The sequence below is a fragment of the Perna viridis genome, chromosome 7 (genome assembly GCF_037379345.1).
Source record: "Perna viridis isolate PV_CMFRI_1.1 ecotype Kerala chromosome 7, ASM3737934v1, whole genome shotgun sequence".
NCBI lineage: Eukaryota > Metazoa > Mollusca > Bivalvia > Mytilida > Mytilidae > Perna > Perna viridis.
In genome coordinates this window covers 1,271,948-1,416,126 of record NC_142451.1, presented here as the reverse complement: position 1 = coordinate 1,416,126, position 144,179 = coordinate 1,271,948, and the positions used below count along the sequence as shown (strand labels likewise).

At 34.2% G+C, this 144,179-nt stretch overlaps 3 protein-coding genes and 1 long non-coding RNA gene across 10 annotated transcripts in view; 2 read left to right on the top strand and 2 right to left on the bottom strand.

Annotated features, from left to right (window-relative positions):
• LOC148610892 (uncharacterized) overlaps window positions 1-6,254 on the bottom strand; it is a 9,954-nt gene extending 3,700 nt beyond the window's left edge. Inside the window, exons 1-2 of the mRNA XM_088590760.1 lie at window positions 6,156-6,254; window positions 1-5,723 (exon numbers count right to left, since the gene is read on the bottom strand). The exon at window positions 1-5,723 is cut by the window's left edge and continues 3,700 nt beyond it. Of these exons, the coding sequence (XP_088446886.1) occupies window positions 36-458 (423 nt within the window). The 5' untranslated portion in view covers window positions 459-5,723; window positions 6,156-6,254 and the 3' untranslated portion in view covers window positions 1-35. The remainder of the gene's footprint in view (window positions 5,724-6,155) is intronic.
• Window positions 6,255-48,918: 42,664 nt separating this feature from the next.
• LOC148610890 (uncharacterized) lies at window positions 48,919-121,835 on the top strand. 7 transcript variants are annotated; one of them, XM_088590752.1, is made up of 18 exons: window positions 48,919-48,988; window positions 64,511-64,663; window positions 68,072-68,753; window positions 70,441-70,612; window positions 71,190-71,282; window positions 71,916-72,224; window positions 76,112-76,225; window positions 77,175-77,279; window positions 77,667-77,687; window positions 87,100-87,120; window positions 96,931-96,951; window positions 98,680-98,742; window positions 99,933-100,037; window positions 100,572-100,604; window positions 104,558-104,605; window positions 107,897-107,944; window positions 111,363-111,410; window positions 119,786-121,834. In XM_088590752.1, exons 1-18 carry the CDS (start codon window positions 48,975-48,977, stop codon window positions 119,788-119,790), a joined length of 2,055 nt encoding a protein of 684 aa, XP_088446878.1. In that variant the 5' UTR covers window positions 48,919-48,974; the 3' UTR covers window positions 119,791-121,834. The 7 variants fall into 7 exon arrangements, with proteins under 7 accessions (XP_088446878.1, XP_088446882.1, XP_088446880.1 ...); XM_088590753.1 differs by lacking the exon at window positions 48,919-48,988 and adding an exon at window positions 64,138-64,217; XM_088590756.1 differs by lacking the exon at window positions 100,572-100,604 and having other exon boundaries at window positions 99,933-99,992.
• Window positions 71,633-91,162, bottom strand: LOC148610891 (uncharacterized). The gene is made up of 3 exons (XR_015924008.1): window positions 91,109-91,162; window positions 79,107-79,167; window positions 71,633-71,836 (listed from the first exon to the last, which is right to left on the bottom strand). It is a non-coding gene; the product is annotated as an uncharacterized LOC148610891 (long non-coding RNA).
• A 6,428-nt stretch (window positions 121,836-128,263) lies between the features above and the next one.
• LOC148610889 (CLIP-associating protein 2-like) lies at window positions 128,264-142,718 on the top strand. Its single transcript, XM_088590788.1, has 5 exons — window positions 128,264-128,387; window positions 138,409-138,529; window positions 139,931-140,059; window positions 140,484-140,690; window positions 140,958-142,718. The coding sequence occupies exons 2-5, from the start codon at window positions 138,431-138,433 to the stop codon at window positions 141,117-141,119; spliced, it is 597 nt and encodes a 198-aa protein (XP_088446914.1). The 5' UTR covers window positions 128,264-128,387; window positions 138,409-138,430; the 3' UTR covers window positions 141,120-142,718.
• The last annotated feature ends 1,461 nt before the right edge of the window (window positions 142,719-144,179 follow it).

The following is a 144,179-nucleotide window of genomic DNA, read 5'->3' as shown; positions in this document are numbered from 1 at the left end:
GTTCCTTCTATCGTTTCTCCTCTATATCTGAATTATCATTTTCTGGTAGGTCTTCCGGGTAACGTTCTCATGTTTTGATCGGGAGTATCCATGGCTTTCACTCTTTGGTCGACGGGTGGTCTAGGTCTGGGTTGGGGTCGCACATAGGGGTTGGTCAATGCCATTCGTTTCATTGCATCAACTTTGACAGGATGGAAACCAGTAGAGAACCAAGAAATCCTCCTTTTTGTAAGACGGCTTTTTTGTTTCAGAGGGATCGTTTTCTTTGTCAGCAGTCCAAGTCCACTGTTCCTTTTCTTCAGTCTGGCTATTTGTTGAGGTGTTAGCTGGACGTTTCCTCTGAGTATGTTGTCCGCTATTTCACAAAAACACTCTACCAAACTCCTGTCCGCTTTCTGTGTCAATGCCTTTCTGATGCAGGGTTTCGCTTTTCTGTAAATAGGCGATATCTGTCGCATGTTTTCGCAGGCGGGGTGACCATGTTACTCCTTCAGTATCCGGTCGCAGAATGAATTCCGGTCGTGGTAAAGTCGCCTTATATAATAGCGAATACGTCCTGATTCTCAGCCGGGAAAATGTTGCTTCTCAATCTCAATATGTCGGGAGTAGCCTATTTCATGTCGATCAGTAAATATTCGTGTGGTTTGGCAGTGGCATACTTGTACGATTTCATAAAGTAGTTTGCCTTTTTGGGGAACATTTGTTGGGCCATGGTCATGGCCTGTGATACGTCTCTGGGATTTTTATACAGAACCAAGTAATGGGCATTCAGATTGATCAGTTCTGTGATACTTGTGTTTGTTGAACAGATTCTGAACCAGCAACATGACACTTAAAAGAGAAATATCGTCTAGAATAAGTCAGTGTTTCTCTCTGAGATCCAAGGTGTCAAGGTCGGGGACTCCTTGTACAAAGTCGACATCCTCTACGGTTCGATAAATGGTCTGGTACACGTCGTAGCACCACGTTTCGATCCACTCACATTCCCACATTTGCACGACGGTATATCCGAGATTTTCCATATATTCTATTTTTTCTTTTGTTTGGATCTCAAGTCCGTGAACGGTTTACCGTTGACGGGATTTATACCGCCGTGTTTTTGGGTTAAACCACAGTCGTGCCCGTGCCATATACATCCCTGGAATTCATATATTAGATTTTATTCCTTACAATAGCCGTCGACGGGAAGACGATCCATTCCGATTAATTTTTCTGTATCGTTGGCTTGGTGTCGTATTTGATGACCGCTACTTCGTGCTTCCCATTCCAACCAATCGATTGCCATGCGTTTGTATCGCAATGGTGTTTCCAATTTGAAGCCGGTGTCCGCTTTTCGAATACTAATATGTCCGGTCGGAATATCCTGCATAAAGGACCATAAATATAACGCATTTGCATCGTATCCAATGATTTTTTTACAGGGTTTGCCGGGCGTATGGTGGTAACATCTTTCTCGTGGTACCGGTGAAATACTATGTTGGGTCCTCCGACTATATTGTCTTTAAATAAGCGGTACACATCTTTATTATTTTTGGTCGGTCGTGTGAAATAGACCGGCAGGTCTTGAAACATATATTTTAAGATAAGTCCAGGAACGCTGATGCCGTCTTTAAACATATCTAAGTTTCGGTTTTTATAATAACAAAACATCTTGTCGATAGCTTCCAGCATCGGTTCAACGTCTTTATTGTTGTACCAAATTAAAAAATCCTCCATGGTGGTCATATGTTTTTCGGAAATGTTTTCATTTTTCAATGAACTACAAAACGCTTCGTGGTAATTCGATGGCGGCCTCTAGTTTGTCAAGGGAAGTCATCCACTCATACGGAAAGTGTCCCATTTCTTCTTTACATCCGTAAGCTTTTACAAACTGTGCATAACTAAATCCCGGAGCCAAATAATTCATAATGTCTAAAAATTTTAGTTTTTCGGTTTTGACGGCCATAAAGTTATTGTTTCGTTTCACTGCATATTTAACAAGGCTGCGATCCACTAAACACGATAAAAAAATTGACTTTCATGGCATTGATGTCATATCTTCCAGAATTGAATCCAATGACCGGGAGTTCTCTAAATATCGCTCCAACTTCTGGTATAATTTATATAAATAATGTCCTTTCTTTTTCTGTTCCATTTCTTTTCCAGGTCTGTGTTGAAGATCGTTATCTAAGCAGTTATAAATTTCTTGAAAAGCAGTCAAGTATTTTCTTTGTAGGTTGCCATAAGCATCAGAGCTAATATCGTTTAGATATGAAAGGCAGTTCGTAGATATAAACGCCTTTGAAATCACGAGCGGACTGTTCTGTGTGGTCTATATATTGGTAATAATACTGTTTGGCTCTTGTTTCAACGTCTGTAATGACGGCTCCGTGGTGCGCGGCTAAGCAGCGAAAAAAAGCATAAATTGTCACTATATTGTCCACGAGTTCCACATATCATGTTGTTCAAGCCCTGGGTTTTGGCGACGTAGTCCGGTAGAAAGACGGGAGCTCCGATAGGGTGGTTGAAAATCTTATTGATGTAAAATGTTACGTTTGTCAATAAATGAACGACCCATTTGTATTTGGGCGCTGTTTAAGGATTAACGCCAGCAAGTCCTGGCGATATAAATCTTAAATAAAACGTTCTAGATACTCCTCGTTTCTGATGCGAAGCGGGCTTTCTAGGAACCAATGATTATTGAAGCCGGAATGGTAATACCGCCATTCCCCAGTTTCTGCGTTCCTCAAAATAAATCTAAAGGATATATTGGTGGTATATGCCGTCGGTTGTTGTAGAAATATACTTCTGGCCATATCTGGAAGGGTAGCTGTATCGTCAAGGACGTTGTTGTATCGGTCCCGCACGGGGTTCCCGGTACTTTCACCGGTCTTGATAGAGTCCCAGTGCCTGAGATATAGTGTACGGGTCTCTGGGTCTTCTGGTAATATGTCGGGCTGTGTGGCTGTTGCTTCGGGGAAAGAGGAGATGACGGAACGGTTGCTTTGTTGGTGCGACTGTTGAATTTTGACGAGCGGCTGTTTGTTTTTGTGCGACTGCTGGTTTCCGACGGGCGACGAATGGGACTTCTGGATCTGTCTCTAGCAGTTAGTTCTCCCATACGTCGTTCGTGGCTGGCCATATGTTGCTGGCAGTTGTCCTTTCGATTAAAGAGTAATCAAGGGAACCAAGGTTATAGCGGTAATCAAGAGAATGTAATCCAGGGACAAAGACCAGACATGGAAAACAGACATACACAACAAAGAACGTAAAGTAACTAAAATCATACATACAAAGTAAAAAAAGTAAATGAGCAACTCGGACTCCACTAAAAACTGGGAGCATGGACCAGGTGCACCGGTAGGGTAAGCGTCCTCTGCTTTTCTAGAAACACCCGCCGAATTGCTCATAAAAAGTCAAGTCCGTGGTAGACAAACGAGGAAAGGAAAACTATGACCCGTTGAATAAATCAGTTTTCATGGTGCTGATGAATACACCATAACGATCCACGAGTTCATGATGACGACCATAAAACTTCTGTAGTGATGACTTCAATCTTGTAGCAACATAACCCTGTTCCAGAAGCCGATTTGTTAGAGTTCTAGCGCGATACAAAAAGTCTGCGTAGTTTCGGCAAGCTCTGGCATAACGTATGAGTTGTGATATGAACACTCCATACGCAGGAGCCGAAGAGATGTTGCCACAGATGAAATGAAAGTTGACAATTCTGAATGAAAAGTCATCACGTTTGTCGTAAAGTTTGGTCAATAGTTTTCCCTTACCATCGATTTCTAAGTGTAGGTCAAGATATGAGGCTGACTTCACAGTGTCTGTAGTATCTTTTTCTCAAGTTCTTTTGGGTAGATGCGATGTATCAAATCCCCGAAATTAGGATTGTTTAAAGATAACACGTCATCTATATAGCGGAAACTGAGATTGAAGGATCTAGCCAAACAATATTCTTTCTTTCTGATCAGATCAGCTATAAAGTCAGCCTCATAAGAGTGAAGGAATAGGTCAGCTAGTAAAGGAGCACGATTTGTTCCCATTGGAATGCCGACCGTTTGTTGAAAAACACGTCCATCACACTGGACAAATATGTTGTCGATTAAAAATTCCAGCATTTTGTAAACATCTTCCTCTGTATATTTGGAAGATGATTTGGAATTATTTCTTACAAAGTATGAGGACTCTCTACCAAGAACTATATATTTGTATCTAGGTGTACCATCTTTTTAAGAAAAACAACGATGTATAATGTTTTTAAGTCGGGATTTTAACTGAGTATGGGGAATAGAAGTATACAGTATTGAAAAATCATAGGTTGTAATGCTATTATATTCAGATAATGGTCTTGAACTGATTGTCTCCAAAAGATCTTTTGAATTTTTCCAGGATCCACATTGAATTAATACCACTACGGGAGTAACAAGTGTTGTGGTAGGACTGTAGACCCTCTTTGACAGTTGTCAGTATAGAAGTTAAAAGTTTTGAAAGAGGTTTGGTGGTACATTTTGCAGATCCAGCTATGAAACGTTGTTTGTATGGATTCTTGTGAAGTTTAGGAATCCAGTACATAGACGGTAAATCACAATCATCGTCCTTGGTAGAGAGACCAAAAGAGGATAGCACAGATTTATGGTTTTCCACAATCTCTTCTTTGGAAAGAGTGGTAGCAGTATAGGTCTTATCACTGCTATTATTTTCTACGTCTACCTCTGATAATAAACATTGGATATAAAACGTTTTGGGCTTTGTCTGCTGGTACGACAACATATTTGTCATGTATAGTAGACAATGTTTTTGCTACATCGGGGTCTTTGAAAACTGATGTAGCCTTGGCACTCATTGACCTACTTAAAACTTTCATTCGTTTCAAAATTAAAGACCTCACGGCCTTCAACCACTCTGACAGAGAATCAATGTCTTCTTGTTCTCGTTTTATCCATTTTCTTGCATAGTCCTCGACGGCATCCATAAGAACTTTAAAGTTATAATTCCAATTTATGGAGCGTGGTTCATGGTACTTGGGACCTTTAGAAAGGATATTAAGGAGAGATTCGTTTTCGATAATTGTTAAATCTCTCGTAACGACGTGACCAGAAGGACCATATTTGAATGGAGAGGTTTTGCAAGAACAGTCAGATGGTTTAGCCTTGAAGTCCTCAATCTCGAGGTTCTGCAATAGCGTTTTATAATTGAAAATTTTGGATGCGATGGGTGAAGTATAGGAATATGAAATAATTGGTATGGATTTGTCTTTGAAATATGTGGGAATTTTGTTGGTAACGTTTTTGTGATGGAGGATGTTAGCCAAATTAATTGCATCTATACCTTTGTTGAGAAACGTTTTTCTTCACAAACTGGTTTAAAGAGTCTGTGGAAACCAATATCCAAAATGATGGCAACAAGTCTGTATAATGATAAAGTGGGGTCAGAAACAGGAGTGTCAAGACTTGTTTTGTAAAGGGAGTGTAGTAGAGTGAGAGGTATAGAATAAAGAATATAGAATAAGAATATAGAATAAAATAAATAGAATAAAATGTGCCCACAGAGCCGACATTCGAAGAAGGGACGGTCTCCGTGGGTTTCTTGGTGGCGTTTTCTGACGTCCGCCCGGTTGAATTCCTTTCCACACACATTACAGGGTTATGTTTGTTTTCCCCAGTGGACTTTCATGTGTCGGGTCAGACTTCTCTTTTCATCAAAACTATTCCCACAAATCTCACAGACGAAAGCCATATCTGAAAAAAAGAAAATTGGAGTGATCTCCCTTTTTGTTAACAAACACGAGTGTACTTAGCCCGCGTCATCGTCGATCGATAATACTAAATGTAACTGTCTGAGATTTAAATTTAAATAACAACAATAGAAATTTTATAGCAGGTGTCAAATGTATCAATCGATGGATGGTTGAATAGAAAGTGAATTTTAATGAAATGATTATAATGTAAAGTATAATGTAAAGGTCCCGGAATAGTCTGTTAAACAAGTGCTATTAAATCACTTAGCGGGTCTGTAATAAAAAAGAAACAATTATCTACTGAAATTAATAACATATAAATGTTCCTTCTTATTATAAATGGTTTTACGTAATAAACTAGTTTACGACTTCTACAGAATGTTATTCGAAAGGATTTCGACAATTACAGAATAATGAACATATTTAAACTTACCTTTTGTATATATAATTGGTATCTTTTGATGGTCTGAAAAATAAAGTAAGAGAGGCGGAGAAAACCCGATTAATTGGAAAAATGATAAAAGGAGCAGATGTTTTCTCCGTAATGACTCATTAAAAATCAATAGTAAAATTCTGCGTAGAACAAAGACAATTTTGTCAATATGAATAGGGGCTAACGTTCTCTTTTTGCATTTCTGTTTAAAATTGTGACAACAACTCTTGGAATAATTATGATACTCTAGATATCTACAAATGTAGCGATTTTAAAATGACGGAAAACAAATGTTAGGCTTGTGACTCATTCGAAAATCAATAATCGTAAAACAGATGTTAATGAACGTTGTGAAATATTCTTTTGAAAAATAGAGCTTACCTATTTTGGAATAATAATATCCGATTCAACTTTGTAATAGCTGAAAAAAGAAAATGAAGCAGTTAAGACATTTACTTTCTAAAAAATGAACGTGGACAAAAAATGAACAGAGGTTAAAGATTAAAAATCAACCGATTCAATATTATAGATAGGTAAAAAAAATGCAACGATTTTAAAATGACGGAAAACAATCGTTGGGGTTGTGACCCATTCGAAAATCAATAATCGTAAAACAGATGTTTATGAACGTTGTGAAATACTCTTTTGAAAAATAGAGCTTACCTTCTTTGGAATAATACTATCCAATTCAACTTGAAAATGAGGCGGTTTAGAAACTAACTTTCTGATAAATGAACGTTGAAAACATTGGACAGATGTTAACGATTAGAAAAACAACCGATTCAATATTATAGAAAAAATGAAGCGGTTTAGAATGGGAAACAAAATAGAACTTACTTTCTAGAAACATTTGAGCAGACGTTGACGTTTAAAAAACAAAACTTTTTCTATAATTAAGACTTACCTTTGAAAGGTTGGTTCTCCTCTTGAGGTCCGGCGTGTTTATCCTCCCCGCGACCGCAAGCGATTGGATCTCCCACGTTTGAATTTCATTGGTCGCAATTGACACATTTAAATCTATAGGACGATGCTAATGATGCTAATGAAGGAGGGGTTTTATGTAATGAACGATTCGAATCCATAGGACGACGCTAATGAGGAGGCGGGTCCTGTTTAGAACTCGTCCGCGTCGGACTAATACACTATAGCTGGTAAGGGTCAAAATGATCAGGGGTCAGAATGGTCAGTGGTCAGAATGGCCAGAATAATCAGTGGTCATTGTTCAGAACGGTCAGTGGTCACTTCCGATAACATCCAAGGGTCACCTCTGGTCCTTGACCACCGGATGTGACGTCATGCGCATGCGCATTGGGGTGCACCACCTTGCACCACCTGAAAAATGCTAAACGTTTCCCACATCTCTACTACTGAGAACACCTGGTTTTAATCCAATGGTGTTAATCAATTTAAGCGTGGTATTCATGAGTTTTCCAAAAATGACGTTCCATATTATACCTTCTTGTAAAGATCATCTTGCATTCTTGACAGGTCGTGGACATCTTGTAAACGACGACCATCTTCTTCGACAACTGAGAACAAAATGATAACAATTCTGTTTTACTTTTACTTTTAAGACAATTCATTTATCTTGGTATTGTCTTTACCAAAACCTGTAACTTTGGTATGGCAAAACATCATTTGGCCGATAAATCTCTTAGAGCTATGTAGGAACTTTTTAAATTAGGACGACTCTATAAAATTCCAATTAGTATTCAAATTTATTTGATGAAATTTGTAAAACCTATATTACTTTATGGCTGTGAGGTTATTGGATGTGGTAATAATGATGTATTGGAAAGAGTTCACTTGAAGTTCTGTAAAATTCTTTTAAATTTGAAATCTTCCACTCCTAGCTATATGATATACGTTGAGCTGGGTAGATACCCACTAGAAATCGATATAAAGTTAAGGTGCACTGCATTTTGGGGAAGACTTGTATTTGGTAAACAGACAAAAATCTCATGCATATTTTATAAAATATGTAAAAAATTCAAAGAACACAACTTATCCTTATGCTGGGTGTCGTTTATACAGAAAATTTTGAATGACTGCGGCTTTTCATACATATGGAATAACGAAAATTTCGAAAGTGATAACTGGCTTAAAGCTGTTATGAGGCAAAGCCTTATAGACCAATACAATCTTGGCATTCAACTGTGTTTGACTCTCCAAAAGCATTAAATTATATAATCTTTAAGACAAGGTTTGAATTTGAAGAATATTTTAATATTTTACAGAAAATTGACGCAATAAAATTTTGAAGGTTCAAAACTACAAACCATCAATCACCAATAGAAAAAAGCAGATGGCAAAACATAGATAGAGAAAACCGACATCGTCATCTCTGCTCATGTCAAAACTTAGGAGACGAATACCACTATACATTTGAATGTATAAATTTAACGGAAAAACGCAAAATACTTTCACCTAGGTATTATCTGAAAGCTCATAAACCTTTAAGTTTTTTGAACTAATGTCAAGTAAAAACAAAAAGTTATTGAACAATTAATGTAAGTTTATTAAACATATTAACGATACTGTTTGATCACCTGGTTTACTTTTTGTCTGTACCGTCACTTTGTCACAGTTTTGTACATATTGTAAATAGTTGTGTTTTTTCATGAATGTGTAATGTTATGTACTTGTTGATTTTTTCTGTATCAATGTAAATTGGCCAGAATGATATTCCTTCAATACTCTAACCCCCATTTTGTGGCTATTATTGGCTCTTTACTCTCCCCTTTCTTTCTTTTGACCCTTAATATTGACTCTTGACTCTCTGACGACTCTTGACTCTAACGATTCTTTACTCCGGTTCTATACTCCTACCCCGACTCTAACGACTGTTGACTCTTACTCCCGACTTAAACGATTATTGACTCTTACCCTCGACTCTAACGATTCTTGTCTCTACTCTACTGATTCTGATCACCTACAATTTCCCCTTCAATTCTCCTAACCTTAACTATTTCTAACTTTAACTATAAACCTTTAACCTGACATGAGGTTTAAAACTATACTCGGCGTCACATAAATAAGATACTGTTAAAATTTAAATAAAAATATTTTCTACGACTTTATTGACACCTACCGTCGTTTAAATTGTCTTAAATGACTTGCTCATTAGTTTAGCCAAACGGCTCCCTAAACATTGAATCGTTATATTCCGGTGAGATTTTAATTCTCGGTCCCAATATTTACATTGTAAAAAGTCGGCCATGTTTACAGTGATCGGGTTGCTAGATGTTGTTTACGTTTACATGGTTTGTCCAAAAACCGAAGAACCCAGAATGAATTTTGGCATAAGTTCGGATATCTCGGATTTATTTTACGCGAACAACGTACAATACCGAGAAGTTGATCAAGCAGACGATTGTCACCGGAGTTCGACGGGAACTTACGAACTTCGTTTGTAAAAAAATCGTCCCGTAGAAACCAACATGGCGGATATTAGTATGGGATTTTCCCGTAAGGATTTTGTTACGCACGATTTAAGCCAATAAGGAACTCGTTGGTACTAACACGTCATGCATATATGCGAACTATCTTCAGATTAAATAAAAGAGAGACAACTCTAGCGGTAAGTCCAGACGGTTTAAAAAGTAGAGCTTCAATTCGAAAATGTGCTGCATGTGACGTCGAGTATAGATGCTATTTCTTTAACAATAACATTCATAACACAAAGGTCTAACACCAAGCCTTAACCAATAAAAAACCTGCGATAGACACAAGTAACCCTGCGCAATTCTGAAGATTCAACCCTAACTCTATCCTTAACCATTTTCTTTCAACTCATTTTATTCGACCTCAAAGTGTATCTCCTTCTCAAACCCATCTTAATCGATAAACTATTTCTAACATTTATTGGCCATAGCCTAAACGTAACCCTAGACAAATAACATGGCCTGATAGGATAAGTATTATAGTAAGGGTTATAAGTCACTGGTTAGGGTAAGATTTAGTGTAAGATCTCGGGTAAGTTCTTTGTCTTGGATACAGTTAGATCTAGGGTTAGGTCTTCGTCCTGGATACGGTTAGATCTAGGGATAGGTCTTCGTCCTGGATACGGTTAGATCTAGGGTTAGGTCTTCGTCCTGGATACGGTTAGATCTAGGGTTAGGTCTTCGTCTTGGATACGGTTAGATCTAGGGTTAGGTCTTCGCTTGGATACGGTTAGATCTAGGGTTAGGTCTTCGCTTGGATACGGTTAGATCTAGGGTTAGGTCTTCGTCTTGGATACGGTTAGATCTAGGGTTAGGTCTTCGTCTTGGATACGGTTAGATCTAGGGTTAGGTCTTTGTCCTGGATAAGGTTAGATCTAGGGATAGGTCTTCGTCTAGGATACGGTTAGATCTAGGGATAGGTCTTCGTCTTGGATACGGTTAAATCTAGGGATAGGTCTTCGTCTTGGATACGGTTAGATCTAGGGATAGGTCTTCGTCTTGGATACGGTTAGATCTAGGGTTAGGTCTTCGTCTAGGATACGGTTAGATCTAGGGTTAGGTCTTCGTCCTGGATACGGTTAGATCTAGGGTTAGGTCTTTGTCCTGGATAAGGTTAGATCTAGGGATAGGTCTTCGTCTAGGATACGGTTAGATCTAGGGATAGGTCTTCGTCTTGGATACGGTTAAATCAAGGGTTAGGTCTTCGTCTTGGATACGGTTAGATCTAGGGTTAGGTCTTCGTCTTGGATACGGTTAGATCTAGGGTTAGGTCTTCGTCTAGGATACGGTTAGATCTAGGATTAGGTCTTCATCTTGGATACGGTTAGACCTAGGGTTAGGTCTTCGTCTTGGATACGCTTAGATCTAGGGTTAGGACTTCGCTTGGATACGGTTAGATCTAGGGTAAGGTCTTCGTCTTGGATACAGTTAGATCTAGGATTAGGTCTTCGTCTTGGATACGGTTAGATCTAGGGTTAGGTCTTCATCTTGGATACGGTTAGACCTAGGGTTAGGTCTTCGTCTTGGATACGGTTAGATCTAGGGTTAGGTCTTCGTCTTGGATACGGTTAGATCTAGGGTTAGGTCTTCGTCTAGGATACGGTTAGATCTAGGGATAGGTCTTCGTCTAGGATACGGTTAGATCTAGGGTAAGGTCTTCGTCTTGGATACAGTTAGATCTAGGATTAGGTCTTCGTCTTGGATACGGTTAGATCTAGGGTTAGGTCTTCGCTTGGATACGGTTAGATCTAGGGTTAGGTCTTCGTCTTGCATAAGGTTAGATCTAGGGATAGGTCTTCGTCTTGGATACGGTTAGATCTAGGGTTAGGTCCTCGTCTTGGATACGGTTAGATCTAGGATTAGGTCTTCGTCTAGGATATGGTTAGATCTGGGGTTAGGTCTTCGTCTTGGATACGGTTAGATCTAGGGTTAGGTCTTCGTCTTGGATATGGTTAGATCTAGGGTTAGGTCTTCGTCCTGGATACGGTTAGATCTAGAGTTAGGTCTTCGTCCTGGATACGGTTAGATCTAGGGTTAGGTCTTCGTCTTGGATACGGTTAGATCTAGGGTTAGGTCTTCGTCCTGGATACGGTTAGATCTAGGGTTAGGTCTTCGTCTTGGATACGGTTAGATCTAGGGTTAGGTCTTCGTCTTTGATACGGTTAGATCTAGGGTTAGGTCTTCGTCTTGGATACGGTTAGATCTAGGGTTAGGTCTTCGTCTTGGATACGGTTAGATCTAGGGTTAGGTCTTCGTCTAGGATACGGTTAGATCTAGGGTTAGGTCTTCGTCTAGGATACGGTTAGATCTAGGGTTAGGTCTTCGTCCTGGATACGGTTAGATCTAGGGTTAGGTCTTCGTCTTGGATACGGTTAGATCTAGGGAGAGGTCTTCGTCTTGGATACGGTTAGATCTAGGGTTAGGTCTTCGTCTAGGATACGGTTAGATCTGGGGTTAGGTCTTCGTCTTGGATACGGTTAGATCTAGGGTTAGGTCTTCGTCTAGGATACGGTTAGATCTAGGGTTAGGTCTTCGTCCTGGATACGGTTAGATCTAGGGAGAGGTCTTCGTCTTGGATACGGTTAGATCTAGGGTTAGATCTTCGCTTGGATACGGTTAGATCTAGGGTTAGGTCTTCGTCTTGGATACAGTTAGATCTAGGATTAGGTCTTCGTCTTGGATACGGTTAGATCTAGGATTAGGTCTTCATCTTGGATACGGTTAGATCTAGGGTTAGGTCTTCGTCTTGGATACGGTTAGATCTAGGGTTAGGTCTTCGTCTTGGATACGGTTAGATCGAGGGTTAGGTCTTCGTCTTGGATACGGTTAGATCTAGGGTTAGGTCTTCATTTAGGATACGGTTAGATCTAGGGATAGGTCTTCATCTTGGATACGGTTAGATCTAGGGTTAGGTCTTCGTCTTGGATACGGTTAGATCTAGGGATAGGTCTTCGTCTTGGATACGGTTAGATCTAGGGATAGGTCTTCGTCTTGGATACGGTTAGATCTAGGGATAGGTCTTCGTCTTGGATACGGTTAGATCTAGGGATAGGTCTTCGTCTTGGATACGGTCAGATCTAGGGTTAGGTCTTCGTCTAGGATACGGTTAGATCTAGGGATAAGTCTTCGTCTAGGATGCGGTTAGATCTAGGGTTAGGTCTTCGTCTTGGATACGGTTATATCTAGGGTTAGGTCTTCGTCTTGGATACGGTTAGATCTAGGGTTAGGTCTTCGTCTTGGATACGGTTAGATCTAGGGTTAGGTCTTCGTCTAGGATAGGGTTAGATCTGGGGTTAGGTCTTCGTCCTGGATACGGTTAGATCTAGGGTTAGGTCTTCGTCTAGGATACGGTTAGATCTAGGGATAGGTCTTCGTCTAGGATACGGTTAGATCTAGGGTTAGGTCTTCGTCTTGGATACGGTTAGATCTGGGGTTAGGTCTTCGTCTTGGATATGGTAAGATCTAGGATTAGGTCTTCGTCTTGGATACGGTTAGATCTAGGGATAGGTCTTCGTCTAGGATACGGTTAGATCTAGGGGTAGGTCTTCGTCTAGGATACGGTTAGATCTAGGGAGAGGTCTTCGTCTTGGATACGGTTAGATCTAGGGTTAGGTCTTCGCTTGGATACGGTTAGATCTAGGGTTAGGTCTTCGTCTAGGATACAGTTAGATCTAGGATTAGGTCTTCGTCTTGGATACGGTTAGATCTAGGGTTAGGTCGTCGTCTTGGATACGGTTAGATCTAGGGTTAGGTCTTCGCTTGGATACGGTTAGATCTAGGGTTAGGTCTTCGTCTTGGATACGGTTAGATATAGGGTTAGGTCTTCGTCCTGGATACGGTTAGATCTAGGGTTAGGTCTTCGTCTAGGATACGGTTAGATCTAGGGTTAGGTCTTCGTCTAGGATACGGTTAGATCTAGGGTTAGGTCTTCGTCTAGGATACGGTTAGATCTAGGGTTAGGTCTTCGTCTTGGATACGGTTAGATCTAGGGTTAAATCTTCGTCCTGGATACGGTTAGATCTAGGGTTAGGTCTTCGTCTTGGATACGGTTAGATCTAGGGTTAGGTCTTCGTCTTGGATACGGTTAGATCTAGGGTTAGGTCTTCGTCCTGGATACGGTTAGATCTAGGGTTAGATCTTCGTCCTAGATACGGTTAGATCTAGGGTTAGGTCTTCGTCTAGGATACGGTTAGATCTAGGGTTAGGTCTTCGTCTAGGATACGGTTAGATCTAGGGTTAGGTCTTCGTCTTGGATACGGTTAGATCTAGAGTTAGGTCTTCGTCCTGGATACGGTTAGATCTAGGGTTAGGTCTTCGTCCTGGATACGGTTAGATCTAGGGATAGGTCTTCGTCTAGGATACGGTTAGATCTAGGGTTAGGTCTTCGTCTAGGATACGGTTAGATCTAGGGTTAGGTCTTTGTCCTGGATACGGTTAGATCTAGGGTTAGGTCTTTGTCTTGGATACGGTTAGATCTAGGGTTAGGTCTTCGTCTTGGATACGGTAAGATCTAGGGTTAGGTCTTCGTCTTGGATACGGTTAGATCTAGGGATAGGTCTTCGTCCTGGATACGGTTAGATCTAGGGTTAGGTCTTCGTCTAGGATACGGTTAGATCTAGGGTTAGGTCTTCGTCTTGGATACGGTTAGATCTAGGGTTAGATCTTCACTTGATTACATTTAAATCTATAGTTCGGTATAGGGTTATGTCTACGCTTATGATTAAGTGTAGGGTTGGGGCCAGGTCTTAGTATTTGTCTAGGGATAAGGTTATGTCTAGGTTTAGGTCTAGGTTAGGTTTCAGTTAAAGTTAGATCTACACTTAGTTCTATGGCAAGGGTTTAGTTTATGGTAAAGTGTTGGGTTAGGCTTAGGGTTATGTTTAAGGTTCGGGTCAGATGTTGATGTTTGTCCAGGATTATGATTAAGTTCGGGTTAGGGTTAGTGCTAATGGTTAGGGTTGGCTTGGGATTAAGTGTATGGTTAGTTGTTAGAGTCAACCGTTAGTTATAGCCTCAAGTCAATGACAAGGGTTAAGTTTATGTTTAAGTGTTGGGTTAGACTTAGGGCTGTGTTTAAGGTTGGGATCAGATGCTGATGTTTGTCTATGAATAAGGTTAAGTTAGAGTTAGGGTTAGGATTAGGTCTAGAGATAGGACTAGGTTAGGTTTCGGTTATAGTTAGATCTAGAGTTAGGTCTTGTGTCTCGTGTTGGTCTTGATAGTCTAGCTTAAGGCGATGCCTCAGGGCCTATACGACCGCCTCGACAAATATGACAGACCTCAAACCTATAACAGGGCCAATATGAAATAACATATTTATTAACATATAATACAATGCCACTTTTCATTAAAGAAAACCCCGATAGAAGGACATCTGTTGTATATCGTGAAAACATCTATTCAAAGTGCCAATTCAATTTGACATTATTACACAATGACAATGAAATTACAAAAAAATAATTTACAAAAATAATTGAAAAACAATGAACGATAATGAAAAAATAAAAATTAAAAAAAAGCAATATAAACAAAGATAGATAACTCTAGTCATAATACCCTCCCCCTTTTTTTATTCTTACCTGTTTACACCATACTATATAATGACACTAATTAGGACACTTAATGAGGATACCTATGGGGGTCGTTTCCTCCCTCCTAACCTTTAAGGCCCCCTCCCTACATCAAAAGGTCCCCATGTTCCCTTTATTGGTCATGGGCTTCCCATCTGAGTCCACTTCCGATCCACGGCCACCGGGAGTGACGTCATAGGGGTGGGTATTGGGGTGCTCCACTGAAAAATACTAAGGTTAGAACTCCTAGTATACTACTGATAACACACGCCTTTCGACATTCGTATCGATTTGGAAAGGGATGTACAAAAGGAACATGCAATAAAAATTATGAGATAGTTGAATCCAATTCCATTCTGTGGTAAGGAGGAGTAACCTATAACAGATAGGTGCACAATATCCCCATATTCTATTTTGCTATGTGAAACCTCCAAATTGATTCGGCTCAAAATTTAGAATACTAGGAGGTGCACAATGGGAACATGTAATAAAAATTCTGTGAAAGTTTCATTCAATTCCATTCAGTGATGTAGGAGGAGTAACGGATGAGAGATGTGTCCCTCTGTCTAGGAATTAGAGTACTAGACTGACTACCCTCAAGGGAAAGTGTATGCAGATGCAGCTTCACATCTAATACATATTGACTAAGGTGTTTTAAATTTGACTTTGAACTCTAGCGTTATATTATGCTGTGTATTAAAGAAGCCTATAGGGACCTTAAAAATAAAATCATATCGTTTTCTCGATACATACATCGTTATTTCGATATAATTAAATCGGGTCTCGCACGGACGTATGTTAATTATGATGATATGTTTTTTCAACGACCTTGAATACCAAATGCAGACCTCTCACGGTCGATGTTGGTATAACCAACTGGTGTTGGTAGCGGAGCCTAGCCTTCGGTATACCTGATTGAAACACTCGGTCAGAGTATGTCCTACTAGCAGCAGAGCTGCTGTGTCGACGCTCTGGCCTATTCCCAGTCTCCACGTGAGCCCGAGAGCCTTTCCCCACTCTTACTATTTTGGAGTACGTCTAGGTGTTGAGAGTGTATGCTAATTATGATGATGGAATTTTACGGTCTTGACTATCCTTACGGATCTCGCACGACCGCCCCTCTACACAAGATCTCCATCTGATATTGGATACATCTCTAAAATGTAGAATGTATAGATTTGTGGTTTCTAATGTGGAACTTTATTTAAATTTATTTTTAAATTTATGTAGAATTTTATTTACCAAAATGAATTTTTCCTATTGTTTATCGTAAATGTATTACTAAAGTTAGACTATCGTCACATAGTTTGTGTATTGAAACTGGAAGGTACCACGGAATAGAAAGAAATAATAGATATTTGATAGATGTGTGATTTAAATGTAATAGAGAACGAATTTCATTTCATTTTGCAATGTCCACGTTATAAAGAGTTGCGTAGAAAATATATAAAATGGTTTTATTGGTCTAGGCCACCTGCATTCAAACTTGTTCAGTTACTTTTGATCGAGAGCACAAAACATCTTTGTTACTTGGGAAAATATATATATAAGGCATTCCATATTAGAAATACTAGTATATTGTAACTTAATAATTTCAGACGTATCATGATTAATGATTTATATTTCGAATCGTATATTACTGCTGTCTTACTGCGTCATTGTCTGTACTGTTTATACCGATAAACTGTATCAGTTTAAGGTAATAAGGAACGGAATTGATCATAAATCAATTCCATTACAATCCATTGGCTTCTGTTTAACATATTTTGTTGACAACAGCGGCAGTTGGATAATAGTTAGTAATAAGATGTAATCATATATGGATGTCCTTCTTGACTACATAACATGAATTACATTGCAACATATTTTTTTATAAATTTGCACTTAACAGTTCACATGATTTTTTTTCCCCAAACGAAGTTGGTAACATATCGTTTTTGTTAGCTGTCTTTTTTTCCCTTTATATTATTATATAATATAGGGGGAGGACCTTACTGTAATTGTTCTTATCATCATCATTATTTTTCTCCCTTAAATTCTTATAATTGATTAGGCGAAAAAAAGTACGTGATACATTGTTACGGCACTTTAGCATATAGTTCTGAATCACTAGCACTAAACGTTACGAACTTGCGTTGAATTCTTTGAGTTATCTATCCTAACATTGATGTGTCGTTCTGGTATGATTAGGAAAAGTCGTAACAGATAGAGACAATCTGGAAAGTGCATAATGTTTTTTTTGTCATGTCCTAGGACGCTTGCCCTACCGGTGCACCTGGTCCATGCTCCCAGTTTTTAGTGGAGTCCGAGTTGCTCATTTGGTTTTATTACTTTGTATGTATGATTTTAGTTACTTTATGTTCTTTGTTGTGTATGTCTTTTTTCCATGTCTGGCCTTTGTCCCTGGATTACAATATTTTGATTACCGCTATAACCTTGGTTCCCTTGATTACTCTTGTACTTGACCAACAAAAATAACCCGTCTGTCAATGCGGTCGAACAATTCCTTGTATGAGTTATCTAACTTAAACCGAAATCAGGTGCCGTCAGTTTTTTAGTTACCATGCATCCTAGGTGACATATGGTGTTTTCAAAAATGTAACACTTCATGACCTACCTTGACCTTTACCGGTGACCTTGAGCCTTGTAGACCTAACTCCTCGAATACTGTAATAGATAGAAGCAAACATGAAAAGGAAAAAATATCCGTCTTATCAAGATCTACAATCATTTTATAGATTTCAAAACACTACAACTAACTATAAGTGAGTATGCCAACACATTCAAGACAAACGAATAAATGTTCGAATTTGCTCTTCGGGCAATACCAGTCAGCGTCCATACTTGCCCCTCGGGCAGTAAGAGTCTGTGTTCTTTAATAATAGAATTGCAAACCTACTATATTTACCGGTGAACTTGAGCCTTGTAGACCTAACTCCTCGAATACTGTAATAGATAGAAGCAAACATGAAAAGGAAAAATTTCCGTCTTATCAAGATCTACAATCATTTTATAGATTTCAAAACACTACAACTAACTATAAGTGAGTATGCCAACACATTCAAGACAAAACGAATAAATGTTCAAATTTGCTCTTCGGGCAATACCAGTCAGCATTCATACTTGCTCCTCGGGCAGTACGAGTCTGTGTCCATGCTTATCTTTAATAATAGAATTGCAAACCTACTATATTTCATTAAATGTGTAGTAAATGGAACATATTGGATTTGAAAAACGGCTTATTTTGTCGTACGTTGAAAGTGATCGATAAAAAGGCGATCAAATATCAAATTATAGTTCCACTCAAAGAAAGAATGCAAATTCTACAATACTGTCATGATGATAGGTCGTTGGGGCATTTAGGTGTTTGACACACAGTTGAAAAGACCAGGCGAAAATTCTATTGGCCCGGTTTGCAAAACGGTATTAGCCTGTATGTATGATGCATGTCAAAATCTAAAAAGCCCATGCAAAAAAAGTTGCCATCAATGCACATTAATAGATCCTGTGTTACTTTGGAGCGCATTGCTAATGAGTGAACTACTACAATGAGAAAAACAATGCTAGGATTTTATGTGAATTAATATAATAATGATTAACAACATTTAACTTGATCTATTTGTGTCACAAAAGTCAATTTTGTATGCAATTAGTTTACAGAATCCTTTGGATATGCAAATGAATTCAAAATGTGCAGCATCATGTACACGTGTATTGCAAACTAAAAACATTCATTGCAATACAGTGGATAAGATACGAATGTGCATGGTTATAATCAAGCACATAAGTGAAAAAAAAATCGGATATCGTAATCGTATAACCCACTGTGTCACTTAATCTTGAATCTAAAGATAGATCATTTGAGCATTTGTATTTTACAAAAGGGAATGAAAGTTAGCCACGTACTATGTCCGTTTTTCATCTCGCCTAACCTGTTCCACTTGTAATATCGTATTGGTGTTTTATGGCATGGGAACTAAACGCATTGTTTTGGCTATCAAATCTAATCTATAACTCAAGATACGTAATACAGACTTAAGACATAAATGCACGAGTAGCATGAAAGACAAACTCTGACCATCTCGCGCACTATTGGCTTATTTTAATACATTACATCTTTTTCTTGTTTTTTAATTTAAACTTCACTTTAGCAAAATAATTAATTTTACTGTCAATGTCAATAGAAAGATATTCATCAACCATGAACTGTAAACATATCATTCCAGTTAAAGAAATTTTAATTATCCAAATGAGTCTATAAAATCTATCACTCTTCCCTTTACACACAACAAAACTGTTACTAAACATTTGTTCAAATTCCTGTGCACTGTCTATTAAGCGGATACAAAGTCATTAATCGTCGAAGTTTCTTCTTATCTTTTGGTGGTCGATCACAAACGGAATAGTCGTCGCGATTTTGACTGTTTGTAAATTGTCCGTAATACGGTCTGACATGCGAGACGTTTCTATAGAAAGTTTGACCGTTATCTGACCTCACATGGACACTTGTTCCACTTTGCTTTACAACTTTGTTCACTTTATTTTCAAAGTTTATCTCCACCTCTCTTTGTAAGAATTACATTTTGTCCTTCACGAAATTTCTGGTAGTTCTTTGCTTTTGTCTTATCGGCATAGTGTTTCTCGGCAGCTTTCTTTTTAGCGTCTCGTTCTTTCAGTCTTTTTGGGCACATTGTTCTTGATCACGCAAGGTAATTTGATCTTACAGTTTTGTTAAAAAGTAGAGATGCGATGCGGGAGCATATCCAGTCGTTGCACAGTACAATAATAGGGAGTTGTGCAATTCGTCCTGCCAGTTTTTTCCTTCAGCACATGCAGCGCGTATAGTTTTTTTAATGTTTTATTGAAATTCTCTACAAGACCATTAGCACGTGGCCAATACTGTGTGACACGGGTGTATTCTATACCATTATCATTAAGAAACGCTTTAAATTCGTCCGACATAAATTGACTGCCATTATCAGAAACTGTTTCTGCACATAATCCATGGACTGAGAATATTCGGCGCAATTTTGTAATGATTGTAGCACTCGAAATCGATTTGATAATGTCAACCTCTCGAAATCTGGAATAATAATCGATAACTACTAACAGACATTCGTTGTTTGAATACGGAACACTTAAATCGATAGCTAATTTTTCCCAAGACCGTCAGGTAACTCTGACATTGTAACAGTTGGCGAGGCGGATTTGACACAAACTGACAAGCATGGCAACTTTGAAACATTGATTCTACATCGGAGTCAGTATTTGGCCACCAAACTTTTCACGCAGTAACTGCTTTGTTTTTACTATTCCCTGATACGATTCGTGAGCAAAACGAAGAACGTGTTTTCGCTGATTACTTGGGATCACTACTTTTGCCCCTTTGAGGATTATAGAGTTCTGCACTGTTAGTTCTTTGCAAACAAGATAAAATGGTTTCATCTGTCCTTGTTTAGACCACTTGTTTTTCGCAATACAATTTCGATTTTGATTCATTGTTTTGTCTCGTGCGGATGCATTTTGAATTTCTTTCAAAGTCATCGCTTTCGGACATGCACTAACTGCAATATAATTAATGTAATATTCTGTTTCATTACTATCATCTCCTACACTGCCTTTCATTAACGAACGTGACAATATATCAGCCGCATTTAAATATCCTGGTCGGTATTTCACTTTGAACTTGTGATTTTGTAGGTTTAGAACCCATTTTTGAATGCGTGGCGGCGCTTCAAGTGCTGCGGTAAAAAATCGTTATAAAGGTTTGTGGTCAGTAAATACGGTAAAATCCATTCCATACGAATACACATTGAAACAACGGATTCCCCAGTAAACTCCTAGAGCCTCATGCTCTGTTTGTGAATACCTTCTTTCGACCGGGCTTAATGTTCGACTTGCGTAGGCAACTGGCCTATAGTCACCATTGGTTTGCTTTTGTGTTAAGATCACTTTTATACCAAAAGGAGACGCATCCACGATGAAACTTGTTTCGGCATTTTGGTTGTAGTGTGCCATTACTTCGGCACTTGTGAGTAATTGTTTTAGTGTTTCAAATGTTGTTTGTTGTTTGGCAGTCCAGTGCCATTCAACTTCTTTTCTTGTCAACTTGCAAAGCGGTTCTGCAATTGTTGCGAAATTTGGAATATATTTAGCACAAAAAGTAACTAATCCCAAAAAAGATTTGACACTTGCTGGGCCCCGTGCAGGTCCGGGTGTTAAAAGAATAGGCCTGCAGCGCTAAGCTTGTCGTAAAAGGCGACTAAATAGTGCTCAGAAACCTAGCCGGGGGCTAGGGCGCTCTGCCCACAGAGCAACTGGGATGTGTGCCCTAGGTGGTGGAATGGGGTACCCCTGGCGTGTTACATGCTGGGGTTGTCAGGATACAATACGGAATACCTGACCGCAAACCATAGTGGTGCACCGTGTTGGGAAAGATGCCACGTTCATCGCACGTTAAAGAACCCTACTGTGGTATTCTCCCGGAGTAGGAACCATAAGGCTCCGCCACAGGAGGCTAAATTGCCTGACCCTACCCACCTCTCCCTATTTCTAGTGGCAACCAAAATTTGTCGACCCCATTATCCTTGTGTCACATCCCTTTTTCATTTCATCATCATTTCATGTTCATCGTCTGAATATAGCTGAAATATTGCTGCTCGGACGTTAAACCCCAACAAACAAACAAACAAAGACACTTGCTGGTGTCGTTGGTATCTCGAAATTACGCACTGCTTCGATCGTGTTTGTATCAGGTTGACACCATCTTTTGATAATAAATGTCCCATGAATTTTAATTGTGTTTTGTTGAACTTGGATTTGCCTCGGTTCAAGATTAGATTCTTTTCACGGAGTCGGGTAAGCAAGGCACGAAGTGTTTTATCATGTTCTTCTTTGTTTTGCGCATAGATGATTATATCGTCGGCAATATTTTTACAACCTGCTATGTCTTGTATTGTCTGCCCAATAACACGTTGGTGTAACTCAGGTGCGGAATTAATTCCAAACATTAGTCTCTTGTATCTGTACAGGCCTTTGTGACATACGAATGCGGTGGTATAACGCGACTCTTCTTCTAATTCTGTCTGATGAAAAGATTGGTTTAGATCTAGTCGAGAAAATATCGCAGATCCATTTATTTGTTGCAGAGCATCCTCTATATTTGTAATCGGAAAACGGTCCCTCTTAACAGCTACGTTTGCTTGTCGCATGTCCACGTGTTGTGTTTTAAAAGGTACTAATTAGTACATGTACTAATTATTATTTTTGAAGCTAATTTAATTTGAAGTTAAAATTAGAAATAAAAGTTTATTTTCTGAAATAGATAGAAGCTTTATGAAAAGAGTTAGTATTATATAATATTTTACTTACAATTTTATGTTTTAATACTGGACGGTAATTCTCACTCCCACATGTTCAAAAGCTATTAATGTTATGATTAAAACCTTCGGGTTGGAAATTCAAGTGTATAATCTTATGTTCAAATGTCATCTTGTAATTTAGGATTTTTTTGAGTGTCTGCTGGATACAATAAATAAATATAAAACAATCAAAGAATGCCGCCGGATAAATTTACATGTATTTGCCACATTGCAAATCTTACGTGTCCGTATGAAATGGACATGGGCGGAGTTTCGTAAGTCTCTGGAGGCCAAGGATCAATCACCAAATAAGTCAAGATATTTTTACTTTTTATTAACTTGATCCTTGGAAAATAAAATTGTTACATCCAGAACCTACGTCTATTTTAGATAAGAATATTTTGGTCACTTTTGTATTTCATTTCATTTTTGTTCTTGGTGAAAATAATTAGTTCAATAGTTACAAGTTACTTATTTAACTTTTTATATTAGTTTAATCAATTTAATTCAGTTAAATATTTTACAGTTTATTAATTGATAATATTTCAAATATAGTTATTTGGTTCCGGATGATCTTATTTGACTTATCACCGGTAAGGGAGATAATTATCACTTTTACGTTACAATTATTTCGCTTATAAACTTATGTTTTTGATTTAAGTATTATTTTAGAAAATGACACATACTGTTACTTATCTGAGGTATAGTAATTTGATGACTTGTACGAAAATAGTTAAGTAATAATTTTAAGCGAGTAGCTCTTAACCATGTTTCCCCAAATGAAATGTTCTTGTACAAGTATTGTATTTTGAGAATTGAATTTAGTATACTGATGTTTTGTAATATTTATGAAGTGATTTATGTTTTTAAATATGATGAACTTGATCCTTAGAAAATAAAATTGTTACATCCAGAACTTACGTCTATTTTAGCCTTGATATACTGAATCATACGAAAAACAGAAAAACACCTAAAAGCAACACAATATACGCAGAGACGGACTTCATTGTTTTTCTTAGGCACTACTACCAAGCCTGAAACCCATTGTGTCGGACCACTGACTTTCTCTATTACATTGGAATCCTCCAGTTCTTTTATTTTTATTTCTAATTTTTTTCTCATTTTAAACGGAATTTTTCGTACTGGCTGAGCAACAGGTTTTATTGATTGATTCTGAATCAAATTGTTGGAGCTCATTGTTATATTGACATCATCACGCGTGAGTAATTCAATGGAATGCTAGTAAAATGGAAATTTTCATGAGCAAAGAAAAATTCAAAGGGAAGTAATTATTAATTATCCCAAAGCAAAGGTCTCAATTGTCACTTCCAGGTCAAATGGCACCCCTCTATGTAGTACTCAAACACACTTAACATAACATTATTCATTGTAAATGAATTATCTGAATTTGTATTGAACAAATGTGGTCAAAATAAAACTCAGATTCTAAACTTTAAAATCATACTTTTAAATCACTACATAAGTATGAATATTGTGTACAAGTGTGAGTAATTTGCCTCCGTTGTCTAAGTCGGGACAACAATGTTGGAACAACGAAACTTTACAATATTAGTGTGCAAGATTTAAAGATATTAATGATAAAAAATTCGGTCTTTGTTCTTGCCTTTTTTAAGGCAACTAAAACAGTCAATGTAAATTGATTCAGTACATGAGTACTTTGCCTTTTCCATTTTAATGACAATTGAAAGAATAATCAAGGGAACCAAGGTTATAGCGGTCATCAAAAGAATGTAATCCAGTGACAAAGACTAGACATGGAAAACAGACATACACAACAAAGAACATATAGTAACTAAAATCATACATACAAAGTAACAATGAGCAACTCGGACTCCTCTAAAATCTGGGAGCATGGACCAGGTGCACCGGTAGGGTAAGCGTTCTCTGCTTTTCTAGAAACAACCACCGAGTGCTCATAAAAAGTCAAGTCCGGGGTAGACAAACGAGGAAATTATTAATACATGTTTATTTATCGTGATATTCTCGCTAGACTTATGTTTAACTTTAGGCGATACAAAGGCTTGTTTCGTAGATAAAGATCGTAAATAGTGGTTTTTACTGTTAAAAATCTGGACATCTGCGATTTAGGTGCCTATATATAGGTCTAATGCCACTATAAAATTGTATTGGAAGTATACTTAATAATACAGTATTCAGAAACCAACATTCACGGTTGTATTAACTTTATTTACTTAGTGTCTTATAAGAAGATTTATCGTATCTCTGTTTAAGAGATGTCAAGTCTTACTGCAGCAATTCTATATTCTTGCACCATGGTTCATAGTTACTCATATACGGTACTGGATATTGTTATTGTATTTATTTTAAATGGTGAAGTGTGAGAGTACTAGAAATGCTCAAAATTATTTATAATCTTCTGCAGAATTTTTACTTCACGAATGATTTTCAAAATAAAATATTTAATTTGTTATATGGTGAATACATATTACCATTTTTTTGCAGACATCGACGAACGGAAGGAGAGGGAATACTGTCGGTAGTCCAACAGAAAAAATAAAAATAAAAATATAAACAGAAAAAAAATTCTAACTTAATGATCCTTACCGTCGAAAGCGATAGCCATCAGTATGAAGAGTAAAAATTAACAAGGACATTTAATAAATTTGAAAACTTCATTATTCTTTATTTCCATGATTCATTTTTTCTCGCTAGAGTTACAACGCATTGATCGCTGTTTTAATGATTACGTACGCTATATAAAATTGTCATGCAACTGTATTTGCATTCATCGATTCATTGTATGCTTTGAATAAAGGTAGTAAAGATTTCTAATTAAAAAAAGCTCAGAATTAAAAATTACGCTTACCCAGTAGTTGTAACTCATACTATAAAGACTTAAATGAAAAACTACAACAAAAAAGTGCCTAATAGAGATTCAGAAATGACCATACAAATGAGGTAAAATATCTTATAAAAGTTTGACAAAGAACCATGAAGTGCAAAACTACTGCATATCATTTAAGATCAACAGTAAAGGTCACAAGTCTACACGACGTACGGTTTAAAAGTTTCGTGACCAAACGAATAATTTCATTTTAGGTCGCGAAATCACGTAACCAGGAAAACCTCAAATCTTTTCGAAACCTTGTCAAATAGTACTGCCCCTTGTTTCTGAACAATATGGAGCTTTCGTTTTGTGTGTATCTAAAACGGTTTAAGAATTTTTTACAAAATTGGTTTTTTTTTCGCTACGAGGCAGACAACTTTGGACCGACAAATGATCACGTCTCACAGGGTGAATTCCAAAGTCTTATCTCAGATTGCAACAGATGGTCAAAATCGTGATACAATTTAATGAGAAACGGGGAAATGAGGCGGTAGAAAAACAGAATGATAATGATCAGAAGAAATACAAGAAGGTCTTCCCTTTGAAATGGGAAAGACCTTAATAAAATTTGTCGAAAAGGGCTTATAATGGTTATTCGAATGAAAATATGGTATCCTAGAGTCAATACGACAAAGAAAATGTCGCGAATCGGTGAATTTTCACCGATTTAAAAAAATCGTCAAAATTGCCTGGAAGTATATATTGTGGTATATCATTGGATATTGAACCCTGCTTCTAAATTGATTGCAAGCAGTTGGAATTGTCTTGAACCATATGGGCAAAAATGGCAAAAACATTTCTGGACCCAGTTTTTGACCATTAAAACAAATGACTTTGACCTTGGAATATTTAGGTAGCATTGATGCTCCTGATCAATAATATATAAATAGTTTGTAGGTACTTTTATTTGAAATCAATTAAAAAAAAATTGTAGAGCTCGTTATTCTCAACATTTTTGTCAATTACAGTAGACCTCCATCTGTAACGGTTTGTGACATATTGGGAAAAAACTGCAAAAATCACCTAAAATACCGGTTTTTGGGCTATAACGTCAAAATGCTTCATCAAAACGCTTAGTGTTCTAAATAACAAATAAAGATCTTATTTAGATACACATTTTATGTGTCCATCATTTTCTTTTATCTGTTACCATTTTCAAGTCCACTCCATAATAAAGCCAATGTCAAATTTCAAAGTGACCTTTGACCTTTAAACTTAAATTTGACATTTTAAAAACACAACATATCATCTAAGATCAACAGTGAAGGTTGCAATTCTGTACGACTTACGGTTTTAAAGTTAAGTGATCAACCAAATTGTATGTCGTAAAATCGCGTAATTTTTTTCCGAAACAGTGTCCAATAGTACTGCACTCTGTTTCTAAATTGTATCTAAAACGGTTTAAGAAATTTTCCCAAAATTAGTTTTTCACGGGGCAGATAACTCTGGAAGGACAAATGATCACGTCTCTTAGGGTGAATTCCAACGTCTTATATCAAATTGCAACAGATGGTCAAAATCTTGTCGCGATATGATTTAATGAGAAACGGGGAAATTGGGCGGCAGAAAAAAAAGAATAATAATAATCAGAAGAAATACAATTAAAATGGGAAAGACATTAATAACCAGTATATTATCTTCTGGAACTTCGTACAATATAAAGACATTTTCATAACTGTTCTGTAAAATTGAGCAAGACCATGATTGACCCATTACTATTATAGATACGCATTATTTTGTCAAAGGAAACAGCATTAGGTTTAAATCTTTATTATTATACTTCATGTCAATTTTCTGAATTTTGATTGGTTCAATACGAGGGTAATATTCTGCTCTATCACAGGTCTCAGAGGGTGATAGTTTTTTGTCTATTACCCTCTCGTGCAGATTTAAACTGGTTTCAGTAAATATTAGGTACCAGTAAATGAAATTCAGCTGACGTTACGATGCCAGGTCTACTATGAATCTATTATTGTACTGTCAAATTAAAAAGGGATTGAGGTTGGAACTGGAAAATACGAATATTTATGTCATTGTTGTTATATTTCAATACACTGAACTCTTGATTTTTTTTTTTTTTTTTTTTTTGGGGGGGGGGGGGGGTAGGTTGTTGTTGTTAAACCTGTGTAAAGACATACATTTACAGTCGGATTAAATAATTATGTACGGGAAAACTTGGAAGAAAATATAAAACAATATTAACGAAGAAAAAAAAACCCAAAAGACAAAACATGCAAAACTAATTGTTAGGGTTTAATTTGAAAAAAATGACAAATATGAAACATTCGGTATAATAAAATAAATAACACTTGGCTAAGAGGGTGATAAAGAGTTTGTTTCCCTTAAAAAAACACACTGTCACACTCGGCTACGCCTCGGGGTGACAACGATTTTCTCGGGGTAACAAACTGCTCTTTCACCCTCTTAGCTATGTGTTATTTATGCATTACAAGAGTGAACACAGGCTGGTATTACCCGAGGGGCAAGTATGGACGCAGAGCAAATTTGAACATGCATACGTTTTGTCTTGAATGTGTTTGCATTGGCTAGAAAACTCCATTTATTGACTTCAATAACTGAATTATGCATCCATTAACATATGTTACTAAATATCTATTGATATCAATAAATGGGGAATAAATTCCACAATGGCTTGCAATAACCATAATACAAGTCATATACATATTACAATGCTTCTTTCTTGAAGGTGTACTTGCATGGATGTGTTGAACTTGCTATGTCATGTTAAGGATTGGCCATTTCACTTAATGTAAGTTAGCTTGGTAAAATTTGTTGCTCTAATTCTGGACTCTCAGTTATCTTAGATAAACAGAAACCAACAGTGTGGTATTTGTCAGTTACATGGAATAAGGATATTTCTGTACTGAAATTTTTAAGTCCCACAACTCTGAAAGGAAGCTGCATAGTTGTAGTAGATTACATAAAGTTGAACTTTGATTGCATTTACACAGGATGAGAATTTCACCAGAATCAATGTAGCTCTTTTTGGTCCTCATTTGATTCAAATTAATCTGAACTTTCCTTCGGAGAAAAAGAATTTCACCAGAATCAATGTGGCCCTTTTTGGCCCGCATTTGCTTCAAATCAGTATGAACTTTCCTTTGGATAAAAGCCACATTGTAGTACAATTTCAAAAAGATCAGTTCTGTTTTACTCAAGTTATCATCCAGGCATTAGTAAAATGTTTGTTTCTTACCCCTAGTTCTAATTCAGACCAAGTCACAACCCCCCAAATGGCACCTTGTAGTACAAATTGAAAAAAAGATCAATTAACTTGTATTTGGTAATTACATATAATTTTTCAGAAATCAGGGTAATGCTTATTTCTAGCCCTTTTTGGCCCATCATTTCTTAACCAAATCTTAACCATCAATATTTGTCTAGCCTAAGTGATATAGAAAATTGTAGAGCTATATCCGAGATATACATTTGGTTTTACTTGAGTTCCATGGAATATATTTTAATTATATGAAATGCTTGCTTTTGGCCGCCTAAATTCCCAAAATCAATACCATCCTTCCTTTTGGATTTAAAATTTGATCAACCAACTAATATTTATGATTTCGGGGATTTGATACATCGCATCTACCCAAAAGAACTTGAGATAAAAGATACTACAGACACTGTGAAGTCAGCCTCATATCTTGACCTACACTTAGAAATCGATGGTGAAGGAAAGCTATTGACCAAACTTTACGACAAACGTGATGACTTTTCATTCAGAATTGTCAACTTTCCTTTCATCTGTGGCAACATCCCTTCGGCTCCTGTGTATGGAGTGTTCATATCACAATTTGTACGTTATGCCAGAGCTTGCCGAAACTACGCAGACTTTTTGTATCGCGCTAGAACTCTAACAAATAGGCTTCTGGAACAGGGTTATGTTGCTACAAGATTGAAGTCATCACTACAGAAGTTTTATGGTCGTCATCATGAACTCGTGGATCGTTATGGTGTATCCATCAGCACCATGAAAACTGATTTATTCAACGGGTCATAGTTTTCCTTTCCTCGTTTGTCTACCCCGGACTTGACTTTTTATGAGCAACTCGGCGGGTGTTTCTAGAAAAGCAGAGGACGCTTACCCTACCGGTGCACCTGGTCCATGCTCCCAGTTTTTAGTGGAGTCCGAGTTGCTCATTTACTTTTGTTACTTTTGTATGTATGATTTTAGTTACTTTATGTTCTTTGTTGTGTATGTCTGTTTTCCATGTCTGGTCTTTGTCCCTGGATTACATTCTTTTGATTACCGCTATAACCTTGGTTCCCTTGATTACTCTTTGACACCATTGGGTTGATACCTCTGCTGGTGGATTTTGTCCCCGAGGGTATCATCAACCCAGTAAAACAATTTTTAAAATTAATGGTTTTTACAAGAGGAATGAAAGAAAAACTGTCGCCCAGTATAAAAAGGTCCGAACCTGACAGCGGATCGGACACTCTGTTGTCTTGTAAGTATGTGGTGTCCCCAGATGGGAATCTAAGCACACTCACATCTGGTATGGAAAGTGCCCCGACCAATTCAACTAAAAGTACCCAATCACACGTTCAGTCTGCAGACCATCTATTCCAGTACAAAAATGCTGACTATTTTAAAATTATCAAACCATGTTCCATCACTTTAAACGATATATTTGACTACAACGATGACGAACCACATTGTACCATATCAAAATGTGGTATAAAAATTTGCAAAACATGCAGCATTCTTATAACCGACCCTTACTTCTCCAGTTCCCTTACAAACAAAACCTTCCATACAAGAAGTCACGATGACTTAAGTTGCAAATCAACAAACTTAATATATGGATTAGAATGCAACTTATGTGGTTTAATATATGTCGGAGAAACGCAAGAACGATTAAGTAAAAGAATGTGCGGTCATCGTTCGGGAATTAACACCACCAGATTCCCGACAATTTATAAACACTTTAATCAACAAGATCATTCAATCCTCTCCATGAACGTTCGTATTTTCGAAAAAATTTACCATCCTACGAACAGTCCCGTTCTAAGTAAAAACTATCGTAGGGAGAGAGGAGTACTGGATACGCAGACTAGGTACTGCAATACCTTACGGATGCAATGACAACATCAAAAGTATAGGAAACCTTTCAAGCCAATGTAACAATAGCATAAATATGATAAATTTATTTGACAAAAATCCAAGACGGGAAAGGAGTCATGGCCATCGCCACTATACATCACCTAAGTTACATGATGTCTCTATAGATGGTCTCCTTCCTTTCATACAAAAACCTCTTGGACTTCATCACATTAGAACCAAACTTTATTCTATACCTCTCACTCTACTACACTCCCTTTACAAAACAAGTCTTGACACTCCTGTTTCTGACCCCACATCATCATTATACAGACTTGTTGCCATCATTTTGGATATTGGTTTCCACAGACTCTTTAAACCAGTTTGTGTGAAAAGTCAAGATGAAGAAAAACGATCATTTCTTCCACTACCGTTTGTCAACAAAGGTATAGATGCAATTAATTTGGCTAACATCCTCCATCACAAAAACGTTACCAACAAAATTCCCCCACATTTCAAAGACAAATCCATACCAATTATTTCATATTCCTATACTTCACCCATCGCATCCAAAATTTTCAATTATAAAAGGCTATTGCAGAACCTCGAGATTGAGGACTTCAAGGCTAAACTACCTGACTGTTCTTGCAAAACCTCTCCATTCAAATATGGTCCTTCTGGTCACGTCGTTACGAGAGATTTAACAATTATCGAAAACGAATCTCTCCGTAATATCCTTTCTAAAGGTCCCAAGTACCATGAACCACGCTCCATAAATTGGAATTATAACTTTAAAGTTCTTATGGATGCCGTCGAGGACTATGCAAGAAAATGGATAAAACGAGAACAAGAAGACATTGATTCTCTGTCAGAGTGGTTGAAGGCCGAGAGGTCTTTAATTTTGAAACGAATGAAAGTTTTAAGTAGGTCAATGAGTGCCAAGGCTACATCAGTTTTCAAAGACCCCGATGTAGCAAAAACATTGTCTACTATACATGACAAATATGTTGTCGTACCAGCAGACAAAGCCCAAAACAACATTGTTTTTGTCTGCAAAACGTTTTATATCCAATGTTTATTATCAGAGGTAGACGTAGAAAATAATAGCAGTGATAAGACCTGCTTTCCAAAGAAGAGATTGTGGAAAACCATAAATCTGTGCTATCCTCTTTTGGTCTCTCTACCAAGGACGATGATTGTGATTTACCGTCTATGTACTGGATTCCTAAACTTCACAAGAATCGATACAAACAACGTTTCATAGCTGGATCTGCAAAATGTACCACCAAACCTCTTTCAAAACTTTTAACTTCTATAGTCACAACTGTCAAAGAGGGTCTACAGTCCTACCACAACACTTGTTATTCCCGTAGTGGTATTAATTCATTGTGGATCCTGAAAAATTCAAAAGATTTTTTGGAGACAATCAGTTCAAGACTATTATCTGAATATAATAGCATTAAAACCTATGATTTTTCAACACTGTATACTTCTATTCCCCATACTCAGTTAAAATCCCGACTTAAAAACATTATACATCGTTGTTTCTCCAAAAAAGATGGTACACCTAGATACAAATATATAGTTCTTGGTAGAGATTCCTCATACTTTGTAAGAAATAATTCCAAATCATCTTCCAAATATACAGAGGAAGATGTTTACAAAATGCTGGAATTTTTAATCGACAACATATTTGTCCAGTGTGGTGGACGTGTTTTTAAACAAACGGTCGGCATTCCAATGGGAACAAATTGTGCTCCTTTACTAGCTGACCTATTCCTTCACTCTTATGAGGCTGACTTTATAGCTGATCTGATCAGAAAGAAAGAATATTGTTTGGCTAGATCCTTCAATCTCAGTTTCTGCTATATAGATGACGTGTTATCTTTAAACAATCCCAATTTCGGGGATTTGATACATCGCATCTACCCAAAAGAACTTGAGATAAAAGATACTACAGACACTGTGAAGTCAGCCTCATATCTTGACCTACACTTAGAAATCGATGGTGAAGGAAAGCTATTGACCAAACTTTACGACAAACGTGATGACTTTTCATTCAGAATTGTCAACTTTCCTTTCATCTGTGGCAACATCCCTTCGGCTCCTGTGTATGGAGTGTTCATATCACAACTTGTACGTTATGCCAAAGCTTGCCGAAATTACGCAGACTTTTTATAACGCGCTAGAATATTAACAAATAAACTTCTGGAACAAGGTTATGTTCTTACAAGATTGAAGTCATCACTCAATTACTTTTGCTCATGTACTTTTGTTACTTTTGTATGTATGATTTTAGTTACTTTATGTAATTTGTTGTGTATGTCTGTTTTCCATGTCTGGTCTTTGTCCCTGGATTACATTCTTTTGATTACCGCTATAACCTTGGTTCCCTTGATTACTCTCTATTATATTACATATAATTATCACAGGAAACTAGGTGTCTATGGACATGCTATTGCTTTAGATAGAAAACCTTTTCAGTTGATAATATGATTCCTACGATAGGGAAATATAGATTTGGATATTACAAAAATGTGCAGTGTATTATGATAGGCCTCTGTCAATTAAAAAAAGTAGCCCTGAAACAAATAAACTGATCAGATTTCTAACATTACCAGTTGAGCAATTCAGGCTATTCAGAGTTCCTTTTTTGTAGAAACTCCAAACTCCAAATTAAATAGGAGCATTCCTTTAGTAGTTAGTAAATCATATCAAAATTTCATAAAAATTGGTCAATCATAACTAAAGTCGTTGCACAAAAACCAAGTGTATAAGGACGACGACACGGACGCCGCCGACGATGACGCCGCTGCCAGCACCATATTAGCGATATTCAGAGATATAGGGCGGCTATAGGTCAGTTTAACTGAATAATAATTAATCAAAATGGATTTCTAAGTAAAAAAATAAATTTTATTTCGATACATTTAAGGTTAACCTGAAATGTACTAAATGGTCTTGGCACATTGTTTTTCTGCTGTTTGTTCTCCATTTTATTCTCATGATCGGGAATATCGAAAATAATCCAGGTCCATCATACGCAGAAAATAGAAGCGAAAATCACTTATCAATTTGTAACTTGAATATTCGAAGTTTACGACAGAAACTTGATTTCACGGATAACCTCTTTGATGAATATGATATATTGGTATTGACCGAATCACACTTAGATCACAGTATTTCAAACGATGAAATTTTTCTTGATAACTGTTCAAATAATATAATCCGAAAAGACCGCAATTGTTATGGAGGTGGTCTTTTAATGTACTCCAAAGAAAACTTTGTTATCAAACGAATCCCACAACTTGAAAATAGCATTGATGAAAGTTTGTGGGTAGAAACTCGAGCCAAAGATAAAAAAAAATTATCCTATGCGCTGCATATAAGCCCCCGTCAACTGACTCCGATCTATTATTTACACGATTAAATCATGCAATAGGATTAAGTTACCAATTAAGTAAAAATCTTGTAATTACCTGTGACCTAAATTGCGTCTTCCTAAATCACAATGATAATAAACTAATAGATACAATTAATCTGTTTAATTAAAAAAAATATTATTATAAAGCAAACTAGATACATAGATAGATAGCTTTATTCAGATCAGAACATCATACATACAATTTACAGGACAGCATCCATTCATTAAATACAGTCATACAATATATAGTATACTCTTATGACAATATAGTATTAAAACTTGCCATGAACGCATCTAGGCTAAATGTTAAAATTTAATTGGTAGCCTTAAAAAGTAAAAATTAGGTCGATGTCTAACCTTGGATAGCCCATTAAAGCTTTTCAGCTTATTTCCAATGGGGTCCATTAAATGTACCCAAACTTATTTAGGGCTAAAAATCAAAAAGCAACAAATTGACCGACGCAAGACTTAGGCAGGCTTTATATTTATATATTATGAAATAAAATTACTTTCTAAAATAACCTTCATTTTTTTCAAAAAGAAACTTTTTTTAATTCAGTTTTAAAACTGTTCACATTTTTTGTTCTCTTCAATTCTAAAGGGAGACTATTCCAATCCTTTATAGCATTATAATAAAATGTATTTGAAGAATGGCAATTAACCGATGGAGTAAAAAAAAATTGAATTTACTTGATCTTGTATCATAAGTATGAATATCTGCCATTTTCACAAAATTGCTATTCATGTACCTTGGGCACTTATTATAAAAAATTCTATGTGCATGGTTTAGACACATTTGTTGTACTCTAAGTTCAACATTTAAAAAACCAGTTGTTAACAAAACAGGATAATCAACTCTTTTCCTGTGGTCAAAACCATTAATAAATCGTACAATTTTATTTTGCATAACCTGAAGCTCTCTTTTCAGAGATTTATTTATACCACTATACCATGACGAACATGCATAATCAAAATGACATTCTATAAGGGCCACACTCAAAGTCTTCCTTGCATTTTTAGATAGACATTTGGCATTCCTGTATAGAAATCTCAGTCTAGCATCGGCTTTTTGGATAATATTTTTTACAATAATATTACCAGATAGGAATTGGTCAATATTTACTCCCAAATATTTTACACTTTTTGAGATGTAATAGTATGTTCATTACAAGTAACAATAAACTGTGTGGTTTTTTTTAATTTTCTTTTTGATCCAAAAAGAATACACTCTGTTTTTCCTACGTGTAGTGATAATTTGTTATCTATTAGCCAATTACTACAGGACTAAAGCTCCTTTCCCAGTTTAGTTGAAATAATATCTGGATTTTTATGCGAGTACAATATAGCGCTATCATCTGCATATAATAATAGCTTGCAGTCAGACCCCACACTGGCAGACATGTCATTGACATAGCATAAAAATAGAAGAGGACCTAATATACTTCCCTGCGGGACCCCACAGTTGACTTTACGAAAGTCAGACTGTGTACCATTTGCGCTGATCATCTGCTGTCTATCAGATAGATAAGAATCAAACCAGTTCACAGATGATAAACTAAGACCCATAACTATTACAGAGAATCTTATGGTCAGCTGTGTCGAATGCTTTTTGTAAGTCAAGCATGATCGTGCCAGTGTAGAGTCCGGCCGCAGTCTGCAACCTAATATGATCAAATAAATGAATGAGGCAAGTGTCTGTAGAAAAATTACCTCTAAACCCTGACTGTAATTCATACAATAATTTATTTTTTGTTAAATATGATTCAAACTGACTGTAAACAGCTTTTTCTAAAATTTTTGAAATAACAACCAGTATGCTGTCAGATCTATAAATTCCGACCTCTAGTCTACTATTCTTTTTAAATATAGGGTAAACTCTTGCCTCCTTCATATTTTCAGGTACTATACCACTATTGATGGACAAATTAATTATATATGTAACAGATTTTTTAAGTGCACATGCTCAATCTTTCAGATATTTTGATGGTATTCCATCTAAACCAGTACTCTTACTGATATTTAAACTTTCAAGATGTTTGAGAACAAAATCTTCGGTCACTGGAGCTAATTCAAGCCTTAGTTGTAGAGTAACTGAACGATGTAGCTCTTTGCTTGATCCAATTATTATCAGTGACACTATGTCGTATAGCTATTCTGATGTTTTTGATATTCCACGTCAAATATCACATCACAATGCCTGTATTTCAGTTATAAACTGCCCTGAAAAATCCAACGGCACATACAAGCGAGAAGTCTGGCTCTACGATAAGATAGATAAGGAAAAATTGAAAATAGGCTTGATCAAACTGATTGGCTAAAATTATTTCCCGTATATGAAGATGTGAATGAGATTTGTAAAATATTTACAGTCGAATTTCTTGAGATTGTGTACCGACAAAGCTCATAACGATACGCAAACGTTATAAATCCTGGTTCAACAGTGAAATTAGAAGAGAAATACGGAAACGAGATCGGTATAGAAAATCGGCACTGAAATCGAAATGTGATAGGGACAAACAGCAAAGAAACAAGGTCAATAATATGAAGAAAAGTGCGAAAGAAAAATTTGAAGAAAATTTAGATAACATGATTTTGAAAAATGCAACTTCTCCTAAGACCTTTGCAAAATAATGAAAATGCTGATTAATTCAAATTAGGATATTCCTCCACTTCGAGATACTGTTTTTAATCCAGGAGGTGATGATTATATGTATGATAATATAAGTAGGTGCACTCTTCTTAATCAATATTTTTCATCTATATCAAAGCTTGACGAGGAAGATCCAATTCCTCTAGATTTCGATGAAAAAACTGAAAATTTTATTGAAACCTTACATATAGAAAAAAGTGAAACACGTAATATTATAAAAATATTAATTCCGAATAAAGCATCTGGTCCAGATATTATAAGTCAAAGAATGCTCAAAATATGTCCAGAAAAAATAACAATTCCTCCTCAAATCATATTCAATAAATCTATCCATCAATACATATTTCCATTTGAATGGAAAACCGCCAATGTAATTCCGATATTTCAGAAGGGTGACAATTCATAGCCATCAAATTATCGACCGATATCGCTAATCAGCTGTGTTGCCAAAGTCATGGAAAGGATTATATACAAGCATGTTTACAATCATCTTGTCTCAAACTCTTTGATATATAATTCATCAACTTCTTGAAATGTATAACTGTATATTTGACTCTATGGAAAAGAAAGAAGTTAATTGTTTTGTCTTTTGCGATTTTTCTAAAGCTTTTGATAAAGTTTGGCATAATGGGCTTCTAAAGAAATTACAGGCTTATGGCATAAGAAATAATTTATTTCGTTGGTTTGAGAGTTATCTTGATTCAAGGAAGCAAAGAGTTGTTTTAAATGCGTTTGAGTCGCCTATATGTAGCATATCTGCGGGTGTGCCGCAATGTTCTGTTTTAGGTTCCCTGTTATTGATAATATATATAAATGCCATTTCTGAGATACTAACTTCGTTATGTAGATAATTTGCAGATGACACTTCGTTTAATTATTCTGACCAAAGCCATGAGCATATCAGAACAGTAACTGATCACGATCTCCAGGAGTTGAATGACTGGTCAAAGCAATGGCAAATGTCATTCAATCCAGATAAAACTGAAATTATATTGTTCTCAAATGTAGGAATTCCAGATATAATGTTTACTCTCAACGATGTTCACATTCCCATTACCAACTGCCATAAGAACCTCATAGTAACATTTAGTGACGACGCAAAATGGAACCTGCATATTGAAAATATTGTAACAAATGTAAAGAAGCATCTAAATGTTTTGAGAAAATTGAAATACCAGTTATGTAGAACTAACTTGGAAAAATTATATCTAGTGTATATAAGGCCTTTGTTCGAATATGCTTCTGAAGTCTGGGATAACAGTGGTTCTGGGAACGCCTCTAAACTAGGACAACTCCAGTTGGAAGCAGCAAGAATTGTTAAAGGATTACCAGTATTTACTAAATTAGAACCTTTGTATTCCGAAATTGGATGGGAATCTTTGTCTGATAGACGCATGTATAGAAGGTTACAAATGTTTTTTTTTTTTTTTTTTTTTTTTTTTTTTTTTTTTTTTTTTTATAAAATACAAAATCAAGATACACCTGAATATTTATCTAGACTTACTCTAGCTAAGGTCCGAAGTTTAACCGCTTATCCATTACGTAATGGAGATGACATTATTCTACCTTATTGTCGACTCTCTATTACAAATAATTCTCTCATTCCAGCAACAATTAGGTAATGGAATAGTCTTGATCCAAATATACGAAATTCTAATTCAATTGGTGTTTTCAAACATGCAATAAGAGGTACCGGGTGGTACGACCGTGTAGTGCCAAGACATTACTCTTATGGCCCAAAGAAATTGAATATAATCTTAACTCAACTGAGATGTTCGGCATCATTTCTTAACTTTGACCTGTACAAAGCCAAACTTATTTCGGACCCTGCCTGTAGATGTGGTTCAGGAAATGAAGCTGTAAAACATTTTTTCTTATGTAGAAAATATAATGATTATAGAATAGAATTTTTTGACAATCTGCACTGGCTACCTATTGAGATGACCATAGATATACACATGTTTACCTGTGGTAATTCTGAACTTTCATATGATCAAAATGTAAGACTATTTAAATGGGTATTTGAATATATAAGGAAATCCAAACGGTTTCTCATTGTGTAATCATAAGTCTCAAAAACACACCTTCAACATTTGACCCTTTTGTATATATTTCTCTTATGAATTTACAATAGAAAATGAGTGCACGTTCTTGTACCTTGATTTATGTACTTATATACACTGTATTGTTGAGAGGACATCATAAGTATGAATTTACTTGTGTCCAATCCTTTTTGTTATTTGAAAAATAAAATGTGTTTAAACTAAAACAAAATTAGTGTGTAATTTGCTGAGAACATCTATATGGTCATTGTTTTACATTTTTCCTAATTAAACAGTTCTCTAGAAAAAGAGAATTAAACAGCATAATGGTATAATTTCCCTCTTACAGTCATGTACTCAACAGAAAACAGTTAACTGTAAAAAAAATTACCGCGCCCACAAGTATTAATGTTTTTTTTTATTTTTCCTTTCTATAAAATGGACATAGATAGTGATTCTCTAAGAGAAATAAAGGAAAGAAATTTTATTAAAAAATTCAAGGCGGCATTGAATGGACATTAAAAAATTAATGGCTAATTATAAATCTATATTAAGATTGTCTATTTTTACAATTTATTTTTGTACTTTCGTTTTCTATTTTTAACGCTATTATGTTGTTCTATTATAACGTAACGTTACAAGAAAGTACTGAGTTACTATATGTATTCATTTCCTTGAAGATCTGCGCAAGCAGTGAAAGTACTTGTGAAATATGTGAAATACAAAATGAAATATCTAATCGTGTTGGAATTTTATTCGACAACTATATAAATCTGTATACAGGATTTCTATTATTGAACGATATATTTTACTGTATACACGCCAACATGCCTGGAGGAAAACAGCAAACAACAGAAACATATCAACTTCTACCGGTGATGGTGGAAATATTTGGAAAATTAACACAGCTTCTATCGAAGTTAGATACTGCAACCTATATATTTAGAGATATCGGATAGCATTCGAATGATGGATTGCAACTCGGTAATAATATCATAGAGGAACTTTCAAATTTAACTACCGTCATCAATAAAAATTTGCGGAATACAACCGGCGACACGATACATCAACCTACATGCCCGGCAGAATGGAATGAAGCAAATATAGAAAAAGGAGCTTTCCGCAAGAGAAAACTCATGTGGACGAGATGGCGGAAACTATTAAACGACAGGAAACAAGCCTACTGGAATTCATTCAGAAATGAAAAAATATGTGGAGGCATATTCCCGTTGGATCTCTGCGGAATCACCCATTCTACCGAGGAAATACCTAATAAAGGAAATAATAGCAGAACCCGCCGAAGAAACCAAAATGCGATGGGACCTTGTCATACAGAAATTTCAAACTGACATTGCGATAATTTCAAACAAAAGTGTGCGATATCGAACCAAATATGAACTACTCGATACACAAATTAAAGCTGAAATATCACAAGTCTCTAAAGGAAGCATAGCAGAAAAAATGCTCGAAATATGGACTACAGATATTTTTAAAGAAGAGGCAAAATCTCACGAACTTTGGAAGAAAACGGCATTGTTTTAGAAGAATATGCCAAAAACTACGGAAAGGAAGAAGTGGAAAGGAAGCCAAAACAACGAAAAAGGAATAAGAATGATAATTGAAAAAGTCCTTTCCACCAAACCGCAAAAACCCGTCCGACGGACAAAGCGAAATAACGCGATTAATACAACGGATCGAAGTAAATCCCCGAACAGGAGAAATAACCGAAAACAGAACCCAAGACCACCCAATAGATCACGGTCTAGAAGTCAAAAACGGCTGTACTCGCAGGTGGTAAGGGATGGTAGTGCCACGAAAGGTAATCAACGTCAGGGTAATGGACAAAACAGAAATCGTAAAGGACAAGGTAAGAATGCCTATGACAAGCATCCGAGTAATACTTCATCCCTACGAAATAGAAAATTTCAAAACAAAGGTTTTAAGTCAATCGGAAATAAGAGCGCTAACAAAAATGAAAGGTACATTATTTTTTTAGAGATGGGACCCCAAACTCCAGAACGGGACAAAGAAACAAACGAAACACACCCGAAGGAGATATACACGTAGATCCGAAAATAATTAATATGTCACGGCGTGAAATAGACAGACATAACTTAAATTGTTATTAAAAGGATTTAAATTCACACCAACGCCTACTTCTAACATAGATGAATTGGCAGAGGACATACGAAAATTCTGTAGAAAACTAAGATTAGTGGAATTTTTTGCAGGTAAAGAGGACAACAATGATGAGTCCTTAATAAGAAATAAGTCCAAATTCACTCCGAAACATAATCGAAATAAATGCCTCGAGCAGTATATTGATAACGTTTCGAATTATCCCCTCCAACCCAAAGAATTTACACGGAACAATCTAACGAAAGCTGAGAAACTAGCCTCAAACGATTACAAGAGGACAAAAATATTGTAATTAAGCAGGCCGACAAAGGTGGTGTTATCATAATAATGGATACCAATTATTATCGGCAATTAGCAGAGGAACAGCTAAATGACATATCATTTTAGGTTACAGACCACCAATTCAACCAATGAGCATTTGGAACGTACGCAAAAATAGTCCTACGCAGAAATTATCCCTGTTCCTCATAGTGCTGTGAAAAAAGTTTTCATCTCATTTAAACAATTTAAACAGTTTCTGAAAGGAAAAACATTTCTGTACATTTTATAGGTGCATTTTGCTTCTTGTGATGTGAAGCCTAATCTCCATAATGATTTCTAAATATACCCCTATCTTGTGAAAACACTGGGATTTCCCATGCTATTTATAGACTATTCACTTCCGGTGACCAGTACTGCACTGCAAGTCTGCTAACCCCACATGCCATTCTAAGGATTGTGAGCTGACATATGTAGAATCATGCTGATATATAGTCTTCTGCAGGTTAAAGTTAAGGTAAAGTCCAGAGAAGCCATTGAACATTGTGAAATTAGCATAGAAGCCTATGGGAAGTGGAATTAGTGGTTTCTAGCCTTAAGCTGAGGCCATGGCAAAATGAAAAGTTTCTTGGAATAGCTTTAAACTACTTGAAGATCTTGTAAACTTTGCTATGAGAGGAATATACTACAAAATTCCTTCAAAATATGCATTTTTTAAGTTATAGGTCCAAATTATGGAAAATTGGTCTTTTTGGCTGAATTTTTATGTCCTATCTTGTAAAAAGTGTAGAAAATTTAGTAAAAATATCAAATATTTAACTTTGAGGGCTTTATATACCTAAATATAGTGGTAATCAGCACTTGAAATCAAGTTTTGTGTAAATTTGAGCAAAAATTTGATTAGAAATGAGGAAAAACTCACTTTTATTACTGCGGTTAAGGACATATAAGCATTTCCGTATGGCAACATGGAAAATCCATTTTTGAGTACTTTTTTTGCTTTAGGTGCCCTTTACTTGTCATGTTAATTGTGAAAACACTGTATTTACAAATTTAAAGCCAAAGATATCCCCTTTTGTGAAAATTTAAAGATTTAGGGTTTTTGACATGTGATCAAGAAAAAGGGGGAGGCATGTCAGACATAAATTTTTAAAAATAGACCAATTTTTCAGAAAATGACTACTTTTAAAGGCTATCTCTTTATTAATATTGTTAAAAAACAAGTTGTGATTGATTTTTTTTATTTGAAAAGTCAGAAAAAGTTCTTTGCAAATATTTAATGCATTTAAGTATGGTAGAATACTGTCACTTTTTTTGCTCGCACAACTTGGTTACCCTATATTTAAAAATCAAATATTTAAAAAAGTGCTTGTCACATTTCACTGAAACTTTGCAAATGCATTCAGTATGTGTATAGGAAGATACCTGTATAGTTATTTATTTTTTCTAAGACAGAAAGTGATCTTTAGGTTACAGACCACCAATTCAACCAATGAGCATTTGGAATGTACGCAAAAATAGTCCTACGCAGAAATTACCCCTGTTCCTCATAGTGCTGTGAAAAAAAGTTTTCATCTCATTTAAACAATTTAAACAGTTTCTGAAAGGAAAAACATTTCTGTACATTTTATAGGTGCATTTTGCTTCTTGTGATGTGAAGCCTGATCTCCATAATGATTTCTAAATATACCCCTATCTTGTGAAAACACTGGGATTTCCCATGCTATTTATAGACAATTCACTTCCGGTGACCAGCACTGCACTGCAAGTCTGCTAACCCCACATGCCATTCTGAGGACTGTGAGCTGACATATGTAGAATCATGCTGATATATAGTCTTCTGCAGGTTAAAGTTAAGGTAAAGTCCAGAGAAGCCATTGAATATTGTGAAATTAGCATAGAAGCCTATGGGAAGTGGAATTATGATCTTGGTATTGAAGCTGTAAGATATTGGATCGGGAAACATAGAGAAGCAATGCCGGAAAGGTTCACTGATGATTTTATATAAGAATCTATTCAACTCATACTGGAAAACAATTCATTCTTTTTTGATGGGAAACATTACGTTGAAATAAAAGGAACAACCATGGGCACTAAATTTGCCCCAACATATGCCACCTTAATATTGGGCTATTTGGAGCAGAAACTCTCCAAAAATATTGAAGATAGGTATGGAATTCAATATGCAAAAGAATTGGAAACGATACCTCGACGATTGCTTCATCATTTGGACCCATGGCAATGTATTGTTAGATGACCTAACGTATATGATAAACAATATACATTCATCGATTAAATTTACCAGAGAAGTTTGCAGAACTACCTTTTCTCGATATTATGGTGAAACTCAATGATGGAAAATTGACCACAGATATATTTATAAGAACACTGACACTCACCAGTATTTAAACTTTCAATCATGCCACCCATCACATATAAAGCGTAATATACCGTATTTCTTAGCTCGAAAAATATGCACGGTTATAGACGATAATGATATCCGAGAGGAAAGGTTGAATGAACTCAAACATTTTCTTTTGAAACAGAAATATCCAATTGCGCTTATCGAAAATGGAATAAATCGGGCCAAAGAAATTCCAATACAAACTTTACGCGAAACGAGAGATCACGAATCAAACTCGAGCACAGACATTATTCCTTTCGTGACAAAGCATAATCCTTCAAACCCAAATATATTTAATATTGCCAAAGCAAATCTCCCTATTTTATCGAGAAGTGATAAATTGAAGGATTTAATAACTTCCGCAAACGTCATTCAAAGTAAAGGTCAACTGCAAAGCGTTTATTGACTAAAGCAAGATTTGATCCAAACCGTAGTGAAGAACCCAAACTTTTGTCCCAATGTAACGATAGGCGTGGTACGTGTAAATATATTCATCCCGGTACATATATAACCACAAAAGATGGAACTAAAATTTATACAAATACACACATGAACTGCAAGAGTGCTAATTTAACGTCAACCACCAAATCTAAAGCGTTTATTGACTAAAGCAAGATTTGATCCAAACCGTAGTGAAGAGCCAAAACTTGTGTCCCAATGTAACGATAAGCGTTGTGGTACGTACAAATATATTCATCCCGGTACAGATATAACCACAAAAGATGGAACTAAAATTTATACAAATGCAAACATGAACTGCAAGAGTGCTAATTTAATTTATTGCATTAAATATCCTATGTGCAATGAAATCTAAATAGGCCAGACTGGGAACAGCTTGCGAAGAGGATGACGGTACATCGGCAACAAGTTCGTGAGGAGGCATATAGACAAATCCCGCTCAGCGCCCACATAGATACTTGTGGGCGCGGTAATTTTTAAAAAAAATAGTGTGTAATTTGCTAAGAATTTACATCTATATGGTCATTGTTTTACATTTTTCCTAATTAAACAGTTCTCTAGAAAAAGAGAATTAAACAGCATAATGGTATAATTTCCCTCTTACAGTCATGTATTCAACAGAATACAGTTAACTGTAAAAAAATTACCGCGCCCACAAGTACTAATGTTTTTTTTTATTTTTCCTTTCTATAAAATGAACATAGATAGTGATTCTCTAAGAGAAATAAAGGAAAGAAATTTTATTAAAAAATTCAAGGCGGCATTGAATGGACATTAAAGAATTAATGGCTATTTATAAATCTATATTTAGATTGTCTATTTATACAATTTATTTTCATACTTTCGTTTTCTATTTTTAACGTTCCTATGTTGTTCTATTATAACGTAACGTCACAAGAACGTTACCAAGTTACTATATGTATTCATTCACCTGAAGATCTGCGCAAGCAGTGAAAGTACCAAACTCCAAGGCAGCTCCAGTTCCGTACCGTTGACGTTCCTCCACTAATATTCTGGAATGGCAAAAGTAGTGCAGGCATGGAAGAGACCAATGCTCCGGAGTTTGTGAAAGTACTTGTGAAATATGTGAAATACAAAATGAAATATCTAGTCGTGTTGGAATTTTATTCGACAACTATATAAATCTGTATACATGATTTCTATTATTGAACGATATATATATATATATAATCCAACATAATCGAGCAATCACAATATTTTAGTCACTAGTACTTTCATGCCTTGTGGCAATCTTTAGGTGAACAATATGACTACGTTGTTAACGGTAACGTTTATGTGACGTTATGTCACAACCTGTATTTCTATACTCGGCGTCACATAAATAACATACTGTTAAAATTTGAATAAAAATATTTTCTACGACTTTATTGACACCTACCGACGTTTAAATTGTCTTAAATGACTTGCTCATTCGTTTAGCCAAACGGCTTCTCCCTGAACAAGTCGCTTTTAGCTTAAATCATGCGTAACAAATCCTTACGGGAAAATCCCATACTAATATCCGCCATGTTGGTTTCTACGGGACGATTTGTTTACAAACGAAGTTCGTAAGTTCCCGTCGAACTCCGGTGACAATCGTCTGTTTGATTAACTTCTCGGTATTGTACGTTGTTCGCGTAAAATAAATCCGAGATATCCGAAATAACGCCGAAATGCATTCTGGGTTCTTCGGTTTTTGGACAAACTATTTAAACGTAAACAACATCTCCTAGCAACCCGATCACTGTAAACATGGCCGACTTTTTACAATGTAAATATTGGCACCTAGAATTAAAATCTGACCGGAATTTAACGATTCAATGTTTAGGGAGAAGCCGTTTGGCTAAACGAATGAGCAAGTCATTTAAGACAATTTAAACGACGGTAGGTCTCAATAAAGTCGTAGAAAATATTTTTATTCAAATTTTAACAGTATGTTATTTATGTGACGCCGAGTATAGGGGGTTGATAGAAGTAAACTCTAATCTCTAGGGTTCTATGCTTTATTGCCAATAAATGTTAATGCCCTGTAAAATACAGTTATATTCAATATACAGCACAAGATAAATAATAGCATCTTGCACATAAAGATAACACAAAAATTAACCGTGTGTGTGAATGTATATTTTAGTACATTTACATATCATAGGAAAAATGTAACATTTGAGTAAATTTAATTTACGGCTTCATCAATCTGCTTGTGAAGCATAAACCAACTAGCTAAATATGTAGTTTGACTCCATTTGACTCCATATTCAAATGTAGCAAATTATAAGAAAATGGTAAATTATCTAATCAAACATATTAAAAAGCAAAGCAACAGCATTAGAGTATAAGCGATTTAGTGCATACAATAAGCGTAAAAAACATAGCAAAGCAAATACATAAGCAAAGCAAAAACTCAAGAATACAAAATACTTAGCTTACCTCACATATCGTGCAAGAGGCACATTTGTAAATGGTCACAGGAATAGTAAGTCTCCAGTACTACTGTATTGTACCTGAAGTATCAAAAATCACTTATTGTATTTATAGTTTAAAACAATTACTTTATGACCACAGTGTGTGATCGATTTAAAGACTTACACTTACTTTCGAGCGGTCCACTCATCTTGTTAAATGAATCAATCATTAATCGCTATTATTTAAGCATAGTAAAATATCATTACTGATTTGTGTGTTTAGGTAAATTATTATGAAAGTTACACAATCAATCAATCATTCATACGGGACTTTCATACGAGGTAAAAATGTTAATTTTTAGACCATTAACATGCACAATTAATCTAGGAATGTTAAAGAAACTAACCTTAGTAATAGTTCAATCAAATCAGATGCGTATGTAAGTTGAGTTGATAAGAATATAGGTTGCTAGATTCGGATGAACATAAAAACCAACATGTCCGATCAGATACTTAGATAAGAGTGTTCAAATGAAAAAGGAATTAACCCGCGACAATTACCAACCGATAGATGACGAGAAAAGAAGTGCGTACTCATCAAGCATGAAAAGGAATATAGAAGATTACGACTAGATCGCAATACAATCACCAGTTCCCGAAAGTTCGTCTGTCAATCGGTCCAAGTCAAATAGTAAAACATAATACACATTCATACAAGTCAAATATTTTATTACACAATACATAAAATATTCATATAAAACAATATTGCAGACTATTACAGTTACAATAGTTATATAAAGGGGAATGAATTACTGTCCTTTCAACGATGGTTTAAACTTTTCGATAAGGTCTGAAAAATTCCCAACGATCTTAGACTCCGCGGGACTCGAACTTGTACCGCTGTGACATCTATGGCAACACCGCCTGAACAAAGTCCAGCGCCTTAGACCACTCGGCCAGCTAGGCTATATATAGAGTGGTCTAGGGCGCTGGACTTTGTGCAGGCGGTGTTGCCATAGATGTCACAGCGGTACATGTTCGAGTCCCGCGGAGGGAACGACCAAAATTTGCGTCGCACATTTGACAGTTCTAACATCGTTGGGAATTTTTCAGACCTTTCTACATATAACATATATATATTATATGTAGAAATATAATATATATATATATATATACAACGTCTCAGAATGTGACGACTCTATTCGCTACACTGCTCCATCGGATCAAATTGATACAGGGAAGATATGTAAACGTATAGAAAGGTCTGAAAAATTCCCAACGATGTTAAAGCTGTCAAATTTGCGATGCAAATTTTTGGTCGTTCCCTCTGCGGGACTCGAACTCGTACTGCTGTGACATCTATGGCAACACTGCCTGCACTAAGTCCAGCGCCCTAGACCACTCGACCAGCTAGGCTATATAAAAATATAGCTTTTGCTGACCGGGTCATTCCTCCTTGTAGGATTAATCTAGCACTGTAACTTAGTACACGATGTATGGTAGTACGGGACAGTTCATTTAGATGTTATTATGTAGGATAGAGGATCAAATTAATGATGCATGTCACAACAAATCAATATTATACAACGTCTCAGAATGTGACGACTCTATTCGCTACACTGCTCCATCGGATAATATATATATACATATATACTAGGTCACAGTTTATCATACAGTAAATCTTCAAAATCAATGTCTACTGAATATTCTAACGAAAACATCATCTGACATTACTATGGCTGTAAAACATTTTTTAAAGAACATTGCATTTACAATGTATTTTAACTTACATGTGTATAATTTCATATTAAATGAGCTCAGAAAAGGAGATTAATACAAACCGAGATCAAGTACGTTGGACATTCGATGTTCGATATTCGACATTCAAACTTTTCAATATCAAACTGAATATCAAACGGTAAAATTTTACCGTTTGATATTTGTTTGATATTCATTTCTGGCTACTTTTAAGAATGTGCACTCCTATGATTATCAAATGAATATCAAACGGTTATCTTTTTCTGTTTGATATTCGTTTGATATTCGTTTCCGGTTTATACATTGAATACAGAATGGATTTGAATATCAAAATGAATATCAAACATGATTTTTTTCTGTTCGATATTCGTTTGACATTCGTTTCCGGTTTATATATTGAATATAGAATGCATTTGAATATCAAAATGGATTTTTTTTCTGTTCGATATTCGTTTGACATTCGTTTCCGGGTTACATATTGAATATATAATGGATTTGAATATCAAACTGAATATCAATAAATGAATTATTGATATCAATAAATAATTTATTGATATCAATAAATGGGGAATAAATTCCACAACGGCTTGCCATAGCAACTTGAAAAAATAATCAACAGGTTTGTCAAGTTAAGATTTTGTTCGTGTATATACATGTATTTAAGTGTTTTAATGTTACTAAGTAATATTAGAAAATGAATTTTTAATATTACATAATGAATTTCTAATATTAAAAAATATTTTCTAATATAAAAAAATGAGTCTGTAATTTTAGTGGTTTATATCCAACAAAGACAGTCAAATTATCTGCTAGAAGCGACGATGTTCTAGCTTTATAATGCACGAATGAAGGATGTAACGGATGTACGATAAGTGCTATCTTTTTCAACTTTATTGTTATAGTGTTATTGACTAAAAAGATTTTCTGCAGTTATCTCCCCGATGATTAACCAGGAAGTTTGATATATATTTTGAAATGGAACTGTCAAGGTAAGACCGTTTTCTTCGTTTAATTTAATGGCTTCTTTTATGGAAGGAGTAATTGTTTCTGTGTCTTTTAGACCAGTAACTTCTTTTGAAATTAACGAAATATATATCTTTCAGAAGTTTTACGCCCTGTTGATTGTTAAGGGCTTTCCCTGCATAGGAAAGACCTTATTGTTTTTCTAATGTTTTTAAGGGATTTCCCTACATGGGAAAGACCTTATTGTTTTTCTAATGTTTTTTTTTTATTCTTTCGTCATTTGTAAAATTTTTTGACTTTTGACATGCTCTCCCGTATTCATCTTTCAAGATATCATTACCAAATTTGGACCATCAGTAGAGCTCATTAGGGACTTTTAGAAGATGACCCTGTGAAGAATTCCATTACCCATTGTAGAATCTATCGCCCTTTTATTGGCGTTTTTTTCTTCAACATGATTTTTCAGGATATCATGACCATATTTGGTGATCATGTGGGTGTCATCATGTTCAATTAGGAAATGACCCTGCTAAGGATTTCATTAGGTCTCACTAACCACTTCTAACGTTTCCATTACTTTACATGTTAAAAAAGTAATTTTCAAAGTCTCACTGTGAATTCCCAGGACAAATGACATCTTAAAGCTGCATACCGTTGCGAAGCTTGGAAAATAAGGCTTCCAAAATCATTATGCTAATGGTATGATCATAGTAGAAATTCTTCACAAAATTTACTTGAATAAATAATACTGAAAATCCACATTTTTACCTGTTCTGCTAACTGACAGCATGGAGGCAAATTACTCACACATGTAAACAATATTCATACACTTTTGTAGTTAATTACATATATGATTTTAAAGTACACATTCTCAGCTTTATTTTGACTACTTTTAATCATAATACACACAAATAATGCACTTACAATGTATATGTCTAGGTTCAGTGTGTTTTTGGTACTACATAGGGGGGTGGCCATTTGACCCGGAAGTGGTTAGTGAGACCTTATCATCTTTAAGAGTTATATCCCTTTAAAACAATTTCTTTCAATCCTTCATATCTTGAAAACCATAATAGGTGTAATAAATCTGTTCATAAGCAGACAACCAAATTAATAAACATGAATTTGTATTTTGTTATCAAACCATACGGCAGTTATATCCCTTGAAATATCATACTAAAGTTTTAAAAATTATATTTCGATAACCGCAAGTTGTAGAGACATGGGACCTACATCAATGATCTTTGGTCCATGTGACCTTTCATTTGCATCCAAGGTCAAAGGTCACAGAGTGCTAGTCTAGTTTTTTCCCTTCCAACATTTACTTTGACACGGCCCTGTTTCGTCATTTTTCAAGATATCATAACAAAATTTGGACCATCTATAAACCTCATTTAGGAATTTTACAGAATAACCCAGTGAGGAATTTCATTATCCATTGTAGAAGTTATCTCCCGTTTATTAGCGTCTTATCAACATGGTCAACATGATCTCCCGAACTCATTTTTCAGGATATCATTATCATACTTAATGAACATGTAGGTGTCATCATGTCCTATTTGAAAATGACCCTGCTAAGGATTTCATTATCATCTTTAAGAGTTATGCCCCTTAAAACAATTTCTTTTAAACCCTCATATCTTGAAAACCATAATAAATAGAATCAATCTAAAAACTTTCATGTACAAAAGAAAAAGACCTAATGAATAAACATAAACATGTATTTATTATCAAACTATACAGGAGTTATATCCCTTGAAATATTGTACTGAAGTTTTTAAAATTTATATTTCGAGAACTGGAAGTTGTAGAAACATGGGACCTTTATCAATGATCTTTGGTCCATGTGACTTTTCATTTGCATCCAAGGTCAAAGGTCATAGAGTGCTAGAAAGTCTTCTCACTGCAAACAACAGGCCTTGATATTAAGAAAACGATATGCGATAAGTGCATACATACAGCGTATAAAATGACCCTCTCAATAAGCCCTACATTTGAGACAAAACTTACAACTGTCAGACCTTCTGCTCAAAAGTTATGATAATTTAAATGTTTTGCAGAATCTGGTTTCTGACCTTGACGTAAATGCATGGCCTTGACCTTGTAAGTTTTTCAAGGTCAAGTAATCTTAAGATGTATGGTGGTAGATTCATATCTCTACGACTTCCGGTTCTGGAGTTTGTTATTGCATCATATTTTAATAATCATTGGGCTCAGAACGAGGTCCAGAATTGCCCAAATTGTTTTGTAATTGTGTTGTATATGTTCTGCAAATTATCATACAGTTTTGAGATTTGATATATCTTGTCTAGTTTTGGATCTTTTGAAATTTTAAGTTTCAAGAGCGGGGGTATATATTTTAAAATCCACAACAGACACACAAATGGTCATTCCACAGAATGAGAGATCTGCGTAAGTACAACTGTTTGACACAACACCAAGGACCAATATTAACAAAAACCAACGATACTACAACAACTTAAAATTTTCATATTTATGTTCTCCCTCACTACGTTCATAAATCATTTCCATTTTATAAGGGCAAGTAAAAAAACTAATATAGGAGGAGAGGCACACCAAAGCAGTTCGACAATACAAAGGCACCCTACAATAAACAAAGTTGTACAAAAATAATTCACAAATTTAAACTTTTTGAAATCGATAACCGATTATCTAAACTGTCCTTAATATACCCGTCTTTTGAAAAATCAGACTTCCATCTATCATGAGTTTTTAATAATCTCTGATATTCTATTCTGGGCTGCATGAGTAACACCTCCACTTCGTAAACTATGCAAATCAAATTTTTTAGTGTCAATTCCGATTTTAGACAAAGCATCTAACATAATTTCCCTCGCTCTAGTATAAGATATAGGCTTATTAATTCTACTCAAAACGTACAGGTTTTTTGACTTGAGGAAAGTAATTGGTCTGAAAATAAACGTATCTGAATTCGTTGTAATATTTGCAATTTCCATATATTTCTCGAGCATGTTCACTGGACATAATTTAGTGTTAGTTCTTGCTATTACAACTTTGTTCCCTTGTCTATAAACATCAGTTTTACTACTTTCAATCTGAATTTCAATATGTGAATCAAACATTCGTAAGTTCGAAGCTTTAAGGTTAGAAATTTCGTTGAAACGTAAAAAACCAGCATAACCAATCAACATCAAAGCACAAATTCTCAGGTCAGGAAGTCTTTGTAAATCACCAAAATGATCAACCAGTCTTTGCAAAATGTCGAGTTATAGAATCTTTTTATTACTTGGTCTGCATAAAATACACAAACCTCATTCTAAAACTAACGTCAAAAACGTATCGGCAAAAACAGAATTATATAAATTAAAATTATGTTCCCGTTTGATGGCGTAAAAAGCAGTCTGAAAAACTGAAGCGGATACTTTTTGTAGAATCAAGTACGACAAATACACTGCTATAGTTGTTACGTTCGCTGGTAATGGGCAAAGTTGATGACCTTGACACCAATTCGAAAATTTCTTAAATGCATAATTATAAGATTTAATAGTATTTTTGCTTTTGCTAGACTCTACAATTTCAGGGAGTTTTTCTGCGAGACAAAATAAGTCAGAATTATCAAAGGACTTTAAATCTTTCCAGTGAGAAAATTGTAACTTTTTCTGTAATGAGATTAAAAATAAACAAATTCAAAGATATGTAAAAACGATATTTAACATGGATTTAGAAACGTATACACCAAAAATATATTACATCTAAATGAACTGTCCCGTACTACCATACATCGTGTACTAAGTTACAGCCCTAGATTAATCCTAATCTATATAATGCGATTTCTCAAGAACTCGGAACAATAGAAAAGACTTTATTCTTTAATCCTCTTTACATAAGTTTGACCAAAATGTGATAAACAATTTATAGATGATTTGCCAAAAGCCAAGTTCTTTAGATAATTGAAATAATGACATACTTGTAACAAATTATGTACAAAATAAAGAAATAATTTCTTAAGTAAAACACAGTTAAATTATGAAACAATTTTATCTACAATTTCTTCAAATTGTAGAATCTAAAGATATTAATTTTTTTTTTTTACAAAATAAAGAGAAAACACACTATAATAGTATTTTTATACTGCTTTGTTGGGTAGATAGCAGTAGGGGATGCTCGGTAGAGTCTTTCTACGAATGAGACCACACAACAGAAATGACTCCAACGTCCTTGGTTGTGGGCTGAAATATATTAATATTAGAACTAAAATAAAGTTTTAATAATTTAATTTGTTCCTCGATGCACACATACAGATGATGCGTTATCGAGCGAACATCGTTATTTATACAGGATTAGCAATTAAAATTTATTAACCAATAAAATCAAATCTTTTACAAATTTTGGAAAATGGTCAGTTGTCAATCAAAATCTTGACCAATAATGTAGGACGTTTCATACATGTTTTTTTTTTTTTTTTGTTTGTTTTTGTTTTGGCTTTTTAGGATTAAAATGTCAAACATAAGCAATCAGCTATTTACCCTGAGGTGTATGAAACAATCAACTTAATTACATCATATATCCTGACTTAGATATAACTGCCAATATTTCAAAGGTTTCAGACAAAAGAGTTGATAGGAAAGCTTTTTAAAAATTAATCCTTATTACAAAATTTGCCCAACATAAAGTAAAAGTTTCAATGTAAAGTGCCAAAGGAAAGAATAGATAATTTATTATGTAAACGGACAAATAAAGAAATGTTTCTAAATTATTTGTAGAATTTTATTAATAAAGCTAAATTACGAAATTCAAATTAAATGAAATTTGCGCATTTTATGTATTTTTGTTGAAAAGTATTATTTACAAAAATATACAAAAATCACTCTATGATAGTATGATCAACTGATTGTAAACCAACAGCGATATATACCCGAACCCCATGGTGAACCCCACATTTCTGGACAGACATAGGTCAACAGCTCGGACACACATGAACGGCTATCAAGAAATGATTTAAAAATAACATTTATAAATGTATGTGGACTTAAATCAAAATTATTAAACATTGATTTTTGTGATATGATTAAATTATACGATATCGTATGTATACTAGAATCCAAACTAGACAAATATGATGTTCTTATGGCTCCATATGGTTATGATTATGTTATGAAAAATAGAAAATTGGTAAAAAGAAAGTCTGGGGGTATAGTAATTATTTACAAAAAGTCGTTGTCAGAGTACATTACATTTTTAAAAACAGAATCCGAATTCGTTCAATGGTTTGAGATTTATTCAAAATTTACAAGTCTATCAGAAAAGGTTCTTATGGGTTCGGTTTATATTCCTCCAGAAAACTCAAAATATGCATCTGAAAAAAATGCGTTTGATAAAATCGAATCAGAACTTATATCGTTGTCATCAAAAAACGCAAATTATGTTTCCCTGTTTGGCGACTTTAATGGTCGCACTGGCATTATGCCTGATTATGTCATATCTGATGTTGATTTGCTCGACAATTTAGGTTTTTTGAACGAATTAGATGATGACACACTAAAGAAAATGTACTCCTATCAGGTTTTACTTCATAATAAAATACCGTTGGATAGAAGCTCCCAAGATACAGGTAGAGCCAACAACTATGGTAAAAAAATTATTGACATGTGTAAAAGGTGTTCCCTATATATAGCCAATGGGAGAATTGGATTAGACAAGCTAATTGGAAGAACTACGTGTAAAGATATAAGTTTTATTGACTATTTATTGTTATCCTCTGATTTGTTTAATTATGAAAATACCTTCTCTGTTTTGGAATATGATCCGATGTTCTCTGATGTCCATAACAGAGTTCATTTTTCTTTTCATTTCAACGTGGTGAGCAAATAAATCCAAATAATAATAATAATAACAATAATAATAAGTCTAATGATAAATCCTTTGTAAAATGGAAGTCTCAGTTAATACATCAGTTTCAGCAAGAGATTTCAGCACACCTTAAGGCAATTGACACTAGACTCGATGACCTAATTGTAACAGATAATGTCACGTGTGAACAGGTAAACAATATTACTAATGATCTTCTTTATGCCTTAACAAATACAGCGTCTGAGGTCATGGGTACTTTTAACAAGAGGGAAAGAAAGGGTAAAAATACGGATAGCAAACCGTGGTTCGACTCCGATTGTAAGAAAAAACGCGATACTTTTCATAAATTTAAAAAGGAATATAATTCAAATAGACCAATCGAGAATAAAAACTTACTAAACTGTGCGTCTCGTGAATATAAAAAACAAATGACCTGTCTTATAAAAATCACCAAGAAAAATGTATTCAAGAGTTAGTAAACACTCCAAATCTGACTCGAAGAAATATTGGAACATTTTGAATAGACTCAATAAATTGTCTAAAGACGAGCCCGACATACCTATAGAAACTTTTTATGAATATTTTAAAAATCTTAATGCAGATAATGTAAATGATGAACCTAATAATCATGAGATCGATGATGTTGATCTTCAACTCATTGTCACAAATAACCCTCGTATTGATGACATTATTAATGGGCCAGTAACTGAAGATGAGGTAAAAAGGGTAGTTTCCAAATTAAAAAAATGATAAAGCACCGGGGGTAGATGGTGTTATCAATGAATAGATAAAAAGTATACAACCAGAGTATATACCTTTATTTTGTAAACTCTTTAATGTGGTCTTTGACTCTTCAATTATACCCGAAAACTGGCTAATCGGAATTATAAAACCAATTTATAGAAATAAAGGCGACAAATTCAACCCAGATACTTTTAGAGCAGTCACACTTATAAGTTCCTTAAGTAAATTATTTACTTCAATTTTGAACGATAGACTGAACGATTTCTCGTGCGAATTTGACTTGATCTCTAAAAGTCAGGCGGGATTTAGGAAAGGACATTCAACAACTGATAATATATTCTTGCTTCATTCTATGATATCCTTATATTTGTCCTCTGGGAAAAAATATACAGTACATTTATTGACTTTAGAACGGCGTTCGACACTGTCTGGAGGACAGGACTATGGCAGAAACTCGAGAGTAGTAATATTAAGGGAAAATGTTTCAAAATTATCTACAATATGTATAATAACATAAAATCCTGTGTCCAATATAAAAATGAAAAATCTAATTTTTCCCTTTTTTAGTAGGAGTTCGACATGGTGAAAATTAGTATCCCTTTCTCTTTTCTATATTCCTAAATGATTTAGAAACCTTTTTCAAAGATTTAAATAATGAGCCTCTACAAATGATACTACAAAGAGGCCAAGACATACTACAAACATATCTGGAAATTTTTGTCTTATTATATACAGATGATGCTGTAATCTTGGCAGAATCTAAATAAAATCTTTGAAATATATTGTGAAACGTAGAAACTTTCGGTAAATACTAGTAAAACTAAAGTAATGATATTTTGTAAGAGGAAATCTAAAATAGATTATGTTTTTAAGTTAATGATACTATCCTAGAAATTGTTGATCACTATAACTACCTGGGATTGCTTATAAAATATAATGGTTCTTTTAATGATGCTAAAGATAAACTCACTGAACAAGCACAAAAAGCTGTTTGCCTTATATAAAAAAATAGAAACTTGAATTTACCTATTGATATTCAAATTGAACTTTTTGACAGTCTTGTCGAACCAATTTTATTATATGGATCCGAGATATGGGGTTATGAAAATACTGTTAAGATAGAACGTGTACATATTCAGTTTTGAAAACTCATTTTAGGACTTAGGAAAAGTACGCCTAATTTTATGGTATATGGTGAACTTGGGCGATTTCCGTTAAATTAAGAATGGTTTCTTTTTATAGTAGAATGATGAAAAATGAAAAAAAAAAAAACAAACTGAGTAGCATTATGTTTAAACTGTTGCTAAATTTACATCAAAACGGTACGTGCTATTCGAAATGGATAGCTTACGTAAAATCAATTTTCGACGACTGTGGCCTAAGTTTCGTTTTCATGAATCAGCAGTATATAGATATTTCATTATATAAGCCAATTATTAAACAAACGTTGAGGGATCAATGTATTCAAAAATGGTTTCAAAGTTTAGCGGAATCGTCCAGAGGTTCTTTTTACAGTATATTCAAAACAAATTTCTGCATAGAAAATCATCTACTAAAGCTTTCGGGACAAGCAAAGCATTTAATTACAAAATTCCGATGTTGCAATATCAATATCCCAATAGAAAAAGGAAGATGGCATAATATTCCGAAAGAAGAAAGGATATGTGTGTTATATACTGAAAATACAGTGGGGGATGAATTTCATTATTTATTCTTATGCAAAAATGCTAAAGTTGTTGAATTTAGAAATAAATTTATTCCATCATATTATATAAAAATTCCAACAACTAATAAAGTGAAGTATATTATTAGCTACTGCCATAAACAACTTTTGAGTAACATTGCTGTGTTCATTAAAAACCTCTGCTTGCTCATTTGAAATACACGCTTTTCTCATTTACTGATTTGGTTTCATATATTGATACTTTCTTGTCTTCTCTAGTATCACTCTATTCCAAAAAATTGGTATGTTATCTTTATTTGACCTGTTTTTATTTATTTAATGTATTCATGTATATGTCTGTATGCTTTGTTATCTTATTTCATGTAAATGTTTATGCCTGTCTGTTTTGTCATTTTTGTATCATGTATATATAATGTCCTCATGTAACACATAACATGTGTCTGAGTGTAAATAAAAGAATCAGAATCAGAATCAGATCTTGGAATCCATTCACTTCTAAAGAAATTTTATGATGAATACAAATATTAAAAATATAAATCGCCATGTCTTGCAAATCACCCTTCATGCTGCCAGCTTTAATAATTTTGACTACATTTTGATTGTCTGTATAAATCTTAACTAAACGATTATTCAAACTATGAATTAAAGACAATATTGTAATATGCACCGCTTTTAACTCTCGAAAAGTTGAGCTTTTAGAAGCTTCTTCAGAAGATCACATTTTATGAACTATTTTCCTGGTAGTTTCTACCGTATAACCAGCGCAAGCAAAGCCACTTGCATCTGTATAAATAATTCTTTCTGGCAAACGTATTTTATCAATCATGCACTTTTTGGGCAAAGCCTCACAATTTTCTAACCAGAAATAATGTTTTCTTCCCAGTTATTACTAGATGCGATTATCATCATCATATTTCTGCTCATAATTCTACAAATGTTACCTAAACTAGGCATAAAAGAAATAATTTTGCCTGTGATTTTAGCTAAACGAAGAACCCAGCCGCTTTGAGATCATGCTTTAAAGTAAAAGATAAATTCTCGCATGCCTTTTGATCAGCTTCTATTCCCAAACCATCATCAAGGTAAAGAACAACCCGTAAACCTTGTGAACGCCAATACTTAACCAATGGTCGTAACACCTTAGAAAAAAACATGTGGTGCAATAGAATGGCCAAAGGGCAAGACAGTAAAACAAAAACACCTTATAATGTCTTGAAATTTCCATGAAAATCCGAGAAAAGATTGATAATCCTTATGAATGGTAATGTGATGATATGCACTAGAAATATCGAATTTAATCATCCATCCATCTTCATAAATATAGTGTAATGCTTCAGTTACTCCCTCAAATTTAATTTTTCGCTTATCTAAATACTGATTAACTCATCGTAAATCCAAAATAAGGCGTTCTTTACCTGATTGATTAACTGACACCGATCAAGGATTAACAATAAATGGAATTTCACCTTGACACTCGATTACTGCGCCAACAAAAGATATTTAGAGCGAGTGAATGTTCTGAAATTTAAAGATCTGTTTCAGACAAAAAACAAGCATGAATTACGAAACCTATGTAAATTTGTTAAACTCATAGAAATTGATTTTAAAAATGTTTCTCAAGGTTAGTCCTCTACAATGCCACTATCTGAAATTTGTCAAAATGTGTTAAAATGTTATTTACTTAATCTTTTTTTTCTGTTATCTTATTATAGTTTTCACAATTGTCATGCGCTGAATATTTATGTATTAACTGTATTGTCTTCTCTGTACTGTAATGGTGTTTAGAGAATAAAAGAATCTGAATCTGCCAGTTTTTAAAAGTTTATTGATAGCTTGCTCTACAAATAAAGAGTGTTTATAAGCGGAAGCATTGTTATTCAAATTATCAGGTAAAGGATTTGTAAATAACGGCAAAAAACCACTTGAGATGACGTTTAAAACAAATTGATTAGCTTGTAAAGTATCTTTCCAAAACAAATAATGGTCGTTCAGACTGCCCACATAAAAAGTATTTTTTTAAAGATGAATCAGTATTATTTTCAAACTCATAATATTTTTTATTAAAGTAACTAGGTAAATTATACTTAACTGAATCAGTGCTACTGCTTTCATGCTGGGAACTTTGACGATTTTCTAGGACATTCATAGGCCCAGTGCCCAACTGCGTTGCAATAAAAACATCTGGTGTCTCCTTTCTTGTCTCCGTAATATTGTGACTGTGAGTAGACGTTCTTCTCTGAAGTGGCAGTTGCGCTCCTGTTAGATACTTGTCCTGAGTATGTTGTGCTAGACCTACGAAAAAGATCAGACTGGGAGTGAGAGGGTACTTGATCTTTAGGCGATTCATTGCGGAAATATGGGGCGTTAGCCTGGCGTGCCTGACTTACTGCCTTTTCCTTCCTTTTCATCTTGGCCCTATATTCTGCCTGTTTCAACCGTGTAGCGTCCTCCGAGTTATCAGTAAGAGGATCGTCGACATATTCCTCTACTACATCCCATCCGTATTTGTCAGCAATTCTAATTATCTTATTTCTTTCCTTCAGGGTTTTCTCTGAGTCATGTAAGATATTCGAAGCTGAAGTTATCGAACCGCGCTCGAAAATGGGAGCATGTACCAAATGCACCGGTAGCGGCCATAAACGTCCTCTGCTTTTCTAGAAACACCCGTCAAGTTGCTCATAAAAAGTCAAGTCCGGGTAGATGAAATAGAAAGGAAAAACTATGTGCATCTGTTATACATGTCTGATCTTGGTCCCTGGATTATTTGGTATTTTCTGTTTAGTGTTATGACAATTGATTTTGGTGACTAGTGGTGATTTTCGTTGTCAGAATTTATCAAAAATTGCTTTAAACACTTATTCTTCCCAAATAAAAAATAAACTACATTTCAGGTCAGTCGTTATCATCCACAAACAGATATGACTGTGGACTGTATTTGTGCATGCATATTTTAAAATCACTGAGTGGTTCGGTCATGAAAACAGTTTGATGTAGTTTATAATATTTGACGTAGTTTATAAATAGAATCGGGAATTACATATCAAGTTATGCATATTCATCAATTTCGATGTAGGCGGTCTACATGATCCCTGCTTCCGCTTACAGAATCGGTAATCCCACTGCTAACGATTCGGTAATTAAGATATCATGTTGCATTAGCTGCATTGATTCAGTAAAAAACAAACATAAGTCGCCAGAACCGTATTTTCATACTGTTATTTTATATTTAAGTGTTATTTGGTTGAATACTGCAGTAAAAATGCGATTCAACAAATAAGGGTAACAAAAAAATTACCGTACACTAATCTTATTCATAATCAAGTCAAGTCCAAAATAAATCTGGCAAAATAGATACAACACCACCGGAGCAGCTGGTACTGCAATTGTTCTGACTTGGTACAGGCATTTCAAACGAAATGGTGGTTTAAATCTAGGTTTTACAGCGCGGTAAACCTCCCTCTTCCATTGCAGCGTGAATATATCAATTGTGATAAAACTGCATTTTGCATACTACCCTCATGATCGGTGTATCAGCGGTCACATCAGCACTAAGAACAATTGACAAAAAACATCATTTCAGAAGAAACTGAGTATTTACAAACCAAGGACTGATAACTAAAAAGAATTTGGTAAGAGATATTTTAAGACGCATATCCTCATACCCCTGATTCAGGAGTCTTTTACGCAGATATTAATGGTGTGGAAAGAAATCAGAGTAGTTAATACTTGCTGTAGCGTAGCGAATCAATTGTAAAATGTAAACAGCATATGCAGAAGATGAAGTGATTAGCTGTACAGGTAAGGAAAAGTTATGATATTGAAACTAAAGTCGTCTATTTATCATAAATCTTAGTGCTGAGATGACCACTTTTGTCAAATTCGAGATACAGGTCCAAAAATGATGTAGAACAATCTGTTTCTGAAGTCTCCTTTATCTCGAGCTGTAATGTATATATTGACGGTTACCATTTACCAAAAGAAGTGTTGTTGATGGACAATATATCATCAATATATCTAATGTAAAGTTAAAGGATTAAACATCTTTTAAATTTTTATTCTTTAATAGATTCTAAATAAAATCAGTTTCGTATGGATATAAAAAACAAATCGGTTAGGAGAGGAGCACATTTAGTGCCCATTGAAATGCCAACTTGCTGTTGAAAAATAGCTCATCCAAATGTGACAGATATGTTATCAATATTATCGCAAACCTGCTTTTCTGTGTAACACACTTTGCCCTTCTGCGATGTTTTAGAAAAAATATATGGATTTGTAACCAAGAACTATATAATTTTTTGAAAGAGCAAAAGATTTACGAATAAGTCATTTCAAGTAAAATTTCACTTTGTCATGTGGTAACGTTGTGTAAAGAGCTGAGAAGAAAAAAGTTTGAATAGAACTAATTTTAAAAAAGCTGCGGAAATTTAGGTTTTGAAATCTTCAGAATTTCAAGTATCCACATTCGATTAATGCCACTACGAGAGTAGGTGGTATTGCAACTAGCTTGCTGTCCATCTTTCACTGCAGACAATATCTTTGTAAGATGAATTGACATATCCTTCGTGGATCAAGATGAAGATCCTGCTATTTACCTTTCTGTGTATGGATTCTTGTGAAGTTAGGGAATCCAATACAAGTAAGGTAAGTCCTTACATTTTGTTTCGATGTTGAGAAAAGACATGAAGGACTTTTGGTTGTTTATAATTTCATCGTTATCAAAAGTAGTATGTTTATATGTGGGATGTTACTATCAATGTCCAATTCCTTAATAAGGCAATTGAGGTAATGCGCTTTATAAACAAATACAATACAATAAACACTGTTTTCATTTGGGGGTTGAAACTTTGAATGGCGGTCATATGGGAAATTCTAGAACATGTATTACTTACGCATAATACGTACATATCAACATGTGGGAAAAACAGAAAAACCTATAAAAAATCACAAAATTCGGTCTGAATTTGAGTTTTCCGTCCCCATGGCAACACCATACATGTCGACCCTCTTTTTGCAAATCGAAATATACGACCATACCAGTTTTCAAGTTCCTAGCCGTCAAGTTTTCCGAGATATCACAAGGTCATATATTATGACCATTTGGTGTTTTCATGGAAACTTTGAAAAGAACACAACTTTAGGTGGAGGTCTATCCATAAATAAGTTTCAGTTTATTTCATTAAAGCATCTTCTCAAAACATTATCGTCGAAATCGCTGGACGTAGGAAAAAATAATTATTTACAATCATATATTATAAATAAACAAATTAATCTAGTGAAATGATGTTTTGAAAATAGCAGTTTTATCTGGGCTTGTATTGATTTAAAAAGATATAGATAATATAGATGAATAAATGAATTTTCCACAAATTGACAAGAGGTTTTTTGAAATATATCCAATAAAGTGTTTACAATCGATCAGCGAAATTTTGAAGCGAGATGTCTTTGCTTAATCATCAATTGTAGTATGGAGTTTATTGGAGTTCCAGAAAGTTATTTTTGTCATCCCGGAGTTGAGATAGGGAATACAGATGAGTAATTCCGAAGAGAAACGCATATAATAAATCGCTAAAAATAAAACATTTGCGTGATTTCCCAAAAGCTTTGCATTGTTTTGACAGAAAAGTCCAGGAAAGCTCCGAGAATACGGTCATGCAAACAATGGAGTACCATGGTTAAGGTACCATAAATAACTATCTGTTGTCATGCAGAAATACTAAAATAATATGTGCTTAAGATAAATGGTGTCCAGCAGATATGTGATAAAGTTTTCCATGACACCATCAGCCAAATGGCGCGAACATACATCATTAATTTGATCATCTATCCTACATAATAACACCTAGATGAACTGTCTCGTACTACCATACATCGTGTACTAAGTTACGGCCCTAGATTAATCCTACGAGGGGGAATGACCCGGCCAGCGAAAGCTATATTTTTATATAGCTTAGCTGGTCGAGTGGTCTATGGCGCTGGACTTTGCCATAGATGTCACAGCGGTACGAGTTCGAGTCCCGCTGAGGGAACGACCCAAAGTTTGCATCGCAAATTTGAGATGCAAACTTTGTATATATCGCCCATGGGTTCCCGAAGTCAAAAGCCGTTACCAATTTACTCCTGCAAAAACATACTTTTCCACTTGTTTGGGTCTATGTGAAATTTCCCATTTCCACCATTTACATGAAAATTCCACACGTAGGTGCTGAAGGGATATTGGCACAGATGAAAGGAAAGTTGACAACACGGATCGTCTGAATATAGCTGAAATATTGTTGCTCGGACGTTAAACCCCAACAAACAAACAAACAAACAAGACAACACGGAATGAAAAGTCATCACGTTTTTCGTATAGTTTGGTCAATAGTTTCCCTTTACCATGGATCTCTAAGTGCAGGTCAAGATATGTCTGACTTCACAGTATCCTTTATCTCAAGTTCTTTGGGGGTAGATACGGTGTATCAACTCCCCGAAACAAGGATTGTTTTAACAATAATACATTAGTATATAGTGGAAACTGAGATTAGAGGATCTAGCTAAACGATGTTTTTTTCTTTCGTATCAAATCAGCTGTAAAGTCAGCCTCATAAGAGTGAAGAAATAGGCCAGCAAGTACAGGTGCACAATTCGTTCCCATTTGAATGCCGACCGTTTGTTGAAAAACGCGTCCACAACACTGGACATATATGTTGTTCATAAATAATTCCAGCATTTTGAAAACATCTTCTTCTTCCAAGAACTATATATTTGTATCCAGATGTACCATCTTTTTTGGAGAAACAACGATGTTTAATGTTTTTTTGAGACGGGATTTTAATAGAGTATGGGAAATAGAAGTATTAAGTGTTGAAAAAGCATAAGTTTTAATGCTATTATATTCTGATAATAGTCTTGATTTGAGGGTCTCCAGAAGATCTTTCGAATTTTTCAGGATCTACATTGAATTAATACCACTCGGGAATAACAAGTGTTGTGGTAGACTGGAGAGCCTCTCTGATGTGAGTATAGAATTTAAAAGTTTTGAATGAGGTTTAGTGGTACATTTGGCAGATCCAGCTATATAGCGTTGTTTGTATGTAAAGTGTAGCAAAAAAGCCCATTTTTTTGTGAAAATTTACTTTTGCACATACAATTAGCAGTTTTTTTTTATACAATCACGAGTCATTTGTAGGCGTATTATATCGTTGTCCGTAGATCTATATTTTTGGAAATCAGAAAAAAAACTACACACTTTATTTTTTTTCCAAATTCATACGTAGCTGTTTGCAAAATGTTCCTTTTTTACTTTCAGGGTATTGACGTCTTTTGCACGACCAACAGGATATTCTGTACTTTTAGTTTTAAGTGCCTGTGTGTTACCGGTAGAAGGGATTCCGTATACGCATCTAGCAGGCATATATTCAATATTTGTTGTCTTTTACTACAGTTGGAAAAACGTTCATAGGTATGTTATTTAAAAGGTAAGTACAGGAACATATTAGAATCATCCAGAGGGTAATAATAACATAATTATAAACAAGTTTTTTTCTCAAAACACACATCTCCATGCATAAAATGTTCCTGGGTATTAGCATTTTACAATTACTATCGGTTATAGAGTTTGTTAGTTATCTAAAAAATTCTATATATATATGAAACGAAACCCCTTAATATATGATACTAAAGTCAATTTTGTATGTCTCTTTAGGTACGTTCAATGACTTTTTGTTTGATAGTCGAAAGTGGACATTCTGTAATACTCTTTTTCTCAAATTCTTGGACTATTTCCAATTTTAAGGGTCTTTTTACATGAAATACATGCTTTTCTCCTCATACCATACTTACCACACTACCACACTTACTACACAGCCAAATGTGTATGATAATCATACGGTGCTCGATTCACATGATAATTACATGGTAACCATATGATAATAATATGGAAATTAAGATATGACATTCTCATAGTTTAAGTTTGTGATAATCATATATTTGCGAAAAAATTATGATTTTTTTATGGAAACAAAACCATGTGATTATCATACCACGCTCGTTTCATATGATTAGCATATGTTGCATACCATATGATTCTCCTGTGTGGCACATTTGACTGCGTGGATCCGTTAAAATATAACGGAAATTTAACGTTTACATGTTTGTTGTGAACTTTTTTGTGTTTTAGTTAATTGCTTACTTACCTACTTTTGTGTCTCATTTTTCTTTTGATATGTCTATTTGATTATTTCATTACCAGTCCATGTAAAATTCAGACTTTTATTTCATACAAATAATGATTTTTTGTAGTCTACAAATGCTACATCTTTTATGAAACTTTGTGGGATGTGATATAGATAGATGTAGATGTGCATACTGTCAGGAATTTATTTTGGACAAAAATTGTAGAAATGACGGTTGTTGAATTTACGCGTTTTTCAGCAAAATTCGGTCTCATGCATTGTCCGCAACTCATCCTTAACGACTTGCAGGATGCTAATGAAACTCAATGTTGTGTTAGGTTACCATATTGAGACATGCATATTGCCAGGAATATATATATATTTGAGCAAAAATTGTAGAAAGGACGGCTGTTTGAACTTAGGCATTTTCAGCAAAACTTTGTCTGATCAGTTGTCCGCAACTCCTCCTGAACAACTTGCATGATTGTTATGACACTCAAAAGAGTTTTAGATTAACATATTGGGATGTGCATACTATCAGGAATTTATGTTTGGGCAAACATTGTAGAAATGATGGCCTTCGGACTTTTTTCATATTCTGTCATTGTGTTGTCACCAACAACAAAAAGAGTACTGATTTTGGTTCGGAGTCAGGTGTTTTAGAAATGGCAGCAAAATTGTTTGTCAAAAGTGCTTAGTCTATCCACCATGAACATTGTGTCAAATATGAATCGTGTTTCCACATTGGTCCTCAAATGTACAGGATTCAACAGGCTGTGGGGGTATTAGTCCCGTTTGCGGCGATGTGTTGTTTTTTTTTCCAGATTTTTCTAATACTCACCGGTAGAATCCCTTGTTATATGATTGACTGATTGATTGATTGATTGATTGATTGATTGATTAATTGGTCTTTAACGCCGAAGCAGCAATATTTCAGCCATATCCAGGCGATGAACTTAAAATGGATGATAAAATGAACATGAAATGATTAAATACAATTTTGGATGGGGAACAAGGATAATAGGGTCGACAAATTTTGATTGCCACTGGAAATTGGGAGAGGTGGCAATGGTCGGGCAATTTAGCCTCCTGTGACAGAGCAAAAGTACCTTACTCCTGTCATATACCACAGCAGGGTTCTTTAACGTGCGAGGAACTTGGCATCTTTTCCTACACGGTGCACCACTATGGTTTGCGGTCAGGTTTTCCGTATTATGGCATGACGATTCAACTATCCGGGGCACACAACCCAGTTGCTCTGTGGGCAGGGTTCTGAGTGCGATTGATTCGCCTTCTACGCCAAGCTTGGTGTTGCTGCGGGACTATGATCTACTAAAACTACGAAAACATTTTCTAAAAAAGGAAACAATGAAAAACATAAGTTCGAGACACGGTCTGTGCATATTTTAAAATGAGAATCAAACATTCAACGATTTGAATGAGATTTAACGAGATACATAAAACTACCTCAAAAACATGGCTTAAACGTGAACACGAGAAACAAACTGAACATAAAAGTCACACAAAGAATTAGAGCACACCAAGTGCTCTAAAAAGGATAAGCATACCCGGCTCCGCAGCGGTTACCTTCATGTTGCAATTGAGTGTATCCAGTAATAGTCTAGCATGAATAACGCAGCTCCTCGACACGAGTTACAAATATGTATTGTCAAAACAATTCACACTAAGGCCATATCATTTTATTTTAACAAAGTATCATAATGTATGGACAATTAATAATGCGGAAATGGTGAGAAATAATCTGAAATAGACAAATTGAATTAAAATAATAAAAATTACCGTAAAACTCGGGATGTTACCAACTGTTTATTAAAACCCTTTAATTTGATCTTGAACTGTATATAACATAGCAATAAATCATGCAATAAAAATTAACATCGTGCCAAAATTGACTCGAAGATTTTAAAAGAAATGCAGTGTATCTCTGTATATTTAAAATGCTGAAATTTTAGATCGACAACATATTTGTCCAGTGTGGTGGACGCGTTTTTCAAAAAAATGGTCGGCTTTCCATTGGGAACAAATTGTGCTCCTCTACTTGCTGACCTATTCCTTCACTCTTATAAGGCTGACGTTATAGCCGATCTGATCCAATAGAAGAATCGTTCAGCTAGATCCACCTAATCTCATTTTCCGCTTTGAAGATTACGTATTATCGTTAAACAATCCTAATTTCCGGCAGTTTATACATCGCATCTACCCCCAAAGATAATGGATACTACAGACATTGTGAAGCCAGCCTCATATCTTGACCAAGACTTAAAGATCGTAGAAAAGGAAAACTATTGACCAAACTTTACGACAAAAGCGATGACTTTTCATTCAGAATTGTCAACTTTCCTTTCATCTTTGGTAACATCTCTTCAGAACCTGAGTATGGAGTTTTCATATCACAACAACTCATACGTTATGCCAGAGCTTGTCGTAACTACGCAGACTTTTTGTATCGCGCTAGATTTCTTACAATTAGGCTTCTGGAACAGGGTTATGCTGCTACAAGATTGAAGTCATCACTACAGAAGTTTTAGGGTCGTCATCATTGTAGCAACCAATTTACATTTATAACGTTACAGTATTAATCTAAAGCCAAAATTGATTATTTCTATTCTGAAGTGTGATTTGTTGTAAGTAATAGTAGTTTTTTAGTATTTCTGCTATTTTTCTTTCCCCTTCAGATTAGCGAAACAAAGATGTAGCTCGTTTCAATCTAAATTGTTTCTCCAACTCACAAAATTGTGTATTGATACAACATCGGACGTACTCAGAGAATTGTTCAGAAGCGAAATTTCTACAAAACACAATGGACATTTCGAATATTATCTTGATAGCAAAAAACATGTTTTTTATCACCAGTGGAATACTATTTGTTTCTGCTGTGAATGTCTTCCTACTGGATGTACCTTTAAAAAATCAAAATATGGTGACAAACGACTCTTCGAAATATTTTTTGTCATGAATGGAAAACCAATCAATGGTCACCTGAAGTTAAAGAATAAAAGAATTGAAGAATATTGTTTACATGCATTCAACATTCGACCAGACATATGTTTGGAAAAACTTGACACATCAGCATTAGTTCTACTCCTGAAAGAATCTGGATTTTTAAACCAAAAACAGTTAGAAAGTTTAGAAAAGATATCTTATGCTCGGAACTTCGTTTGTCATGCTGCAAAAACTGATGCACATTCGGAAAAGGAGATAAGCAGTTTATTGGGCGACATAGAACTTGCACTTTTAAATCTTGCCGAGCAGTCTTGTAAGCCATTTCTCAGAGAACAAATAAATCTTATGAAGAAAGTAGACTTTGACAGAGATGACGTTGAAAGGTTGAATAGAAAACTTGACGAAATTCGAAATGTAAGTATTTTTGATGAGCAGTTTCAGGTAATCACGTTTTCACTTTGTATACAGTTTTATACCCTAGCTTTTAAAGTAAAAATGTTATTGCTTACGCTATGGTTTGATATAGATTATATGCACAATTCAAAAATCAAGTTTAATTATTGTAATTGATATCAAAAACTTAAGAGCATGTTCCTCATTTAATTAACGCAGTCTTGAAAGATGACTAAATCATTTAAATGTTTTCTAGGTTTATGTATAATTAGATTTGTATATACTGTAGCATGCCTAAAGTTACAATATTTCTCCCAGTTTTGTTAACGTCATGATAATAAGATTTATATAACTTCATATTATTTCAAACACTTAACGTGATAACAAATCACGTGATATTTCAAATTTGAAATTCGAGTTTTATGAATATCTAAAGTTTTCAGCTTAACTATCATGAACTGTTTGAAATTTAACGCGAAATTTAAGTTCTAAAGGTTTATAATAAAATTCAATCTCTGCCGCCCCCTTTGTTGAAAGAGTAATCAAGGGAAGCAAGGTTATAACGGTAATCAAAAGAATGTAATCCAGGGACAAAGACCAGACATGGAAAACAGACATAAACAACAAAGAACATGATGTAACTAAAATCATACATACAAAGTAACAAAAGTAAATGAGCAACTCGGACTCCACTAAAAACTGGGATCATGGACCAGGTGCACTGGTAGGGTAAGCGTCCTCTGCTTTTCTAGAAACACCCGCCGAGTGCTCATAAAAAGTCAAGTCCGGGGTAGACAAACGAGGAAAGGCAAACCATGACCCGTTGAACAAATCAGTTTTCATGGTGCTGATGGATACATCATAACAATCCACGAGTTCATGATGACGACCATGTAACTTCTGCAGTGATGACTTCAATCTTGTAGCAATATAACCCTGTTCCAGAAGACTATCCGTTAGAGTTCTAGCGCGATACAAAAAGTCTGCTCAGTCTCGGCAAATAATGTTTCAAATTGAAGAAAAAGAAAAAATGTATAAAACTTGGATGTAGGGTCTATTTTTGTGGTTGAAGGTAAGATCTTCAGTCACATTTAGCTGCATCTTACGATACATTTAATAGAAACATTTCTTCTAAACTATACTTCTTTTTTTTTATTCCATGACTGTTAATTTTGTTTGTGAATTTACGTGTGCATTTTGGATTTAAATACACAATTATTTGACTATTCATATTTACAATTTAATATGGAAACTATACCAAAACCCGATGTATTTTTATATGTTAAAAATAGGACAGAGCATTTTTCAAAATGCTTTAGTAAATCTAGAAGTACATCATCAATGCATATACAACGATGAATCTTCAATAGTACGAAGCACACATATACTATTGCAAAAATAAATGCTTTGAGTAAAATACAATTTGTCAATCTCTACATAATGAGACTATACATATGTGCAAAACTATGTATAAAACATATTGAACGAAATGAATAAGGTTACCTACAAATAAGGGTAACAACAAAATTAGAATGACAAACCGTCTTATCCCGTAAGTGCTGTAAAAGTTCATATTTGAAAAAAAAAATGTTATGATTAGCAGGGAAGCCAAAAGACTGAAACCGTAATTTTCTATGTTCCATTCTTACTATAAGCAGTTATTTGTCCATGATTTATTCTGAAAATAATATTGTATTTGATAAAATAGGTTGTCGATAACATAAAAAGCAACAACAATTTAGTAGATTCAAGTAAGATAAAGGATTTGGAAAGGAACTTAACCAGTACATTTGACCGGGGAATGGAAGGGGTTAGAGAAGAAATAAAAATTATTGCAGACAACATCAACGACAGAGAAAACACATTAGCTCTCTATTTTGGTAAGGTATTGGCTTAATTTTTTTGACTATATTTGTCTATGTTAATAGTTTAACTGCGTTTCGTTTTCCTATTTAGTTTCTTAATTGGAAAGTGTTGAATTGTTTTTTAATTTATTTTCAGCAAACTAACATGCGTTTATGATCTTATTAAAACATTTGACAATTATTTTGATTGTGGCAACGTTTGCGGTATAAATGAAATGTTCTGTATCATAACAAGGACAGTATCTTTTGTCTTCTTCCGTTTTATAGAAGACATATTCTCAGCAACTCGGTGTGTTATTTTAGGAAAGAGGATGATATTTATCCCACCAGTGCACGTGGTCTTTTCTGATTTTATTACATCACATTATGATATCAAAAAGGAAGGTTGATTAATAGGACTAATTTTGACAAATAATTCGACATTCAATAATTCAAAAATTCAATGGTGTCCATTAAGTTCAAAGGGAGTGTTGGGAATTTAAAAAAAATGATTTGTCGATCATTATTTTAGGTGGTGTTGCCGGTTCGATTGTAACGACGCTTATCCATACATGTACAGTAATGTTGACAAATGAACACAATATTTTTTAAGGTTCTTTTGAAAAAAGAATTGAAAGTTTAGAAGTAAAAATGGAAACGGTTGCAGCTCATAATACTTCGGACTTATCCTGTGGAGAAAAGCATAGTAAGTCGTATAGTTTAAACCTTGTCTATGTTACTTTTCTAACTCAATTGGTAGTGAGTAAAGCTCTATCTGAATTAATACTTAAAAAGTTAAAAACTTATATTGCAATGTGGACAAGTGGTACTTTTGGAGGCCCCTTAAAGGTACTTGTTTTTGACCTCTTCTTTATATTGTGTCGCTTTGCATATACATTTTGAATTCATTCACACACAAATATACAGATTCATCAAACGGAGTAACTCATCTTTAAATTTCCTTTGACATTTTATGTAAATTGAAAAAAAAACAGGTTCTCATTTAAATAAATACACGGTCGATCTAATTGACCGATACGGAGTATCCATTTTTAATATGAGCAACAACTGCCGTATGATATGGGTATTTTCCTCTTTCAACGAGCACCAGCACGGCAGATGTCTTGCAGAATTCAGCCCTGTTTTACTGTATGTACCATTTTAGTTCTTTACTGTTTACTAATTGCTCTTCGTATGTTTTCTTTTTGGTGTTTTTGGCGTTGTTTTTTTGGTATTGATACTTCTTTTAATGAAAAATAGCTACAAATATAAAAAAAATCATACTACGTGACTTTAATTTTTGGTCATTCATACGCCCTTATTTCATAATTTACTGTAGACGTACCTGGAAGCAAAGTGAAGGCAATTATAAAAATCCCCAGCGGACAAATAGACGAAAGAAAAGTGATAGAAACATTGAATAACTCCATGAAACAGGATGACAAAGGGAACTATGAACTGCTTTTTGTGCGAAAAGAATGTGTAATCGTAGAGATTTCATTGTGCAGAAATGTTTTAAATGATGCCTCATTATTCAGGGAAACCTTTAATTCTCTTTTGGAGCTGATGGTGAAATCATCTGATACAAATGAAAATATTGTCAATCCAATCAGGATGATTGTCTTTTTCAAAGAACCAATCAACAAAGGTAGGTTTCTCTTTCTTGGAATATTCTGCAAATATATAATATATATATATATATATATATATATATATATATATATATATATATATATATATATATATATATACACATGGATATGGATCTCTGTGCAATTATATCTCAGTCAGGTTTTGATTTATTTTGGATATATAAAGGAATCAGGGGTTAAAAGGGTAAAAACAAAAGCTCTGTTGCGGCAATAACTTGAGAGAAAGCGTCGTCGCCGTCGTCCGTCGTCGTTAACATTTTTTCAAAACTCTTCTTTTCTGACATTACTTAACCAACTTTGTATGAATGTTCCTTAGGGTGGGGATTTTTAATCCGTCGAAAAACTTTTTACTTAACATTGAACAAATTCTGACACGAATTAAAGTAATTAGCATGACAAGACCTATTAGTGGTAAAATTTTCGTGTAAATCTGCTTGACAATGTTGGAGTATTTTACCTTTATCTCCCAGACAATAATGTTATGCCACATTCTTACAGGAATAAAGGTGTTCAACATGATGAGGTTTGTCTTCGGTCAATTTTTCGTGTAAATCTTTTTAACCATGTTGGAGTTATTGCCCTTTTAAAAAACTTCATCTTTTTGCTATTTTTAATGTTATTTCTATTAAAAAATCTCCCCAGAAATTAGTGGACAAAATTCAATAAAATTCGATATTATTTTCCTTAGGTATGAGCGTTAGAAATTTTTATCTAAGAAAAACATGGCCACTTTTACAAAAATATAATATTGCTTATGCTATTGAAATTACTTGGTGTCCGTCGTCGTTTACAATTTTTCTATATTCTCCTCCACTGAATCTACTTGACCAATTAGAGCCATCCTTGGTATGAATGTTTTTTTTAGGGTGTTCTGCATAGAACTGATTGCGGGATTTTTTGATCCGTTGAAAAATATGGCCGCCTATACTAAAATAGAACATATGGGTCAGACAGAAGTTTTTTCAAATATATATCCAAAGCCGTTAGAGAAAGCCAAACCGTAACGTTAAGGTAAAAATGTTCAGCATGATGGGATCTATATTTGGTCAAGTGTTCGTGTTAATCTGTTTAACCAGATTAGAATTGTTGCCCTTTTTCGATCTTTTTTCACAACTTTTAATGATATTTCTTTAAAAAATCTTCTCCTCTCACACTACTTGGCCAATAAGAACCAAACTTAGTATGAATGTTCCTTATTGTGTTCTGCATACAACTGATTGCGGGATTTTTTAACATATGGGTCAGACAGAAGTTTTTTAGCATGTATCTCAAAAACTATTAGGTTTAGCCATATTCTGACCTTAGTAAAAGTGTTCAACATGATGAGAACTATCTGTGGTGAAATTTGCATGCAAGTCATTCTAACCATGTCGACATGTTTTTACTATTTTTAATGTTATTACATTAAAATATTTTTTCCCCAAAACTACTTGACAGAATTTAATGAAAATTGATATGATTTTTTCTTGTGTATGAGCGTTGGGAATTTTTATCAAGGAAAAACATGGCCACTCTTACAAAAATAGAATGTTGCTTATCGAGACAGATGAGCGATTCAGGCTCCTTTGAGCCTCTATTTTTTTAATTTTGGCTATTTTATATGATCTCATAAAATTATCAATCATAAAAAGTATCACGCTGTGATCGTCCCTAAGCACTTTCATTCCTTACAGTAACTTGAGTACGGATGTGACAATCTTTATGCAATTATACCACAAAGTGCCATTCGGTAGCAGAAAGAGTGCGATTGATTTTGGAGTAAAGACATAAACCGGTTACGAAAAAAAGGCAAGGAACAAGTATTTTCCTGATATTTAGACAACAGTTGACTTCAATTGTATGGATGTCTTCGTTATTGAAACACAATGTGCCACACCACTTAAAGAAAACTAAGATTTTTGGGATAGTGGCATGAACTGTTTAGGAATGGGGCCAAAAAAGGGCCAAAAACAATGTTTGGACTGTAACTTGATAAAATGGGGCAAGGAAAAAGTATTTTCCTGATGTCAGGAAAATAATTTGAGATTTCCTTAAGGTGCGGAACAATAAAAGGAAGTTAAGGAATTATTTCTGTTTTTTTTACTTGTACTGTTTAGGACTTTGTGGCCAAAAAGGGGCCACATCATTTCCGGTCAAATTCATATTTAATCTCCATAGTAATTCAGAGTTGTTACGATTAGGCTTGAATGGTGTGTCACTACTTGTCGGAATTGAACCATGTGTTCAAATCTGTATGATATAAGGTAAAAGTTCTTGTTTTAAATTGTAGAACACACAAATTGTTCTGTTGTTCATAATCAATATAATTGCATATATTAACATTTAAGCTCACCTTGACGTCTGTCGTCCGTTGTTTTAACATTTTGATCGACTACATGAAAACCCCTAGACCAATTTTAACCAAACTTGGCAATTTAAGCTTCTGATTGGCCACACATGTTGTCCTATATCTTTGCTTTTACTAATCCAGTGGTGACCAAACTTGGCAGAAATGATGAAAGAGACAATTTCAACATGTGACAAAATTTTGGTTGGACTTGATGAAACAAGATAGCCGGCAGTGACCATTTAAGCTTCTTTCTTTTAACAATTTTCAAAGATCAACTTCTCTAAAACCACAGGTTCCAATTTTCCTTAATGACCTCAGTGTCCTCAACAAACGATCCATTATTTGTGTGTTTCAGCAGGTGGCTGTGGCCACTCAAAGTTGCCATTAAAACCCTTTAAGGAAACACATTTTGGCCTTTATCATTGTTTCTACTGAGCAAATTGTGACCAAACTAGGCAGAAATAATTAAAGTGATAACTGTATAATAAAAGTTTGGTTCGACTTGATGAAACAAGAGGTCTATCAGAGGCCATTTAAGCTTCTTTAAACCAATCTTCAAAGATCAAATCATCTGGAACCCCAGGTACCAATGGTTTGACACTTGATAAGGTTAATGACCTCAATGCACTTAACAAATAGTATATTTTGAATATGACTCAATGGGTGGCGGGAATGATTCAAGTATAGAAACGCTCTTAACATTTTGTTTACATGATCAAATGATCTAAAATTCTCCAGGTGAGCGATTCAAGCTCTCTAGAGCCTCTAGCTATATTCAGTATACCTTTCACAGTATGTGCTGTGCATAGTTTTACTACACTGCTATGAATAAAGGTTATGGTTAATTTTGAATGATAAAATAATTTTTCAATCTCTCTTTTTTATATGCCCATCTTTCTAGAAAGGAAATATTATGCAGGGGTCGTCCGTACATCCGTCGTTTACACTTGCTGCCGCCTATTGTCATAAAAATTTAAGTGAATTATTTCTTTCTATTGATGTCGGTTCCCTTTAAATTTCTATAAATTTCTGATTTTTCGAGAACTTTAATCAGGCACAAGTTGGGTAACTTTCTGTTTTTGTACTGTAAATCAAATTCGTTGCAGCAATGTTCATGAAACTCTGACGAATTGTTTCTGCCAATGGCCATGAGATTGATTGTGAATTTATTTCATTTATTTTAAGCTTCGTTTCAATTTTATTTTATCATACATACTTTGCTGAAGCCAAGTTGTAAGGCATATTTACATCACATTTTATGTCACTTTGACTGTCTGTCCATACACTGGTTATGAGTTTTATTGCACGTATTTGTATACTTTCATCGTGATAAATATCTGTTATTCTGTGTCAAACATTTAATCAAGGTAGAGCTGTATCAAGCTTGAATTTTGTGTCCATATTTGCCCTAACTGTTTAGGGTTCAATCTGTACGGGTATATAGCTTTTTCGATGAAGATCAGGAGTTCTGAAACTGCGTATTTTTGTTATTATTTAAATAAAAAGACCATTTATTATTGAAAATAAATTCAATACATTTTTTTCTTTGCGTAGATGAAATTGATATTATTCAAGATTCATTAGTTATCGATAACTTCCAGTCAATGCAATCATACCAGTCTGCCAGTACCGACGAATCTAAGCTGGAGGACGATGAAGTCGATGGAGGTAAATTTGATTTTAGGTTCTGTCTATCTGGTCAATATTTTGGAACATTACCTAAAAATGATCTGTCTGGCTTTTATTTAATAAAAAATGTAAAATAAATCTTCTACGACGTAATGATTATGAATTTGGGGCCAAAAAGGGGCCACATCTTTTCTGGTCAAATTCACATTTAATCTCAATCCTAATTCAAAGTTGTTACAATTAGGCTTGTTTACAAAAAACAAAAAAAAAAAAAAAAAAAACAAGACTGTGCGTAAATTTATCTCTCAGTTTTTGTATAGAAATTTGTGATTTCGTTTACACATTTTTTGTTCTTGAAATGAATTTTTAATTGAACGTCCCTCCCCCCCCCAAGATAGCCTTGCCTTTTGGAAACAAGTCATTATGTGATACATTGTGCAGACTTTTCATGGTTGTGTCTTATATATACTTTGTTATGAAATATTATTTAAATTTGGTCATTTTCCACATACGTATATATTTTCTTAATCATTGATGATTTATTTGTGTGGATACTTTTTTTTAAAACTCCCCATGGAGACATTTAAATAAAGCTCTGTTACAATGGAAAGAGTAATAAAGGGAACAAAGATTCTAGAGGAAATCAATAGAATGTAATCCAGGGACAAAGACCAGACATGGCAAACAGTCACACACAACAAAAAACACAAAATAACCAAAATAACACATACAAAGAAACCAGAGTAAAAGGGTAAGCGTCCTCTTTTTTATAGAAACACCCGTCGAGTTGCTCATAAAAAGTCAAGTCTGGGGTAGACGAAATTGGAAGAAAAAACTAATACACGTTAAACAAATCGGTTCAATTACGTTCCGGTGATTCATATTACCCTCTAAGCAAAAACCACGCACAATGTTTAGCAGCACAATCCTTATGTCTTAAAGTGTTGTGCACGAGAGAATATAAATACCATAATTATTGTCCTGATAGTTTTCAGAGATACGTGTAGATTCAATGATAGCAGCCATTCATTTTCGAGTGTTAGTGTACAAGTAGATTTAATTGGAATGCAGCTAGTACATACAATCACACAAGGTAAGAATAATATTTAAGCACCTTTCCAAGATGTGACCTTTTTAATGATAAACTTACAAAAGTTGCTCTAAAGAGACTGCACACATTTCTTTTATTGTGATGAACAATTTGTCAAACTAGTATTGTTTGAAACAATTATTGCTTGCAAAATCAAACTTACAACAGATTAGTTTTTCATAATGTATTGCACAAATCCTGAAAAAGTAGCATAAAGAAACTGTGTTTGTTCTTTCGTCGAGAACAACTATGAGATTGACTTACAAAAATGATAAAATTAAATTTGATCTCAAAAATTAAATAACAACTTGCTTTATTCTTATGGGTTTCACGTGGAATTTGCTTCTCATATTTCTGAAAATTGTTTACTAAATTTATTATAACTTTCAGAAAACAGACAGTTAAAGTCAGGTATGTTTCTTTTGTAGATTTTAGTTTTTTTGTAGAACTTAAGTTTAAGGTAGATCATACTTAATATTTCTAGTAGATACAATTTCCTAGTTTTTCTCAAAGATGACCTTGAATGAGTAAACTTCAAAATTTTAATGTAAAAAACTCAGGTCACCGAACTTGATTTTGAGATAACTGAGCCTTAAAGAAGGCATTTTTGCACTAAAACTAAACTAAACTAAGGCTCGAAATTTAGACTTTGTTGTTAAATATATAGTATGAGTGAAACTGTATTAATCGTGAAACGGCAGGCCACTGTACGTTCAAGTTTTTCAGCAGAAACAGCCAGTTTTAATACTAGTGTTTAATTGTGTAATGTTTTTTCTCCACAGTGGTCAGATTTTAAAAGGGGGGGGGTTGTTATCGCGCAAAAGTACTTTAACCTCGCCGTATTTTTTGCGCCTGTCTCAAGTCAGGAATTTCTGGCTTTTGTATGTCTTGTTTCGTTTTCTCCTTTAGTTTAGTTTTTATGATACTTGAGTATATACGGGCAACTCCTTCGCTGTAACTGTGTATTATGATGTTTTGGAGCCAGCTACAGCCAGGTGTGAGGGTTTCCTCATGGTTCATTGAAGACCAATGGGTGGCCTTTCATAATTGGTATTTTTGTATTTAATAACCTCTGAGTCGATGCCACTTCTCGTGGACCAAAGGTCGCAGATGGTATTCACCAACCTAGTAGTAAGACTTGTCTGACCATGAATTGTATCAGATTTCATTTATCATATTTATCATAATTTGTAGTATTACAGATTTTAAAAAACCTAACACACCGAGGCTGAATTCCTTGTATTGCACATGGTATGATATCTTAAATACGTCTTGTATACAATTAGTTTTCGGATTGTGATCTTTCTATATACGTTTGATTATAATGCAGCTGATAAGAGGTTACTACACGTGTTCAGCATATCAATATTTATTTTATTTACGATTATTTACGATTGCCTTTTTTTTTTTTTTTATTTCACAATGTAAGCGGTATCTTGTTAATATCCTAATTCCACGGATGAACACGCATTTTAAAATATTTCAACTTAAGACATTTTGCCTCCCGACAGAAAACCAGACGTACAAATAACACAATGTCTAACCCTGGTTTTACGGTTTCAAGGCCGATTTCGCCGGTGTTTGTTAATTTACGGTAATTTCTTGTTGAAAGCAAAGAGTGTACAGAATGTTACAGTCTTTAATTGTAGACGCTTCACATCCGAATGACAATCTATAGGAGAAGCAATAAACCACGCTGATGAAACTAATATAGAAGATAGAATGTTTTGATAGATAAAATGGCCCTTTTAGGGTCATATTATAAAGGATTTAAGGGGGAAAATGGGTCTGAAAATATGGATTGTCTTTAAGCTTAAATAAATTACTTACATATTGTCTGTGTTTTCTTCTTTTTAACTGCAATTTTATAAGTTCTGTGACTGCTTCATTTCTGATAAAAAATTAAAATATGAAGTTGTTGTGAAGTTCTTTTTGACCACAATCACTGGACATATATAACAACAACACACCTCAGTATTCATATTTTAATCTGCTTAATTACAATTCAGATATCTTTATATAGGAACACAGAGCACATGCAAATAAAGAAATTATTACAATTAAATTAACAAAGACCGGAGCTTTAACGGAACCATGTCACAATTAACGGAGAAAATAACGGAGCAAAGTGTCACTTATATAAATTGACGGAGAAATGAATGTCTACAATGAATTGACGGAGGAAAATGTCTTTGTATAAATTAACGGAGTTCAATACAAACAATATAACTCGCTGTAGTTAGCGACACTCCCCAAAGAAAGTTCAATCTTCATAGAAATCCTGATGAAACTCAATATTGGAATACACCTTTTCACCATTTATAGTTGTTACTGTTATTTTGAAGATAAACGCCACGGTCTGTGTTCTCGTTTCTGACTTTGCTATTTCAACGGCACGTTCACCATTCTCCTCTTCATCACTGATTATAATAATGCTGTCGGAATCATCAGTATCATTCACACCAACATTCACATTATCATCATCGGCTTCACATTTGTTGTTGTCATCAACGTGGATGTTATTATCCACACATACATCCATGGATTCATGAGCACAATTTTCATCAATGAAATTATCCACATCAGTTAGATCTCCACTATCACTTATGTCTTCCAATTCTTGCAGTAAAGCATATATAGATTCGTCGTCACTGATATCATAATAATAGTTGTTGTTGGATCTTGGTTTATCTCCTCTCACTGCTTTCAACGCCTTAACCCTAGCTTCACTTTTCACAATTCGATGAACAAGCATTAGATGCCGGTATAGGTAATCTCTCCTTATAAATCTTGTATTACATTCCTGTTCTGTGCAGTTCCAATATTCATAAGAAACACTATGTTTTTCTTTCATATGTCTGATTTTGTTCTATAAATATTTGTAGTCCTTATCACAAAAGTCACACTTAAACATCTTGAAAATTAACATTGCACATTTATACAAAATGCATGCACGAGAACTTCGTGCATGAAAACAGTTTAATTCAATGTTTATAATTGTCTTTTTCCAAGCCAAATCTATCGTAGAACTTCCTAATTTAAACTGACTTGCATTATCACTAATGATCTTCACCGGAGTGCCTGTAGTTTCAATGAACCTTCTAAAAGCGTATAAGAATTCTGCACATGTCATGTCATTCACTACCTCTGAGTGTATTGCACGTGTATCTAAACTGGTGAATAAACATACCCATCTTTTTTTTCTTTTGTCATTGCTATGTTTCACATACAATGGTCCAAGGTAATCTAATCCAGTGTTTGCGAATGGCATGGATCGGGCAACTCTTGCTTTTGGTAATGGCGGCATATCTGGCATCCTGTATGAACCACCTTCACATTTTCGACACACTAAACAACGTCTCAATACTTGTCTGACCGCTGCTCGTCCTTGATGTATCCAGTATTTATGTTTCAATTTACTCAATGTTTGTGATATGCCACTGTGAAACTTCTTTGTGATTTTTTTCAATAAGCAATCTGGTAAAGTCCTCCCCATGGGGAAGAATAACTGGTAATCTTGACGATTCAGTTATATCTGCATGTTCTAATCTTCCTTTACAACACAAAATACCGGTGTCAGATATAAAGAGTCTATGTAAATTATTCCATCTCTTCTGAAGAATGCACTCAAATACTTCCTGGTAATGCTTCCTTTGAATAAATTGAATCCATTTCTTTACAGCCTCTTTGATCTCTTCGTATACTAAGTATTTTCCACTAAATCTTTCTTTAGTCGAGAGATAAACCTTTGCATCTTCGATATCAATTTCAATCCTTGCTGAAATCATTGATTTTTCCTCTGAACACAATACATTTTCCTTTACTTCGTCATCTGGTTCACATTTGCTTGTTTTCTCTTCTGATGAATCTATTGTATTCCATTCACAAGGATTTAGTTTCAGCCATTCTGGACCATGCCACCACAATGTACTTTTCATTATTTTTGAGACAGATATTACTCGTGTCGCTATATCTGCAGGATTCTCACTTGAAGACACATACAGGTAGTCAATGTCTTTGAAACTTCTAAATTTCTTTATTCTATTAGTAAAAAATACATTAAGATCCTTCTTTGTTGTCGATATCCATTGTAGAACACACTGAGAATGGGACCATAATACCAGCTTTTCTATTTGTACATCTAATTCATTCCTTACGAAATTCAAGCACCGAACGCCTTTTGAAACAGCCATCAGTTCAAGTTTTGGTATTGTTAATTCTTTGATGGGTGAAAGCTTGGCCTTTGAGAATATAAGATCACATCTAGAAATATTTCCGCATCTTTGATGAAGATAAATTACAGCGGCATAAGCTTTACAAGATGCATCACAGAAACACAGAAGTCTTTTTTCAGTGTTATTCCTTTCAGAAATCAATCCTATATGTCTAGGTATTTCACACTCAGGTACTTTCTTCAATTTATTCTGAATCTCAGTCCATTTATCATTTTCATCCAGCTCATCATCCCAATTAAGATTTTTCTTCCACAGATTTTGAATGAAAACTTTTGCAGGCAATATCACTGGTACAAAAAAACCAAGTGGGTCGAACAGTTCGGCAACTTCCTTCAACGTTCTGCGTTTTGTGAAATTCTCTGATACGATCCAAAAATTAGGAGGCTTCACTGATACGTTATCACTTCCAACGTTCCAAATATAACCAAGAACCTCTATTTCACTAACATTAGATTTGTCCTCAGGACGCAAACAATCATTTACTGATTTGCTATTTGAGATTCACTCCCTAAGATTCATCGAAGCATCATGAAACATCACTTTTGATTCACTATACAAATTCATCGCTTTAGTAACAGTATTTGTACCAGTAATAAGATTGTCTACATAGATGTTTTTCCGTATAAGTTCCGCAAAAGGACTATTGTAATTTTGCAAATGGTTTCCAATAGTAGCTGCCAATATGAATGGACTGGATATAATACCAAACGGCACACGACAAAAACGATACTCTTGAATATTTTCACAAGAAAATGAGGGATTCTCACAATCTTTAAGCCAGATCAAACGTGTCACGTTCCTTTCACTCTTTTGAAGTCCAACTTGAAAGAAAGCCTTTTCAATATCCGCGACGAGAGCTATTCGATGGAATCTAAATCTCATAAATATGCCACACAAATTCCTAAGGAGAACAGGACCACGGTACAAACATTCGTTTAGGCTACTTGCATCTTTGTTCGTTTTTGCAGAGGCGTCGTAAACAATTCGAATTTTAGTTGTTGTTTTGTTTATAAATGCATGATGGGGTAGATAGTGTAATCTGCCGTCCACTTTGTGATTCTCAACCATTTCTACAATTCCCTTTTTTAACTGATCTGATATTGAATGATGGAATTGTACTGATCAATAAGACCTGATTTCCTACGCATTCTAGAAACACATGATCTCAACCTGCCTATAGCTAGTTCACGGTTTCTTGGTAGATTTGATGGATTGTCGTACTTCCACGGCCATTGGACGAAGTATCTTCCATTGGAAAACTGTAAGGTATCATTAAATGACTTCATCGCCTCTTTATCAGCGGATGTTTCAAACTGATCTTGTATTCCTATTGAATCCAAATTACACAAAGACTTGATATCACAGATAATGGATACTGAAGAATCTAAATTTCCAGATTGCAATCCGAGAGAATCACTTGTGTTAGAAATAATCAACAATCCAGTTTCTGGTTTATCCTTTTCAACATCCCCTACTCTTCCAGTCAATATCCAACCAACTTTTAACGCTAATAGATATAACCCAGGCTGAATTTCTACTCGTTGAGATAATACTAAATCTAAGTAGTAATCACTACCAATCAACAATTCTATGGGTGATAATTCGTCTTGTGATGGTATGTCATCAGCTAATTCTATATCTCGAATAAAATGTTTCAGATGGTCTATAGTGGAACAATCTTATCTTTTTTCTGTGTATGGAACCACTAATGACAGGCACAATGTTAGCTTCTATACTAAAATCCTTTCCATTGATTAATTTGATATTCAGTTTTGTTGAAATCGTTTTCACTACTTTCGGTTGATTATTACCAAATGTTACAAGCTTTAACTCTTGTTCTTTGTTTCCTTTCAGCTTTAATTTTGAGGCTAATTTCTGTGAAATATATGTCCTTTGTGACCCTGAGTCAAACATTATTCTAGTGATTTCTTTACACGATTTCACAGATTTGTGTCTTTTACTTTTGCTGTCTGCATAAGTACCATCTCTCCGGAAGATACAAATACATTTTCTGTTACATCATTTGTGTGTTGTTGAACTACAGGATCAATACTACTATCACATTCTAGAGGACCATTTCCGCTTTCTTCAGTGAAATGAACACTTAATACATTTATTCCAAACTTTTTAGGACACAGGCTCCTGTGATGCGCATCTCTTTGGTGACAATATACACATACTTTGCTACTTTGACAACTCGAAGCTGAATGCCCATATTTCAAACATCTGAAACAACTTCCTTTCAACTGACGTTTTCTATCAACAATACTGGGATATTTTATGCACTCATCACTCCAAAGCTGACTTTGACAATATCTATATTTATCTCTTTATCTAGTAGTGTTATTTTGCTTTTGTTCAGAAGTAGCAACTAGTGCCTCCGCTGTACTCTTCTTTGTCTCCGTTCTCCAAGCACCATTGTAACTGTTTTTGTTTTGCACTGACTTGTGATGCATAAAATTGTTTCTTGTCACATGTGAATCCTTTTCTCCGTTTGGTCGTTCCTTAGGAAAATATTTCTTGTGAGACTTTTCTCTAGCTAAAACATAATCACGAAGTCTTTCGCACAAACTAAGAATATTCCATTTTGTAGTTCCTCCTTTTTGAATTTCTAATTGAATTAAAACACTTTCCGGAAGTTTAGATGTTACCATAGACACAAAAACGTCTTGATTAACATTTTGTTTTAGCACTTCAAGATAACGGAGATGTCTATTCACTTTATCTAGGAAGATTCTAAGTGATGTTGTTTTATTTGTTGCAGGCTGCAGATTAATTAATTCATTATAGTGCACATCCACAGCGTCTTGAATATTTCCGAATCTTTCTTTTAGAATTGTCACAGCGACATCATAGTTTTCGTTTGAAAGATTTAAACCAGATATAGCATCTCTTGCTTCACCTATCACTTTACTTCTGAGATAATTCAATTTTTCTATCTTTGATAACTTTCCATTTTTATCTATCGTACTCTCGAAAGAGTAATCAAGGGAACCAAGGTTATAGCGGTAATCAAAAGAATGCAATCCAGGGACAAAGACCAGACATGGAAAACAGACATACACAACAAAAAACATAAAGTAACTATAATCATGCATACAAAGTAACAAGAGTAAATAAACAACTCGGATTCCACTAAAAACTGGGAGCATGGACCTGGTGCACCTGTAGGATAAGCGTCCTCTGCTTTTCTAGAAACACCCGCCGAGTTGCTCATAAAAATTCAAGTCGGGGTAGACAAACGAGGAAAGGAAAACCATGACCCGTTGAATAAATCAGTTTTCATGGTGCTGATTGATACACCATAACGATCCACGAGTTCATGATGACGACCATAAAACTTCTGTAGTGACGACTTCAATCTTGTAGCAACATAACCCTGTTCCAGAAGCCTATTTGTTAGAGTTCTAGCACGATACAAAAAGTCTGCGTAGTTTCGGCAAGTTCTGGCATAACCTATGAGTTGTGATATGAACACTCCATATGCAGGAGCCGAAGGGATGTTGACACAGATGAAAGGAAAGTTGACAATTCTGAATGAAAAGTCATCACGTTTGTCATAAAGTTTGGTCAGTAGTTTTTCTTTACCATCGATTTCGAAGTGTAGGTCAAGATATGAGGCTGACTTCACAGTGTCTGTAGTATCCTTTATCTCAAGTTCTTTTGGGTAGATGCGATATATCAAATCCCCGAAATTAGGATTGTTTAAAGATAACACGTCATCTATATAGCGGAAACTGAGATTGAAGGATCTAGCCAAACGATATTCTTTATTTCTGATCAGATCAGCTATAAAATCAGCCTCATAGTGAAGGGATAAGTCAGCAAGTAAAGGAGCACAATTTGTTCCCATTGGAATGCCGACCGTTTGTTGAAAAACACGTCCACCACACTGGATAAATATGTTGTCGATTACAAATTCCAGCATTTTGTAAACATCTTCCTCTGTATATTTGGAAGATGATTTGGAATTATTTCTTACAAAGTATGACGAATCTCTACCAAGAACTATACATTTGTATCTAGGTATACCATCTTTTTTGGAAAAAACAACGATGTATAATGTTTTTTAAGTCGGGATTTTAACTGAGTATGGGGAATAGAAGAATACAGTGTTGAAAAATCATAGGTTTTAATGCTATCATATTCAAATAATAGTCTTGAACTGAATGTCTCTAAAAGATCTATCGAATTTTTCAGGATCCACATTGAATTAATACCACTGCGGGAAACAATCCCAAAACTCCATCCATTTGGCTTTGTCACCACTGAAGGTTATTATATAAATTTACGGTAATTTTACCGCAGTTTCATCTTTCTCTTTCTTTTGTTGATTACTGAGGATTTCTTGTTGTTGTTTCAATTGTGTTTCTATTATTTGTTTCATTGCCTTTTGAAGCTCGACAATTTGAATTGGATTAAATTTTTCTTGTTTCACTACTTTCATGTTTTATGTATTCCACTACCCTGTTTTTGACTTCTTCTACCTCCAAATAGTAATCCGTGGCTTCAGAACATAGTTTACAGTCTTCTTCAGCTATTTTTTCGGCTGTTTCTATCTGATCTTCTTCCAATGCACTTGCGACTTTAACGCTTTGAGTTTCCATTTTTCCTATGTACACTTTTAATTTTTCAACACATTTTGTAGCTCTTAGCACATATTTCTGATAATCCACATTTGAAACTTCGGTCTGAATAATACTTGTAGCCTCTTGAATTTCTGTATACAAACTATTTCTGTATCTTGTCCGAACACCTTTTAAGTAACTTAACTGAGACATCACGAATTTATTTGTTTTTCTTTTCACAGAATCTTTTATTCCTGGGTTCCGGCAATGTTGTGACGCTCTTTTTCACCACAATCACTGGACATATATAACAACACACCTCAGTATTCATATTTCAATCTGCTTAATTACAATTCAGATATCTTTATATAGGAACACAGAGCACGTGCAAATCAAGAAATTTTAACAATTAAATACAAATTAATACAAGACCGGAGCTTTAACGGAACCATGTCACACTTAACGGAGAAAATAACGGAACAAAGGGTCATTTATATAAATTGACGGAGAAATGAATGTCTAGAATGAATTGACGGAGGAAAAATGTCTTTGTATAAATTAACGGAGTTCAATACAAACAATATAACTCGCTATAGTTAGCGACAGAAGTAAGAAGTAAGAGCTGAATTAATTTTGAATGTTGCGTCTAAATTTGTACCAACTGATGAGGATTCTACCCCTGCGGTCGCATGAAGTACTTTATTTTCATACAATTAAGTGTAGGAACAATTACTCGTATCACGTCTTGAAAGTTTCATATACCTGAATCACTACTCACGATTCAAATCTTGTAGTGGTGTAGAGACATATATGTGATCGTTTTACCTTCTATATATACATAGTGTATTTAATAAAATTGCATTTATGTGCAGATGCGTAAAGTTTTATCTATTTTAAACGAAAATATTATCAAACGTTTGAAAAAGACCACATTGAAATTTCTTGTCCTAATTCTACACTGTCCATGAAGGTGATATTACAGATATATCTGTACTTAAATATTTTATCTCTATCTTTCAGAGTTGTCCAAAATGCATGAAGGTAAGTGTAATTACATTCAAAATGTTTGTAGATTGGTTCATAATAGTACTTTTTCGAGTGCGACGTATCTATATAACATCTTGAGAAAAAATAATTCCATGAATTTTAGGCCTTTATCGTGAAATATAGATTACCCATTGGAGGGTAAATGTGCCCTAGTAGGTGATAATAAGCATGCGATAAATTAAGTAATTATCATCACATTCTTTTGATTATCGCTATAACCTTGGTTCCCTTGATTACTCTTTCATCATAGACATCAATACATAGTTCAATGTGTTATTGATCTTCTTCTTTAGGTTTACCATGAAGATAATATACCATTCTAAATGATGTTTATATACACAAATAACTCTGCTAATATTCTGATGTTTAATATCTCGCTTTTTTGCAGTGCGATATTGGCTCCTCAATATATAATAGCTTAACAAGGATGGGAATCCCATTAAAATAAACCAAAATAATTCATCATTCAAAACTAACAGAAAAAAATATAATCATTAAATAGAGCAGCTGGTACCGCAATTGTTCTGACTTAGGAGAGGCATTTCAATCGAAATGATGGGTAAAATCTAGGTTCTGAAGCGCGCTTAACCCCCCTCTTCCCTTTCGGCGTGATTAAACCATTGATTAAATAGCATTGGCATGCTATTGCGTCATAAACGGTGAATAAGCGGTCACATAAGCACAAGGTTCAATTTTTCAAAAAAAAAAAAAAAAAAAAAAAAAAAAAAAAAAAAAAAAAAAAAAAAAAAAAAAAACATTCAATACTCATTATTTTAGAAAGTAATCAAGGTTATAGCGGTAATCAAAAGAATCTAATCCAAGGACAAAGACCAGACATGGAAAAAAGACACACGCAACAAAGAAAATAAAGTAAAATCATACATACAAAGTAACAAAAGGAATGAGCAACTCGGACTCCGCTAAAAACTGGGAGCACGGATCAGGTGCACCGATAGAGTAAGCGTCCTTTGCTTTTCTAGAAATACCCGCCGTGTTGGTCATGAAAAGTCAAGTCCGGGGTAGACGAAAGAGGAAAGGAAAACAATGACACGTTGAACAAATCAGGTTTCATGGCGCAGATGGATACATGATGACGACCATAAAACTTATGTAGTGATGACTTCAAACTTGTAGCAACATAACCCTGCTCAAGAAACATATATGTTGGAATTCTAGCGCAATACGGCAAGCTCTGGCATAACGTATGAGTTGTTATATGAACATCCATACGCAGGTGCTGAAAAGATGTTGCCACTTATCATTGATTTCTAAGTGTAGGTCAAAATATGAGGAGTAGATGCGATGTATCAAATCCCCATTGTTTAAAGGTAATACGTCATGTATATAGCGGAAACTGAGAATAAAGGATCTAGCTAAACGATATTCTTTCTTTCGTATCAGATCAAGTATAAAGTCAGCTAGAAGAAACTGAGTATTTTTCAACCAAGAACTGATATCTAAAAGAGACTTTCTTGTTGAGACGCATTTCCTTATACCCCTGAATCATGAGTCTGGCATAATCTTCAACAGCATCCATCATAGTTTTGAAATTAAGTTTCCAATTGAGGCGCTGAATTTTGGACCATTAGAAACATGGGAGTTCATGCTCAATGTTATTCAAACCCCAGTTATGACCTGACCCGAAGGACTGTGATTAAATAGAGAAGAAGCAGAATCACATGTCAGGGGGGACTTTAAGTACTTCAAATATATTACAATGACCATTTTATATAGAAATAGAAAAAAAGAAAAGGCTTATTTCGGTTTAAGTGGTTTCATGCTGACAGGCACCAATAACATCTAAATCGTTTGCCAGCTTTATAGATTGTTTTATATCTTTATAATTTATTGAGTGGGAAGGCTTTGTCAATTTTCTAAAGAAAATCTAAAAGATCTAAAAGTATTGGAAACATTTTGTCGTACCGACAGACAAAGACTCAAATAACAAAGTTTGTATCTGTAAGAAGTATTATTTTCATTTTTAGTATCAAAGTTAGAAGCAGATAAAACAGATAATACTTATACTAATACCACGTTCTCAAAGAGATTATATAAAAATCTGTTTATTTCTTTTTGATATCTCTACAAAGAATGGTGATTTAGATCTCCGTCAGTGTATTGAAAACCTAGACTTCATAGGAGTCTGTACAAAACAATTGTAGAAATTGTAGAAATATGGAGTTTGAATGTTCAAGTCATTGTGTTGATTTAAATAGAAGTATTTGATTGTGATATCTGTGTTTATTCATTAGATTCAACATTAGTTAAGTGATTGCTAAGCAGTTAATAGTGATTTATTGGATTTTATTTGAAAAAGAATCGAGTTGAAGCGAGGAACCTCCAAATCTGGGATCACCCTTTGCTAGGTTATTTACTAGAGGGGCTGCATACATGATAGTGGGAGCAAGCCGCCGTGCGATCCACGAGTTCATGATTACGACTATACACATTTTATAGTGATGAATTCAAGCTTTTTGCAACATATCCCTGTTCTAGAAGCTTTATTGTAGTAAGTCTAGCACGGTACAAAACAACCCGTGTAGTTACAACAAGTTCTGGCATAGCATATGAGTTGTGATATGAAAACTCCATACGCAGTTGCAGAAGGGATGTGGCTACAGACGAACGGAAAATTGTCAATACGGAAAGAGAAGTCAGCGCCTTATCGTATTGTTTTGTCAGTAGTTTTTCCTTTTACCACTGATCTCTAAGTGAAGGTCAAGCTATGATGGTAACTTCATAGTGTCGAACATTTTGTTCAAATCATTATTAAATACATTTATAATTAGCACTAAGACAATATTTCATGATGGGACATCGTACTCACTATCACAATTGTTTACTTTCATATATTAGGTATTTTAAAACAGATAATTTCACATATGTAATTGTGAGTACGATGCAACACTCAATTTCAAGGAAATGATAATCTTGATTTATACACATTATCTATAGAGAAGAGTTAAACAAAAAAAGAAAGAAAAGAAAATGAACAGAATCAGTCTTAAAGTTACAGCTTTTCATTTATTTCATTATCATTTACTGTTTTCAATAAAAATTCAGTTGGAGTTTACTTTTTGGTGTATTTCTTAGAAAGTTTCATTTTTCTTCATTTACTTTTGTTACTTTGTATGTGTTATTTTGGTTTTTATGTTCTTTGTTTTGTGTGTCTATTTTCTTTTGGAACACCTTTAAAATGGAGGATTACAAATTTTGACTTTACATTGAAACTGTCATTAGATAAAGTTATGTTAAGTATTAATAAGTTGCATTCTCCTTGGAAAGTACTCCATCAGTTGTATGTCATTGTATGATCCCCCTCAAATCATTTTCCTTCCTTTATTTTTAAAAGTTTTCTAAAGAGAAAAATAACACCCATTAAATATGTATACCTTTCAAAAAGTAAATTGAACCTTTTTAGTAAGAAATTCGGTTTATTAATTGATAATCTTACTTTTGAATGACTTTTACTCCCTAAAAATGTGGGCACTATTTATTGTTCATCTAAAGAACAAAATGTTACGATATCAGATCATTAGTATACACTTTATAATGGTATGAACAATGGTATGACGCATTTTTCTGTCTCGTACATTGACATTAATCAATCTCACAGTTGATTAAATATTCCAGAGACTGCTCTAGTAATGTAGATTTTAAAACGCAATTTGTGATCTTGTGACCCGATTTATTATAGAAAAAAATACATAAAAATTCGCCTTATCCACTCCCTAAAAAGTTCCCAGCGATATTAATATCTTAAAGCAGTTTATTTCGTTGCAACATAACAAAGTAATCACAGTTGTGTTTCACTACACAGGTCGTCTAGCCTAACGCTGTGTTAACTACTGTTATTCCCATATTAACTATTGTGTACACAACACAAATTTACACCATAACTCTTTTGCCCCCTGTGGTAGCGGTAGGTTGTAAAGCCAGGAAACGTGGTTTTACCCACACTTTTACTTAAGATAGACCATACCTAATACTTTTAGTAGATAGATTTTCCTCATTTTTCTCAAAGATGACCTTGAACGAACAAACTGATAAATTTTAAGATAAAAAATGTAGGTCACCGAATTTAATTTCGAGATAATTGATGCTAAATATGTGCAATGTTTTACATTTTATATAGCTTCTGTAGGAAATTTTTATTGATTTGCGACCTTTTAAGAAAAACTGGTTAATAATTTTTTTAAAGTTTGTATAAAGAACACTTATCTGACATTATTTCATATTTCAATAAGAAAATTGGGGGGGGGGGGGGTCATCGAATTCGTTTTCTTGTAATATTAAAAAAACCTAAAATTCCATTATATTTCTTTAAAACATTTTCCAGCCAATTTCCAACTTGAGAGAGGGCTTTTAGAATTAATGTTTGTAATTTACTATATAAAGTTTTATGCCAAAAATCTGTTTTGAATAAATTAAAGACAATTTGTTTCACATCATTTCAAACATCGATTAATTTTCCGCTAGAATCTCGGTTCCCTTGATTACTCACTCATTGAATATACATGCTTCTGTTTGATTTTGCATGATGGCCGAAAAAAAAATGTTCAGTGTAGTAGCTTAGATCTACCTTAACACACCTCTGTTCAAGTCAGAATCATTGTGGCATTTTAGTCTGGTTTATCTTGACCTGCCAATTAATGTACGTATTAATATTTCCTACCAAATTTATGAGTTTGATTATTTTGTTATTGCTTTTATCTACACATAACTAATGCAAGATGTTTGGAGACGAAAAAGTTAAGACAAATGTTATAATTTTAACATCGAACTCAGCGCCTACTGAGTTTTACTTGCAATATGACGAGTGCCACTGGTAGAGCATGGCATGCTTACCTTTCAGGAGCATATGATGTAACTATCAGTTTTTGATGTACTATCTTGTTATCCTGATCTTATTTTATTTTTATTTATATGAATTATACTTGACTGGTAAAATTACCTGCGTTACAAACGGCGACAGTGACAGTAGGTCTAGAAGCTGCTCCACTCCGTCCTTCCGTCCGTGCATACGTTCCACCGTCACACTTATGAGTACTCACCTTTTTACATCTGTAACTCAAGACTTATTTAAGCAATATTACTCAAACATTGCACAGTGATTTTAGACATATTGAAGATGTGCACCTCCTATTTTTGAGATATTTAATAAATTTATGTTCTACATTGAAGCATGTTGAACTTTTTTCAACAGTATATGCTCTCATTAGGATATTATACATGGAAATTTGTAATCCACAACATTGTTAGCTCACCTGGCCGAAGGACAGGTAAGCTATTGCTATCACTTGGCGTCCGTCGTCGTCGTCGTTAACAATTTTTCAAAACTCTTCTCCTCTGACACTACTAGACCAATTTAAACCAAACGTGGTATGAATGTTCCTTGGGGTATACTGCATAGAATGCTGTGGTGGTTTTTGATTTTTTGAAAACATGGCCACCATTACTAAAAATAGAACATAAGGGTCGGACAGTAGTTTTTAGCATATATCTCCAAAACCGTTAGGTTTAGCTAAATTCTGACAGAGTAAAATTGTTCAGCATGATGAGATATATCTGTGGTCAAATTTTCATTTTAATCCGTTAAGCCATGTTGGAGTTATTGCCCCTTTTCAACATTTTTTGTTTTTATGCTATTATGTTTTTTCTTTCAAAAATCTTCTCCTCTAGCACTACTTGACCAACTAGAACCAAACTTAGTATGAATGTTCATTAAGGTATCCTGCATAGACCTGATGTGGAGTTTTTTTATTTGTCCAAAAACATGGCTACAGTTACTAAAAATAGAACATAAGGGTCAGGCAGTAGTTTTTCGCATATATCTCCAAAACCGTTAGGTTTAGCCAAATTCTTTCAATAGATAAAATGATCAATATTATTAAGACTACGAAATTCTTCAGGGATAAAAGTTGACGATTCCTTTTAAGAGTTATTGCCCTTGAAAATGGAAACAAAAATGACAGGTTTTTTTTTTTAGTTTTCAGCTAATATCTTGAAAACTATAATAGAAATTCTTCTTAAATTTACTGCCCTTGAAAGACAAAATTCAACCAGGTAAGCAATTCAGGCTCCTTGGAGCCTATTGTTTTTTTTAACTTCATTAATGTTTATATGCAATTTGGAGATACTTATGTGATGAAAAATATATGACGATGACGCAGGTCCACACATAAATTGGTCATGGTTTTATTAAATTAGGAGTATTGGAAACTTTAATCCTCGTGTTAACATTGCTCGCATGTGGTTTCTGTTTTCATGTGTAAGTGATATTTATCATACATTAATACATATTTGCTTGTTAATTTCGAGTGAAAAGCCAAGGGAAACGACCATCCTTCTGTTTTGACGAAATTTATATCCTTTTTAGCTCACCTGGTGGAAGGCCATGTGAACTATTGCCATCACTTGGCGTCCGTTGTCGTCGTCGTCAGTCCTCGTCCGTCGTTGTTAACAATTTATCAAAACTCTTCTCCTCTGATACTACTTGCCCATTTGGAACTAAACTTGGTATGAATATTGTTCCTTGGGGTATCTTGCATACAACTGATGTGGGGATTTTTGATCCGTCGGAAAACACGGCCGCCGATACTAAAAATAAAAAATAGGGGTGAGACAGTTTTTTGCATATATCTCCAGAACCGATAGATTTACCCAAATTATTTCCATAGCTGAAATGATCCGTATTATTAGGATTACAAAAGTCTTCAGGCATAAAAGTTATCAGACAACTACTTGTAAGCGCTATCACCCTTGAAAATGGAAAAATGACTTTTTTAACAGTTTTCAGCCAATATCTTGAAAACTTTGATATATAGAAAGAAACCTTCAATTGCTCACATGATCCTTATGATTAGTTTTACCTAAGTCTTCTTGAGTCAAAATTGTTGGACAACTTCTTGTTTCATTCATTGCCCTTGAAAGACAGAAGTCAACCAGGTGAGGATTCAGGCTCCTGGAAACCTTTTGTTTTCAACAGAAGCGTTCCGTAATTGACTCCGGCTGATCATTCAGGAGTACTTTTTATTTGTAGTTGAAACTGCCAGATAGGTTTTCAACAGACGAGAATAATATCGGGTAGTATTACCTGAGTGGGAAAAAAATCTGAATAGAAAGATTTATTTTGAACGAGTTCAAATATGAATATTTTTTTCTGTTATTCATTAATTGAGCGCTCAACACTGTTCGTTTTTAAGAAAATTGAAACGAAGAACATGATATCCATAGTCAAGATAAAGCACAAAATGTACAAAAATAGTTATAATAATTACACATATAAATTTAAAGAATTAATTATTAAGCCAGGCTTGATAAAGAAAAACTAGGGGTTTTGACCCCTAATGTTTAATTTTAACGCCTTTTCTCTGTTTTTCTTTAAGCTGCTTTTACAGTTGTGATAAATCCCAGATTCAGTTTATTTTTTATTGGATTTTAGATTGTAATAAATCATAATTCGAGAAGTGAACTACAAAGTAGCTCACTTATTTATTCTTTAAGTGAAGCAGACAGACATGATTGGCTGCCCTAAATTTAAAATTATGACATTGTAAATGTTCAAAACAACTTTTCTACCTTGTCAAAATATTACAACAGAAGTAACGTACAATTCAATGCACAAACCACTTACTACAACTGCTCTGTACATGTATGTTTACGCAGCAAAAAAGTTTACAACAATTTAAGACGGCAAATATCAAAATATAGATTATATTCCCTGTTTATAAGCGTCTTGATCAAAACCCCTCTTTTTTAACATTCTTGATCCGCCCCTGTCCTGGATAATGATTGTTTCCTTTGAACTGATATTCTATAACAACTATGTTACTATTGTGGCCCATTCAAACGCTACTAAAACTGGAGACTTTTTAAGAAGTAAAAAATTCTTAAAAGTTTTTATTACGTCTGAGCTTCTTTCTTCTTTTTGCGTAAGAATTTTTACAAGGAATCTGGTTTGTTTTTATCAAATAGTTTAGTATAATCGGTTTGGAACAGCGGCGGATCGGAGGAATGCAGGGGGAATTTGTTATTTTCATGCGTAAAATTGACAAATGGTAAATAATGTCCTAGCACACACACACACACACCCTTTTCTGAGGAATCTCGGCTAGCATTCCTCCTTTTCACAGTGTGGATCCGCCCCTGCAGATGATATTGCATTAAATACATCAGCCTGGCGCACAGTTTAATATCATAAGACATAAATATTGTGACAACATGCATTTACATGTCTGCATATGCTTCCATGGAAATTTCAAAGTTCACATTTTATGTGTTGTCAAATATATTACGAAATCTAGTCTTATCATGAACCCCCGAGTCGCATTTTTTGTTTGAGAATCCCTGGTGCATGGTAAAACCTGTAACGTTTTATTTGAAGTTCAAGCATATAGAGACAATTGCAAAAAAAGATGTATAATTTTTGTATTTACAAAAATAAATCTCAACACCTTTTGTCTTTTCGTCAAACCGTACGGTAGACTCGTTACTTTACATGTGCCTCTGTTCAGAAAACAGCCCAGAAACTAGACAAATTATCCGCAAAACGATTCAGTGTTATACAATTTTAGTACAATTAATAGTCTGAATATGTGAAAATTTTCAACTTCAAACTCATTTTGCAAAGCCAATGTTGCATATCGAATCGAGAACGTTGTGTTTATTTTATTTGTTATTCAAGAATACTTGAATATGCATTGTTATATTCTACGGTGTCTTATTATCTCTTAATCATAGAAAATACAACCAAATTAAGGGCATTTTTGTTCTGTGTTTAAATAGTCGACTTTTGTCGGAAAAAGTTCTTTTGTACATTTTCGAAATTCTACACTTGTGATATTTACATGTTACTTGTTTCTCAATACCTACAATAGAAATATTAACTTATCAAAGTGTATAAGAGTCGATTGATCGTTGACCCCTCTGCTAATTAATGCAAAATAGCAGACAACTTAACCGCTTTTCACTTTGATAAGTACGATATCCAAAAACTACATTGATTTATCTTTCCATTGACATATGATATATCCGTATACCCTCTAGGCCCATTAAACTCGAAAACTTAAGCTCTTTTTGATACCTGTCCGCTGCACTAATAAAGAAAGGCGGTATTCACTGGACAATTTAACGTGACATGAGTGTCGATTTCAATATTCGAAGTAAAATGTGTTACCGGTAACCATATTCTTTCAAAAAAGAGTAATCAAGGGAACCAAGGTTATAGCGGTAATCAAAAGAATGCAATCCAGGGATAAAGACCCGACATGGGAAAAAGACATACACAACAAAGAATACAAAGTAACTAAAATCATACATACAAAGTAACAAAAGCAAATGAGCAACTCGGACTCCACTAAAAACTGGGAGCATGGACCACGTGCACTGGTAGGGTAAGCGTCCTCTGCTTTTCTAGAAACCGCTGTTTTGAATATACAATGTCGAAAATGAAAATGGATTTAAGCAGATAATAACCATTTATCGGCTCTTATTGTCGAAGCGATGGTAGCCATTTTAGTTTACGATAAACTGTCATTGCTGAGGCAGTAAAAGGTGAACGACCAATCATAATGTACGCAAAAAACATAAGCTAATTAGATGGGAAATATTGCTACATAATAGAAAGAGTAATTACATTTATATTGGTTTATATTAGGGGCGATGATTAGTATCGCTTTGATAGGACTTTTAGCGTCGACAAAGTGGACAATATGATATCTGCTCAAGTCTATATTCACCAATATAAATGCAATAACCCTATGATAGAATTATTCATTTTTATAACATGAATTTTATTTTCAGTGATAAAGAAACTAAAGAAAAGTAAGAAATTTAATTATACTACATTTTAATTTGAGTATTGATTCCTGTTCCATGGTTTAATGCTAACTTACAATTTGTATGTTTTGTCTTTTTTTCTATAACTATTTAATATAACTAATGATTAATTTAAAGTACGAAATTACTTATAAAAAAGAAAAATAAATTTTGTGGCTTGATTATTTTTATTAGATCATAAAATAACTTATGGTCGTATAATGATAAGACAAATGGGTTTTGTGCAATAATGTGAGTATCAGTGACTGGATCTCTATGATATTGTACAAAATTGCATATCACAACATGGAGGTTGTGTTAGTTTCATGATGCATCCATCCGTTAAACAAATTAAGTGATTTAAAGAATATTCTCTTAATCAATTAATTAGAGATAGTCAAATTATATGACAGATGATATAATTTTTCTGCCTTTCAGTTTGAATTCAATTTCCATAAAACAAGAACACAAAAGTTGTTATAGCCCTGCAAACGAAGTTTGGGGTATGTATGTTTCACCCTGTCTGTCTATATGTCCGACTGTGAGTTTGTCCGAACTATTTTTTAAGCAGCTTGCAGTATTGTTACGAGACGTTTTAGGATGTAAATAACCACATGGAGATGTGCATATGTCATGAAATAATGTTTGGACAAAAATTGTATAAACGGTGGCTGTTGAACTTCCCCTTAACGTCTTGTAGAATTGTTTTGAAACTTAACTGGGAATTTATGTTTGAACAAAATTGTAGAAATGAAGACCGTTAGGAATTTTTCGGCAAAACTTAGTCTCATGCGTTGTCCGCAACTCCTCCTCAACGACTGACTTGATTGTTATGACACTTAATGGGGTGTTAGGATGTGTATATTGTCATGAATTAATGTTTGGACAAAAATTGTAGAAATGAAGGCTGTTGAATTTAGACGTTTTTCAGGAAAACATGGTCTCATGCGTTTTGCGCATCCCTTCTTAATGACCTGCAGGATTGTAGAGAAACTCATTGGAGTGTTTATAACTATATGGAGATGTGCATCTTGTCAGGAATTAGTCATATTCTGTTATCATGTTCTCAACAAAAAAAATAGTAAAAATAGTACTGATTGCAGTTTGGAAAGAAATTACAGCAAATTGTTTGTCAAAAATGCATAGTCTATCCACCGTACAAATATAAATTGAGTGCCCACATTAGTCCCCAAATGTTCAGGGTTCAACATGCTGCCGGGGGGTATATTAGTCCCGTTAGTGGCAATGTCTAGAGAGTAAAAGTGTTTTTGTCAAATCAACATATATTGCCTACTTTTACAACATTTCAATTTAAATCATCCTTTCAAACAATGATATACCAGTTAAAAGATAGTTTTTCCCAGGTTCGCGTTCTATGTATTTATTTTTCGCCAATAGAACTAACACGAGCAAAGAATTCATTTAAAATACAAAAATAAAAATCATAAAAATTTCAAAACGGAAAATTAATTTATTTTTGTATTCTATGTCCAGATATGCTTTAAAATATTTCGAAATTAACAAGTTTTTATGTAGTCAGATAGAAAATATGTGAAAATGTGAAAAATAGCCCATTTTTGTAAACAGCTAATGATGAACCTTACGATTAAATTATAATCATGATTTGAGACTGGATGTATTGTTCAAAACCAAAAATAAAAAAAATAATAATAAAAAAAAAAAAGAAAAAAAGAAAAAATAATTTTGAAGTTCATAGTACTATACTTGTTTCAGAGTTAATAAAGTTTGAAAGCAAAGGGCACACTTATCAAAGAAAGAAGAAAAAACTTAAACCAGGTAATTGTAAAACGTCATTACTATTTTGTACTTAGGCCATTCGCTGTTGTATTTTTAGCGTTTAAATCCAAAATAACTGACTGTGTCTGGACCTCTGTAATTGGATAACGTCTATGAAGTCTTTGATACACTCCCGATTTTGGCGCCTTAGAACGTCAATGAGTTCCCAAAATAACTCTATTTTAACTATCCCAAGGTCAAGAGGACTTTGTCAGATATTCATGACAAATTCATCGTCGTTCAATCAGACAAAGCTCCTTACAACATAGTATTTTGGTACAAGACACCATATTGACTCAGATTAAGGAAATGTGTCTTGACAGTTCACTTGGCAACATATCATATTGGCTTTAAAGTTTACTCAAGGAAGACACAATTAACAATGTCAGTGATAACGTCCTCCGGTATTTCTATAGGTGATGAAAATATGGCTCTCCCCCACTACTTACTTGATATCGAAGTTTCAAAACTTTCATTGCAAAAGAGGTATATTGCTGAACCTGCCAAATGCGGAGGTCAAAGATGAAATTAAGAGTTACTGTAATAAATGGCGTGAATCAGATGTGGATTTTAAGAATTCAAAAGACCAACATGAGTGTCTTCCTTCCAGTAGCATTACCTTTTGTGCAGTATACAAACTTTTATATTTTCTTCTTGTACACCATATTACCACATGTCAAACTAAAGTCAGTTCTACGTGAGCGTATTTTCCAATGTTTTTATAGAAAGCAAAGAATTAAAATATATGTTGATCAAGTATTAGGTAGAGAAAAAACTTATTTATGAAAAATAAACTCACACTGATTCTATTAAAGAGTACTCCGAGTTTGATGTTAAAAGGTTGGAATTTCTGATCGACAACATTTTTGTAGAATTTGAGGGACATGCAGCCCAGCAGACCATCGGTATACCTGTGGGAACCTTTTTTTTTATTATTAAGTTAATGTTTACTTGATTCATGGTGCATCAGCCCTGTAGGAGACGTGTTGTATGATGCATTGTCAAAACGTCCTTTGTAACTTTAAAATTTTTAACAGCAAATCGTGTTTCCTTTTTGTTGCACCTGTTTTTGTTCCATCCAAGGATTGCCCCTGGTTAGTACCTTTGGCATTGCTTTGGTTTAAAGAAATGAAATATGTTTTTTTTTATCAAATCAACAAAAACATTGCTAATTATTTTTTTTATTAAAGGAATTCGTTTAAGGCGTCCAATTGCCTTATCTTCATATAGCAGTGTTCCTGATGTTGCAAGTACGTCGCCTACCGATAAATGTGTCTTTAGACCTTTCTATAAAGGTAAATATTTCTGCCTTATACATCACATTATGACTAAACATCTTTAGGACTCATCTTTATTCGAGACAAGATGACAGATACATCAAAATAAGAAACGTTAATTTTGTCATCCTATTATATATATTGCCAATAACAGATCGTTTTAATAAAAAAAAATATTTTTTGGAAATCCGAATGAATTTTTCTACTTTGGTAAATTTTGTCAATTCAACCTTGGTGTCTTATTAACGAAAAACAGAATAGAATTAAAATGTACTCAGATAAACGTACATTTATATAGGGCATGTCAGTATTGTCAATTTTATATTTTATTTTTCATTCATAATAATGGCAACTCATTCAATCCTTAATCTGTAATTGGCCTGCATTTACTTTTAAAACCTGGTTAATCTTTAGTTTTCGAGTTCCTATTGGCCGGTTTAAAAAAAAACCGATGAAATCATTGGTTTGCCATTTAAAATATAACTGGAAAAGTACGAGTATAAACAATTTGGACTTTTCGTTTTGTAACAAACGTATTATCATGCATTACAGAAATGTCCTCAGAAAATGAACAAAGAATTACAAGTATGTTGTTAAATGAAAAATTATCATTTAAATACGCATTTGATACTTTGATTACGTCATGCTTTACTTTATTTAAAATACAATACAAGTAAATTTTGATATTTTAAAATGTATCTGAAAAAAGTATTTAGAACCTTTAGAAATAAAAACGTAGGAAGGTCGACATTCAGAAGTAAAATGTGTACAATTACTAATGCCCCCCCCCCCCCCAAAAAAAAAAACATAGGAAGTAAAATGCGGCACTTCAGCAAAACAATATCTGTAGTCATTGAAATGTAAACATCCAAAATAAAAGAGCAAAAACAAAACCCTTAAATGGGTGGAAGGATTAAAATGACGCTATACAAACTGAACGGTGATTCGTTTCAATACTAACTAAAAAAAATTCAAGCCTCGCTGCTTTCGGCAAATGCTTATACAAATGTATTTACGGATCTGAAATCTTGGATCCGCCCCTGATAGAATTAAATGTGCATTTGAAAAATGAAAACAATGTTTGAGTTAAATTGAAAAAAATACTCTAGAACTGACGCAATATAACTGTTCAAAATTGTATAAATATTTTGAACTGGCATTTCGGACCATATTAGTATTTACTGAAAAACCTATACAATCCAGCTATATTAACTGATTGCTAAGAGCAATTAAGAGAAAATACTATGCAAAAAGTGTAAGTTAAATTCCTTGCACATTACGCTACCCCACAGCTGCCAAAAAGCTCTTTCAGATTAATACCGAGAATCTTAATTAATCGAAAAATTTACCTGCAACGAGCAGCTAAGTTGTTATCATGCAAAAGGAGGAGCTGTGAATCCTTCTGAAGCACCTGAATTAATATAAAAAAGAGATGTGGTATGATTGCTAATAAGATAGTCATCCACCACATGCCAAAGAGTAATCAAGGGAACCAAGGTTCTAGCGGAAATCGAAAGAAAGTAATCCAGGGACAGAGACCAAACATGGAAAACAGACATACACATCAAAGAACAATAAATAAGTAAAATAACACATACAAAGTTGTTATGTAACTTAGAATAACGTAACAAATCGACCGTCAAGTTCAGCCATTTTAATATACAAGAAAAAGTTCACGGCGACGTTACTGACGTTAGCGTCGTCAATAGTACAAAGGTACAAAAGAATGTGAACGTACTTCGCTGTATTTACGACATTCTTGGGGCCGTAAAAGAAATAATCAGAATGAATGTTTTAATGAAAAATGAATGGAAATATGAGAAATTGTGACCAATCAAAATTAACAATTGCCGGGTACTAGTACATGTATTTGTGTTTTCATCATGTCGAACAAGATTTACGGCAGCTTCTTTTTGTGTTGTTCCTGATTTCCTGTTAGATACATATGTTCGTCCACAAAGACTCGTGTGATGTTTTCGATTCACGTTTTACATTTTCCATTTGATTTGCAGTCCTTAACTCGATGATAACGTAGACAGTTGTAGCGTATTTTTTTCTGTTAAACGATGGCTATCCTTGCTTCGGCAGTTTTTTTATTTTGACACAATCAGTCGATGAGTGGGCTTCTTCTTTAAATGTATATGTACGTGGTTTTGATTCATTGCATGCTGATTTTTGTTGTTCTTTTGACTTAGTTCAAGCGTAAAACTGTTGAGTTGTTTTCAATTACATCAACGGGATGTCCAACTTCTAAAATGTCTACCTCATTCTCAAGCATAATGTCACTTCCATTTTTGTGGTCAAAATCTTTTCTTATTTCTAAGGGCAGCTTTCCGATAACTACTGGTACAAGTAATGACCCATACATGTTTTTAGACTAACAGTGACTCGAGCCCCTATATACGTCTCGATTTTATCTACATAGCTGCGTAAGCTATTTGACTCATTGTTTAGGGTGTCAGATCCATGAGTGCTTTCATGTATGTTTTGATAATCTTGTGTAATCGACCACAACGTTTTTGCAATAATTCAATGACTGTCGCGTGGTTGGTGTTTGTTGATGGAAACCCTTCTATAGACTGTATTGCAATACCGCGTAACTGAGCCTTCAAGTAGCTGAATTTCTGTATGTCTGTGAGGCTAGTATTGTAGTGAATTGTGGATTCAAATGCGTCCCAAAAGGTTTGCCAGCTGAGAATGTCTCCGTCGAAATACGGCAGGTTTAGTTTCGGAAGGCGATGACTTACATTTGGCAAAGTAGAAGTATTTGGGCTGAGCATATCAATAGTTGACTGTCCTTGACATTGTTATATGCGGGTTGTGTGCAGGGATGGGCATTGTGGGTTGTCTCATGTATGTGCCTATCGTACTATCGGTCCTTACGAACATTTGCTGGTATGGCGGGTTGATATTCATTGGCGAAAAAATTTCTGCATGAGGATTTAGGATAGTTATTGTTAATTTGGATTGTGATTGATTTAGAGACATGAATGTTTTTAATTTGTTTGATTTTGGTCTCTAAATTGTACATATACTCATCTCTTTCCTCAAGTTCTTCTGCCACACCCTCCTCCGTTGTCAAATCCAGTATTTTTTCGTTGATTTCCTTGAGAATTGTCTGTTTCTGCATGAGTTTTTACGATAAAGTCAATATCTCTTCATGTTGAAAGTCTGAAGTCTGTTCGAAATTCCTCAGTAATTTTGTTACTACTCCTTTATGTGCGGCACGCACAGCTTTTAACATAGAATCCATACTTTTCCAACAGTCACGGCACCTTTAATTTTGTGTAACTTAGAATAATGTAACAAGTCTATCGTCAAGTTCAACCATTGCAATATACAAGATTAAGCTCACGGCGACGTTACTGACGTTGATAATACAAAGGTACAAAGAATGTGAACGTACTTCGTGCTGTTTTCACGACAGAAGTAACAAAAGCAAATGAGCAACTCGGACTCCACTAAAAACTGGGAGCATGGACCAGGTGCACCGGTAGGGTAAGCGTCCTCTGCAAGTTATTGTTCAACTAAAACGTCTCAAAATGGGTGCCATTCGGTATATAATTTGATTTTCTTCACAATTACACTACTAAAAACTAATTTTCAAGAATGAATTTTCAAAAAATGCCAAAAATATTACCCCTACTCCTAGACAACTGGTCTCAGTATCAAACAGAATTCTCATTCACAGCATACTGACATCGTAAAACTCATATTTTAGGCATGATAAAAACAATAACTCAACATAAACTAAATTGTTAATTTGTGGCTATTCACGGTGTTCAATAAACATGTTGGGTACTAATGCCACCTGTCGGATATAGTAGAGACTATGCCTTGTATTATGGAGAATGAACTTCATTTAATAATGTCTTTAATAATAAACATAAAAAGTAACACGTGCTTTGATATATAACCCAAACCACATTTTCCCGGATATGCACATTAATTTTTTTTTAAAAGAATAGACTTTTTTGTGAGAAGTTAAAATAAATAATCTAGCCAAGGTGATGATGAAAATAAATAATCTCACTTTCACCAGGCTGGGAATAAATATCTGACCTGAAAAAAATTTAACAGCCCCCCCCCCCCAACTAAGAATCTAATGTTCGTCCCCTAATATCTTTTGTATTTCGACTTACAATAGAAAAGATGGTTTAATCCAGGTTTTATAGAAGAACAAAAATAAGTGAAAAAAAAATGGAAGTAAATGCAATAATTTAAGTAAATCCAAAACACAAGCTTCAAAATAAGTCTTGAACTTTGTGGGGAAGGCAAAATAATAATATTATTAGTATTAATAGTATTATAATAATACTATAGAAAATTATGAAAATCCATCATCTATAATATGTTAGTCAGAAACAGAATATTTCTCAATCAGATCTGAATATCGGATTTAAATCTCTTTTTTTGCAAAATTTTAAACATATAAACATATCCGTAATTTTTGCGTATCCTTCTTCAATAATACATGGGAAATTACCTACCTGGGAATTGTGTTACATATAATTTAAAATACCATTATATGTTTACAGGTGGAGTCAGTCTTAATGCAAGTGATTCAGATTGTATGGGACTTACAGGTAATACAATATCAATCATAAAAAATGAAAGAATAATCAAGCGAACCAAGGTTATAGCAGTAATCAAAAGAATGTAATCCAGGGACATAGACCAGACTTTGAAAACAGACATACACAACAAAGAACATGAAGTAACTAAAATCATACATACAAAGTAACAAAAGCAAATGAGCAACTCGGACTCCATTAAAATCTGGGCGCATGGACCAGGTCACCGGTAGGGTAAGCGTCCTCTACCTTTTCTGGAAACATCCGCCGAGTTGCTCGTAAAAAGTCATGTCCTGGGTAGACAAACGAGGAAAAGAAAACTATGCCACGTTGAATGAAAATTTCGATTTGCTGTACACGTGTTTCAAGGGGTAACCTCTCATTTACCAAACCTTGAAATAAAGGGAAAATGAGTAGCCTCATTAATTGACTTCTTGATTAAGTTACAGAAGAAAGTCTTCAATCAAATGTTCGTTTAAGTCCCTGAATAAAAATGTACGTGATTTTTTTTTACCACAGATTGGTTATTAAATTTCTACGAGAGATTTTCTGCCATTTTACATTTTCTAAGTTTTCTACAGATTTCAATGAAAAAGCTATTCTCCTTCAGCCATCTTGATTTAAATCTATTACCTAGTATCCTGTTTCTGTGGAAAAATAAGAATTTTAGTTGAAAATTTTAACTTTACCATCTTGAGTATAGAAATAATAATAACCAACCATTACTGAAGGCTACCTTAAGTATTTTGTTTCATTTTTTTAATGTACGGCCGCATCATATAATTCCATCATGTTCATCGTCTTCGTCCATACACATTTCTTGTTCGCACAATAATTTGAGTATAATTATATTTCTTTGAAATTGTACCACAAAGTGACATACCATTAAGGACGGCTGTGATGCTTTTAGGGGTTATGATTTGTACCTTTAGGAATAAGGAACAAAAAAGGGAATGTAGAAACACACATTTTCATGGATTCCAGACAATAAATTTACATATAACAAGGGAACACTTGTATGGATTTTAAGGATTGTGACTTCAATCGTTTAAGAATGAGGGCCAAAAAGAAATCATTTTGGTTCTGGTAAAATTAGCCTTTGTCAGATATTAAAGCGCACATTAATATTGCCATGGACCGTTGGCTACTCAATAGTAAATTTTATAGAAAGTTATGATACATAAAGATACGTATTTTGATAGCAAGTGGTATCTCATCTCCATACGAGGTTTACAATTTATTGTGTATTTTATTATTAACCACTACAATAGAACATAAATAAAACAATGGGATACCTCCACTGATCTGAATGAACAAACAGGAAAAGTGTTTTTTCACTAAGTACATCCATTTTATGACACAAATAAGAAGTTCCAGAGCTCTCGTACTTTAGTTTGATCCTTGCCAGGGCATATTAGAATCACTGTGCACATCATGAAAGACAGCTTTTTTCCCTCCTGAAAAAAAATTTAATTCAATGCTGTTCATTCCATAAATAATGAAAGCTGAACAAAATACACCCTTGTTTCATCATTAGTGTGATAAAACAGTGTATTTCCTACACAAACATAGCCCTAATACACAAAAAAAAACTGTAAAATTTGCTTCTTTTATCAATTTCTTGCTATTGGCCTAGGGAAAATCGGTAATGAAAAATACATATTTTTAAATAAAATGCATATTTTTCTGGTAAAGGATAAAATCAGCATTCTAACAACACAATATGATTGTGTGGTGTATGCTAACAAATAAAAATACTAAAATACGTGCACCCCCACTCATCAACTTCATGGTGATTTTTAGATATCTTTATACCGAATCAATTTGTCGCCAAAAATATTCTCAGTTTCTTTTTCAGTATAAGCCTATATTTCTACCACATTAGGTCAAAAAGCCAAGATTTTTGTGACTTAATTATTTGAGCGTCTTAGTCTGCCTGGGACAGTATGTGTGAACTAAATATAAGTATCATTATGTAGCCCAATGTCTCAACTTTACAATGGTTTAAAAAAAGTTGCGGTAACACTTAAGGTTTTGGTGTAAAATAAAACAAATTACCTTACCCTACCACAAAATCGCTCAAATTGACATATTTTACCATGTCAAAACCCATAGAATATTTATGCTTCAGTAAAAATGGCTAGTTTGGTATTTTCTATTTAGTATTATCACAATTAATACTTCTGGGGTTCTTTTGATGAGTTTTGGCGATTTTTTGTAGTCAGAATGTATAAAAATAAAGGGATTTTCGATTTTTCCGTAAAACGTCATATAAGTTCGACTCTACAAGTTATTGTTCAACTAAAACGTCTCAAATTTGGTGCCATTCGGTAGATAATTTCATTTTCTTCATAATTAAATCACAAAAAACTAATTTTCAAGAATGAATTTTCAAAAAAATGCCAAAAATATTACCCCTACCCCTAGACAACTTGTCTCAGTATCAAACAGAATTCTCATTCACAGCATACTGACATCGTAAAACTCATATTTTAGGCATGATAAAAACAATAACTCAACATAAACTAAATTGTTAATTTGTGGCTATTCACGGTGTTCAATAAACATGTTGGGTACCAATGCCACCTGTCGGATATAGTAGAGACTATGCCTTGTATTATGGAGAATGAACTTCATTTAATAATGTCTTTAATAATAATAGTAACACGTGCTTTGATATATAACCCAAACCACATTTTCCCGGATATGCACATTAATTTTTTTTTTAAAAGAATAGACTTTTTTATGAGAAGTTAAAATAAATAATCTAGCCAAGGTGATGATGAAAATAAATAATCTCACTTTCACCAGGCTGGGAATAAATATCTGACCTGAAAAAAATTAACAGCCCCCCCCCCCCCAACTAAGAATCTAATGTTCGTCCCCTAATATCTTTTGTATTTCGACTTCCAATAGAAAACATGGTTTAATCCAGGTTTTATAGAAGAACAAAAATAAGTGAAAAAAAAGAAGTAAATGCAATAATTTAAGTAAATCCAAAACACAAGCTTCAAAATAAGTCTTGAACTTTGTGGGGAAGGCAAAATAATAATATTATTAGTATTAATAGTATTATAATAATACTATAGAAAATTATGAAAATCCATCATCTATAATATGTTAGTCAGAAACAGAATATTTCTCAATCAGATCTGAATATCGGATTTAAATCTCTTTTATGCAAAATTTTAAACATATAAACATATCCGTAATTTTTGCGTATCCTTCTTCAATAATACATGGGAAATTACCTACCTGGGAATTGTGTTACATATTATTTAAAATACCATTATATGTTTACAGGTGGAGTCAGTCTTAATGCAAGTGATTCAGATTGTATGGGACTTACAGGTAATACAAATTGTACATGAATTTCTGTTACAACTTGTAGTACAGAAATATCAATCATAAAAAATGAAAGAATAATCAAGCGAACCAAGGTTATAGCAGTAATCAAAAGAATGTAATCCAGGGACATAGACCAGACTTTGAAAACAGACATACACAACAAAGAACATGAAGTAACTAAAATCATACATACAAAGTAACAAAAGCAAATGAGCAACTCGGACTCCATTAAAATCTGGGCGCATGGACCAGGTCACCGGTAGGGTAAGCGTCCTCTACCTTTTCTGGAAACACCCGCCGAGTTGCTCGTAAAAAGTCATGTCCTGGGTAGACAAACGAGGAAAAGAAAACTATGCCACGTTGAATGAAAATTTCGATTTGCTGTACACGTGTTTCAAGGGGTAACCTCTCATTTACCAAACCTTGAAATAAAGGGAAAATGAGTAGCCTCATTAATTGACTTCTTGATTAAGTTACAGAAGAAAGTCTTCAATCAAATGTTCGTTTAAGTCCCTGAATAAAAATGTACGTGATTTTTTTTTTACCACAGATTGGTTATTAAATTTCTACGAGAGATTTTCTGCCATTTTACATTTTCTAAGTTTTCTACAGATTTCAATGAAAAAGCTATTCTCCTTCAGCCATCTTGATTTAAATCTATTAACTAGTATCCTGTTTCTGTGGAAAAATAAGAATTTTAGTTGAAAATTTTAATTTTACCATCTTGAGTGTAGAAATAATAATAACCCTCCATTACTGAAGGCTAACTTATGTATTTTGTTTCATTTTTTTTAATGTACGGCCGCATCATATAATTCCATCATGTTCATCGTCTTCGTCCATACACATTTCTTGTTCGCACAATAATTTGAGTATAATTATATTTCTTTGAAATTGTACCACAAAGTGACATACCATTAAGGACGGCTGTGATGCTTTTAGGGGTTATGATTTGTACCTTTAGGAATAAGGAACAAAAAAGGGAATGTAGAAACACACATTTTCATGGATTCCAGACAATAAATTTACATATAACAAGGGAACACTTGTATGGATTTTAAGGATTGTGACTTCAATCGTTTAAGAATGAGGGCCAAAAAGAAATCATTTTGATTCTGGTAAAACTATCCTTTGTCAGATATTAAAGCGCACATTAATATTGCCATGGACCGTTGGCTACTCAATAGTAAATTTTATAGAAAGTTATGATACATTAAGATAGGTATTTTGATAGCAAGTGGTATCTCATCTCCATACGAGGTTTACAATTTATTGTGTATTTTATTATTAACCACTACAATAGAACATAAATAAAACAATGGTATACCTCCACTGATCTGAATGAACAAACAGGGAAAGTGTTTTTTCACTAAGTACATCCATTTTATGACACAAATAAGAAGTTCCAGAGCTCTCGTACTTTAGTTTGATCCTTGCCAGGGCATATTAGAATCACTGTGCACATCATGAAAGACAGCTTTTTTCCCTCCTGAAAAAAAATTTAATTCAATGCTGTTCATTCCATAAATAATGAAAGCTGAACAAAATACACCCTTGTTTCATCATTAGTGTGATAAAACAGTGTATTTCCTACACAAACATAGCCCTAATACATAAAAAAACTGTAAAATTTGCTTCTTTTATCAATTTCTTGCTATTGGCCTAGGGAAAATCGGTAATGAAAAATACATATTTTTAAATAAAATGCATATTTTTCTTGTAAAGGATAAAATCAGCATTCTAACAACACAATATGATTGTGTGGTGTATGCTAACAAATAAAAATACTAAAATACGTGCACCCCCACTCATCAACTTCATGGTGATTTTTAGATATCTTTATACCGAATCAATTTGTCGCCAAAAATATTCTCAGTTTCTTTTTCAGTATAAGCCTATATTTCTACCACATTAGGTCAAAAAGCCAAGATTTTTGTGACTTAATTATTTGAGCGTCTTAGTCTGCCTGGGACAGTATGTGTGAACTAAATATAAGTATCATTATGTAGCCCAATGTCTCAACTTTACAATGGTTTAAAAAAAGTTGCGGTAACACTTAAGGTTTTGGTGTAAAATAAAACAAATTACCTTACCCTACTACAAAATCGCTCAAATTGACATATTTTACCATGTCAAAACCCATAGAATATTTATGCTTCAGTAAAAATGGCTAGTTTGGTATTTTCTATTTAGTATTATCACAATTAATACTTCTGGGGTTCTTTTGATGAGTTTTGGCGATTTTTGTAGTCAGAATGTATAAAAATAAAGGGATTTTCGATTTTTCCGTAAAAAGTCACATAAGTTCGACTCTACAAGTTATTGTTCAACTAAAACGTCTCAAATTTGGTGCCATTCAGTAGATAATTTGATTTTCTTCATAATTAAACCACGGAAAACTAATTTTCAAGAATAAATTTTCAAAAAATGCCAAAAATATTACCCCTACCCCTAGACAACTTGTCTCAGTATCAAACAGAATTCTCATTCACAGCATACTGACATCGTAAAACTCATATTTTAGGCATGATAAAAACAATAACTCAACATAAACTAAATTGTTAATTTGTGGCTATTCACGGTGTTCAATAAACATGTTGGGTACTAATGCCACCTGTCGGATATAGTAGAGACTATGCCTTGTATTATGGAGAATGAACTTCATTTAATAATGTCTTTAATAATAATAGTAACACGTGCTTTGATATATAACCCAAACCACATTTTCCCGGATATGCACATTAATTTTTTTTTTAAAAGAAAAGACTTTTTTGTGAGAAGTTAAAATAAATAATCTAGCCAAGATGATGATGAAAATAAATAATCTAACTTTCACCAGGCTGGGAATAAATATCTGACCTGAAAAAAATTGCCAGCCTCCCCCCATCCCCCCCCCCCCATCTAAGAATCTAATGTTCGTCCACTAATGTCTTTTGTATTTTGACTTATTAGCAATTTCTGGACCATTATTGTATATCGTATTGCTAGAAACTCAATGTAAGTTAGTCCTGATTTGGTGTAGCATTTCCAATAGAAAAGGTGGTTTAATCCAGGTTTTATTGAAGAACAAATATAAGTGAAAAAAAAGAAGTAAATGCAATAATTTAAGTAAATCCAAAACACAAGCTTCAAAATAAGTCTTGAACTTTGTGGGGAAGGCAAAATAATAATATTATTAGTATTAATAGTATTATAATAATACTATAGAAAATTATGAAAATCCATCATCTATAATATGTTAGTCAGAAACAGAATATTTCTCAATCAGATCTGAATATCGGATTTAAATCTCTTTTATGCAAAATTTTAAACATATAAACATATCCGTAATTTTTGCGTATCCTTCTTCAATAATACATGGGAAGTTACCTACCTGGGAATTGTGTTACATATTATTTAAAATACCATTATATGTTTACAGGTGGAGTCACTCTCTATACAACTGATTCAGATTATATGGGACATACAGGTAATACAAATTGTACATGTATTTCTGTTGCAACTTGTAGTACAGAAATATCAATCATAAAAAATGAAAGAATAATCAAGCGAACCAAGGTTATAGCAGCAAACAAAAGAATGTAATCCAGGGACATAGACCAGACATGGAAAACAGACATACACAACAAAGAACATGAAGTAACTAAAATCATACATACAAAGTAACAAAAGCAAATGAGCAACTCGGACTCCATTAAAATCTGGGCGCATGGACCAGATCACCGGTAGGGTAAGCGTCCTCTACCTTTTCTGGAAACACCCGCCGAGTTGCTCGTAAAAAGTCATGTCCTGGGTAGACAAAAGAGGAAAAGAAAACTATGCCACGTTGAATGAAAATTTCGATTTGCTGTACACGTGTTTCAAGGGATAACCTCTCATTTACCAAACCTTGAAATAAAGGGAAAATGAGTAGCCTCATTAATTGACTTCTTGATTAAGTGACAGAAGAAAGTCTTCAATCAAATGTTCGTTTAAGTCCCAGAATAAAAATGTACGTGATTTTTTTTACCACAGATTGGTTATTAAATTTCTACGAGAGATTTTCTGCCATTTTACATTTTCTAAGTTTTCTGCAGATTTCAATGAAAAAGCTATTTTCCTTCAGCCATCTTGATTTTAATCTATTAACTAGTATCCTGTTTCTGTGGAAAAATAAGAATTTTAGTTGAAAATTTTAACTTTACCATCTTGAGTATAGAAATAATAATAACCAACCATTACTGAAGGCTAACTTATGTATTTTGTTTCATTTTTTTATTATACGGCCGCACCACATAATTCCATCATGTTCATCGTCTTCGTCCATATACATTTCTTGTTCGCACAATAATTTGAGTATAATTATATTTCTTTGAAATTGTACCACAAAGTGACATACCATTAAGGACGGTTGTGATGCTTTTAAGGAACAAAAAAGGGAATGTAGAAACACACATTTTCATGGATTCCAGACAATAAATTTATATATAACAAAGGAACACTTGTATGGATTTTAGGGATTGTGACTTCAATCGTTTAAGAATGAGGGCTAAAAAGAAATCATTTTGATTCTGGTAAAATTATCCTTTGTCAGATATTAAAGCACACATTAATATTGCCATGGACCGTTGGCTACTCAATAGTAAATTTTATAGAAAGTCAATAGCAAGTGGTATCTCATCTCCACACGAGGTTTACAATTTATTGTGTATTTTATTATCAACCACTACAATAGAACGTAAATAAAACAATACCTCCACTGATCTGAATGAACAAACAGGGAAAGTGTTTTTTTTTCACTACGTACATCCAATTTATGACACAAATAAGAAGTTACAGAGCTCTCGTACTTTAGTTTGATCCTTGCCAGGGCATATTAGAATCACTGTGCACATCATGAAAGACAGCTTTTTTCCTACACAAACATAGCCCTAATACATAAAAAAAACTGCAAAATTTGCTTCTTTTATCCATTACTTGCTATTGGCCTAAGGAAAATTGGTAATGAAAAATACATATTTTTAATTAAAATGCATTTTTTTCTGGTAAAGAATAAAATCAGCATTCTAACTACATAATATTATTGTGCGGTGTATGCTAACAAATAAAAATACTAACATCAATCTTCTAAGAAGGTTATTTTCAAATCAAGTGTCCAAATATATATGGCTGCGGTACTGTGGCAGGGCATAGTTCAGTAAAACCTCTAAAACCTGGCAATTGACATCTATTCTTGATTGCTTTTACCTATAGCAGAGAGAATATTGTATTTACTACTTGAAAAAATCACAAATTGCCACCATATTACCAAAATACATGAAATTCATATGTTTTATGCTATGAAAATTAGGCCTCGAACTGAGTCACTGAAAATTCAAGGTTTGCAGGAAGAAATATGACTTAAGTATGATAAAAAATTGTTATTCCAGACTTGTCGTAACAGTAATTTGAACCAAAACTTTTCAAAAACATGGTCAACATGAAAGAATCTGATATTAAGTGACCATATGAAAGGGGGAATAACAAAATCCTCAAGAACTGCAAAAAAAAAAATATTTTTAGAAAAATATCAATTGAAAAGTATAAAAACCTATGTTCAAAGTGACCAAATAAAATATAAAATTCAAATTTTACTCTCAGACAAGTCTGAAGACTGCGATTAAGCAGTACAAAATTTAAACACAATTTTTTATGACGCTACATCAGTGTCTGCTAAATTCTTTAAAAGAAAACTTCAAAGCAAGAAAAATAAAACTAAACGCAAAGAATGGTTTTCTGACTCAAATCATGATTTGAAGAATACAGTAAAAACTATCTTTCCCCGGTTAATAAATTACCAAATAATGGATCACACCGTCAAAAGTGTTAGTCTTATCTTTCTAAGTACAGGAGAAGTTGTAAAAGTGAAGAGAAAAAATACAAGACAAAAATTTGCCAGGATTTATATTCTAAAATGGAAAATGATCCAAAACCATTTTGGTGATTGATAAACAAAATAAACTGTCGTGCAAAGAATGAACATGACGAAATTTATAATAAAGAAGAATTTATCGATTTCTTTTATAATATCAATAAACATTCTGACAATATTCCCAATAATAACTTCCATGCTTCAATATCAAATAAGTTAACTATTATCATCAAAACCAAAAATAATTAAAAAAAAAACATTTAATAAAATTTGAAATGAAGACCCATTCAGTAAAGATGAAATAATGAAAGCAGTAAAAACTCTTAAAAATGGAAAGTCGACAACTAGTGATCTCATATCAAACGAAATGAAAAAAAAATATGGAATAAATCATCTTATTGAGCCTGTATCAAAAATTTTTAACATAATTTTTAAAAAATGGTGAGTTTCCAAAAATATGGAATGAAAACTACATTTCAGTCATCCATAAGAAAAGGGACAAATCCAATCCATCAAATTACAGAGGAATTTCTCTGACATCCAATCTAGGTAAACTTTAAAAAAAAAATTATTAGCCAGAATAATAACATTTATTAATGCTAACAAATTAATCCATGACTATCAAATTGGATTCAAAGAAAAATCAAGAACAACGGATCATCTTTTTACATTAAAACAATTGTTGAACATACACTTTCGACACAGTTTGGAGAGAAGGCCTGTTTTATAAATTGTGGAAAAATAACTTCCCTTCTCAAATACTTAAAATTATTCTTTCAATGTATCAAGAACCTTCTTGTATATTGAAGTTCAAACAAGGTTTAAGTAGGAAATTTGTGTCAAAATGTGGAGTCAAGCAAGGAGATGTTCTTAGACCCATTCTTTTTAATTTATATATAAATTATTTAATTTCAAATCTTAATGAAAGCGAGATTGATCCTGTCATTATCGGAAATATCTCAATTAACTCACTACTATAGGCAGATGACATTATATTATTATCTAGTACTCAAACCGGTCTTCAAAACTCATTGAATATTTTGCACTATTTTTGTGAATCATGGAAGCTAGAGGTCAACCAACAAAGCATTATAATATTCAGTTCAAATGGAAAAACTCATCTTAATAGTTTTAAACGTATTGATAACACTTTAGAAACTGTAAAAACATATTGCTATCTCGGTTTAACAATTAAATATACAGGCAATTTTAACATCTCTTCTATGATATTAATGGAGAAAGATCGCAAGGCATGGTTTAAGATTAAAAACTCTATAGGATTGAACAATCCATGTGCTATGCTAGAAAAACTATTTGATTGCTTATAAGCCCGATTATTCTATGTGGCTGTGAAATTTGGGGAACCAATTGTTATTTCAAAAATAGTGAACCATTTGAACATCTCTACTTAAAATTTGTAAAAGAAATCCTAGGTGTTCACAACAAGGCAACAAATTCTACATGCGTAGCAGAACTCAAAAGACAACCTCTCAAAGTCAAAATCATGGTTCAAGTTATTAAAGTCTTGGAACACATTATTAACTCCAATAACACCCTTGTAAATGAAATATATAAAAATATTCCACAAAATAATATATGGGTAACAACAGTTTACAATTGGATAAAAGAACTTGGTTTTAATTACATTTTAACAGATACAGATCTACTTAAACATAATATATAACATATAAAGCAAAGAATCATTGATCAAAGTATTCAAAATCAACTCTGTACATTGAGAGATAATAAGAAACTTCTGTTCTTTTAATCTATAAGGTTAACAAAAAACATCTTATTTTGATACATGCAAATACAAATCAGACAGATCTATAATTTGCAAATACCGAATTAGTGCCCACTCTCTTTCAAAAGAGAGAGGATGATACAAAAAACATTCCAGCTAATGAACGCATTTGCAAATCATGTCAATTAAATCAAATTGATGATGAAACCCATTTCTTCATACATTGTCTCGCCTACATTAACTATAGAAATGATTTAATAACTAAAATTTAAAAAATATATAAACCACTTCAACTCACTAACAGAAAGCCATATAAGTTTGATTTTTAACTCTAACTTACTCCCAGTACTCCAGGCAACAATTAATTATATAAATAATTGCCAAGCTTTCATTCAAAGTATAACGTTATAATTTTCTGGTTGGTCACCGTCGTCCACAACATTATACATGTAAATGATACTAATGTTTTATTTATACAAATGTATGTGCATTATGTTATTATTGTGTCATGACCATTTAATGAAAATGTGTTTGAACAATAAATAATTTGAATTCGAATTTGAATTTGAATTAATAGAAGCAAAAATACATTAAGTGAGTGATTCTTACATTCAGATATACATAATAAGTGTGCACCTAAATTGAGAACTTCTATATCAAGTCACACAGATGTAGGCACGACACCGCAATTAATTTTCAAGTGCATTTCAATATACACATTTGAGCAGATTAAAAAATTCCACCGGCGCAAACTGAATAAAATTTCTCTGGCCTAAAGATATGTACAAACAGGATTTTCTATATAAATTGTAGAAAATGTTACCATCATTTTCTGAAATTAATACATATAATTCGGAGATGGGGTAAACATGACAAATGAACTGAGTTAAAAGTCCTAAATTTTAACCTTCTTCCACGATTGATCAACATAATGCAGGGAATTAAATACTACTATTTTCCCTATATATATATACGAAGCAAATGAACAGCATTGTCGTAGCTAGATAACAAGTTTTTTTTTCATTTCTCGGAAGTACGGTTAAAATGATAGTGGGGAATTCCAGATATATATTTAGATCTATTTATAGAACAGGTTGTTGAGAGTGGGTTGTCGGCAATGAGAATGTTTCAACGTGAAATAAAGATATGTTTCTATCCTCAGAATCTATAGAATAAAATAGAAATAGTTTGTTTGATACATTTTAATTACGGGGTTCAATATTTAAAGAAATCGTCCTTTAAAAAAAACCGGAAACAAAGATGTTCGCGCACATACATTTGTTTGACTGTCAGGTTACCAAAGGAGAACGCCACAATAGCGGCACGTAAAGCTGGCGGTGTATAAGCTAACCACAAAGCCCGGGTAATATTTTCGTTCCACAAGTTTCTCTCAATTATAACCCCGGATCACCAGTGACGTCTTTCTGTATTTTGAATGGCTGAGCGAATATGACGTTATTTTATTTACTTCTATACGTTTTAATATTCAAATTTTAAAGAAAAATAGGTTGAAATATTTTTCAAGTTACTGATACTATCTTTCGATATATATGCACAATTATAAAGTTAATTTAGATAATCTCATCTTTGTTTTTATTTAATTTCATAAGCGCAAATTTACTCATGTATTGTGCATATCCGTCACTGGTGACCTGAGTCTTTATTTTAGCGATCCTAGGGACGCTTATGATATTGACCAGGGAACCAGATTATATATAAGCAAACGCTTCAGTGGAGAAATTCAGAGTAGGTGGGGGTACCAAAGAAAGGCTACCAAACCTAAAAGGAACTACCAAGAGAAACCGAGGGTAGTTTATTGAATCGATAATTCACAAGGGATTCTAGGGTAATTTGAACAGAAAGTTAAGGGAAACAACTGACACATGGATATAAGGCTCTATATGAGTTATGGTGTATCTTAGAACACTTAACAATAATTTAGTATAAGTTTGGACATGCGCTTATCAAACTCACATATAATATTCTTGGTAATAGACAACATTATGGCAAGCCAAAGTGGACAAAAATCATAAGAAATCAAATTTTTTATATTACAAAATCATTTTTTTTTATATTAGAAAATATTTTTTAATATTAGAAATTCATTTTGTAATATTAAAAAATCATTTTCTAATATCACAAATTCCTGATTTAGTAATATTATAAAATATCAGACATTTTGTAATATTACAAATTGAATTTGCAATATCAGAAAATGAATTTGTAATATTAAAAAATCACTTTGCATTATTGCAAAATCAGTCACATTTATTAATATTGCAAATTGATTTTCGAATATTAAAAAATTGTAATTGAATACAACAAATCCATGTTCCAATATTAGAAAATCGATTTCTGGTATTAAAGAGTAATCAAGGGAACCATTAAAAAATCGTTTTTTTAATATTACAAGTTCTATTGAATTTTTAATATTAAAAAATGTTTTTTCGATATTTGAAAAGGGGTTTGTAATATTAGAAATCAAATTTGTAATATTGAAAATCTTTTTTTTTTTTTTCATATTAGAAAACACTCATTTTTTGTCCTCTTTGGCTTGCCATACAACACAGACAAATAATACGAAAAGCCGCTCGGGAAAATTCCTATAAAATATTGATTATTGTGAAATCATTAATTCGTGTTATTTTTGTACAATAAATTTTTGATACTTTCAATTAGTGCTTTTCCCACGTATACTATAAAAACGGTCACCAAAAGCCAGAGACTTGACGACCCCAAATTGAAGTAATATTGATATCTGAGCATTGCTGACATAGTAAGAAAGGGTATATTTATTGGTGCTCTAAAATCAAGACCTTCTCTTTGTACTTGTATAACTATACATGGCTAAATCATACAGTTACGGTCATACTAGTACATTGTCCTATAATTTCATAGAATAATTCATGTGGTATTAACGTACACAAAAGCACAACCTTTTAACAATTATAATCAACCATAACTTTGTTAACCACATTTTAAATAGTTACACAATGGGACAGATGATCAAACTAACAAACAATCGCTCACACACGACCACGACATTACTCAGAGCTGTATCAAGCTTGTATGGTGTATTCTAACTCGCCCCAAATGATAATTGCTCGATCATTGTGGTCATATCAAGCTGTGTCCTGTGAGGCACTTCTTAGATTTGTTATGGAACAAAGAGAAAAGGTATTTAATATCATCGATGACAAGGATAAGCATTTAAAGAATGGTTATGTCATAAAAGAAATAAATACTAAACCATATCATTTCAAAAGGTCATAAACATGTTTACGTAGCGAAATTCAGTTAGTTACATGTTCTTCATTTTTGTTGGTTCTACATTCATGTCATAATCATTTATAATTAATGTGTTTTGCAAGTAAATAAACAATTACATTCCAATCATGAGTATATAAAGATGGTAAGAAAACTCATAATCATAAATCGTAATATTTTAAAGGGAAATTGAAAAAAAATGCAAACCCAAGGATAAGCTGTAAAAGTGAAACCACATAGCATTTATACTGCCATGATTCATATGATATCTATACACTTCACACACATGCCATACTTCAAGATAGAAAATATGAAACAAGGAATTTACTTAGTTAGATAGTATAACAGTGAAGTCAGCTAGAGGTACCCTCACAATATATGCAGTTCTATTGCATTTCATAAATAAGCAATAAAAACATTGGTAAGTACACACAAGGCAGTGTATAGCAGTGTAAGAAAAAATATATACAACTTCTCGCAATGTTTCGATCGTCACTAAATGATTTTACTCGTCTTTCATATATCAGTAAACAAGCAACTCCAACGTAGTTGGAATCAATGTCTTTCTGACTGATTTATAAGATAAAATATTACACGAAATTGGTTGTCTGATTCTTACATGCAAAACAGTTATTCAGAATATGGCGAGTAATGAGGCAAAAGTAAGCCTTAAAACTGTAAAAAAAAATAATTGCTCACTTTGAATGGGTTTGATCTATTCCTTAATGGTTGCATCAATATTCCCGTAAATACAGGAATAACTTGTTATCAGTGAAAACTGGCCTTTTTATAAGGTTTTTTGAAAGACTGTTGACTCAATCAAAGGCCTTTTTTATAGTATTTTTTTATTGTTCGTTTGTTAACTGTTTATGTCATTTATTTTGTGACGAAATTTTCCAAGACTGGATAGATTTTTTACATTGTTAAATATTTTAACTTTCAGATTAAATCTTCAAGTCTATATGACGTTAGTGGTACGGACTCCATTGCAGTTCACGTACTGGTGTGAAGAAGTTGATTCAATTGAATAAGTTACAAGTATGCTTAAATTGTTTTGTAAAATGTTATTGTTGTTAAATGTACAAATGGTATGTTTAACATTTTTTCCGTCATGTCCATGTTGCCATATTTCGAGAATGTCTTCTACAAATCTGTGGCAGTATAATGGTATTTAATGTAGCGAATTTCATATTAGCTGAGTAAAAGATCCAAGGCTGGTCATTTTGACCTGATGCTACACGGAAATGGCTACGTAATGAAACCTTTTTTAATAATACAACTATAGGCTTATAATCCTATGAAGCTGAAACTGCCGTAGTCAGTTTTTTATAAGATTACCTCGTGACTTACCCTATAGTTATGGTTGGCTTCTGCTGTTGTCATGAAGACGTTCAAAGTCACCCTACAGCATTAATGGCATGCAAATCATAAAGGGCGAGACGATGTGTAGTAAATAAGTTCAATTATTACTTAATGAGAAATGAAAAAGTCCGAAACCCCCAAATTACAATTTACATAAAGTCTTTTGAATATTCTGTTACATTTCTTTAATGAATTACCGAGTAATGTATGTAAAATTTCAAAAACAAATTGCTTGAAACATAGATTCAAGTTGTATTGACGTGTCGAGTGATTTATGTATTGACAATACATCTATGTCTATGAAAAAATATGTATGTAATGTATGCAGTTAATTTGTGTTTTTCTGTTTGTTCTTTTTGTACAATTTTGTCTTGTCTGTAAATATATAATTTCTGTTTCGATATGTATTACATGAGGGCCTAGGAAAGATTAGGTTACCCAATCAAAATCAAGTCTTATTATTATATTATATTATTATAATTATAATTAATACTGTTATTAGATGAAATGTCAATCATTTGCTTTAAGCTGTAAAAATTTATCATTGTGGAAGGAGTCACAAGTAATTTGCAAGTTATTTGTTGTTCTTTATATTTACTTATAACTTCCTCTTCTTGTTATTCTTCTTCGCCATCGAGAATTCCATTATACTAACATATTAAAAATTAATGCACAGCCCCGGTACATTGTGTATGTAGATCGTCTTTGTTTCATGTGTTCACGTTTAGGAACTTCGGGATTTTGACATATTTGAATCATCCCGCTGCTGACGCTTTGGTATTTTTTTTTAAGTATATTCATTCTTAACCCATTCTATATGAAGGTCAAGTGATGCCTCTCTACCACTTCGTGTTTTTCTTTCACGGTGCATCATTTATATTACATTATTCTTTGGGTCGGTTTAATAAAAGGAATATTCACATATTCATATGTCTCTCTCCCATTTAAATAGGTATGTCAGTATTTCTGTTATATCTTTTTTTATATTTGAATGTAAGAATTATAAACCTCTTTATAAGGAAATATTTTGGTTTTTTTATTTTGAGAAAAGATAGGTCATGATTTTTTTGGTCACAAAACACCGTTTTTTGTAGGTTCTGTTTTTGTTTTTTTTATCCTTTGTTTTTGTTTGTTTTCATTTTAATTTGTTGTTTTGTTTTTGTTTTTAATATTTTGAAGATCTTAAGTAAATAAAAAATATTTAGTACAATAAGATACCATACTTTTTACTAAGAATGCATTTGATCAAGTTTTGGGATTTCATCCCACTGGTTACGCTTCGGTATATTTGCCGATATTTAGATGTGTAACCCGTAAAAGATCGACGCGTAAAGGTATGAAAGTATCAATATACATGTGTGGATTTGTTTTAAAAGCAATGAAGACGATAAAAAGACACGTTATTTTACAGTGTTAAGTTTGTGCAGATTTAAGAGACGATTTATATGCACATAAAAGTCACACACATGTATAAAGATTTTTAACAATTTACCAATGATGATAAATTCATGTTTTTTTATGAACATGGTATGTCTTATTATATGAACAACAAAATCTGTCATTGCATTTTGTGGAATATTTTATTTAATCATTAATTACATCTAATAAAATTAGTTTTAAAAATACGAATATTTTTTGCAATAGCCTGCCAAAACAGTCCGAACCGCTGTATGTTGTGTTGTTTGTAATTGTCAGTGGTGACGTTAATGATACTTAATAATCCTACATAATAACACCTAGATGAACTGTCCCGTACTACCATACATCGTGTACTAAGTTGGAGCCCTAGATTAATCCTACGTGGAGGAATGACCCGGCCAGCGAAATCCAGCGAAAGCCAGCGAAAGCTATATTTTTATATAGCCTAGCTGGCCGAGTGGTCTAGGGCGCTGGACTTCGTGCAGGAGGTGTTGCAATAGATGTCACAGCGGTACGAGTTCGAGTCCCGCGAAGGGAACGACCAAAAATTTGCATCGCAATTTTGACAGTTCTAACATCGTTGGGAAATTTTCAGACCCTTATTTATATAAACGCGTCTTAATATGTTTAACACTACCAAATGATGGTAAAATTTACATTGAACATTTCGGATAACTGATATCCTTCTTCAGCATAAAACTCATAAAGTTCAAGATCAAAACAGATTCAGAAGCTGAACCACGTACGCTGTGGGTGATTGTACCTTTATCAAAGGCACACATAAGCAAATGATAAGGAACCTGAATGGGTCTTTTTATCAAAATTAAAAATAAAAATTAACTGTGGAAAACAATTAAAAAAAGTCAAAATATGGTAGTACGGCGTATTGATGTATAGCATATAGTGCTGTACCAGCCTTAGACCAGGACCTAAAAATGGATTATTTTTTTCTCGTTTATTCCATCTGGAGCAGTTGTTTGTAATTTTTCATCCAAAAGCTTTCCCGAGACACTCTTTTATATTTTGACCAGTTTTTATTATGTTCTATGATCGTAACAACAATGTTGTGGAGATCCTCCTGGGTGTGTCCGGTGGATCTAAGATGGCGACTTAGAGGGAGGTCTCGTTTGCATTTGTAAATTGTAGTCACTGTGATGACCATTCATACGCCTGTTGAAAGGTTTTTCTGTTTAGCCAACGTACTGTATACCATATCGGCACTGGAGAAGGTATATGGTATTTTCAGTTTTGCAAGTCACGTCGCAAAAAATGGCAAATTCCTTTCCATTGCAGTAGCTTTTAAACGTTTTTGTGTGCAGTATCTGGGTACAAGTCTTACATCTTTTATCTCCAGATGGTCGACACTGGCCCGTTGTATTTTGTTTGGGCTGCGATGAAATCTCTGCTCTTACTAGGGCATCTCTTAGGCTCCTAGGTCTACGGAATGCCAGGACCGGCCCCCCAGGAAAGAGCTTGGAGAGCTTAGGATGTTTTTGAATGTCAGTTGGAATGCAGTAGCTGCGAGAGTTTCCCAAAGGCTGGATAGTATGTAAGCACAACAGGAACCCTTTTGTTCTTGGGTTTGTACTCGAGGAGATCTTTACGGCTGATGTTGTTAGCACGTTGAAATCCCCGAACTATATCTGTTGATATATAGCCACGCCATAAAAAATGAGCACGGAGTTCATCTAGACGGTTGTTGGTGGTATCGACAGATGAGCAAATGCGTCGAATTCTATAACATCTATGGCAATACCGCCTGCACAAAATCCAGCCCCATAGACCACTCGGCCAGCTAGGCTATATAAAAATGTAGCTTTCGCTGGCCGGGTTATTCCTCTTCGTAGGATTAATCTAGGGCTGTAACTTAGTGCACGATGTATGGTAGTACGGGACAGTTCATTTTAGATGTTATTATGTAGGATAGAGGATCAAATTAATGATGCATGTCACAACAAATCAATAGTATACAAGCGTCTCAGAATGTGACGACTCTATTCGCTACACTGCTCCATCGGATCAAATTGATATAGGGAAGATATGTGAACGTATAGAAAGGTCTGAAAATTTTCAACCTATGATAGAACGGTCAAATTTGCGATGCCAATTTTTGGTCGTCCCCTCCGAGAGACTCGAACTCGTAATGCTGTGACATCTATGGCAACACCGCCTGCACAAAGTCCACCGCCCTAGACCACTCGGCCAGATAGGCTATATAAAAGTATAGCTTTCGCTGGCCGGGTTGGATGCTCTATTGTCTTACTCGATACCATCAGAGGTTGTCCTATTCAGTTACATCACGTGTTAATGTTCGCGCTCTAGATTTACTTACGAGGAAGTTTCACTCTATATTTTTATGTAGCCAAGTTGGCCGAGTGGTCTAGAGCGTTGGACTTAGTCTTAGTGCAGGCGGTGTTGCCATAGATGTCTGAAAAGAGAAAGGGTTCGAATCCAGCTGAGGGAGCGACAAAATTTGCAACGCAAATTTGTAACCTCGCATCGATTCTAGAGTTAGGATGTAGTTTAAACTTGATTATATATATATGTATGCATCCTTGTATTAACATTCTATGTTGATCTTCGCCGTGCATGCTATGTATCGACATAGTAATATACTAGCAAGTAAGATGGTTGAGTTGCATCACCCGATTAGACTTCTTATATATATATATAAAGTAAATTCTTTACAGAAAGAACAACATATGATAAATGTTATTTAGTGCTATCATCATTACACCTTGCATTGCATAAAACATAAGCCCTTAAATATTTAAAAAATGTATTAATTGTTCGCCTTTGAAATTTAATCTAGCAGTTATGATTTTATATTCTGTCAGTAGTTTTATGTTGAAGCTAACATCGAAACATAAGATTTTTGAAGTCTTATAGTGTAGCAGTTATTCAAATGAAGACGTTAATCATTTTATATTACACTGAGAAAAAAATCATGTTTGTAAAAACTGAATTAGTAAGGAAAACATCTATTATTAGCTAAAAGGATTCGTATGTCATAAAATCTTATGCATTAATTGTGTATGCAAATGAAGTATCTTTTGTGATTCCATGTAATGTTATATAGCATCTAGTAACAAAGCAGAAGATTTCCGTAATTCTGCTGTCGTATGTGGTACTGTCGTCATTCGTATTCATTAACTTATGTATTAATCAATGTATCTGTATAAAGTCTTTGCACATGGTTCCATACTCATACTACAAATAGTAGGTTTGGTTTTCATTTTTAAACGACCGCAAAAAAGTGGTCGTATGGTGCTGTCGTCATAGTCCGTAGACACTTGGTTTTCATGCGATAACTTGATTAGTTGATTGATCTTGATAAAATTTTATAAATAGGATCCAAATAATAAAAGAAAGACTGATATTAATTTTGGGGATAATAGCCCTTTTTTCTGTTTAATATATCAATCGTAATCAAAACCTAAAGTAATGTCAAATTTGAATGGTGTGTCTATACTTGACCCAAGTGTTCAGGGTCCGATCTCTGCGGTCTTATCAAGCTGCTCCCTGCAAAGCATTTAATTTGAATCATAGTACCGAACCCGTAAGTATAAGGTGCAAAAGAGATCACAAACATTCATTTATTTCAAACTTCTAGTGAACAGTTCACTTTTATTTCTGGACCAATGTTGGTGAGGTCTTAATTTAAAATGTTTTTTCTTTGTTTCCTGAATCAAACTGTTTATTCATATATTCAATAATGAAAAATAACAAGAGAATCAATATTTTAAAAGAAACCTCAAGAATACAATCCAGGGATAAAGACTATACAAGGAAACAGACACACACAACAAAGAATGTGAAATAACAAAAATAAGACGTACATATAAACAAATGTAAATGAGTAACTCGGACTCCACTAAAATGGGAGCATGGAGCAGGTGCAGAGGTAGGGTAAGCCTTCTCTGCCCATCTAGAAACACCCATCGAGTCGTTCATAACAAGTCAAGTCCGGGATCAACGAAAGAGAAAAAGAATACTATGAAACGGTTAACAAATATGTTATTATGGTAACGATCCACGAGTTCATGACTTCTGTAGTGATGACTTCAAAAACCATGTTCCAGAAGCCTAGTTGTAGGAAGTCAAGCGCGGTACAAAACGTATGCGTAGTTACAGCAAGCTCTGGCGTAACGTATGAGGTTTGATATGAAAACTCAATACACAGGTTCTGACGGTTTATTGCCACAAATGAAAAGAAAGTTTAAAATGCGGAACGAAAAGTCATTGCGTTTGTCGTATAGCTTGTTAACAGTTTTCCTTTTCCGCTGATCTCTTAGTGTAGGTCAATATATGAGGCTGACTTCACAGTGTCTGTAGTATCCTTTATCTCAAGTTCTTTTGGGGTAGATGCGATGTATGAAATCCCCGAAACTTGTATTGTTTAACGATAATATGTCAACTATAGCGGAAACTTAGTTTAAATGATTAATTTTAAATGTTTTTTCTCTGTTTCCTGAATCAGAATTTTTATTCATATATTCAATAATGAAAAAATAAACAAGAGAATCAATATTCGAAAAGAAACCAAAAGAATGCAATCCAGGGATAAAGACTATACTCGACGTCACATACAACACATTTTCGAATTGAAGCTCTACTTTTTAAACCGTCGGGACACCGCTAGAGTTGTCTCTCTTTTATCTAATATGAAGATAGTTCGCATATATGCATGACGTGTTAGTACCAACGAGTCGCTTATTAGCTTAAATCATGCGTAACAAATCCTTACGGGAAAATCCCATACTAATATCCGCCATGTTGGTTTCTACGGGACGATTTGTTTACAAACGAAGTTCGTAAGTTCCCGTCGAACTCCGGTGACAATCGTCTGCTTGATCAACTTCTCGGTATTGTACGTTGTTCGCGTAAAAAAATCCGAGATATCCGAAATAACGCCGAAATGCATTCTGGCTTCTTCGGTTTTTGGACAAACCATTTAAACGTAAACAATATCTCCTAGCAACCCGATCACTGTAAACATGGCCGACTTTTTACAATGTAAATACTGGCACCCAGAATTAAAATCTGACCGGAATTTAACGATTCAATGTTTAGGGAGAAGCCGTTTTGCTAAACGAATGAGCAAGTCATTTAAGACAATTTAAACGACGGTAGGTTTCAATAAGGTCGTAGAAAATATTTTTATTCAAATGTTAACAGTATCTTATTTATGTGACGCCGAATATAGACAGGGAAAACAGACACACACATTAAAGAATGTGAAATAAAAAAATAAGACGTACATATAAACAAATGTAAATGAGTAACTCGGACTCCACTAAAATGGGAGCATGGAGCAGGAGCAGAGGTAGGGTAAGCCTTCTCTGCCTTTCTAGAAACACCCATCGAGTCGCTCATAAAAAGTCACGTCCGGGGTAGACGAAAGAGGAAAGGAAAACTATGACACGATGAACAAATCAGTTTTTATAGTGCAGATGGATACATCCTAACGATCCACGAGTTCATGATGACGATACAAAAACTCTGCGTAGTTACGGCAAGCTCTGGTATAACGTGTGAGTTGTAATATGAAAGAACTTCTAAATCATAAATCACTACAACATCCAGATGTTCTTGTAATGTTATGCGTTTAGATGGCTTCTGTTGCCGCCTGTCGCCTGTTGTCTAGATCGTCTGGTAACTTTGAAAAAAATCTTGCTCTGAAACAGTAAATCGAATTTTCAAACCTATGGCCGATCTATGCTGTAAATATGAGGTAAATCTCTTTATTATAGTCCCCTTTTAAAAAGTGGGAGTATATAGTGATAGGGGTGTCCGTCCTTAAACAAATATTTCCGTCACAGATTTCTTAGCTTTCTCGATCATTTACTATCTGTTTTCCGAGCGACTTAGAATTTTTACATGTGATGTAACTTTCCTTCGCAGATTTTTCAGCACCCTTTAGAAGGAATAATTATTTTTGGAGGTATATGGCTTAGCAATGATGACCCCTTTCCAGTTTACTAGGTCATCTACTTGCTGTTTTCTGAGCGACTTAGAATTTTTACTTGTGTGGTATTGAGGAATTTTCCGTCACATATTTCTCAGCACCCATCGGAAGGAATGATTAAATGTTTGGTGGTATAGTAATTAGATGAGCTTTCAAGATATTTCTATATACAAATTACAGTTTTATATAACATATCATTTAATTTATTTAAATTTGTTATCAGCAAGATACCGTGAAACCATTGTATAGGGACACCCACTCAACTTAAACACATCGAAGGTTACATTGAACATGTTACAGTAAATAACGGCAATCAGTTATTATGAGTAGTTACTAAGCATTTAATTATTACGTGTAATTACTAGGGAGTCTAGTAAATACGTGTACTACCTAAATTAGCCAGTAATTACACGTAATTACACCTAATTAATAGGTCATTTTATTCTTAATTACTGATGGAAAATATTTTCCATTGAAAACAACTCATCAGCTAAACTGCTTAGTTTATTTTAAAAATATTGAATTTTCCATCAAATCAAAATTTAATATATGCTTAGTAAATAAGCGTAAAAATTTAGAATATTTTTAGTAACTACGTAATAACTAAAGAAAACCAGGAAATATGTGTATTTACCAAACCAGTCAGGAATTACAGTAGTATAGTAGGAGTTCTAGCCTTAGTATTTTTCAGGTGGTGCAAGGTGGTGCATCCCAATGCACATGCGCATGACGTCACATCGGGTATTCACGGACCGAGAGTAACCGGTAGAGGAAATGGGCCGGAAGTGGACCTTAGGTATGACCGGAAGTGGACCTTGGGCGACCGGAAGTGGACTTAGATGGGGACCAATGAGGGGAACATGGGGACCCTCTGATCTGGAAAAGGGGTTGAGAGGGAGGAAACGATCTCCATAGGTCTTCATTAAGTATCTTAGTTAGGGTCATTATATTATATTGTGTAAACAACTAAGTATAAAAAGGGGGTGTATTATGACAAGAGTTATCTTTCTTTGTTTATATATTTTTTTAAATTTTCATTTTATTGTTTTTTTAATTATTTTTTGTAAATTATTTGTTTGAAATTTCATTGTCATTGTGTAATAATGTCAAATTAAATGGGCACTTTGAATAGATTTTTAATTTTGATTTTCTTTGTGTTCAATGGATTGTGTAATTTGAATAGATGTCTCACGGATTAGACAGATGTTTGAAACTTTTCATTTTATTGGTGATTTCAATAGTCCATGTATTGATTTTTAACCATTTTTATTGTGCTTTATTACATGTGAAAGGACGTGTTGTGCAATGTTCACCTGTCGGACATTAATTTTTATCGTTGTTTAATCCATTTTTGTTTAATTATGTTTTTTTTGTATTCAGTTTACAATTTGACTAACCACTAATGATTATCCTGACAATTGTAAGGTGTTCAATTATAAAATTTGGAATGTTAAAATCTTTTGAATGGTGTATTGCCCTTCGTTTTTATTATATTTAGATTTTTAAAGTCGACCATTTCATCATCTCTTACAGACACACTCAACCTTTTCATCGATTATATATCCGCGTTATGGGGCTCTATCGGTTAAACCTATTTCTTTTTCATACTTTCAGTGTTTATATGTCCCATGTACTAGTTTTGACCCGTTATGGGGGGTAAACCATTGAATTACGGAATTTTATTTTTCTCTCCATAATTTCATTCGTGGTTTGTTTCCTTCGCCCCCTTTTTTATTTTTTGTATAATGTTTTAAGGAGATTGAACTTTTTATTGCTATATTATGTTTTCAAGTTACTTACACTCAAAATTTGATCCTAGTTATGAGCCTCTGATATTAAATATGTTTGTTATGCTGTCGCTAACGGTTTTAATAGGTGTTATCTCGATTTTGAGCAACCCTGTTTTGTAAGGAGGTCTTTCTTTAGTATAGTTTCATTACACAACAAAATTTTTTTCTTTTATCTTTTACTAACAATTTATATTCATCGTTCCATTCGTCGGGATGTCGTCTGTTTTTCGAAATCGGGTCCTGCTCAGTTGTCTGTTCCATAAAGTGTTCTTCTTCCCCTTTAAATAACACTTCACGATCCGATCTTATGATTCTACTTTACTATAAAAAGTCTTGCCGTCCGAGTATCATTGGCGTCAAGGCTGTTTTTTTTTCAATCTATTTAATCTTCACTTCCTTTTGGTCCTCAGCTTACATGACTGCTGGTGGTGTTTGTTGTATATCCCATATAGCTCCTCCTTTTTGAGACACTTGCTTGTTTGAGACGATATGATGAATTCGGTCACTGAATCTATCTCCCATCTCTTTACGAAATATTCTCACCATAAAAATTGCTGGTTGCTGTTGCTGGTTCAGAGAATCTGTTCAACAAAAACAAGTATCATAGAATCATCAGTCTGAATGTTCATTACCTGGTTCTTTTTAAAAATCCTAGAGACGTATCACAGGCCATGACCATGACCCAACATATGTTTCCTAAAAAGACAAACTACTTTATGAAATCGTACGAGTATGCCATGGCCAAACCCCACGGATATTTATTGATCGACATGAAATAGGGCACTCCTGACAACTTGAGATTGAGGAGCAACATCTTCCCGTGGGGAATTCAGGATGTGTTCTTGGTTGAGGAAAAGTATAAATAGAGATGAAAAAGGATATGTTGTCACTTCTTGGCCGACTCGCAAAGGAGATGGACGCACCCGGAGCAATAAAGATTTACAAGATAGTTCCCTGTCGAGGGATTCATTTAAAAGAGATGCCATACACGTGCAATGGACGACAGGAAGGGAACAATGCAAACGAAAGAATGAACTGACAAAAGAAAGTGAGGCCCCAAAAAGACCTCGTGATAGACCAGCTGGAGGAAAGAAAAAAGTCTAACAGAAAACAGATGTGACACTTATAAATGGAACTGTATAGAGATTTCGGAACAAAGATCATGAAGCTGTATTAAGAACGTAAAACGTACAACGTCAGAATATCAAATACAAGTGGAAACTAGAGCGGATTATCGTGTATCCTTGTATAAGAAACAACGATCCTAAGAAATCAAGAAAGTTACAAAAGTTCAACTAGATGAATCATATTGATTTACGATGCCGGAACCTTATACGATGAGAGGATAATTCATCAAAAAAAGGAGGAGCTATATGGGATATACAACAAACACCACCAGCAGTCATGTAAGCCGAGGACCAAAAGGAAGTGAAGATTAAATAGATTGGAAAAATAGATTTGGTGGTACATTTTGCAGATCCAGCTATGAAATGTTATTTGTATGGATTCTTGTGGAGTTTAGGAATCCAGTACATAGATGGTAAATCACAATCATCTTCCTTGGTAGTGAGACCAGAAGAGGATAGCACAGATTGATGGTTTTTCACAAATTCTTCTTTGGGGAATGTGGTAGCAGTATAGGTCTCATCACTGCTATTATTTTCTACGTCTACCTCTGATAATAAACATTGGATGTAAAACGTTTTGCACACAAAAACAATGCTCTTTTGGGCTTTGTCTGCTGGTATTACAACATATTTGTCATGTGTAGTAGACAATGTTTTTGCTACATATGAAAAAGATGTCAGTTTACCCGATAGAGCCCCATGAAATGGTCGACTTCAAAACTCTAATTATAATAAGAATGAAGGGCAATGCACCATTCAAAAGCTATTAACATTCCAAATGTAAACATCAATTGAACGCCTTACAGGATCATCATTAGTGGTTAGTCAAAATTTCAAACTCAATACAAGAAAACATAATTAAACAAAAATGATTGAAACAACGATTAAAATTAATGTCCGAGAGGTAAACATTGCACAACACGTCATTACACCTGTAATGTATTTATAAAGCACAATAAAAATGGTTAAAAATCAATACATGGGCTATTGAAATTACCAGTAAAATGGAAAGTTTCAAACATCTGTCTAATTCGTGAGACATCTATTCAAAGAAAATCAAATCAAAATTTAAAATCTATTCAAAGTGCCCATTTAATATCACATTATTACACAAAGACAATGAAATTTCAAACAAATAATTTACAAAAAAAAATAATTTACAAAAAAATAATTTAAAAACAATGAACGTTAATGAAAAAAAAATGCAAATTATCTAAGGTCCATAATTTACAGAGATATGAATGCACAAAGTTTTGCATAAAAAACAAAAACAACAGAAAACACACACACACAAAGAAGAAAACAGCAACGGAGATTGGAGAAATGGTAGAACTGTTGGTGAGAAATTATATTTAATATATTTTCCAATTAGTATTTGAAAAATAGATATATTTCAACAAAGGATAAATTCTAATCCAAGTTCGAATTCCATAATAGAATTGTTAAATATATTACAACAAAGGATAAATCTAATCTAATCCAAGTTGAAAATTCCATTGGATTACTTTAAAATTCCTCATAAAACTATCAATTACATTTTGATAAACGATAAATTCTGATTCAAATTTGAAATTTGAATCTAAGTTGGAAATTATAGTGAACTATGGTCTACAATTTGAGAAATAAACCGTTGTGCATGACCGTTGGGTCTTTTTCAGGAATTCCATGTTAAATACAACAAGGAATATAGCTATTGTAAATGTTGGTTCCTCATCTAGCAATATTGAATCCCATTTTTCAGGAGACCCTAGAAGATCTTTCAATCAGGGGGAGATAATTTCTGATTATTTCAATATCCCGTTTCATTGAGTCAGAATAGGCATACAAGTGCAAACAAAGGGGATATAAGCAAGAAATTGACACATGATGACAATTCATTTAATGTCCTTGTTATAAAAACGGTCTCAGTCTTGTTTTCTTTGCCCCATAGGCTTCTATAGTATACCTTAAATTTTCATGATTTTTAAAAAATACACTAGGAGTTTCAATCTTACTTTTGACCATGTTTTTCAATTAAGGAAATGTCAAAAATAATTTTTAGGTCCATTCTAGAAAAAAGGCACGACCTTTGGTACACCAGGACAGGTCAAACTAAAGTAGAATTTTTCTACTTTCATTTTCATTTGGAGTTCATAAAATAGACCCCTTTTCTGAAGCATGATTTTTCATGAAAATGCTGTTTTTCTTTAAAAACATTTTTTTTGTGTCATAGCTTGATATTTACCATGTTGTTTTGGTGAAAAATGATAGTCATTTGCTAAGAAACAAAAAAAAGGAAAAGGCAAAATAGAAGCGTATTATATTTTTAAGCGCCATGTTTTGACGTACACCCGCTCAGGAATATGCAATACAAGACTGATATTTATTACTAATAAAAACTTTTAGATATCTTTAAATGTTAAATTGCAATCCATTGGTCATCTTCAATTCTACAAATACATTGCTAATTTCAAATTTAGTAAAAATATTCCAGAAAAGTAAAAAAATGAGGAATTGCTGTTGTTGTTTTTTCTATAACTGTGTTCAATTTTTAACTTAAAGACAAAATATCTCCGTCCTTCTCCTTTCCTGTGAATTTTTGTTCCAATTTTCATATAGGTACCCTTTAACAGTATTAAGTCAAACATCTCAAATTTTGCAAAAAAGACAAGTTTTGATAAAAAATAATTTAGTTACCTTTATCAACATTAAAGATGGTCTGTATTGGTAAGACCAATGCCTAAACAATTTTTTTGCCCATATTCACAAAAAGTTAAATTTGGACCTCCTTTTTTAACCTTAACACAAGGGAGCCTCTTGATAATTTAAACTCTACTTATTGAAACAACCAATTGCATAAAGTTGAAGTTCTTGTTTTCACAAAGGTAAAATAGAGTCAAAATGTTGTATATTTATCATTATTTTAATGAAAAAGACATCTTAGTTCACAAAAAATGCTGATTTTCAGTCAAATTTGGTACCCTGGGCATGTATAAATGTACTCGGTAATTACAAAAGGAGAAATATCTCACAGACACAGATAGATATTTTGCAAGAACAGTAAATAATATACATCAAAGTTTCTACTTACTTCACACATTATTGAAGAAAATTCATTTTTTTATATGTCATTACCACCAATTTTTTATAAGCCACATTAGAATTAGAGTGGAAGAAGTACCATAAGAAATGATCATTCATGAGATAAAAATGTTTTATTGGTCAGTTTGCACTTTTAGTCAATCAACTGGCTGTAGTATAGCACTTCTTGAGCAGTTTAAGTAGAATAAAGGTGAAAATGCAAAAATTATTTCAGGTTTTATATGTCATGTGTAACAAGTGCAATTCGACCATTTTTAAGTCTCTACTCCAAGTATTAAAAAAGTCAAAAAATCAAAACTGTCTATAATTCAGCAATTTAAGTCACCCCATTTACTTTTTATATAGTTGTGTTGAGAAAACTTTTAATGATAACAATTGCAATCCATTGGTCATCTTCAAATCTACAAATACATTGCTAATTTCAAATTTAGTAAAAAATATGCCATAAAAGTAAAAATGAGGAATTGCATCACTGTATCCCATTTAAAGTTGCTCAATTTAGTATAGAATATGATATATTATTGTTTGAAATATTCTAGGACAATTGAAATTCGCTTACTAAAAATCTCACTTTCCACTGAAACTGTGGTTATCACTAACAAAAACTTTTTAGATATCTTTAAATGTTGTTGTTTTTTCTATAACTGTGTTCAGTTCTTAATTTAAAGACAAAATATATCTGTCCTCCTCCTTTCCTGTGAATTTTTGTTCCAATTTTTATATAGGTACCCTTTAACAGTATTAAGTCAAATATTTCAAATTTTGCAAAAAAAGACAAGTTTTGAGAAAAAAATAATTTAGTTACCTTTATCAACATTAAAGGTGGTCTGTATTGATCATGCAAATGCCTTAACTATTCTATGAATACCAAATTGTTTCAAAATCTCAAATTTTTTGCCGATATTCACAAACAGTCCCGTGCAGGTCCGGGTGTCAAAATAATAGGCCTGCAGCAGCGCTAAGCTTGTCGTAAAAGGCGAGTAAATTGTCCTCAGAACCTTAGCCGGGGGCTAGGGCGCTCGGCCCACAGAGCAACTGGGTTGTGTGCGCAAGGTAGTGGAATGGGGTACCCCTGGCGTGTTATATGCTGGGATTGTCGGGCTATAATACGGAAAACCTGACCGCAAACCATAGTGGTGCACCGTGTTGGGAAAGATGCCAAGTTCCTCGCACGTTAAAGAACCCTGCTGTGGTATTCTCCCGGAGTAGGAACCATAGGGCTCCGCCACAGGAGGCTAAATTGCCCGACCCTACCTACCTCTTCCTATTTCCAGTGGCAATCAAAATTTATCGACCCCTTTGTCCTTGTGTCCTGTCCCATTTTTCATTTCATCATTTCATGTTCATTTTATCATCCATATCATGTTCATCACCTGAATATAGCTGAAATATTGCTGCTCGGGCGTTAAACCCCAACAAACAAACAAAAACACAAAAAGTCAAGTTCGGACCCCCTGTTTCTTAGCCTTAACACAAGGGAGCTTCTTGATCATTTAAAATCTGCTGATTGAAAAAGCCAATTGCACAAAATTGAAGTTCTTGTTTACACAAAGGTAAAATAGAATCAAAATGTTGTATATTTATTATTATTTTAATGAAAAAGACATCTTAGTTCACAAAAATGCTGATTTTCAGTCAAATTTGGTACCATGGGCATATATAAATGTACTCGGTAATTACAAAAGGAGAAATATCTCACAGACACAGATAGATATTTTGCAAGAACAGTAAATAATATACACATCAAAATTTCTACTTACTTCACACATTATTGAAGAAAATTCATTTTTTTATATGTCATTACCACCAATTTTTTATAAGCCACATTAGAATTAGAGTGGAAGAAGTACCATAAGAAATGATCACTCATGAGATAAAAATGTTTTATTGGTCAGTTTGCACTTTTAGTCAATCAACTGGCTGTAGTATAGCACTTCTTGAGCAGTTAAAGTATTTGTTTGTTTGTTTGTTGGGGTTTAACGTCCGAGCAGCAATATTTCAGCTATATTCAGACGATGAACATGAAATGGGTGATAAAATGAACATGAACATGAAATTATGATGAAATGAAAAAAGGGATGGGACACAAGGACTATGGGGTCGACAAATTTTGATTGCCAGTAGAAATAGGGAGAGGTAGGTAGGGTCGGGCAATTTGGCCTCCTGTGGCGGAGCCCTATGGTTCCTACTCCGGGAGAATACCACACTAGGGTTCTTTCACGTGCGAGGAACGTGGCATCTTTCCCAACACGGTGCACCACTATGGTTTGCGGTCAGGTTTTCCGTATTATAGCCTGACAACCCCAGCATGTAACACGCCAGGGGTACCCCATTCAACCACCTGGGGCACACATCCCAGTTGCTCTGTGGGCAGAGCGCCCTAGCCCCCGGCCAGGGTTCTGAGCACTATTTAGTCGCCTTTTACGACAAGCTTAGCGCTGCTGCAGGCCTATTCTTTTAACACCCGGACCTGCACGGGGTAAAAAGAACCTTACTTCAGAGGGTGACAAAAAGAAATTGAAAGAGCACCTTATTAGTAACAAAGATGCTTCCGCTGCTAATGAGATGGAACAAGGTACATGCTCAATACTAAAATAGAAGATAGACACTGGAGCATCCGCCCCCATAAAATAACCACTCAGACGCACGTCAATTTGGTATGAAAAAGCGGAGAAAAATACTTAAAAGATCAAATAGAACAAGGAGTAATACATCAACTTTACCATGGGCGTCAAATGTAGTTTTAGTGAGGAAGCGAGACCAGACAGTTCGGTGGTGTCTTGACTATCGTTTACTTAATGAAATTACGGTAAAATCAGTAAATCCTTTGCCTCACATTGATATATGAATGGACTGCCTTGCTTCTGTATCGATTTTTTCCTGCTTGGATTTACAGAGTGGTTATTGGCAGCTGGAAGTTGAAGTTTGTTTGTTTGTTTGTTTATTGGGGTTTAACGTCCGAACAGCAATATTTCAGCTATATTCAGACGATGAACATGAAATTGATGATAACATGAACATGAAATGATGATGAAATGAAAAAGGGATGGGACACAAGGACAATGGGGTCGACAAATTTTGATTGCCACTGGAAATAGGGAGAGGTGGGTAGGGTCGGGCAATTTAGCCTCCTGTGGCGGAGCCCTATGGTTCCTACTCCGGGAGAATACCACACTAGGGTTCTTTAACGTGCGAGGAACATGCCATCTTTCCCAACACTGCGCACCACTATGGTTTGCGGTCAGGTTTCCCGTATTATAGCCTGACAACCCCAGCATGTAACACGCCAGGGGTACCCCATTCAACCACCTGGGACACACATCCCAGTTGCTCTGTGGGCCGAGCGCCCTAGCCCCCGGCTAAGGTTCTGAGCACTATTTAGTCGCCTTTTACGACAAGCTTAGCGCTGCTGCAGGCCTATTCTTTTAACACCCGGACCTGCACGAGGCTGGAAGTTGAAGAATCAGACCGTATCATTTATCTTGACGACATCATCATTTGCAGCTTTGAGAAACTGGTAGAAGCACTTTACACAGCCCCAATGTTGGCTCATCCAAAACCAGATGGTGAGTTCGTCCTTAATATAAATGTCTAAAACATCGGAATAGGCGGAGCCCTTCAGCAAATTCAGGATGGGAAAGAGAAGGTTATAGAATATGCATCAATGAAACTGGATAATACACAACAAAATAAATAGTGTAACCAAACGTGAACTATTGGCGATGGTGACATTCATACACCAGTTCTGGCATTATCTGTCAGGCAGAAAATTTACCTTGAGAACAGATCATGCAGCCCTTATATTGTTATATAATTTCAAAGATACACTAGATAAACTTGCTCGCTCGATTGAATCTTTAGCCCAGTACGACTCCAGCATAGCATATATATACGCCAAGGAATAAAGCATAATAATGCAGACACGATGTCAAGGAAGGACCATGGAGGGCAAGTTTCTAACCATCAGGACGAAACCATTGATCAGAACTGTCCATTTTGCCAAAATTTAACCAATCATTGGAAAGATGTCAAAACCGAAATAGATAATATCCAGAGTTTAAGTAATAAAGAACAGAAGCAGGTGAAGACTAAGGTCTGAGCACAAACAATATAAGTTGGATGGAAGCTCATCCGATCCTGCAACAAAACCCCGACATTATGGCCGACAAACTTGTAAATAAATTCATCTCTAGATTTGGAATTCTTTTGGAGGTGCATACTGACTGTCATGAGTTATTTTCTTGAAAGAAATGTAGGAACTTAGAAGTAAAAGGAACAAAATTTTACGGCGTCGGCTATCTTTTTTTTAAGATAGTACTTGTTTTTAAATGTTACTTTTTTGTTTTCTATTGTTTTTATTACCTAACTTTTTCTCATGTCTACTTCTATGATGCTACCAAACATCAACAATTACAATGGAAGAACTTTGACATTGTCAATGAATATAATAATGTCAGATTTCAAATTGAAGCTCTGGACAGAAAATCATGTCTCGCCATATTGAGCTCATTTATAATTTCTGTCTCAACTTCGATATTGATGTTATTCTGTATATCTTGTTGAAAGATTATGTAGTGCGGTTTGAAGTCCACATAAATGATAAGGTATTGTTTGAATTCTATCTAATTGATAACTAGTATAGATAGAACTAAACACAGTAGATATTTTATTTAGTGTGAACTTAACGCGTTACATGATTAATTTTCTAAAAGTCACTTTGAAGTAGATATCAAGTGTTATAAGTTGAAATATGACATGTATTTTCTTACTTGAGTTGCATAATATATAAGCCATATAAGTCGTTTGTTTCATCTTACAGGAATGAGAAAAGAAAAGAATCTATGTTTATCAAGTTGACCCGTGAGGGAACATTTGTGTTTTGGGATGAACACTTTAAAACAATAATGTTAATTTTACTGGAAACCTTAGGTGATAATGGTGTAAGTATTGGGATGGGCAAGCATGTTTAATTATAAGACACTTATTGTGAAGGTAACTCATAGGTACCAATTTTCGTGGTTTAGGGAAAAATTATCAGTTGGTGGATTCTTGAATTCGTGTATTTTAAACTCTGTAAGACAAACGAATGAGAAATTTCCTTTTCGTTGGGAACCAAATTTCATGGTATACCAAATCCATGAAAACCATGAAAATTGGTACCCCAAGAACAATAATACTTTCACAGTATTACCGAATGTGTAATCTTGATACTATTCTTAAACTCTGTGAAATCACAATACAATATAGTAAAGTTTAGATCAATGTGACTGAATGAGAGTTGTTATCAATATGGAACAAGTTGTATTTGTCGTCTGTGACAACATCCCTTCGGCTCCTGCGTGTGGAGTGTTCGTGTCACAACTCGTGCGTTGCGCCAGAGCTTGGCGGGACTGCGCGGGCTTTTTGTGTCGCGCTGGAACTCTGATAGATAGGCTTCTGGGACAGGGTAATTTTGCTACAAGATTGAAGTCATCACTACAGAAGTTTTGTGCTCGTCATCGTGGATCGTTGTGGTGTGTCCATCAGTACCATGAGGGCTGATTTATTCAACGAGTCATGGTTTTCCTTTCCCCGTTTGTCTACCCCGGACTTGACTTTTTATAAGCAACTCGGCGGGTGTTTCTAGAAAAGCAGAGGGCGTTTACCCTACCGGTGCACCTGGTCCATGCTCCCAGTTTTTCGTGGAGTCCGAGTTGCTCATTTACTTTTGTTGCTTTGTATGTGTGGTTTTGGTTGCTTTGTGTTCTTTGTTGTGTATGTCTGTTTTCCATGTCTGGTCTTTGTCCCTGGATTGCATTCTTTTGATTACCGCTGTAACCTTGGTTCCCTTGATTGCTCTAGAGTAAAAGTAAGAAGTTTGTAATGGTGTTCTATTCTAAACAAGAATTAACTTATATGCACTTGGTAGTGACACCCATAATTAAAACAAGTAGGAAGTTTATTATAAAGAGATAAGTTTTTGTTTTGCCTGCAATGAATCCTGCAACTAAGGTATTGGGTTTCTAGTGTCCTGGTTAAGATTTTCATGTTATGTTTTCTGATTAGGTCAGTTTGATATGAACCACTTATGCTAGGACAATTATATTTTTTCAGCAGTTGCATTAGCGTCACTCTACTACAAATCTGTATTCATTTTGTGCACATGCCTCCGCAGTCCATTGACTTCCAGATTATTACTAGGTCACAATTCCATACATGCAAACAATTTACTCATCATCAATCAAGTTTTGAATAACAGCGTCCATGTTTGACGGGCGAGACTTATCTCTGTGATTACAGTTTATTGGTTTGCTAGCTCTTGTTAACAGTATATTCTTTAAAAGTTTGATTTTTAATTTTAGATCCAAATAAGAGCATCAGCATTGAAATATTTACGTGAAATTTTACGTCACCAGCGTCGTAGACTCTGTGATTATGCCGAGTTGACAACTCTAAGGATTTTAAAGGCCCATAAAGACCCAGACTGGAGGGTAGATATCACTAGATTTATTACTGTTAATTTTAGGTTCTATTATTGAAACCAGATATAGTTATACAATATAATTATTAATACTGACATCAATGATTTTTTAATTTGATTAAGTAAGAGTCTGTAAATAGCTATCACTAAAATGACATTTTGGTCTAGAATTACAAATTTGAAACTTTTTCTGACCTGATGGTATTACTACATGTATCATCAGGTGTATTGTAGATATTGTCTTATGAACAATTACATACATTACAGAGAAAAATTAAATCACTTATAAAATAGTTTATTTGACACAGATAATTGTTGATCTGATTTTTGAAGTTAGTCCTATGAAGAAAGGGAAACAGTCATTCTGTGATGCCAAATTAGGAATTTTTAAATAAATTTATTAAAGAATCTATGAGTGTGTTTTGAATATTCAGGTACAGAAGGCAGCTGATGAGTATGCAGAGACATTAGCTAATTATATTCCTCCAGAACAATGTATTAGAATACTCAGTCCTATAGTTCAGTCAGCATCACATCCTATCAATCTAGGAGCCATTAAAATGCAGACTAAAGCTGTAGAAAGAATGCCGAATGATGCCCTAGAGAAGAAATTAACTGATATCATTTCTGGTCTGATCAAGGTAATTTTATCTCAGTTTTAATCTTGTTTTAAAAATTGCATCTTGGTATTGTTTGAAATTCTTTAAAAGAAAACTGTAGACAACTGATGGCAATGGTTTTTTGTGTGGGGTTAGGTCCAATGATTGTATTGGTCTGTTGTCAGGGGTTAGAACCGATGATGGCAATGGTAGTACATTCGTTTATTTATTTAGTAATGTAATTGGGGAAATTTAACTTCTAAAAAATGTTATTTGATCATTAGATTGAGTTTTATGTGCATTTGATAGGCGTATGATGATCCAGTTAGTACTGTCAGAAAATCAGCTGTATTCTGTCTGGTAGCCATCCATACTAAAGTCGGAGAAACCATATGGAATTATCTGGTTATAATAACCAAGCTGAAGGTTATGGATGAGCCCATCAATAATCAACTATATTCTTGTCACTGATTCTGTCAATGTAAAAAAAGTTTGTTTCACCACACTTTATTATATTCTCTTGGTAAATGATCTTATTGCAGTGATCTCCTCTTGGCACAAGGCATATTGTAAGTCCAGATGATTTTAAACTTTGATGATGTGATCTGTTTTATACTTTATTGTACTTAAGAAACACTTTTTATTGGTAATGAAGTGTATATGTTGTATTTGTTGGTGTCAAGAGTGATGGAACTATACTCTGCGTCACATAAATAACATACTGTTAAAATTTGAATAAAAATATTTTCTACGACTTTATTGACACCAACCGTCGTTTAAATTGTCTTAACTGACTTGCTCATTCGTTTAGCCAAACAGCTTCTCAAAAACAAGTCGCTTATTAGCTTAAATCATGCGTAACAAATCCTTACGGGAAAATCCCATACTAATATCCGCCATGTTGGTTTTTACGGGACGATTTGTTTACAAACGAAGTTCGTAAGTTCCCGTCGAACTCCGGTGACAATCGTCTGCTTGATCAACTTCTCGGTATTGTACGTTGTTCGAGCAAGATAAATCCGAGATATCCGAATAACGCCGAAGTGGATTCTGGGTTCTTCGGTTTTTGGACAAACCATTTAAACGTAAACAACATCTCCTAGCAACCCGATCACTGTAAACATGGCCGACTTTTTACAATGTAAATATTGGCACCTAGAATTAAAATCTGACCGGAATTTAACGATTCAATGTTTAGGGAGAAGCCGTTTGGCTAAACAAATGAGCAAGTCATTTAAGACAATTTAAACGACGGTAGGTGTCAATAAAGTCGTAGAAAATATTTTTATTCAAATTTTAACAGTATGTTATTTATGTGACGCCGACTATAGAAAGTTTTGTATGAATGTTGTGGAAGTTTCATGTACTTAGCATGGTCGATTTTAATGGTAATTTTTTAAGTGTGTAAGATGGAGTCTTATCATATACTGCAAGATGTGGTTGTTATACTTTAAACAGGGTAATCTAAGTGCTCTAATGGTTGTATGCCATCTATATTAAAAGAAAGGAAAGAAATATGTATATTTTTTTTAATGAAAAAAAAAATCATAAGGATTTCTCTCATATGCTCCTGTTGCAACTTATTTTGTACAATAAATGTTTTTCCAAGGAGGTTTTGGGACCTATAGTCAGCATTATGAAATTGTGAGAACAATTTAATTTAATTTAATTGAATATTGGTTGTTTAAAATTAATGATAATATTTAAGTGATAATTACTTCTTCTATTAATTTTTATGTACTTACAGAAGTGTTTTGTTTGATAAGTTTTTTAAGCAATTTAAGCTCTAGAAAGTTATTTAATTTTACAAACAATTTTAAACAAAATGATCACATACATTTTCCATCCATTTCCTATAACATAAAGGTTTTAGCTTGTACAGCATTTGTAAGTATACATGGTTTAGCAGTTTTTGGTTTAGCTTGACAGTGATTTGAGAGTTGTGAGGGAGCTATTTTAGGCTGTATGTACATGTATGCATGTGTGTATTGTTGTGCTTTATATGTACAATCTTGTGTAGATATAAATACACTGGTATAATAGAATACCAATAAAATAACTCTAACCTAGTTCTCTTGTCTCTATGCCAAAAGTTGAATGATCTATGCTGAAATAAGTGATCCCAGAATATGTTAACTTTTTTAGATATTATCCCACTGTCAGATATAACAGTCAGTAAATGTCTACCTTTTGAATAGTTAACTTTACATTCCCACTTAACTCCCTTATAACATCTTATTTGTCATTTACCAGTAATGCAAATTCAATGTCAATGATAAGGTAATTTAAAGGTTTACAAATTATAATAAATAAAGAAATAATGAGGCATCGAAAAAGAAGGACAATATACAGACATCAGAATCCAAAGACATTGGCAACACATGAAAGTAGGAAACACAGACAATCTACATACACAATGCAGACCACAGAATACTATAACATAAATCATCTTATTTCTCTTGATTTATTGTTGTTGTCATTGACCAATTATACAAATGTAATGAAAAAGCTTTTCAGATTTTGTTTACATAATTGCACATCATATTAGGTGGACAATTTAGACATCAGGATCCAAGACATGACCAACACATGAAAACAGGATACAATTTACATCCACAACAGAATATAATACAATAACATATAAAAATTGAAGAAAAAAAATCCAGAAAAAATAGGAACTTCCATTCTGAACTTTCTCTAAAAAAACAAATGGGAGTGAAATCAGGTGCTTTGGAAGGGTAAGCATATCTCCTGGTTGTTCAATGAAGACCAATGGATGGCCTTGGGCTGACATTTTCATCCCAGTACGGTTTTTGTCTCTGAGACATATTCACCATACCTATTCTCGTTACATCTTTCTCCATCAGTGGCACTGGTCACAAATACGAGTGGGTAAGATCAGTGAGACCCAAGATGATCCATTGTAAAAAATTAAACATCATATGAATATAGAAACAGATAAAAACAGACAACAGTGGTAGAGAGTTTTTCCATAGGTGAGTGATGGGCCGAAAAACCATCATATAAATGCACCCTATTATTTAAAGAGAGCCTTTTTGATTAATGTTATGGCTATTGGTATAGATGGTGCGCCTATACGGACAAGTTGCTTACACTCAATGGATTATGTTCAGACTAGTTTGCTTTGATGAAACAAAAGAATGTATTGAAAGTGTGACAAATAAAGTATTTTTTGGACAAGCACTTCCGCCATGTCATAATTACTTGTCAAAACCGGCATATCACTATTATATATAGTACCCAGTCTTTTGGCCAGTCTGTTATAACCACTGTCTCTCGAACTGTTGGAATATTTGGTAAAAAAAAACCTTAAGAAATTTTCAGTGGAAGATAGCACTTGGTTATTGTAATTTCGTTTTTCGTTTCTGCGCGCCCGTTTCTGAGTATTTGGATTTCTAGCAGCAAAAAATGGGACTTGTCATATAATCTTTAAAGATATTAGTCATAATGTAACACGAACACATATGTCTTGAAATGTCTTAAAAAATTATTAATGTTTACATAAGAGTG

What these genes read in the sequence shown, in the direction of transcription:
- LOC148610890 (XM_088590752.1), top strand. An exon ending in AGTACATACAATCACACAAG is followed by an intron (nt 77,280 to 77,666) that starts GTAAGAATAATA and finishes TATAACTTTCAG; the next exon opens with AAAACAGACAGTTAAAGTCA. An exon ending in AAACAGACAGTTAAAGTCAG is followed by an intron (nt 77,688 to 87,099) that starts GTATGTTTCTTT and finishes TCTATCTTTCAG; the next exon opens with AGTTGTCCAAAATGCATGAA.
- LOC148610889 (XM_088590788.1), top strand. Translation starts at nt 138,431, where the DNA reads ATGTTTATCAAGTTGACCCGTGAGGGAACATTTGTGTTTTGGGATGAA. An exon ending in AAACCTTAGGTGATAATGGT is followed by an intron (nt 138,530 to 139,930) that starts GTAAGTATTGGG and finishes TTTTAATTTTAG; the next exon opens with ATCCAAATAAGAGCATCAGC. An exon ending in ATAAAGACCCAGACTGGAGG is followed by an intron (nt 140,060 to 140,483) that starts GTAGATATCACT and finishes TTGAATATTCAG; the next exon opens with GTACAGAAGGCAGCTGATGA.